Consider the following 110,118-nt stretch of genomic DNA (forward strand, 5'->3'; position numbering starts at 1 on the left):
GTTTTATGATCAAAATGAATTATCCTGACATTCTTTCACATCTTATCAGACTCTTCTTTATTCAAAATGTTGTTGGTACTATTACTTAATAAACTGGAGCAAGCAATAAATTCCACTGGTCTACAGAGACTGCGGTTGGGTTCCCAGTACCAAAATGATTTTGATTATTGAATTGGCATATACCCCTAAACATTCCTAAATCAGTGGTTGGCAGCAGCAACATTCTGAGAGAAAGAGAAAAAAACAGTGCGCGCGCACACACACACACATCTAGCAGCTTCAAAGCCTCTTACACACTAATGGATTCCTTATGGTTTACATGGCTGTAACTGTGAAAGAGGACAAAGAACTAGGAAGAATCTTATTTCTTTAAACAAAAAAAAATTTTTTTTAAGTATGCCTTTGAAAAGTCAATTTTTTTCTGAGGAGAGTAGGGAAAAAAAAAAAAACCTAACATAATGGAACCCTTAAAAACGTGTGTCGGCACCACAATAGGAAACCAGAATAAATGTAGGCAAGGCAAACACATGAAGCCAAATGCAGAGTTCATCTGCACTCCAACAGCAGACGTAGATGGAGAAAACAACAAGCAGAGTAGAGTAGTAAGAGGGAGGATGCCAAGTCATAGTAAGAGGGGGTGGAGGTGGGAGTGTAGTAGGGGGAGGAACATTCTAGAATTCAAAACAACAGACTATTCATATCATATTCCTAAAATCTGTATAATGAAACCTGTTTATATTATCCTCTAATTGATTGTTCGATGTTCAAATTTCAGTGTCCCAGCCAATGACCCACCAACAATTTCCTTGTTCGTAACATTTTCTTTTCTTGGTCCCTTGAAAAAATAACAAATGAGTTTCTCCATTTATAAAGCTGCTCTGAAATGTCTTCTTACGTCATGGAGGCTGGAGGTCATCTTGGGACACTGGATAGTAACGGGGGCCCTTGGGCTAGGGAACAGGAGGTTTTGTGATTGTGAAGCAACTTCTGATCCCATTAGCTGATGGTTGACTGACGTTTTGGAACAGGATTTTGCAAGGGACTGGGGAAAGGAAAAGAAGGAGCATGGGAAGGAGGCACTTAAAAGATTGAGAAGGCAGGAATGAGCTGAGTGCTCCCAGATTTGAGGAGGATTTTATTATTGGACACAGATCTGTGGTAAACTTTCAGCCAGAATCTCAGAGGCCTGGTTTGAGGGGCCTAGTAGAGGCTTTCTTATCAGCACTGTGCTGTCCTTACCCGGCAAACTGGCTCTGTGAGGAAAGATGCAGTAACATCTCATTTACAAATTAAGCAGTAATGTATATAGGCATAGTGGTGAAGCCCTTCCTAGAGGGCTAAAGGTGATATTTTAGGAAAAAATAAGAGGCAGTGGCTGGAAATTGTTTCTCTGAGAAGTGATATAATCTAAAAAATAACTAGTTTCATGAAAGGTTTATCTATATTCCTTGGTACTATATTTGTAATAGTTATTGGAAGTGAAGGACTTTCGGGGATATTCTTAAGTTTTTCTCATTGTTATGATCAGAGGCAGAATGTTGGTTGGGTCGAAGAGAATCTGGCTGGATATGTAATTTCTCACTGAAAGCAGAAATTACACTTTGAAAGATGTCAGGAAGCTCCTCTGTCCAAAATGTGTGGAAAAGTGAAAAAAAAAAAAAAGTCATATAGCCCACTTTGAAGCCCACTTACATTATGTCCTGGCTGTGGCACCTTGGATAAATTAATTTCTGAGTCTCCACTCCCATGATAAGGGTAATGATATGTGTTAACAAGTTTTCTGTCAAGAGCAAGGGAGATCATATATGTTAAAGCCTAGCGTGGGAACCTTTAGTAGGTTCCCAAGAAATATTAGTTCCATTTATGTCCTATACTTCACTTTTCTCCCCTGCCCTCCCCCACCTCCTGCACTCTGATTTTTGAAATCTTTTAGTCAGTGACAGAGCCTTCCTTGAAGAATTAATATAACTATATAATTAATATAATAATAATGGTAATTAATATAGCATAACATAAGTAAGCAGTTAGCATACATTTAATCTCATTCAATGCTCAAAACAATCCCATGAAATAGGTACCATTATTAACTCCATTTTGCAGAGGAAGAAACCAAATCTAAGTAGGGTTAAATACTGTTTCAATGATCTATTTCTATACAACAAACCACCTCGAAACGTAATGGTTTGAAGTAATAATCATTTTATTGTGTCGTGATTCTGAGTTGGCCAGGCTCAGCTGGGAAGTTCTGCTCTACGTGATGTTATATGGGGCTACATTTATCTGGAGGCTCAGTGGAGCTAAAACATCCCAGATGGCTTGCTCACATGGCTAGCAATTGGTGCTGGATGTCAGCTGGGAGCAGAGTTGAGACTGTCTACCTGTGGACATCCGTATTCCTCCACTGTCCCTCCGAGGATGGCAGCTGGATTCTTAAGAAGGAGCCCTCCAGGAGGGAAGGAATGGAAGCTCTCGCTTCTCTTAAGGCTTGGGCTTAGAACGTCACTTATCCCATGATCTGTTGGTCAAAGGTGTTACTGGCCCAGCAAGATTTAAGAGAAGGAGAAACAAGGTTTATCTCTCAGTGGAGGAGTGGCTGGGGTGGGGGGCGGGGTGGGGAGGGAAGGAGTTATGGCAGCTAGGATTGGAGATGATCTACCACAAACACTTTACCCAAAGTCACAGAGCTAGTAAGTGTCAGTGTCAAGATTTCAACACATCAGTCTGACTTCAGAATCCATGTGCTCAGCCACTAGGTCATACACATGACAATATACAATTAAATGCCAATGTCTATGGAAAGCCCAATGAGTGCAATATAATTTCAGAGGAGAGATTAGTATAAAATTAAGAACTCTAAAGACCCTAAACTGAAAAGAGTACTCCTTTTGAGTCCCCCTTCCCACACAATGAAGAATAAATGTTATTTCTTGAAATGTCACAAAGGTTACATATGCTAAAGTTAAAATAAAATCTTTTTAGATTTTTCCATTTCAAAATTCTATATACATTCATTCAAGCTGAGATGTGTGTGTGTGTGTGGGGGGGTAAGGCGGGAGTAGGGGGTGGGACAGCTGAGACCCCTGACTCACAAGTGCTGTAAGCACATGCTTAGCTTGCCCAGTGAGTAACTCATGCCTGTGGTGGTGGGGGGGGGGGGGGGGGGGGGTCGGTCCAGAGGCCTAGAGTTGACAGGGAAGCTCCAAGGAGAGATAGAATTTAGCTGGCTCCGAACTCTGATTAGAATTTGAATAAGAGAAAGAGAAAGAGAAGGAAGGAAAAATATGATTAAGACATGGAGTGGGGAATGAGCACTGAGAAGTAGGTAAGGGGTTGGAGGAAGGGACCAGGCTGAAATAAAAGAGTCTAGAGTTGGAAATGGGAAGGCTGATTGGCAATTTACTTGATGACCAGAGCTAATTGGCTCCCCATCTTCAGAGGTATCCCAAAGTAGCACTGAGAATCAGACTACAAAGAATGAAGATCCTCATGAAACCTAGGCCCAGCTGTGTAAACTCTGTTTTAGCCTTGGACTTGCTGAAGGCAGATGCCTGGAGAGCCCAGTTGGGGGCTGGGTTGGAAGGATACTGCTTGAAAAGCTCCCCAGTGGCTGATCCAGAAACATCCAGACTCATACCACTGTCTCACTAGTTTCTTTCAGAAAGGGACTAAGGAGCATAAAGCAAACCCAGTCATCATAACCCATCTGACAGCACTCTCCAGAGAGTTTATTAACCTAAATTTCTCTTATATTACCTATCTACCAGGACTTCCTGGTGACGTTAAGGACTTGGGGACCTTTTTGAGCCATTCTGAGCAAACACCATCTTCAGATTATTTTCCTACTAAGGTGGCTTCTATCATTTTCATTTGCAAAACCTTCTCTCTTTCTTCACATTTGAAAGAAACCCAGTACGACTGTTGTAATTTTTTTTCATGTAAATTATAAATATTTAGAACCTCTGTCAAAAAAAAAAAAAAAAAAAAAAGAAATAAAAGCAGATGTTTTCCCTTATCCTGGTCCCAAATAGTACCACATTAAAAAACAGTATTTTCAAGTCTTGCTAAAAAGTATCTCAAGAAAATAAACATTTGTTGAATGCAAACAAGAATAGAATATGGCACTTAAAAATTTTTTTTTTAATATTTATTTTTGAGAGACAGAGAGACAGAGCATGGGGACAGGCAGAGAGAGAGGGAGCTGGCTCCAGGCTCTGAGCTGTCAGCACAGAGCCCGATGTGGGGCTCAAACTCATGAGCCACAAGATCATGACCTGAGCTGAAGTCCGACACTTAACCAACTGAGCCACCCAGGTGCCCCCAGAATATGGCACTTTAAATATTAATATAGAATTCAGAGCAAAGGAGTCTGAAGCCCAGAGAGACTGAGTGACCTGTATAAGGTCACAGAGTGAATATACAGCCAACTCAGAATCTGAACTTCATTCTCTCAAGCCCTAGCCTGAATATAGAAAGCCTAGTTAGTGCTTTCTATATTCTACGCAGAAGATGGACTGCAAAAGGAACCTATCCTAGTTTTGGACTCAGTTTGCAAGCCTCAGAATTTGGATCCCAACCCCAACTGCAACAGAGTTCAGAGATGCCTGGAAAACTTTCAAAGCCAAATCCAGCAACCTCTGCTCACTTCTCATTCTCACTGCCTCCATGACATTTGGTGCTGCTGACTGTACCCTCCTTGAATTCTCTCCAGCTCTGGCTCAAACTCATCTCTTTCATCACTGGTCTATCAGCAGGAGCTCTTCTTCAGAGTTGTTTTTCCTTTTACATTTCATTTCTGGGCTACTTTTTCTTTCTGTTCTACACCAGTGGGTCTCAGTCAGGGATATGTATCAGGATTTCTTGTGCAACATATTTAAAACTTGGAAGTAGGGGTGCCTGGCTGGCTCAGTCCGTAGGGCATGTGACTCTTGATCTTGGGGTTGTGAGCTTGAGCCCCATGTTGGGTGCAGAGATTACTTAAAAATAAAATCTTACAGGGGCACCTGGGTGGCTCAGTCGGTTAAACGTCCGACTTTGGCTCAGGTCATGATCTCACGGTTTGTGAGTTTGAGCCCCACATTGGGCTCTGTGCTGACAGCTCAGAGCCTGGAGCCTGCCTTGGATTTTGTGTCTACCTCTCTCTCTATCCCTCCCCCACTCACACTCTGTCTCTCTATCTCTGTCTCAAGAATAAACATTAAAAATTTTTCTAATAAAAAAATAAAATAAAATCTTAAAAAAATTAAAAAAAACTTGGAAGCATATTAGCCATAATTTGAAAAATCCCCTCAGGTGACTTTGATGGACACTCCTGTAGCAAAGAGTATTTTTGAAATATGGCTCCAAAATATTTCCCATCCCACATGCCCTTCTGCAATGTGACCATGCCATTTTCCCCATCAAGAGGTGGAATCAATTTCTCAACTTCTTGAACATGATTAGGCCCTGTGACCAATAAAATGTAACAGAGTAACACTGTGCCAGTTCTAGGCATGGTCCTTTACCGGCCTGGTAGCTCTAACTCCTGCCTCTGTAAGAAATATCATCAAATATCCTGAGACCACCATGATATGAGAAACCCAAGCCATATGGAGCACCTCAAATGATAAGACCCCATGTGTGGAGCATGGAGACACCATGTATGAGTGAAGAACCATCCTGAAAGTGGATCCTCCAGGCCCAGCCGCTATAGTTAAGACCATGTAAAACAAAACTATCTAGCTTACCTAATCCTTCCTCAAATACTGACCAACAAAATAATGAGCAAAATAAGTGGTTGTGTTAAGCTTTGTGTGCTGGTTTATTGTCTTACTCAGTGATAGGTAAGCCAGACCAATCTCTCCCTCCGCATAAACACACAACCTTGTTAAGAACCATTGCTCTGTACTGTCTACCAGGCCTATATGATTTCAGCCACTACCATGAGCTGACAGCTCAGAAATCATCTCCCCTCTGTCTGGGTATTTATATAGATGATCTGCTGGCACCTCAAATGCAATACATACTAAACTGAATACATCATTTCCCTTTTTAAAACTCCTGTTCTCTTGCAGTGAATTGCCCACACTATCTTCCACATCACCTTGGAGTATTTTTTCACTCTCTTTCACCTGGGGTAGCCAATAAGTCACAAAGTCCTTTCGTTCTTTTCTTCATACTACTCTGTCATTGTTCCAGTGAGGTCTTTATCGTCTCTCAGCTGCAATGTAGTAGTGATCTCCCAAGTGATCTCCTTTTTACCATTTCTTCACTTCATCTCCCACATCATGGCCAGAATGATTTTCCTAAAACAGGAGTGGGCTCACATTATTTCTGTTCCCCCAAAACAACAATAACCCAGAACATTTACCAATAAAACTTTACACTTCTCAGTGTGGTAATCAACACCCTTCACTACTGAGCAATAAAGTAACTTCAACTCTCATTCATTACCTCCTTGTCTCAGTATAACTCCTGGCTACCTGATCTACCAGTTGCCTTTCCAGAACTCTGGGTTTCTGGATGACTCAGTCTGGAATACCTTTGCTCTCCTTTTTCATATGTAGAAAGTCTTTGTATATCTCAAAGCCCAGCTCAATTTTCATGTTTTTCTGGATGCAGTTTTGGGTTGTTCTTTTCCCCAGGGCTGTCACATACAGATGTGCAGATTGTATACTATACAACTCTAAGGAAAGACATTCACAATGACCACAACGTAAATTGCACCTCCTAGAGTTGTATAGTGCACAACTTACAACAACACATAAGCAATCATTTCATTCTCTGCACTCCTTAGACATGGTTCTTTATTTTGTTCTCTTAAAAATACTTTTATATTTTATATAAAATATTATATATTTTATATCAGTGCCTATATGCTAGGCACTGAGTAAAGACCACGAAGATGTGTTATGAGATTTTGGTCTTGAGAGGCTTAAAGTTAGGGCAGACAGGTATATAATCAAATGTATGCCAAAAACACTTTCACCTCTATTTTATCCTTAATTTATCCTTCCCCATTTTAGAGTTGGTTGAGAGCTCTATTTTAGTGCAAAATTCTTAGGGGCAGAAGTCATGTCTTATTTATCATAGCCCACAATGAACACTTGGCTTTGCACTGTATAGTGTCTCAGATAATGGTTATTAGATTGTATCAGATGTACCAGTTGTAACAAGAACAACCATTTATTTGCTCTGTACATGAAACACTGCTAACCCCATAATGCTGGATGAGGTTTAAAAAAATGTTTTATTTATTTTGTGAGAGAAGGAGAGCGAGAGTGAGAGCGAGAGCGAGAGCGAGAGAGAGAGAGAGAGAGAATCCCAATCAGGCTCTGTGCTGTCAGCACAGGGCCTGACCTGGGGCTCGATCTCATGAACTGTGAGATCATGACCTAAGCCAAAATCAAGAGTCAGACGCTTAACCACCTGAGCCACCCAGGACCCCCATTTCCTTTCTAAATGGGCACTCAGCTAGACTGCATTTCCTAGCTTTCCTTGCAGTTAGGTGCATACAGCTGAATTTTGGCCAAACAAATGTGGACAGAAAGTGATATGTATCTAGGCCTGGCCTATATGAACTTTCTGCTTAATTTTCCACATTCTTTTTTCCACCTGAAGCTTGGTGGAGAGTACTCTGATGATCTAGAGCAGGTGGCACTATAAAAAGGAATGAGATTGTACCCTTGAAATATGATCATTGGCTGACCAAGAGTTCTTACATTATTACATTATTGCATGAGGGAGAAATAAACCTTTATTATGTAAAGCTTAAATTTGGGGACTGCTTGAGTTTAACTTGCCTAATACAAGTTCTAAGTTTAATGTAACATTCTCAGACTGATCATGACTACCTACATTTCAAGAGTACCCAGTAAAGAAGATTCTAAAATTGCATTTATCACCCCCATTTAAGTATAAACCCTCTCATCTCTGTCATCAGAAATAATGGCCTTGTTCAATCTCTCACTTTTGTAATATTCAAAATACATGTGATTAGAATAATACCAAACAACTTCTCTTAAAATACATTTCAATAAGCCTAGAGAAAACTCTTTGGTATAGAATTTGAAAAGGCCTAGAGATCCCTGCCCCTGGTTAGGACATTGCTTGTGTCCTTCACAGCAGGCTGCTGCTGTCTACGGACGTTGTCATGAGATGGGAATACTGATATTCAGGTCCACTGTGTGCTGGGAAAGAAACAGCAGGGACTATGCTTTGACTTCCTCAATGCCTTAGAGCCAGTTTGCCACTTGTCATAACTCCATGGTTTGTATTCCTGTGACAAACTTACCACTTCTTGTTTTGGTTAAGAAAAAAAAAAAAAAACTCTAAGAGAGAAATGAGGCCACAAAATTGAGGAAGGCCCAATGCACACCTTTTTTCTTTCATTTACTCAACATACATTTTCTAGCACGTATTATATTCACAACACTGTGTGTGTATGGGGAGGGTAGTTCAAACAAATATAATAAACAGATCTGCTTTGAGGGACGTTTTTAGACTGTTGGTATTTGACAGCAAGCAGCTATTGAAAGACAGTATAGAGTAGAAACAGAATCCATCAATTACTGTGGTTTAAACTGGGCACCCACTTACACACTTAAGTTCAGTTTCCTCCTCTGTCATTTTTGAGGATCGTTGAAAGAATTAGAGAATTCCTTAGCACGATGCCTGGCAAATAGTAGGTGATAGCTCTTCTTACACAGGGAGACAACGCACACACACATGCCTAAACAGTTGGATGTTCAAGAAATAGCAAATAATTGGCACAAATAAGAAAAGTTGGATGAGTTTGGAGGTGGGACTATCACATTGGGATGAATGGACAAAATAAGTTATTAGTTTTACTTAATTAAGGCTTTCTCTTAGAATATTTCTCATTTATAATCTAATGTGGATGCTAGATCTAAATGTAAAACTCTCATGCAGGAATCTCCAAAAAAGGTATAAATGGAGAGAGGATTTTTTTAAGTTTATTTATGTATTTTGAGAGAGAGAGTGTGTGTATGAGAGCACGTGTAAGTGAGGGAGGGGCAGAGAGAGAGAGGGAGAGAGAGAACCCCAAGCAGGCTCTGCACTGTCAGCATAGGACCCAAAGCAGGGCTTGAACTCACAAACTGAGATTATGACCTGAACTGAAATCAAGAGTCGGATGCTTAACCAACTGAGCCACCCAGGTACCCCCAGGAATTTTTTATTCCAGAAGAAAAGTTCCTGTATTAGATGAAAAAATTCACAACAGTACTGCTGACTTACACCTGTGTGTGTGTGTGTGTGATAGGCATGCTACATACATGAAGGATAAGCCATAAAAATTGTTCATATGTTCAGGAACAAAGAGTTATAACATAATTTGTAAAATTATGGAGATCCAATGTTAGAAGAGGATCTTTCAATCCAAACCATTCATTTACAATAGAAGAAACAGAGTCAAAGAGATAACTTGTCTAAGGCCACACTAGTAGGATATTGTGAAGCCAGGACCTGAATCTTAATTTCCTAGATTTCTGTCACAATGCTCTGACTACTAATTCCCTTGTCCTTAAGGCCTAAGAAGTAATTCCATACTGCCACTGGATAGAGCTTCTCAGAGGTCTTCGTTTTTAAGAGTGAATAATTCCAGTGAAGACTTCCCAGTACTATGGGCAGAGGTCAGGCTTGAGCAAAAACTCTATGAAGGATTCCACAAAATAGTTAAAAATACTTAAAATAGCCCTCATTTATTGAACCCTTGCTTTGTGTCAGGCACTGTGCCAAACACTTTACATATATAATTATTTACTTAAATTTTCATTCATACATAATGTATGTCAGGCATCTACACTATGTGCTAGGATACAATAGTGAAAAGACATGCTTGGTTCTTGAGCTCATGGAACCTAGCTTTCCCCATAACAGAAATTCCATAAGATTTGTTTGTTTATTGCATCCATTTACAGGTGATAGAAAAGGCCCTGAGAATAACAATGATGGCATCCATATATTGACCACCTGCCCCACACTAGGCACTTTTCTGAGCACTCTCTGAGTAAATCTGATCAACAGCTCTATGAGATAAAAAACGGAGGCATAAGAAGCTACAGTGACTGGTGCAAGGTCACATAGGTAGTAAGAAGTGATCAAGGATTGGAATCAAGACTATCTGATTCCAGTGTCCACGATTTTAACCTCTACATTATACTGACCAGTTGGATTCCTGCTTTTACTTTTTTCCCCCAATGTTTATTTATTTTGAGAGAGAGAGTGTGCACACACAAACAGAGAAGAGGCAGAGAGAAAGAGAGACAGAATCCCAAGCAGGCTCTGCACTGTCAGCGCAGAGCCCAATGAGGGGCTCAAACTCACAAACCATTAGATCATGCATGACCTGAGCCAAAACTGAGAGTCAGATGCTTACCAGACTGAGCCTCCCAGATGCCCTTCAAACCTTTTTAAACAATTTTTTAAGTTTATTTGTTTTGAGAGAGGGAGGGAGAAAGAGAGAGAGAAAGAAAGAGAGAGAGAGAGAGAGAGAGAGAGAGAGAGAGAGAGAATGAATGTGAGTGGGGGAGGGGCTGAGAAGGGAGGGAGAGAGAGAGAATCCCAAGCAGGCTCTGTACTGCTAGTGCAGAGCTCCATGTGGTATTCAGACTCACAAACCGTGAGATCATGACCTAAGCCAAAATCAAGAGTCAGTTGCTCAACCAACTGGGCCACTCAGGCACCCCATTTGAACCTAGAGATTATTAAGAAATAGAGGCTGCTGGTAACAATATTGCTGGATCTACATTCAGACAAAACTATGTATTTTTCTGAGGTTGGGTTGCTTTATTTAAATATAGAGACAGCAAGTATCTACCTAAATCTTCACACTCCTGTTAGAAAAAGACAATTTCTTCAGAATTAAATGCCAACCATAAAATTTATTGTGTAATAGAATTTACCCATCCGTTTAAGCCATCCTGTTGCAAGGTATAGACATACTCCTTGAGACAAAAAGCAGACTTGAACAATTTTCATTTTCACGTAAATTCTATTAAAGAAGAATAAAATAGTGAAATTGCAAAATTTCTCCATTCCCTTCCACCATATGGGTTTCTTTGAGGTTTAATAATATTATAAATAAAGCAGCTTCGAGATGAAATACAAAAGAGTGAACAACAGTCTAAAAACATTTTGAAGAAGCAAGTATTATATCCCAGTGTTGCCAGGCTTTCAACATAAGTAAGATAGAAAACAGAGAATTCTCATTTGTTCTATCAAGAAAGCATAAATACTGGCTTCGTATTAAGCCAACCTCTTGCAGCTGTACACCAGCTCTCAACTATTAAAAAGATTCTTAAATTCCCAGGGAAACAAAAATCAATTTCAGCCATATAAGTCTGTATATAAATCTATTGTGGTTTATTCCAAATATTTTCTCATCAAGGAGTTTGGAACAAAAATTTTTTTGAAAGAGAAATTCTCCAGTTCACCCATTACACCATTATAAATATTTGAATGACTTCCAGTCACTTTGCCTAGAAAATCTCAATGTTTGTGTAGCATGCCAATGACAGCTCAGCAGCAATGTCAATACTTTTCATTATTTGGCAAGACAACCATGCATAGCAATAGATTGGAATTCTGACTGCCTTTTTCATATATTATATTTCACTTTTGTCACAGCACACAGGATGTTTACTCTTGCCCTCTCGGCAAGATACTCATTTCTGAGCTTATATTAAAAATCTATTTTATCTGTTAAAGCTTAGAATGAGCTAAGTGTTTACTGTTTTAATCCCAAATCAATGTGTGTAGTCAGGTCTTGAAAGAATTCCAATCACTGTAGCCCTTGTTCATATTTTAGATGGATAATGCTATTGGGTTGTTTTCCTTGGGCTCAATTTACATATTCTATTTGTAGGAATTGTGGACACTGGTATGGTGACTATAGTTAAAACAGAGCAATGGATGTGTTATTAATTTTCTGGGTTTGGTAAGAATCTGTACTGGCAAAATGAAATATACACATTTATTAAAGTTTTGTGAAACAGAGTAGAATGGAGATGTGCTTCTCAAACTTTAGAGTGTTTTAGAACCTCTTGGAGAGGTTCTATAATCAGTGATTCTGATTCAGTAGGTCTGGATGGAGTTTGAGATTTTGATTTCTAACAACGTCCCAGGTGATGCTGATATTGTCATTTCAAGGACCATCTTTTGAGTGGAATAAAATGGAATGGCCAAAAGGGAAAGCAAAAATCTTGCTTTTCCATTTACAGACTTATTGATTTGGGGGTAATTTACTTAACCTATTTTGTTTTTTATAAATTTTTAGAAAGTTTTTTACTTATTTTTTTTGAGAGACAGAGAGAGTGAGCAGAAAGAGAGGGAGAGAGAGAATCCCAAGCAAGCTCCTCACTGTCAGCATGGAGCCTGATGTGGGGCTCGAACTCACAAACCGTGACAGCATGATCTGAGCTGAACCCAAGACTCAGACACTTAACCAGTTGAGCTACCCAGGCGCCCTCACTTAATTTATTTTTAAGCCTTAGTTTCCTCATCTGCTCAATGGGGGGTTTATTAAGGATTAGATAAGTCTGCATGGCACTTGACATAGTGCTGGACAGATACCTAGTATGTGTTCAATGAATAATAGCCATGGTTATGAGAGATGATACAGTCTCCTTCTCTGGGATCCAACTGGTTGAATCTGCAGTGCCTCTGCTTCATATCCTAGTGTATTTGGCAAATTACTTGTTAAGTGTGTCCAGATTAGGAGTTAGCAACTATTCAGAACTTGAATTGCTCAGGTGGGCTCTAAAACAATTGAATATTTTGCTCCTTGGCCTTCAAACTAACTACCATACTGGAACTTTGATTCTCTGTACTTTGGATTCGTTTTCGTTTAAATTACTTTATAGTCCACAGCTCCACAGTTATGTCTTCTTGTGAATGATCTTTTTAAGAACAACATCAGTTTATTTTCGAAATCAAATTCAAGTCTTTGGAGACTAATATCATTTCTCTCCATATTTTGTTATTAAGAGGCCTGGTGTTCTGCCAAGACAACATATTAATAAATTTAAGCTTGAGATTTTCATTGTCATGTGAACGTTGAAATTGGCTCTCAATTACACAAAGCAGCCAATTCAACAGGATACGGTATTGGATTTACAACGAACATGTCTGTGAAAAAATGACTTTAAAATCCCTGATTTTGTGGTTTGCTTTTAATTAGTTAAAAAGTCATGATGCACCAGTCACAAGAATCTCAGCCAGCTCAGGCTAAGTTAATTTTGAGAAATGACTTGACTTTAGTCAAATGTTAATAAATGTATTTGTCTTGCATTCAACCATTTATTCAGCTGTTAATCTAGCAGTAAGTCCCATTTCTGTGGTGGGTGATGGTCTAGATGCTGGGGAAAACACTTACCCCACCCTCCCAGAATTTACAGTCTAGTGAGAAAGGTAAATGCACAGTTATTAGAACCTCATTTTAACAGGTTGATAAATCTCCAGTCCTGAGCAGTTAGCAAGCTATAGAAAGTAAGCCTATTGTTTGTGCTCCTATTCAATTGCTCATAGAATCTGTTAACCATTGCCCAAAGCTTGAGGCACATCCAGACAGCACTGGATGATGTCTTCTAGAAGTAGAATCCTCCAGAGCTTCTAACCAAAGAAGAACCTACATTTCCTACAACTTCATTTGTGAAATGAACTTAGAACAAGAAAATCAAGTCAGCTTTGTAGCTTGCAACCAGCTGTTGCATAAACTCTCTAGCAAAATGACACCATTGAAAAGAGTACCAATCTATACATCAAAATGGATTTTTCAGGCTTTTCAAAAGATGCAGGGATTTACATTCATATGATGTTACAAACTGAATGTTTATGTCCTCCCCCCAGTTCCCCTACCCTCACTGAATTCATATGTTTAAGGTCTAACCACCAATGTGATGGTACTTGGAGATGAGGCCTTTGGAAGGTAATTAGGGTTAGATGAGGTCATGAGGGTGGGACCTTCACAATGGGATTAGTGTCCTTATAAGAAGAGACACCAGAGAGTTTGCTCTTTCCTACTCTCCTAAGTAAGGACACAGCAAAAATGTGGCTGTCTGCAAGCCAGGAATCAGGCACTCACCAGAAACCCAATCAGCTGTTATCTTGATCTTAGACTTCCTAGCACCAGAACTGTGAGAATAAACGTCTTTCATTTAAGCTACTCAAATGATGGTATGGTATTTTGCTATGGCAGCCCACGCAGACTAAGACATGACTTTAGAAAGATGACAAGGATTGGTACAAAACTGTGGAAATGCATCAAACATATTTCATTTTCCCCAAGCAGGGCCCTCAGCCCATCTGCCAGGCCAGCTCTTTACCACTGCCTACACAGTGTTTGCTCTTTCTTGCCTAGAGCTGTCACTCCTCTTTGTCCTGTTTTCTTTACCAAAATGCCCTTCCCAAATCTTCCACTTCTGGCTCAGAGGCTCTAAGAAATCTTTTCCTGATTAGCCCTAGTCCTTTCCCAGGCAATCCTTCACTGCGAAGTTTGTTTCACTACACACTATTTGCATCTCTGTTGTGTATTTATGTTCCTTCAAGGATGTAGGTCTTATCTCCTAAACTAGACCCTGAGCATCTCTAAGACAAGACTAGGGTCTAGACTTTTCAAATCTTTTGTGTTCTCCATTGGCCCTTTTAGAGTGTCGTGCAAATAACATGGGCATGAAACTTACTGAATGAAAATTAAACTGAATGCTGAGAGCCAACGAATGTTCTGAGGCAAATGAATCAAGAAGTGCAAGGAAGTACAATAAAACCCTGGCTCCAGAGCCTGCTGGTGGGGGTGGGAGAGAGCCGTTGTGGATAAGTGAGCTTAATAGATGGCTGAGGATTCATCCTTTTAAACACCAAGAGTTTTAATTATCTTGGATGGAAACATTTCCAATATATTAATCTTCCCTGCCTTCTAAAATAGTGCTCTGTAAACATAGCCTGGCTTGATGATGTGTCATTAGAAGTAGTGTGCTAGGACACCGAGAAGTCTTCAGGCCCGTCAGAGATATGCAGAACTGTTTGTCCCTATTTTAAATGGCTGCAGATTGCTCTCTCTCTCTCTCTTTTATTGTTGTTTTGTTTTTTAGCTTTTCTGGATCCTCCCTTTCTGCTGGACTGTCCATCTCACCGATGCCCATGTGACTGACTGTACCATTTCTACACCCTGCTCCTAATTTGTGGCTTCTCATCTGAAATGAGTTTGGAAATCACATGTCCAAGCTCAGTGGTTGTTGTTATGATTACTGTTGGAGATGCTTGTAACTGAGAGCAAAGGGCTCTGTGTGAGGGCTTGCTGGGGTCTCCATGGCTACAGGGACAAGAGACAGACTCCTAGCTATTGTGAACTCCTAATTCAGCTTTTCTGAAGCCTTTTTAATTTACTTCCTATTCTACTTTTCTAGTCTAGAAATATTTTTTTTTCACATAAATTAGGAATTAAATACATACTAGGTACCCTAGCATGGCCCTCTAAAATAAATACCTTGTCTGGCTTGATCACTGTTTTCTGTACTGCACTAGCACCTAGTAGGCACTCAACACATACTTGTTGAATCAATGAAATAAACTTTATAATCTCAGCAGAGATAAGATATTGATTCACATATACACAAAACAAGCTTACAAAGTAAACTATAGTAAGAATCATAACAAACAAAGTATGTACAAGGACCAAAAGATTATTTCTTGCTGGAAAATCCAGAAGGACTTCATGGATGAGGTAGTAGTTTTGACTTGGCCTTGAAGAATGGTGTCATATTTTGATCAGCAATAAGTTAGGAAAGGCAGAAGAGACAAGAACACCACAGATAAAGCCAAGATGCTACAGTGGGAAGGGTGTATATGGGATACGATTAGTACATTCTAGCTGGAGTACATGTAGGGGAGTAGGAGGAAATCACATTATAATGTTATATTGAGGTCAAAGTATGGGTGGACCTTGAACATCAGGCTAAAGAATTTGGATTTTGTCTACTAGGTGACAGGGAGAAACTGGGGGTGGTTTAGGCTGGGAGGTGACATCCTTAGAGCTGGGCTTTAGAAGTCTTGGTAAGTGTTGGAGTTTAGGAGTTGAAAGGAAAAAGGGCTGGAGGTGATTTCAAGGGTATAGGTAGGAGGCAACATGGGCCTGAACTGGGATGTTGGCAGTAGGAATAGCAGAAAGGGAGTGATTGGCAGAGAGGCTGCAGAGGTAGAATAAAAGGACTTGGCAACATATTTGTTGCGAGGAGTGACAGAGAAGGGTATGTTGGTACAATTCCAAGTGATGTCCTTTCCAGAACTCAAAGAGTCCAGAAGAACAGGTTTAAAGAGATGGTGTGAGTTTCACTTGGGACATGTTGAGGTGTGAGAATGAATTGTTGATAGCTCTGCTATAAAAAGCATGAATGGGAAACTGCCCTAAAAAAGCACTAAAGAGATAACAATACTTACAAAATGAGTGCTTATGTGTACTCAGCCCCCAAAAGGAGTTAAGAGGTCCATGTCTTATTTTAAGTCCCCTCTTAACGTGACTATATTAAAAATTGTTCATTTTTACTTTCAAACAGTTTTCAAGTGTACCTTTAAAAAAAAAACTTCTGTTTTTTTCTGAGATATTACTCTTGATAAGACTAGGGCATTAATGCAGTATGATGTTTGAACGTTATTGGAGGTTGCTAATGGATTAGTAGTAGCTCCTCTCTGAAACAAGACAGCTAGCAAAACAAAAACAAAAACAAAAAACCACCAAAAAACAAAAAAATAAAAAACTGAGAAAACTTCCCCCAAACAGAAAATGGTTCTTGACTTTGACCATCAGAAACAAAGATGTTTTCAGATTAGCAGGAAGCTCCTTCATGGAGTAAGTAGGAAATCTAGGGACACCCACTGGGTTTTCTGGAATGGATGAGTAGGGATTGACATGTGAACAAGAGGAAAAAGTTCTTTCCAGGCAAAGGAAACTATATATAAACCTGACATGGAAGAATGACAAGGCATGGTCAGGGAATGGCAAGAAGTCATTTGGCTGGGTGACATGTGGAGAGAGAATGGGGAGAGGCCATACAATAAAGGAACTAGATGAAGGTAGCTTGAGATGTAGGTTGGGGCCAGGTGGGATGGGCCTCATACGCAACACTAAAGAGTTTGCAATTTATTAGCAGTGGGAGCCATCTCAGAGGTCCACTAGGGAAGCAAAACAATCAGACATGTTAGAGCAAACTCTCTGGTGGATCTGTGGAGGGTGACTTGGTAATTGGGGAATAGAGGCAGAGATGAGGATCTTAGTGAAGTATTGTTGCAAGCAGATGAGAGGACCCGAGCAAATGAAGTTATGAGCTAAGCCAGTACTCAGCTTATAACAGGTGTTGAATGTGGGCTACTTGACAGGCTGTTCAAGTAGGCAATAGCTCTTGGCCCATCATAATTGGATGCGTCTCCCCTTAGATTCAAGTCAGCTTCAGCAGGTTGTCAGGCCAGAGGCTTTGAAGTGTGAAGCGTTGGAAAAAATTAATACGATAGCTAGAAGTCAGGATTCATTGCGGCTTCATGTACATATTAATACAGAAGACACAGAGAAGCAAACTACCACCAGATTCTGGCGGACCTGCTTCTGTAGGATGCAGAGTACCCTGAGGCATAATCATTGTGGACAGGAACATGTCAAGTCTTTAGAGGGCCTTCTAGAGTAGCTTCTAAAAAGTCCAAGGGAAAAAACAGCAAGAGCTCTCCAATGAAGAGACTCTATTTCCTTTTTAAATACAGTGAATATGTACTCCTCTATAGGATTGCTCTACCCAACATGGTAAGCAACAAGCTCCGTGTGGCTATTGACCATTTGAAATGTGAATAGTCCAAATTCATATTTGCTGTGAGTATGAAATACACACCAGATTTCAAAGACTTAGTATGAGAAAAATAATGTAAAATATCTCATTAATAATTTTTATATTGGTTATATGCTGAAGTGATAACATTTTAGTTAATTTCATTAAATAAAATATATCATTAAAATGAATTCACTTAAATTGTGACTACTAGAAAATTTAAAATAATTTATGCAGCTTATATTATTCTGTTGGACAGAACTACTGTAGGAAGTTCACTGTTATTTTTTACTGCAAAAATAAAATAGGTCTATCTCCTCCAATTTTTCTGACTTTTTTTTCCTTTGTAGGGAAGTTGTCAACATGTGCACTAGGAAGAAACTCAAAATGAAATAAACAGGTTAATGCATTCTCATATAGAATTGTTTATCTGCCTTTTGGTGTTTCTATGGAGATTAATGCAACTTCAGGCTTCTTTTAGTGGCTATGGTTTTCTGTACAGTTTGCATGTTATAAAAATTATTTAGACAAAAAATTTGAAATACTTTATTATTTGGGCCATTAAAAGGGCAGGGGGGGGGGGAAAGACCTCATATTAATAACTTTCCTATCAGGGCAAGTTGTTCTCTGACGTATTTAAATAGACTCAACCTTTCTAAAGAAGAGGTTATTGCAAAATACTGCTCTCCCACAAAGAGCTTGGAGCCAATATCTCTATTAGAACATCAAATAACAACTGCAAATTCCCAAAAACCAGAATATTTGATCATTTTGCTTTCACACTGGTGAACAGCAAATAACTGTTCAGAAAAAGGCGTTCCTGGGTTCAACTGCGGGACCTCCAGTACACCGCCTTTTTTTTTTCTTGTGGGCTAGTGGAAATTATAATGTTTAATCATAATACTGACCTTTAGCTTAATTTGCCCTAATTTTGTAGAACCTTCCGGCTTCACACCAACAACCCCTATGTATGATTCTACAAATTTGGTGTGTTAAGTTAGCATTGAACACAATGTGAAATAGCCTCAAGTATTCACTGTCAAATAGAACTGATTACACAAGGAAAACAAACTTGAGCGAGGATCTGAGACATAATGGAAAGTATCTTGCTATGTCTTGCAAGATTCTTTGCGTTCAGGAAGTAAGTTTTCTTTAAAATAAAAGTGGCTCCTTTAAAGAAAGCAAAACCTCATTCACTGTCTTTGAAGTGTGAGGAAAAAAAAATTCCAAAGTTAAATGAGGAGGATGAAACCCAAGGGAAAGAATTACAACCTGAGGCATGCCTGCCACAGGGAGCGTCTGCTGTGCTTCAAAGCAGTCGGGAGCAGTTTAACTCTGTATATAGATGGTCTGATAGTACTTGCTAGACAGATAGAACTTTTTGGACAGAACAGGCAGTTCTTAAATACCTGTCACCAGCATTATACAGCAGAGCAAGATGGAACTGAAAGATTCTCACATCATGCCTTTAATACAACAAAAATGACTTCTCTGCAATTAGTGAACAAGCTGTTCCTGCTCCTCTAATAGCTCCAGGAGGAGGAACTTATTTTGACTTTGATTTGTCCCATTTTTCCTGTGTACTGAGTGTTGCAACCTTATGTCAGCTAAAATCTCTTGGCCTGATAATTATAGCCAACATTGAAAAAACTCCTCCCTCAAATTATTAGTATAAATAAAATGAGGGAAAAAGAAATTAAATTCAGCCCTTCCACCCCCATGTTACATCCCCTTCTGCACCTCAGAAGTTCTATGGTCAAAATGTTCTAGCCCTTCATAAAATGAAACTAAATTTCTGGTTAATAAATTAACTTTACAGAGTTTTGCTTTGCTACTACTCCCATTGCTTTATTGGCCTGTTTGGGCAGTGTATTCCATAAAGTTTAAAATAATTAAATCCTTTTACTTAAAGGAAAGAAACTCTAAAAAATCCCCTTCTTTTCCATTCAGTTTCAACTGTCTAATGGGAGACGTTATGAGACCAGTAAATATGAGAAAGACACTATGACTTGACTATCTCATTTAGAAGAAAATTTTCAAATATCAACACATTAATGTCCCAGAAAAATCAGAAAGTGAATTTTGTGTTTTAACTTTGACTCACCAGTGAGACTAAATAAGCAGACACATTGCTCTTTCTCGTCAAAATCTGAAAAGCAATACTCAAAATCCTTTCCAAACATACCATTCTTCCGGGACTACTCTATCTTGCTAATGATAAGCCCTAGGAGTCTGGGGACTGTTAGCAAAGTGGTGCCAATTTCTTCTAGTACTTAAGGATCCAGATTCTTTATTCCAAAGTGAAAAATAGATTTTATTCCAGTGAAAAAAATTCCAAGGGCAGTAAATTGGGAAATGTTCCCTTTAAAAGCAGTAATGAGGGGGCACCTGGATGGCTTAGTTGGTTAAGTGTCAAAGTCTTGATCTCAGCTTAGGTCTTGATCTCAGGGTTGTGAGTTCAGGGCCCCCCTTGGGCTCCGTGCTGAGTGTGAAGTCTACTTAAAAATATGGGGTGCCTGGGTGGCTCAGTCAGTTAAGCATCTGACTTCAGCTCAGGTCATGATCTGAGCCCCATGCTGGGCTCTGTGCTGACGGCTCAGAGCCTGAAACCTGCTTCAGATTCTGTGTCTCCCTCTCTCTCTCTCTGCCCCTCCCCTGCTTGCACTCTTTCTCTCTCTCTCTCTCTCAAAAATAAATAAACATTAAAAATAAATAAATAAATAAGTAAAATGAAGCAGCAATAAGAAGTCACTTAAGTTGTGGCTTGTTAGGTGGCATTCTTACTTTACACAATATTGCATTTTAATTTAGGGAGAAAAATTATTTTTACTTAAAAAGGTATTTCCATTTAGGGTGCCTGAGTGGCTCAGTTAGTTGAGCTTCCGACTCTTGATTTCGGCTCAGGTCATGATCTCGTGGTTCGTGGGACTGAGCCTTTCATTGGACTCTGTCCTGATGGTGTGGAGCCTGCTTGGGATTCTCCCTCTCCCTCTCTCTCTGTCCTGCTCCTGCTCATGATCTCTCTGTCTCTCAAAAATAAATAAATAAACTTAAAAAAAAATGTTTCCATTTAATTCCACATTTGAATTGTAAAAAAAAAAAAAGGGAAAAAAGTGTTTTTTTTTTTCCTTTTTAGTGCTGGAATAATATACGTAGTTCTACTCTTGTCATGTCATTCTAATTTTCAAAAGGTCAAACGTGCTAATATAGGGATGAAAGAAGACCAGCTGTAAAAATAATGAAGGAAGCCCAACTGTCCGTTATGTTTTAATGCAGTTTTTACAATTGAACTGAATTTACTTTACTCTTCTAAAATTTACTCTACCCTTTCTCCTGATTTAGGAGATGATTTCTCTCAAGACATTTTTTTAGCACTTAGCCTGGTAGCCTGAAAGTGACAGAATCAACATGCCAATACTCGCCATTTCTGAGCATTATCTATTCTCCATCCATAAACTATAGAGCTAGACCAGGGATAGGCTAAATTATTTTGGCAGATGAGGCATAGGAAGCATGTCCTCTAAGGAAAATTTAAGCCACTGGATTAGACCACCAATTGATGGGTACACAACAGATTAGAGATTCTGCTCAAGAAACTATTAGTGGATTAAGTCAACCAGAGGCAACTACAATTTTGTAGGTCCTCATCTAAGATTTCTTTTCTTTTCCTAAACATTTTAGGAACAGTATGGATGTATGTTAACCACAACAAGATGGATATAATAGAGGGTAGTCAATATTTCTGAGGAGAGAATTAATAATATTCTTGGTATATTAGAGAAATGGTTAGAATTTAAATTTTGAAAGAAGCTCATTGGGGACAATGTTGAAATGAAACAGGACTTCATCTACTCAAGAAATATTTATTAACTGTCTACTATGTGCCAGGTTCTGTTCTTGCTGAATTTCAAGGTGCTCACATTCTAATCAGAGTTAAGGGTCTAAAGGCAAAGCATTGAATTTCCACCTACACTCATGATGGAGTAATGGGGACTACATTTACCCTCCCTCCTTAAACAACTAAATAACCGGTCAAAATCTATGAAACTGGTTTTCAGACACTGGAAACAAGAAGAACAGGAAAGAAGTCTCTGAAAAAGAGCAGGAGGTGGGGGACAAGACAAACCTGATGAATGCCCTAGCTGGTGAGTTTCCTGCTTGGTAAGTCCAGGCCACTGCACAGAGAAGTTTGTTTATGTCCCTGAGTTGAGGAGACAGTTCAGAGTACAGAGGTGCCAAGGCAGTTAGACTTCATGGGGCAGAGGACACTGGAGAGAAGAAAGCTGAAGTAAGATTGAGTTCCAGATGTCTGCAAAAGGTCCCCTTGAATCTTTAGCTGAGTAATAATTAGTGCATGAATTTGAGGAAACTACTAAGACTGGAGAAGAAATCCCTAGAAAGGAGCTGGTAGAGCAAACTTTGGAGCACACACAAGGCTGGGAATAGCTTATGTTCCCACTAGCCAGAGTAGAAAGACTTCCTAACACAGAAGGAGCTGAGTAGAGTCTTCAGAAGGGTATTGTCTCAATGGAAGGGTCAAATTAGCCCTAGGCTTAAAGTTATTCTGCACCCAACAAAGTGTTTCCAAGTAAGTTAACTGCATCCTATTGCAAAGCCCAGAAATATTTAAAGAATTACAAACATACTAAGTACCCTCAAAATGTTAGACTTACAATGTCTGACATTACAATTAAAAATTACCAGGCATGCAAAGAAGCAGGAACATAACATCCAAATGAGGAAAAAATCAATAGAAAGAGATTCAGAAATGACATAGATGATAGAATTAGTGGACAAAAGCATTAAAACAGCTATCATAAATACATCCCATATGTTCAAGAATTAGAAGAAATCATGAGCATGACAAGAAGAGAAATGGAAGATATCTAAAATTATCCACGCCAAATTTCTACAGTTTAAAAGTGAACTAGTTAGGGATAGAATTAATGGCAGATTAGACATGGTTAAAAGAAAAGAGTGAATTTGAAGACAGCAAAAAAAAAAAAAAAAAAAAAAAAAAAAAAAAAAAACTATCTGAAATGAAACACAAAGACTAGACACAATGAGTAGACCATCAGTGAGCTATGGGACAACATCCAGCAGCCTAACATATGTGCTTCCAGAAGGTGAGGAGAGGCAAGCGGAGATAGAAAAAAGTATTTAAAGAAACAGTGGCTGAAATTTTCCACATTTGATAAATTGCAAGCATGGCTTGAAAAAGATTCAGGGGTTCTTTTATTTTTTAATTTATTTTTAGTGTTTATTTATTTTTGAGAGAGAGTGTGGGGGGGGGGGTGTGCAGAGAGAGGGGACAGAGGATATGAAGCAGGCTCTGTGCACAGAGCCTGGTGTGAGGCCTGAACTCTTGAACCCTGAGATCATGACTTGAGCTGAAGTTGACACTTAGCTGACTGAATCACCCAGGCACCCTGTTTCATTGGAGTTCCAGAGGGTGAAGAGAGGCAAGTGGAGACAGAAAAAAGTATTTAAAGAAACAATGGCTGAAATTTTCCACATATGATAAATTTCAAGCATGGCTTGAAAAAGATCCAGAGGCTCTTTTTAAATTATTATTACAAAGCACTGCCTCTGTATTCCTTTCAGAGGAATGCCCTCCCCCTGCTTCTCTACCTTTTCCACCTAACACACACTTTAAGCTCAGATCTCACAGCCTCCAAAAAACACTCCCAGTCTCATCCAAATAATTTCATCCTTTCCTAAACACTGATCCCTTTTTGACCATCAGCTGTTTGATAATTAATCATGAAATGACTGAGGGGGAGTTCTTGCATAGTTGTTTCTGTTCCTAGCTTTTTAGTTTTATTCAACTATTTACGTCTTTATTCAACTATTTATGTCTTTCCTCCAACCAACCTCTGGATTCTGTCTCTTCCTTCTTCAGAGCATACTTTCTCCATCAATTCTCATCTTTTCCTATTCAGGCATTTAACATCTTTAAAAAAATAAAAGTTTAACAACTAAAACCCTCCCATGACCCTTCCACCCTACTTTCTTCCTAGCTGTTGTTTTGTCTTTTCCTCTTCACAACCAAGCCTCTAAAAAGATTCTTCTATTTTTCTCACATCCCCTTTCTACCTAAACCCACTGCTATATGGCTTCACCCTCACCATCCCTGAAATTGTTCCCATCAAGGTCTACAGTTACCTATTTGCTACAAAATCTAATGGATTCTTTTAGCTTTAATCTTAATTTATTCAACAAAATATTTATTAAGTATCTGCTGTGTACCCAGGGCTGGGAATATGATGGTAAGAAGTACAAATGCCCTCTCAGAGCTTAAATCTGGCAGGAAAGTCAAATGATTAAGTAATAAGGTACAGTAAGTGCTACTTAGCATTTGTAGATGGTGGCTGCTCCCTCCCACTTGAACCATTCTTTGATATTGGCTCCTGTGATACCATCCTTTATGGGTCTTCTTATGACCATATATTCATAGACTTTGTACTGGGCTGCTCTTTCCTCACTTGTCCTATGAGTTAGGTGGTGTCTCTCTGGCTCCTTCCTTGGCCTTCTTCCCAATATATGTCTTGTTTCCTTTGTGATCTCCTCCATGTCCATAATTTCATCGACCTACTATAAATCTATAATAATCTATAATGTATAAACCTACTTCTAAATCTATAATTTCATTGCAGATTTCCCCCCTAAGTTCCAGACTTTCTCTATCTACTAAACAGCTTCACTTGGATATCCACAAGTACCCAAAATAAACAGTCTAAGTGGAATTATTACTTACCCTAAGCCTATTATCTGCACTCAATTTAGTAAATGGTACCAAGTCATCATTCATAGCCTTAAACCTTGGCATCATCTTTGATTTCTTTCTCCTTCAAACCTCACACCCAATTGGTTGTCAAATCTTATTGATTTGTTTCTAGGCATTTCTCAAATGGGTCTTCTCTCTAACCCTATAGCCAGTGCCTTAATTCAACGTTACTTCTCTTTTGGATCCAGTAGTCATATTTCCCTGCTTCTGGTCTTGGCTTCTTTCAATCAGATCCATGCAGCAAAAAGTGACCTTTCTGAAATAGAATCCAATTATGTCACTTTCATGTTTAATATCTTTTGATAGTTCTCCATAGAATTTCAGATAAAACTCAAGTTCTACATCATGGGCCATAAATGACCCAATGTGCCAGCCTCATCTCTCACCTCATGCTGAATTACTTAGTTCTCTGGATGCCCCATAGTCTCTCATACATCCTAATATTTGCACATGTTGGTCCTTCTGCTGGATCTTCCCAACTTCCCCTAATGCCTCTTCATGGCCTTCTTTAATATTCAGTTCAGACATTGCTACATCTATACAGCTTCCCTGACATTCTCCTTCTCCAGGCTGAGACTACATGCCCCTCCTCAGTATATCCATAAAGTATTCCACATATATTCTTTGGGGAACATTCATTTGGATTTTTAAAAAGTATCTTTTTATGTCTTTCCCATCACTAGATTGTGAATATCTACTATCTATCCACCTTACTTTCTTAATTTTTCATTAAGCTCTTATCATCATCTGGTATACAATATATTTTACTTCTTTGTCTCTCTCCCCCAGCACAAACACAAGCTACATGAAGGTGGACACTTTTATCTATTTTACTCACTGCAAAATCCTTCATACCTAGAACAATACTTGGCACATAGTAACAACTCAGTAGTTATTTCTTATACAAACAAACAAACAAACAAACAAACAAACAAACAAACAAAAATCTTTGAGCACTTACAGCAGTACTTAGAACATGGTATTGGTTGTTACATTCTACTACAACTTTGTTTATCCATCTGGCTCCCTACAAGGGGTATTGGATTCCTACCAAACATCGCAAAAGAACAATATTTCATAGTTATGTTCTTAGTTTCTTGCATGATTTTGATAGTTTTTTTAAAATTGTGGTAAAATATACATAACAAAAAATTTAACACTTAATCATTTTTAAAGTGTACAGCCTAATGGCATTAGGTACATTCACAGTGTTGTCCAAGCATCATTACTATCCATCTCCAGAACTTTTTCATCTTCCTCAATTAAAACTCCGTACTCAGGCGCCTGGGTAGCTCAGTCAGTTAAGCGTCTGACTTCGGCTCAGTTCATGATATTGTGGTTCGTGAGTTCCAGCCCCACACTGAGCTCTCTGCTGTCAGTGCAGAGCCCACTTTGGATCCTCTGTCTCTCTCTCTGCCCCTCCCCGGCTTATGCTCTTTCTCTCTCTCAAAAATAAATAAACATTAAAAAATAAAAACAAAAGTAAAACTCCATACTCATTAAATAACTATTCTTCCCCACCACCACCTCCCACAGCCAATGGTAACTACCATTCTACTTTCTGTTCCTATGAATTTGACCACTCTAGTTACCTCATGTAAGTGAAATCATACTATATTTGTCTTTTCGTATCTGGATTATTTCATTTATCATGTCTTCAAGGGTCATCCATATTGTAGCATGTATCCTAATTTCCTTCCTTTTTGAGACTAAATAATATTCCATTGTATGTATATGCTAGATTTTGTTTATCCATTCATTCATGCACCTTTGGGCTACTGTGAATAATGCTGTTGAGACCCTGCTTTCATATATACCCAGAAGTGTAACTGCTAGATCATATGGTAATTCTATGCTCCCCCCCCCCCCCCCCCACCACACACAGCAGCTGCACAATTTTATATTCCCCCAGGAACAAGAGTTCCAATTTCTCCATGTCCTAACACTTGTTATTCTCTCTTGTTCTATTATATTTTATAAGAGCCATCCTAAGGGGTGTAATATCTCATTGTGGCTTTGCTTTTTATTTCCCTAAAGATTAGTGATGCTGGACATCTTTTCATGTGCTTATTGGCCATTTGTATATCTTCTCTGGAGAAATACCTATCCAAGTCTTATGCCCACTTTTTATTGGTTTGCTGCTTGTTTTGATGAATTCTAGGATTAGCAGTTTGACTGTACATTTATATTTGAAGCTTAGTTTGGCTATATAAAATATTATACATTTTATAATGTATACATTACACATTTTTTTCCTTTGGTTATATTATTTTTTTATATTTTTAATGTTTATTTTTTTGAGAGAGAGAGAGAGAGAGAGGGAGGGAGAGAGAGAAAGTGTGTGTGTACAAATGGGGGTGAGGTCAAGAGAGAGGGAAAACCAGAATCCAAAGCAGGCTCCAGGCTCTGAGCTGTCAGCACAGAGCCCAATGTGGAGCTTGAACTCAAAAGCCACAAGATCATGACCTGAGCTAAAGTCAGATGCTTAATCGACTGAGCCACCCATGCACCCCTCTTTGGATATCTTATATATGTTAAGCCATAGTCTTTCAGCATAACATAACCCCTGTGTTCTCCTGTGGACCCACTCCTTCCACCATGTCCTTGGCAGGAGTCTATCCAAGGTCTATCTTGTGGCAATGTGCAAGCAGCCCTCACAGGGTCCATCCAGCACCACCCCAAAGTGTTTACTGTCCCATGGAGAGGGGAAGATAACCACACACATCAGTCCAACTGTGGCTCCAGGAGTGGGCAGGGGGCAGACATCTGGTCTGATTGCAGGCCCTGTCTACAAATGAAAGCTTCTCAGGGGACACAGGGGCAGTGCCCTGCAGTTCCATGCTACCACAGCTCTGGCAAATGCCTAGTCTTACTCAACTTAAGCTCAAGGAAGTCCCATACTTATAATGCACATACTAAACCCTGCCCACAACAGGCAAAGAGAGCCATCGCAACTGACTGTGCTGAAGGCAAACATAGCTCAACCACAATAGTAGGGTGCACATACGTTCTGGTGAACAGGGGGCATTGCAATGGAAGGCACTATAGGGCCTCTTCTTCATAAGGCTACTACTTTCAAGAGCAAGAGATATAGCTAAGAAAGAAAAAGACAGAGAGTTAGAAAAAGGAGGAGGCAGACAAATATGTTCCAGATAAAAACACAGGACAAAATCATGCAAGAGAGCTAAATGAAATGGAGAAAAGTATATGCCTGATAGGGAATTTCAAGTGATAATAATAAGGATACTCACTGGATTGGAGAAGGAAGTGGAGGACCTCAGTGAGATCCTCAAGAAATGGACAGAAAACATAAAAAAAAAGAACCAAGCAGAGATGAAGAACCCAACTACAACTTCAAAATACACTAGATGGAATAAATAGTAGACTAAGGGAATCAGAAGAATGGATCAGCAACCTGGAGGACAGAATAATGGAAAGCAATCAAACTGAATAGGAGACAGAAAAATGCATAATACAAAATAAAAATGATTAAGGGAACTCATTGACACCATTAAGCATAATAGCATTTGCATTATAGGGATCCAAGATGGAGAAGATCGAGAAAAGGGGGAAGAAAAGCTGAAGAAATTGTAGTTGAAAACTTCCTGAACCTGGGGAATGAAACAGAAGTCCAGATCCAAGAGACACAGAGAGCGCCCAACAAAATCAAACCAAGGAGGTCCATACCAAGACACACAGTAATTAAAAGGGTAAAAAGTCATGATAAAGAGAGATTTTTTAAGTAACAATAAGAGAAAAGACAACAGCTACACACAAAAGAAACTCCAAAAGTCTATCAGCTAATTTTTCAGGAGAAACTTTGCAGGCCAGAAGGGAGTGGCATGATATATTAAAAGTGCTGAAAGAAAAAACCTGCACCCAACAATACTCTATCTCTATCCAGTAAGGCTATCATTCAGAATAGGAGAGAGAAAGAACTTCCAAGACAAGCAAAGTTAAAGGAATTAATCACTGCTAAACCAGCTTTACAAGAAACATTAAATGGGACTCATTGAATGGAAAGGAAAGACCATAAGTAGGAGTAAGAAAAGTAGGAAGTACAAAGGCAATAAAATTAATTTATCTATAAAAATCAGTCAAGGGATTCACAAAATAAAAGGATGCAAAGTATGATACCGTATACATAAAATGTGAGGGTTGGAAGAGAGGATTAAAACATTAGTGCTTTTAGAATGCATTCAAACTTAAGTGACCACCAACTTAATATAGGCTGCTTGATGCATAATATCTCATATATAAACCACAAATCAAAAACTGGTAATAGATATGCAAAAAGTAAAGAGAAAGGAATCTAGGTAGATCACTAAAGAAAACCAGCAAGCCATGAGAGAATAGAGCAAGAAAGAAACAGAGAAGAACTACAAAAACAACCACAAAACAAGTGAAAAGGGGCAATAAGTACGTATCTATTAATTATTTCGAATGTAAATGGAGTAAATGTAAATGGAATGTAAATGGACTAAATGTTCCAATAAAAGATATAGGGAGGTGGAATGGATAAAAAAGCAAGATCCAGCTATATGCTGCCTGCAAGAGACTCATTTCAGACCTAAAGACACATGCAGTTTGAAAGTGAAGGGCTATCCCACCAACAGTGCAAGAGGGTTCCCGTTTCTCCACATCCTCGCCAGCATCTATAGTCTCCTGATTTGTTCATTTTAGCCACTCTGACTGGCGTGAGGTGGTATCTGAGTGTGGTTTTGATTTGTATTTCCCTGATGAGGAGCGACATTGAGCATCTTTTCATGTGCCTGTTGGCCATCTGGATGTCTTCTTTAGAGAAGTGTCTATTCATGTTTTCTGCCCATTTCTTCACTGGATTGTTTTTCAGGTGTGGAGTTTGGTGAGTTCTTTATAGATTTTGGATACTAGCCCTTTGTCTGATACGTCATTTGCAAATATCTTTTCCCATTCCATTGGTTGCCTTTTAGTTTTGTTGATTGTTTCCTTTGCAGTGCAGAAGCTTTTTATCTTCATGAGGTCCCAATAGTTCATTTTTGCTTTCAATTCCCTTGCCTTTGGGGATGTGTCAAGTAAGAAATTGCTGTGGCTGAGCTCAGAGAGGTTTTTTCCTGCTTTCTCCTCTAGCATTTTGATGGTTTCCTGTCTCACATTCAGGTCCTTTATCCATTTTGAGTTTATTTTTGTGAATGGTGTAAGAAAGTGGTCTAGTTTCATTCTTCTGCATGTTGCTGTCCAATTCTCCCAGCACCATTTGTTAAAAAGACTCTTTTTTCCATTGGATATTTTTTCCTACTTTGTCAAAGATTAGTTGGCCGTACTTTTGTGGGTCCAGGAATTTACCCAAGTGATACAGGAGTGCTGATGCATAGGGGCACTTGTACCCCAATGTTTATAGCAGCACTTTCAACAATAGCCAAATTATGGAAAGAGCCTAAATGTCCATCAACTGATGAATGGATAAAAAAATTGTGGTTTATATACACAATGGAATACTATGTGGCAATGAGAAAGAATGAAATATGGCGTTTTGTAGCAATGTGGATGGAACTGGAAAGTGTTATGCTAAGTGAAATAAGTCATACAGAGAAAGACAGATACCATATGTTTCACTCCTATGTGGATCCTGAGAAACTTAACAGAAGACCATGGGGGAAGGGAAGGAAAAAAAAAAAGGTTAGAGAGGGAGGAAGCCAAAACATAAGAGACTCTTAAAAAACTGAGGGTTGATGGGGGGTGGGAGGGAGAGAAGGGTGGGTGAGGGGTATTGAGGAGGGCACCTGTTGGGATGAGCACTGGGTGTTGTATGGAAACCAATTTGACAATAAATTTCATATTAAAAAAAAAAAGAAAAGAAAGTGAAGAGCTAGAAAAAAAATTATCATGCAAATGGAAACGAAAAGAAAGCCAGGGTAGGAATACTTATATCAGACAAAATAGACTTTAAAACAAAGACTGTAACAAGAGACAAAGAAGGACACTACACAATTATAGAGGGAACAATCCAAAAAGAAGATATAATACAACAATAGTAGGGGACGTTAACACCCTACTTAAATCAATGGATAGTTCATCCAAACAGAAAATAAGAAAACAATGACTTTGATTGACACATTGGACCAGAATTATATAATAGATATATTCAGAACATTCCATCCTAAAACAGTAGAATACACATTCTTTTTAAGTACACATTAGTATTCTCCAGAACAGATTACATGTTAGGTCACATGTAATAATAAGTCTCAACAAATTAAAAAAGATTGAAGTCACACCATGCACCTTTTTCAAACACAACACTATGAAACTAGAAATCAACCACAAGAAAAAAATCTGGAAAGAACACAAACACATGGAGATTAAATAACATGCTAACAAACAATGAATGGGGCAACTGAGAGATCAAAGAGGAAATAAAAAAATACATGGAGACAAATAAAAATGAAAACACAATAGTCCAATACTTTGGGATGCAGCAAAAGCTGTTTTAAGAGGGAAGTTCCTAACAATAAGCCCTATCACAAGAAGAAAAATCCCAAGTAAACAACCTAACCTTATACCTAAAGGAACTAGAAAAAGAACAAACAAACCCTGAAGCCAGTAGAAGGAAGGAAATAATACAGACTAGAGTATGAATAAATGAAATAGACAGTAAAAAAACAGTGGAACAGATCAATGAAACCTGGAGATGGATCTTTGAAAAGATCATCAAAATTGATACACTTAGCCAGACTCAACCAAAAAAATTAAAAAAGAGAGAGAGAGAGAGGACTCAAATAAAATTAAAAATTAAAGAGGAGAACTAACTGACAGTACAGAAATATAAATAATTATAAGAGAATATAATAAAAAGTTATATGCCAACAAATTGGATAACCTAGAGGAAATGGATAAATTCCTAGGAACATGTAACCTCCCAAAACTGAATCAAGAAAAAATAGAAAACATGAACAGATCACCAGCAGTGAAATTAAATCAGTGTTAAAAACTCCCAACAAACAAAAGCCCAGGACCAGATGGTAAATTCTACCAAACACTTAAAGAAGAGTTAATATCTATTCTTCTCAAACTACTCCAGAGAATACAAGAGGAAGGAAAGCTTCAAAATCCATTCTATGAGGCTGGAATTACCCTGATACCAAAACCAGATAAAGATACTACAAAGAGAGAGAGAGAGAGAGAGAGGGAGAGGGAGAGAGAGAGAGAGAACTATAGATGACTATCTCTGGTGAACACATGAAAAAATCCTCAAAAGTTATTAGCAAACAGAATCCAACAATACATTAAAAATATCATTCACCATGATCAAATGGGATTTATTCCCAAGATGCAAGGGTAGGTCAATATTTGCAAATCAATCAACATGATACATCATATCGAGAGGAAAAAAGGACAAAAACCATATGATCATTTCAATAGATGCAGAAAAAGCATTTGACAAAGTACAACATCCATTCATGATAAAAACCCTCAACAAAGTAGGTTTAGAGGGAACATACCTCAATATAATAAAGGCCAGATATGAAAAACTCACAGCTAATATCATTCTCAATGGGGAAAAACTGAGAGCATTTCCTCTATGGCCAGGAACAAGACAGGGATATACACTCTCACCACTGTTATCGAAGATTATACTGGAAGTCCTAGCCACAGCAATTAGACAACAAATAGAAATAAAAGACATCCAAATTGGTGAGAAAGAAGTAAAATTTTCACTATTTGTAGACAACATGATAGTGTATATATAAGCCCAAAAGACTCTACCAAAAAATTGCTAGAACCGATACATGAATTCAGTAAAGTTGAAGCATACAAAATCAATGTACAAAAATCTGTTGCATTTCTATACACCAATAATGAAGCAGCAAAAACAGAAATTAAGGAATCAATCCCATTTACAATTGCACCCAAAACAGTAAGATATCTGGGAATAAACTAATCAAAGAAGTGAAAGATCTGTACGCTGAAAACTATAAAACACTGATGAAAGAAATTGAAGATGACACAAAGAAATGGAAAAACATTCCATGCTCATGGATTGGAGTAACAAATATTATTGAAATGTCTATATACCTAAAGCAATCTACACATTTAATTCAATCTCTATCAAAATACCAACAGCATTTTTCACAGAGCTGCAATAAACAATCCTAACATTTGCATGGAACCACAAAAGACTCTGAATAGCCAAAGCAATCTTGAAAAGAACAAAACTGGAGGCATCATAGTTCCAGATTTCAAGATATATTATTAAGCTGTAGTAATCCTTAAAACATAAAAAATAGAAGTACCATATTATCTAGTAATTCCATTACTGGGTATTTACCCAAATAATATGAAAACACTAATTTGAAAAGATATATGCATCCCTATGTTTACTGCAGCATTATTTACAACAGACAAATTATCAAAGTAGTCCAAGTGTCCATTGATGGAGATCCATTGATAAAGATGTTTTTTTTACTTTATTTTTTAAATTTACATCCCAATTAATTAGAATATAGAGCAACAGTGATTTCAGGAGTAGATTCCTTAATGCCCCTTACCCATTTAGCCCATATCCCTTCCCAAAACCCCTCCAGTAACCCTCTGTTTGCTCCATATTCAAGAGTCTCTTATGTTCTGTCCCCCTCCCTGTTTTTATATTATTTTTGCTCCCTTCCCTTATGTTCAACTGTTCTGTGTCTTTTTGTTTTTTAAATGCTGACAACAATGTCAAAGTTTGGTTTTTTAATATTTTGTTATTTATTTTTTAGAGAATGAGGCAGAACAGGAGTGGGGGAGGGACAGAGAGAGATGGAGACACAGAATCTGAAGCAGCTTTAGGCTCCAAGCTGTCAGCACAGAGCCCCACGTGGGGCTCAAACTCACGAACCACGAGATCATGACCCGAGCCAAAGTCGGACACTTAACCAACTGAGCCACCCAGGCACCCCAACTGTTCTGTGTCTTAAAGTCCTCATATGAGTGAAGTCATATGATATATGTCTTTCTCTGACTAATTTCGCTTAGCATAATGCCCTCTAGTTCCATCCACGTAGTTGCAAATGGCAAGATTTCATTCTTATTGATTGCCGAGTACTCCATTGTATATATATACCACATCTTCTTTATCCATTCATCCACCGATGGCCATTTGGGCTCTTTCCATACTTTGGCTATTGTCGATAGCACTGCTATAAACATTGGGATGCATGTGCCCCTTCAAAACAGCATACCTGTATCCCTTGGATAAATACCTAGTAGTGCAACTGCTGGGCCCTAGGGTAGTTCTATTTTTAATTTTTTGAGGAACCTCCACACTGTTTTCCAGAGTGGCTGCATCAGTTTTCATTCCCACCAACAGGGTCAAAGAAATCCTTTCTCCACATCTTTACCAACATCTGTTGTTGCCTGAGTTGTTCATGTTAGCCATTCTGAGAGGTGTGAGGTGGTATCTCAGTGTGGTTTTGTTTTGTATTTCCTTGATGATGAGTGATGTTAGGCATTTTTTCATGTGTCAGTTGGCCATCTGGATGTCTTCTTTGGAGAAGTGTCTATTCATGTCTTATGCCCATTTCTTCCCTGGATTATTTGTTTTTTGGGTGTTGAGCTTAAGTTCTTTATAGATTTTGGATACAAACCCTTTATCTGATATGTCATTTGCAAATATCTCCTCCCATTCTGTTGGTTGCCTTTTAGTTTTGCTGATTGTTTCCTTCACTGTGCGGAAGCTTTTTATTTTGATGAGGTCCCAATAGTTCATTTTTGCTTTGGTTTCCCTTGCCTCTGGAGACGTGTTGAGTAACAAGTTGCTAAGGCCAAGATCAAAGAGGTTTTTGCCTGATTTCTCCTCGAGGATTTTGATGGCTTCCTGTCTTACATTGAGGTCTTTCATCCATTTTGAGTTTATTTTTGTGTCTGGTGTAAGAAAGTGGTCCAGGTTCATTCTTTTGCATGTCACTGTCCAGTTGTCCCAACATGACTTGCTGAAGAGACTGTCTTTATTCCATTGGATATTCTTTCCTGCTTTGTCAAAGATTAGTTGGCCATATGTTTGGGTCCATTTCTGGGTTCTCTATTCTGTTTCATTGATCTGAGTGTCAATTTTTGTGCCACGTTGATAAAGATCTTTTTTATCCATGTGTTATGTGTGTATAAACACACACACACACACACACACACACACAAACACACTCAGCCTTATGGAATATTACTCAGCCATAAAAAGAATGAAATCTTGCCTTTTGCAACAACGTGAATGGATCTGGGGGGTATAATGCTAAGTGAGATAAGTCAGAGAAAGACAAATACCATAGGATTTCTCTCACATGTGGAATAGAGAAAGACAAATACCATAGGATTTCTCTCACATGTGGAATTTAAGAAACAAAACAAATGAACAAAGAAAAAACAAGACAAACAACAGTCTTAAATATAGAGAACAAACTGATGGTTACCAGAGGGAAGGTGGGTGGGGCGATGGGTGAAGTAGGTGAAGGGGATTAAGAGTGCACTTCTCATGATAAGCACTGTGTAATGTGTAGAATTGTTGAATCACATATATGTACAACTGAAACTAATATTACACTGTATGCTAAGTGGAATTAAAACAAAACAAACAAAAAAAAGCTGTTGCCTGAGGATCTAGCCTCCAACCAGCCTGAAACTAGGTGCTAAATGAGATTTCCTTCCCTTGGATCACTGATGGATCTTGACACCTCCTCAACAATGGGGGCATATCAAGAATAAATCAAGAGGTTTATACAATCACAAAGGTTTAAGAGACATCCAAGTGCTATGGCAAAGTTAAACAAGAAGTATCATTGGGGAACCTGGCTGGCTCCGTTAGTGGAGCGTGCAACTCTTGATTTCAGGGTTGTAAGTTTGAGCTCCATGGTGGGTGTAGGGATTACTTAAAAATAAAATCTTAGGGGTGCATAGGTAGCTCAGTCAGTTGAGTGTCCAACTCTTGGTTCCGGCTCAGGTCATGATCTCACAGTTTCATGGGTTCAAGACATGTGTTGGGCTCTGTGCTGGCAGCTTGGAGCCTGCTTGGGATTCTCTCTCTCTCCTTCTCTCTGCCCCTCCCTTACTCATGCTGTCTCTCTCTCAAAATAAATAACCTTAAAAAAATAAAATCTTAAAAACAAAACAAAATAAGAAATATCAACACCTTATACAAGGCCACTCTTTCAAGACTGAGAAAGGAAGCTGTTTTATCAAATATATAGAAGCATAGAGTCAAACAAAATGAGAAAACAGAGAAATATATTCCAAATGAAGGAACAAGACAAAGCTTCAGAAAAATACCTTAATGATATGGAGATAAGTAATCTACCTGATAAAAAATTCAAGTGATGGTTATAACAATGCTCACCAAACTTGGGAGAAGAAAGTATGAACACATTGAGAACTTCAACGAAGAGACAGAAAATAGAAGAAAGTATCAAATATTAGTCACAGAGCCGAAGAATACAACAGCTAAACTGAAAAATACACTAGACGGGTTTAACAACAGATTGGATGAAGTTAATGGATCAGTGAGCTGAAAGATAAAGTAATGGAACTTGCCAACACAGAATAGCAAAAAGAAAAAAAGAATGAAAAAAAATTAAGATAACTTTAATTAAAGGACCTCTGGGACCACATCAAGCAGAATACCATTTGCATTACAGAGGTCCCAGAAGGAAAAGAGAGAGATAAAATGGCAGAGAACTTATTTGGAAATACAAAGGCTGAAAAATTCTCTAACATAGGGAAGGAAACAAGTACGCAGGACCAGGGAGCCCCAGAGAGTTCAAAAAGGGATGAATTCAAAGAAAACCACACCAAGACACATTATAATTTAAATGTCAACAGTTAAAGAGAGAATCTTAAAAGCAGCAAGAGCATAACAAACTGTTTCATACAAAGGAAACCCCATCAGGAGATCAGCAGATTTCTCAACAGAATTTTGCAAGCCAGAAGGGAGTGGCATGACATATTCAAAGTGTTAAAAGGAAAAAACTTCCAACCCCAAATACCATACCTGGCAGGGTTATCACTTATATCTGAAGGAGAGATAAGGAGTTTTCCAGACAAGCATAATCTAAAGGAGTTCATGACTATTCAATCAGTCTTACAAGAGATATTAAAGGCACTTTTTTAAGCTGAAAAGAAATGGGACTAATTAATAACAAGAAAACATATAAAAGTAAAAATCTCAATGACAAAGGTAAATATATAGCAAGAGTAGGAATAATCATTTATAAAGTTACTAAGAAGGTTAAAGTACAAAAGTAATTAATTTGACAAAAGCTACAATAATTTGTTAAGGGATATATAATATAAAAACATGTAAAAGTGACATCAGAAATATAAAACATGAGAGGGGGAGTATAAAAATGTAGTATTGGAAGGTGTTAAAATTTAAGTTGCTATGAACTTAAAATAGATTATTATATATAGGATTATATATATAAACCTCAAGGTAACCACAAAGCAAAAACTTACAGTAAATACACACACAAAAAATGAAAACATAGCAATAAGAAAGTCATTAAATGACACACTAGACCAGATAGACTTGATAGATATATAGAGAATATTTGATTCAAAACAGCAGAATACAAGTTCTTCTCAAGTGCACATGGAGCATTCTCCAGGATAGATCACATGTTAGGCAACAAAACAAGTCTCAATAAATTCAAGAAGATTGAAATAATATCAAGCATCTTTTCTAAACCACAATGGTATGATAATAGGAATCAATTACAAGAAAAAAATGAGAAAACTACAAATACATAATTAACACCATTAACATAATTAACACATAATTTAATACAAGATTAAATAACATGTTACTGAACTACTGGATCATAGAAGAAATCTAAGGAAAAATTAAAAATAGATACAAATGAAAACATAAATGTAACATATCAAAATTTATGGGATGCGGCAAAAACAATTCTAAGAGGGAAGTTAATATCAATACAGGCCTACCTCAAGAAATAAGAATAATAGCAATTTAATTTTACACCTAAAGGAACTAAAAAAAGTAGTACAAAGTCCAAAGTTAGTAAAGAGAAGGAAATAAAAAAGTGAGAGTGAAAAAAAATAGAGACAAAAAAATAGAAAAGATCACTGAAACTAAGAGCTGGTTCTTTGAAAAGGCAAACAAAATTGACAAACATTTAGCTAGATTCAACAAGGAAAAAAGAGGATTTAAATAAATAAAATCAGAAAGTTACAACTGATACCAAACACATACAAAGGATCATAAGAGAGTACACTTATACGCCAAAAAATTGAAGAGATAGTCTGTGCTAATGGAAGAATTAATATTGTAACAATATCATACTACCTAAAGCACTCTACAGATTTGATGCAATCCGTATCAAAATGCTAATTTTTTTTATAGAACTAGAACAAATAATTCTAAAATTTATATGGAACAACAAATGATCTCTAATAGCCAAAACAATATGGAGAAAGAACAAAGTTGGAGGCATTTTACTCCCTGATTTCACACTATACTACAAAGCTATAGTAATAAAAGCAGTATAAAAAAGTAATAAAAACAGTATGGTATTTGCATAAAAACAGACACATAGATCAATTGAACAGAATAGAAAACACAGAAATAAACCCATGCATATATAGTCAACTAAGTTATGACAAAGGATAAAAGGATATATATACAATGGGGAAAGGACACTCTCTTCAGTACATGGTGCTGGGAAAACTGGAGAGCTATATGTAAAATAATGAAACTGGACTGCTATCCTACACCATACATAAAACTTAACTTAGAATGGATTAAAGACTTGAATGTAAGACCTGAAACCATGAAATTCCTAGAAGAAAACATTAGACAGTAAGTTTCCTGACATTGGTCTTAGTGATGTTTCTTGGATCTGACTCCAAAAACAAGTGAACCAAAAGTAAAAATAAACAAATGGGACTACACCAAACTAAAAAGTTATGCACAGCAAAGAAAACCATCAACACAATGAAAAGACAATGTACTTTATGAGAGAAGATATTTGCAAATCATGTATACAATAAGGGGTTAATATATAAAATATATAAAGAACTCATACAACTCAATAACTAAAAAAATCTGATTAAAAAATGGGCAGAGGATCTGAACAGACATTTTTCCAAGGAAGACATACAGATGGCTAATAGGCATATGAAAAGGTACTTAACATCATTAATCATTAAGGAAATGTAAATCAGAAACACAATGAGATATCACCTTACAACAGTCAGCATGGCTATTACCAAAAAGACAAGAAATAACAAATGTTGGTGAGGATGTGAAGAAAAGGGAGAAAAGTGTTTCTTATGCACTGTTGGTGGGAATATGAATTGGTACAGCCACTATGGCAAACAGTATGGAGCTACATATGATCCAGGAATTTCACTACTGAGTATCTATGCAAAAAAAGAAAAAAATGAAGATAGTAATTAAAAAAGATATAGGCACCCCTATATTCACTGTAGCATTTACAATAACCAAGATATGGAAGCAACCTGTGTCCATTGACAGATGAATGGATAGAAAGGTTGTGGTATATTACTCAGCCATAAAAAAATGAAATCTTGCCATTTGCAACAACATGAATGGGCCTTCAGAGTATTATGCTAAGTGAATTAAGTCAAAGACAAATGCCACATGAATTCCCTTATATGTGGGTTCTAAAACAAACAAAACCAACCAAAACCCAGAGTCATTGCTACAGAGAACAGATTGGTCATTGCCAAAGTGTGGGGGAGATTGAGGGGGCAAAATGGGTGAAAGGTATTAAGAATTGCAAACTTCCAACTATAAAATAAACAAGTCGTGGAGATATAATGGACAGGAAATGGACAGTAATGGAATATAGTCAAGAATGCTGTATTAACTTATTAAGGTGACAGTGATAACTAGACTTACTATGGTGACCATTTTGCGATGTTTACAAATATCAAATCCCTATTTGTACACCTGAAATTAATATAATATGGTGTGTCAATTATATCTCAATAAATTAAAAATGGTAAAAGAAAGTATTTTGTTGTGGTTTTAATTTTCATTTTGGTAATGACTAATAATGTGCATCTTTTCATGTGCTTGTCATTGGTATACCTTTTTTGGTGAAGTATTTTTCAAAACTTTTGCCCATCTTTTTAGGTTGAATTTTTTATTATTAAGCTTTGGGACTTCTATATTTTAGAAACAAGTGCTTTATCAGATATACGATTTGCATACGTTTTCTCTCAGTTTATGGTGTGTCTTTTTATTCTCTTAACAGTATCTTTCAAAGAGAAGTTTTTAATTTTGGTGTTCTAATTTATTAGTTTGGGTTTTATGAATCATGCTTTTTGTATTTAAAAACTCTTTGCCCAACCTCAGGTCATCAAGATTTTCTCCAATTTTTTTTTTTCTAGAAAGTTTATAGTCTTAGAGTTTGTTTTTTTTCCCAGTGTGATGAGCCTTTATTGTTTGCAATGGGAAGTAGAAGGAGACACAACAGCTCCAGCTCCATGGGCAACTCCAAAGACCTACTCTATCATTGTCACTGAAAAAACTACTGTTAGGTTTTACATTTACATGTTAAGCTAGTTTTGTATAAGGTTTTGAATGGATTTAAGTTCTTTTAAAAATATATGGATATCCATTATTCCATTACCATTTGTTGAAGTGCTATCCACTAAATTGCTTTTGCATCTTTGCTGGAAATTAGCACCATATATGTATTGGTCTAATTCTGGACTCTCTATTCTGTTCCATTGACTTTCTATTCTGTTCCATTGGTCTGTCTTTACACCAATAACAGACTTTCTCGATTATTATTACAGGTTATAATAACTCTTGAAATCAAGTAGTTTTAGTCTTCCAACTTAATTCTTTTTCTGTTTGGATATTCTAGGTTCTTTGAATTTCCATATGAATTTTAAAATCTGTTGGTCAATTTCTATTTTAAAAAAGGCTTTGGGGATTTTTACTGGATTGCATTTAATCTACAGACCAATTTGCTAAGACTAGACATATTAATAAGATAGAGCCTTCCAACCCATGGATACAGTAAATCACTCCATTTATCTAATTCTTCCTTTGTTTCTCTCAGCAATGTTCTATAGTTCTCAGTGTACCTGTATTTCACATTTTTTTTGTTAGATTTATCCATAAGGATTTCATAGGTTTTGATGCTAATGTGAATGGTAATTTTTAATTTCAATTGTTCATTGTTAGTATATAAAAATACAATTATTATATATTGTTCTTGTATCCTTCAACCTTGTAAACTCATTAGCTCCAGCTTTTTTGTAGATTTCAATAGATTTGTTTTATATAGATAAAAATGTTTGCAAGTAAAGAGAATTTTACTTCTTCCTTACCATCTGTATGTTTTTTATTTCTTTTCTTGCCTTATTTTCTTGGCTAGAATCTCCAGTAGAATGTTGAACAGGAGTGATAAGAGTGGATGTTGCTGTTGTAGGGGAAAAGTATTCAGCCTTTCACCACTAGGTATTATGTTAGCTGTGGTTTTTTTTGTTTGTTTGTTTGGTTGGTTGGTTTTGTTTTAAATCAAATAGAGGAAGTTCATCTCTAGTTTAGTTCATTGAGAATTTTTAATCAGGAACAGATATTGGCTTTTGTCAAATGCATTTTCTGTGCCTTTTGAGATGATCATATGCTTTTTCTTTTAGTTTATTAATATGATAAATTGATTTTCGAGTGTTAATCCAATCTTGCATTCCTGGGATAAACTCCACTTGGACATGACATATTGTTTAAAAATATTTGTTTTGGGGCTGTTTCCAAAATTTGACTATTGTAGATAATGCTGCTATAAACATCAGGGTGCATGTATCCCTTTGAATTCGTATTTTTGCATTGTGTGGGTCAATGGCTAGTAGTGTAATTGCTGGATTGTAGGGTTCTATTTTTAATTGTTTGAGGAACCTCCATACTGTTTTCCACACTGGCTGCACCAGTTTGCATTCCTACCAACAGTGCAAGAAGGTTCCCTTTTCTACACATCCTTGCCAACATCTGTTGTTTCTTCTGTTGTTGATTTTAGCCATTCTGATAGGTAGGAGGTGGTATCTCAGTGAAGTTTTGGTTTGCATTTCCCTGATGATGAGTGATGTTAAGCACTTTTTCGTGTATCTTTTGGCCATCTGTATGTCTTCTTTGGGAAAATGTCTATTCATGTCTTCTGCCCATTTTAAAATTTGACTATTCATTTTTTTGGTGTTAAGTTTTATAAGTTCTTTATATATTTTGGATACTAACCCTTTATCAGACATGCCATTTACAAATATGTTCTCCCGTTCCATAGGTTGCTTTTCAGTTTTGTTGATTGTTTCCTTCGCTGTGCAGAAACATTTTATTTTGATGAAGTCCCAATAGTTTAGTTTTGCTTTTATTTCCTTTGCCTCAGGAGACACACTAGAAAAGTGTTGTGTTGGTCTATGTCAAAGTTACTGCCTGTGTTCTCTTCTAGGATTTTTATGGTTTCAGGTCTGACATTTAGATCTTTAATCCAGTTTGAATTTATTTTTGTGTATGGTATAAGAAAGTGGTCCAGTTTTCCCAATACCATTTGTTGAAGAGACTTTTTCCTATTGGATATTCTTTCCTCTTTTGTCAAAGATTAATTGGCCACATAGTTGTGGGTTCCTTTCTGGGCTCTCTATTCTGTTCTTTGATTTATGTGTCTATTTTTTCCCAGTACCATACTGTTTTGATCACTACAGCTTTGTAATATAACTTGAAGTCTGGAATTGTGTGCTCTTGCTCTGTGAAAAATTGTTGAAATTTTGACAGAGATTGCATTCAATGTGTAGATTGCTTTGGATAGTATAGGCATTTTAACAATATTTGTTCTTCTAATCCATGATGAATGGATAAAGATGTGTGTATAGGTATGTATGTATATATATACACCTACACACACATATGACATATATATAACATATATATTGTATATATTACATACACACATTGGAGTATTACTCAGCCATAAAAAGGAATGAAATATGCCATTTGCAATGACATAGATAGAGCTAAAGAGTATTATGCTAAGCAAAATAAGTCAGTCAGAGAAAGACAAATACCAAAGGATTTCAATTATATGTGGAATTAGAGAAAGACAAATATCATATCCCTTCACTCATATGAGGAATTTAAGATACAAAACAGATAAACATAAGGGAAGGGAAGCAAAAATAATATAAAAACAGGGAGAGGGACAAAACATAAAGAGACTCAAATACAGAGAACAAACTGAGGCTTGCTGGAGGGGTTGTAGGTGGGGGCTATGAGTAAATGGGTAAGGGGCATTAAGGAAGCCACTTGTTGGGATGAGCCCTGGGTGTTATACATAGGGGATGAATCGCTGGAATCTACTTCTGAAATCATTATTGCACTATATGCTAACTTGGATAGAATTTAAAAATTTAATTAATTAAAGAAAAGAAACAAAAAAATTTTCAGAACTCCACTTTGCAGATTACAATGTGAACTTTTTTTTTTTTTTTTTTTTTGGGAGAGAAAGAGGGAGCACGCAAGTGGTGGGGGGCGGGGCAGACACAGGATCTAAAGCAGGTTCTGCATGGACAGCAGAGAGCCCAATGCGGGGTTTAAACTCAAGAACCATGAGATCATGACCTGAGCTGAAGGCTGACACTTCATCAACTGATCTACCCAGGTGCCCCACAATGTGAACTCGTAATAAGATTACTAAAATGGGGCACCTGGGTGGCTCAGTCAGTTGAGCGCCCGACTTCAGCTCAGGTCATGATCTCACAGTTTGTGGGTTCAAGCCCCACATCGGTCTCTGTTCAGAGCTTGGAGTTCAGAGTTTGGAGTCTGGAGCCTGTTTCTCATTCTGTGTCTCCCTCGCTCTCTGCTCCTCCCCTGCCGGTGCTCTCTTTCTCAAAAATAACATTAAAAATAATTTAAAAAACGATTACTAAAAATTTATTTAAGATGAGAACATAACTGATGAAGTATTTTTGTTCATATAAATAAACTTTTCTTTCTTCTATTTCTCGGGAGAATCCTTCAGCTCTTCTGTGCTTCAATTTATTCATTGGTAAAAAAAAAGAGGCAATTAGACTAGATATTTGCTAAGATTTCTTCTAGATTTAAAAATGTTATTATTCAGTCAGAGAAAGACAAAAATCATATGACTTCACTCATATTAGAACTTTAAGAGACAAAACAGATGAACATAAGGGAAGGGAAACAAAAATAATATAAAAACAGGGAGGGGGACAAAACAGAAGAGACTGATAAATATGGAGAACAAACTGAGGGTTATTGGAGGGGGTGTGGGAGGGGGATGGGATAAATGGATAATGGGCACTAAGGAATCTACTCCTGAAATCATTGTTGCATTATATGCTAACTAATTTGGATGTAAATTTTGAAAAATAAAAAAATTTAAAAAGTTATTATTCCAATACTTAGAATTTACTGAGAAAAAATATTTGCAAAGTTAACTATGAAGTGCTTAATTCTAAAGTATTTTAATCTACTTATATCAATTTGAATGTAAGTATACACAGATGACTAATAAATATTTTGTAGATATTGTAAAATGAATTTTCCCCAAGTTCATTCACTTATAAGCTGCCAATCTAAAGTAATAGTGTTTTGGGAACAGAGAAAATGGAGTCACAAATAAAATCTTTACACTTCACGTTCCAAAGGAAGATAAATGTCTCTTGTTTAAGCTTCCTATTCAAAATCCATGACACTTCCTTTTAATGTCAGTGCTTTTGTTTATTAATCTTCCCAACAAGAAAGGTAAAAGTGACTGTTTTTGAAAAGACGCCTTGGCATTGTTGCAGCAGCTGTGAAGTACAGGACTACATTGTGGGGATTTAAGTTCTTCATGGATTCTGGAAATCGAGTTTGTTTTTGTGAAGAACTTGATCAGAAACAAAACAGTTTCACTGAACATTATGTTGTCTGGGCACTCTTCAAGAGCACATGGACACAATTTACTCTCTAACAGAAGCCATGCTCTGATTCAGATATAAAAGTTTCACAGAAAAACTCTGCAGGGATGTGTAAAAGGAAACATTTAAAAATTGTATTATAATTACCACAGACTGTAAAGATACAGATTTCGTCATTTTTTACCCTTTGCTCATTCTTGGAAGATTTTAAAAACTAAAATTTGTAATGAAAAAGTTCTGGAAATCTCGTGTGTGGCTTACCATCCAATTTGTCTTTATATCTAAGATGAAAATTATACATTTTAAATAAAAGTTAAGTTCAGATCAATTTGGTGTTTTAGAAGCAGCATTGTGTGCAGCAGAAGCTTCTGGCAGTGCCCTGCAATACATCCCCCAGGCCCACCTTGGATTTCAGTCACAGCTGTCGTAGAGTTCTATTCAATCTTGGACTCCCTCACCCTTTTGGTGATAGCAACCCATCTGCAGTGAATGCCCTACTTCTCCACTTTCTGACAAAATGTCCTTTATAATGCCATGGAGCCACCCAGGTGTACAGGCAAGTATATCACAGAAGTGTAGAGGAATAATGCCCTCAGTCATTGGGTCCAGGGCTAGTGGACACATGGTCCATTCTCCAGTCCTTCTGATGAACAATTCTGGGAAGGAGCTGTTCATTTCTAAGGAGGTGTTGGTCTTGGAATCAAGTCCCAAGCACCCACAGTGGAAATCTTGGTAATATACCCTTGTATTTTTTTCCCTGTCCCAGTCTTCCTACTCTCTCACTCTTGTCTCCTGGGATTAGTTCACAAATAAACATCTTGTGCCCGAATGTTTGTCTCCAGATCTGTTTTAGGAAGAATAGAACATAGGACTTTGGTATGATAGTGACCCTGGAAACCATCCCCAGGGTAGGCTTCTACAACTGGATCACTTACCCTATTGTTAGGATAAGCAGGACAGTGGTAGTCTCTGGTGTGCCTCACAATTCATAAGAATCTCACTGGTGGTGGATTGGGACAAGAAGCCATGAGTTATCCAGCGGCTCTGTCAGTAGAATGGGTTGGGGGTAAAGGATTGCGGAATTGACTAGCATTTGTTGTCTTGGAAATCTTGAAAAAGGGAAGTAAAAGACTCAGATCCATCAACTATCATCTTAGGGCACACTGAAAGCCAAAGGCCAATTTCACAGTATTTAAAGAGATCATTACTTCCTCAGCCATAGGACAGCTGTGGTGAAAATCAGGTCCAGAGTTTAAGGGTGGCAGACCCGAAAAGGAGATGAAATGTGCAGCCTCCACACATTTGTTTTGCTAATGCCATAGGCCTGATATCAAAGAGGGACTGAGAAAATCTGAGAGGATGTGCTTGACCAGCTTGAATAGCATGCCAGCCAAAGCAGCTCTTTCTCCTTTACTAGAGGAGAGCAGCCTTGCCTTACCTGGAGGCCGTGCGGTTTTCACTTAAAGTGGATACCTTCCATGGAACATGAGCTTTACCACCTCAAGATTTAATTTGTTTTTCCCCCACTGCCTTGAGAAGAATAACTAATGTCAAGTTTTAGCTGAGAGAGAAAATATAGTCCTTGATCTGGAAAGAAATAGCCTATTTACTGAATTTTAGAACTGGCTAACAAGTATTGGCAGAAATCTGGAGAACATGTGTGGGAATAGATCTGGAGTGTGTCAGACGAGAGGGGGCAGAATATAAGGCTGGATAGAAGAGAGTTTATTGACATGAGAGCACTCTTGTCACTCAACATTTAACATCCTGGCAAGGACACATGGAACTGGTGCTAACAGGCTGTAGGGATGGCTTCTTGAAACTTGGTCGTGATGGCCTAAACTAAATTAGACGGAGATGCTGAAACTGCCTTGTCAAAGGACTGAGGAAGAGGTCAGTGGCAGAGAGGTGGGAATGTCAGAATAGATTTATTTCTTGTGCTGAGAGAACCAACCTACTATTTTCCCAGGAAGGATCTAGAGAACTCTCTTTACTAAGGAAATAAAGAATGTGAGTAATGAGGGTGGCGCCGACATCTTTGGGAAAATCAGTGGTAGGTAGCTACATCCCGTGGGGATGCAGGGATATTGTTCATCCTGATATTCCACAAAATCTCATGCTGGTAACTTGTATTGGTAAATCAGGCTAATAAGATTTGGCGAAGAGGAAGTAGGAAGGATCTTGGTGCCCTATAAGACACACATAAGCTAGAAAATGGAAGATTCAGATCCTTGCAGGTTTTAATGGTTCAATGGTCTGGAGGATGCTGGGACATCCCCTCTGAGGTAAAGGACAAGTTATTAAACTTGTACCCTCTACCATTAAGAACGAGGTGTAGCATGCTGGGGATCTTGGCTTTTGAAAGCCAAATACTGCTCTCACCTATTTATGATGGGGAGATTTGGAAGGCTGCCAGTTTCAAATGGAGCACAGAGCAGAGAGGGCTGTGTTCCAGGTTCAGGCTGTGACATAAGCTGCCCTGCTGCTCAGCTGATTACATGACCTATTATCCATTGACACTACAGATACCTGATGGAGAACACTGTGTAGCATCTCTGGCAAACTCTACTACAAAGTTAACATCACAGATCTTAGGTTCTAGAGCAAAGTCATGCCTTTTAATTGCTTGAAAAACAGCTCCTGGCATACCTCCACACCCAACAGAAATTGAAAATCTGATATCAGGTGATTAACTAGAGCTGCCCATCATGAGGTGGGTGTTATCAGATTCACCAAATCATCAGATCAGATAGTCACAGTAGCAATCTATCGTTTGACAGAAATGATACATTTGGGATCAAACCTGAGCAAGTGCACACAGTATGTGTAAGTTACATGGACACGTAGCCTAGATTCCCCTATCACTTACATCTCTTACACTAATGTATCTCCTTCAACCTATTCCTATGATCTCATGGGGAATTACCTATGATCAGTTGTATCAGTTATATATTGCTACAGTTATACCATATAATAACCAAAAAAATCTTTATGAGAACCAGCAATGAGCATTTATTATTCACACATCTAGGGCCAGCTGGGAATTGGCTAGGCATATGTTCTAATCTTGGCTGGGCTTGCTCACATTTTGGGGTTGGCTGCTGGGCGAATAGAACAACTTAGCTCTGTTCCACATGTCATTCATTCTCCATCAGACTATCCTGGTCATATTCTTATGTCAGTGGCAGAGGCACAAGAGAAGGCAAGACCATCCAAGTAGTTTTCAAGCCTCTGCTTGAATCACATGTGCTAACATTCTACTGGCCCAAAGCAAAATCACATGGTTAAGTTCAGAGTCAGAAGGTGAGGCAGAATGCTCCACCCACAGTGGGAAGGCAATGCAAAAGTATATGGCAAAAGGCATGGAGACGGGGGAAGTGAAGAACTGCGGCTATTTTTTGTAATATTAACATGCCAAGTGACAGATAAGGAAAAAGTAGGCCGTGTTCAGGGATGGACCAGCTGGATAAATTGGGGTGAGACAACAATGACTGGCTTCTCCACTACAGCCTCTCTCAGAGGGGGCTGTACAGATTACTGGTGAGGCAAAAATCTTCCTGATGGACAGAGCTTCTAACAGTGCCATTGGTCATCCATGTTGATAGAGAGACATGGCTTGAGTTAAGGATAAAAACAGTTTTTGATTATGGTGAAATGTGCAGATTTTTGTATCATGAAATGTCAACTCACCTGAGGAAGCAACAATTAGGCAGATAGGATGATTCCAATAGATTTCAGTCAGTCTTATCCTTACCCACTCCAGGTTTGTACAGCAAACCCATGAACGGAGTAATCACGGTGATAGAGATAGAGGGAGGCCACGTATGGGCCCAACAGCTTGGTTTTTCTCTCATTAAGGGCTGCTCTAGTTACTACCACTATTGAATACGTGCTCTGTCAGCAGCAGAGACCAATGATTTGGTACCATTCCTTTATCGAAACCAAATAGCTACTTGGTAGCAAGTTGTGTGCATTGATTTCCTTTCACCCTGAAGGAGGAATTCATTCATTCCTATACTAATTAATTTGCACTCTTAATATAGGCTTGCCTTCCTTTCCAGCAGTACCTCTGCTATCATTACTATCTGATAGTCTACAGAATGCCTATTATCAACATAGTATCCTGCATTACACTGCCTCGGATCAAGAAACTGTTTTATAGCAAACAAAGAACATGAGTTATTACATCCATGGTCCTATGTATACAGCATCATCCAGAAGCAATTAATCTAGTAGAACAATGAAATGGCCTATTACAGAGTCAGCTTAGGCATCAGCTCAGATATAATATCCTGTAGGATTAAGGTTCTATTTTCCAGGATAGGATACATGCACTATACCAACGGACAGCATATGATTCCCTGTTCCCAACTTCAAGGTGCAGGAAACAAGAGGATAGAAATAGGATTGGCCTTTCTTACCACCATTCCCAGTGAGCTACTTGTAGAATGTGTTTCCCATTCCTACCACCTTAGGCTTTGCTGGATTGGAGGTCCTGTATCCTGACAGGGTAAGGGGAAGAAGCTGGCACACTTCCCCCAGGAAGCACTGTAAGGACTCCACAAAACTGAAGCTACAGCTGCCAACTGGTCCTGTTGGGTTGCTCATGTCTGTGGGACAACAGGCAAGAAAGGGGAATTAATATGTTGGTTAACATGAGGAGCTAGAAATGTGACTACAAAAAGAAACAGGGAGAATGTGTCTGGAACTCAGGTGATTCACTGGGGGCATGTCTTGATGTTTCCGTGCCTGATGTGAACAGTGAACAAACAATTGTGATACTCATAGCCTAAAAAGGGCAAAGTAACCAAGACCCTAGATCCCTGAAGGGATGAAGGTCTGGGCCACTCAGGCAGTCAACCAAACTAGACTAGCTGAATTTCTGGCAGAGAGCAATGAAAATCTCAAATGGCTGGTGGAAGAAAGAGATGATGAATATATTTTGGCCTTGGGTTCAGTTGTAGTAACAGGAACTGTAACAGGAACTGTAGCTTGTCTAATCGTCCTGGGCAGTCTTTTATAGACTGTTGCTGACCATCACTTTGAAGACTCAGTGATAGAATGAACTTAACATGGGACTCAAGCAGTTCTGAATAGGTAAGAACTATTTATTCAAAAACAAACATCTCTTTTGCCAAACATCACATCTCCTTGTCAACTTCTGATATCAGCCACAACTGCACTTAGAGAGTTCTGAACTCAGACCTGTCCGTTTTTGCTAGTGAAATCCTACCACAAGTGTGAGGCATGCATTTTTCCACTTTCTGTTCCAAGTCCTTTTTCAATGTTGGGGTAGCCTACTTTCTCTCGTAAAAGGATAGCTCAGAAATGCTGGGGTAGTCACTTCTCCTGGAGGTAACTTTCAACTAATAGGGGATGGAAACTGGTTAATAATTATCCTATCTGTATTAGGTGAATATTTTGAGGAGGCACTTTGTAAACTTCTCAGGTCTTAGAGTTCAAAATGGCAACCTTGGTAATATACTTTTGTATGGGTTTTCTTTCTCTTGCTCTTCCTGTTCTCTCGCTTCTGCTTCCTGTGATCACCTCACAAATGCCATACTTACCCCCAAGTCTTTTCCTCAGGGTCTACTTTCAGGTGGGCTAAACTAAGACAGGTACCATTAATCAAATGCATTTATATATCTTTCCATGTAAGTATTTTAGAGATTTTCTAGACTGTGCAAATAATTATTCATGAAGAATTATTTGCAAGGTGAGGTAAGGACAGCATTTTAAATTAAAGATTTTTTTCTGTTTAGGCAATAAAAGAGTTGATGACATGATGCCTGCTCACTGTGAAACATACTGAAACTACCTTCAATTCAATTTCTATCTGATAATATTCTAAGAATATCTGACACTTTGATAGTATATGAACTAATGAACAAGTGGTGAAAAGCTCTATATGCCAATAAATTTCAACTTCATAATTTCTATGACATATAAGCTTCAAGTTGTCACTGAAAATTTAAATCCAATATTAGTCTCTGCCAGAAAATTCTTTAGCAATTCTTATAATATAAATGCACTTAATACTTTTCATGCTAAAATAGTCACAAAAATTGAATTACTCACTTAGTCAAATTCACTTTTTTGCATTGAGTCTATTTTTGATCACCAAACTCACATTGACTTCATTTTCAATGCTCACCACATCCTGAAATCTCCCACCTTGGTATTTGCAGCACTAATGGCACTTTATTTTGGTTATTCTACTTTTCAGTTATTTTGGTAATAAGACATTCTGCCAGATTATAAATGCTTTATTATTTTTTTTTAACATAGAGGGAGTTTGGTGGTAGATATATGACCATTTGATGTTTTTATGACTAAGAGTTCAAGCTCAGGCTCTCTTTCTTATAGAATGTAAATGCATACCCACACATGTATGTATAACTGTTATCAAAATTAAGCTTAGTCACTAAAAGAAGATTCACTATCTGAACTTTCTTCTGTATTTTTTTCACCTTCACCATCAGGCACTGGAGCATCTGGCCTCCTGAAAGAGAAGGAAACAATTTGGTTTTTCCAGTTGAAAAAAAGCAATTACTATCTGTAAATTAGGTTCATCCTAGAATATTGCTGTTAATAAGTTCACCGAGTCTGTGTCCTTAACTGAGAGTCTCCCAGTCTCCTCCACAGCATGCTTCTCTTTGGCTTTTCCAGCACTCTGGGGATTACTAGTGCTATTCCTGTATGGGCCACAGCGCTGTTTTCTCTTGCCAGTCCTTACAGAATTTGCTAGTTCAGTACTTTCTGCTTCTCACTCCATGGAGACCCAACTACAGACAGAGATGTGATGTGGAGAGGCTGGCGTGACCAGTGCTACATCTCCGTGGTCTCCAAGTATACAAGAGGTACAGAGAAAGGAAAGCTAGAAATGGAAAGAAAACGAAAATCTTCATGTTCCAGGAAAGCTGCAGAAAGAAATTTACAAATGGAAGAGAGTTAAAGAATGGCCATTAAGAAACACAGACAGTATGGAAATTTTGCAGGGGAGAAGAGGGCCTGGTAAAAGGTTCTTAATGTTTGTTGAGTGTTTTCACTTATATTTTATCTTCATAGAATGAATGTAAAAAGTATGAGTTGGTAAAAATAATGTCTTGAAGACTCCCTAGGTAAAACAAGGAGATATGAGAATGATTAAACTCAACTTTGCAGGGAGATATAATAAACCAAATGAAATTTTACAACAAACCAAACATTCAACTAGATAAGTTCCATAGTGTTTGCTACTAAATTATCTAATCAATATGGTAATACTATCATTCAGCCTCTATTCACTCTCACTGAGAAAATAAGTTAAGCAAGTAAAGTATACTTTTGGGGAAACTAACAGGGAATGGAAGAATAATATAGCTGCTCTGTCTTAATAATTGAGAACTACCAGACTTATTTCTCCCTCAGGCTCTTTGATTCTTATTAAAGATTTAGGACACCAACCAATAAAACTCTGCTTTGCCATAAATAAAATCACTGTTACTAAAATTAAAACATGTATAGTCTACCATGTACATTTAGTTATTAAAAATTATGGCTGAGTTTTGGCTTATAGTTTTTAATATCATATCTGTCATGTACAAAACAGAAAGATATGCTGGCACTGCTCCCCAGCAATGGGTAAAACAGAAACTCATTTGCTCTGCTGCACAGTTTTAGATTATACCTATTAGGAAGTCACATGTACTCGATACAGTAAAACTTTGAAGCTGGGTAAGGCGTTTACCAGGTTTTGACTGATACTCCATCTGCCTAAAATACTAACATGAGACCACAGTCTTCATTGCTCTCCATAGAAGCAAGACTGTGGAACCACTGGGCATGAATACTGGGCACATTTTCCAAGTAAATCTGTCTTTGCTGTATTCGTGATTTCTTACTGCCTTTACTTTGTTAAAAAAGAAAAAAATTACCAGAGGGAATTTGAATACAATGTAAAAATTATATCTATGGCAACTCAAACAAATAAAACAATGTATATGATACCCCTAAAATAAATGCTACTTAAGGGTAAAAGCAGCTTAAGCCTAAAAGGAGCTGAAATTACAACATTAGTGTATGTGTGTAACCATTTTTTAATACATGTGATCATCACAGCTGTATAGCATAGTGGTTAAGAACACACATTCTGGAGCCAGACTGCCTGGATTCAAATCCCAGTCTTGCTACATATTTGAGCAACTTTGGGGAAGCTAGGTAACCACTTTGGATCCAACGAACCAACTGGAGTATTGTAATGATTAGAATGAATTATTATATGTAAAGTATATCAAATAATATCTGGCACCTAGTAAGTATATTAAATAAATGCTATCTTCGTGGTCATTGTCGTCATCATAGTCATCGCCATCATCATCATCATCATCATCATCATCATCACGTACCCACAATTTTGCCAGGAACTGTGTTAGGTGCTAGAGATACAGAAATGAATAACAAGTAGTTCCTTCCCTGAAGAAACTGATATTTTAGGGGGATATTTTAGAGGGAGACAGAAATATAAATTATTATTATAAATGTGATATACATAAATACAGTTGTAGTAACTATGCTTATGTAAAAAGTTAATTCACTCTATGAGGTTTGGTCAGAGAAGATTCCAGAGAAGTGGAGACATTTGTAAAGGGTTTTAAGATATAAGTAGGAGTTTCTCAAAAACAGAAAAGGTGGGAGTAAGTGAGGATGAGAGTGTTCTGAATAAAGAAAAAAAAAATGGGAATGCATGCTGCATTTGGGAACTATAAATCATTTGGGAGGTAGAGTATAAAGTAATTGCAGTTCAAATTTGATGAAATTAGAGCATATGGTAGGAGTAATAGGTATGAGAATTTCCTTCCTTTTTTAGGATGAATAATACTCCTTTGTACGCACATATTACATTTTGTTTATCCATTCACCTGTGGATGGGCATTTGGATTGTTTCCAACTTCGGGCTACTGTGAATAATGCTACTATGAACATGGTATACAAATACGGGGCACCTGGGTGGCGCAGTTGGTTAAGCGTCCGACTTCAGCCAGGTCACGATCTCGCGGTCCGTGAGTTCGAGCCCCGCGTCAGGCTCTGGGCTGATGGCTCAGAGCCTGGAGCCTGTTTCCGATTCTGTGTCTCCCTCTCTCTCTGCCCCTCCCCCGTTCATGCCCTGTCTCTCTCTGTCCCAAAAATAAATAAACGTTGAAAAAAAATTAAAAAAAAAAAAAACAAAAAAAAACAAATACATGTTTCAGTCCCTTCTTTCACTTCTTTTGGGTATATATCTAGAAGTGGATTTGCTCAACCATATGGCAATTCTATGCTTAATTTCTTGAAGAACTGCAATACTGTTTTCCATAGCAGCTATATCATCTTACACTCCCACCAGTGGGGTTGGTGGGATTCCAAGGGTTCCATTTTCTTAGTATGTTTGTCAATATTTATTATTGTCTTCATTCACTTAAAAATAAATTGTATGCTACTTTGGCTTGGAATTGCTAGGCAGACAGATGAAAAAGCATATACTAGTTCCCTTTGGGTACAAAAAAGAGAAAAACTTCAAGATACCATGAGAATCAAATGAAATAATGTATATGAAAGCATTATCTAAGTTAAAAAGCTTTATAGAAATGTTAGTAGCAATAATAAAACTTATAATAACACCAGAATTTCCAGCATATTCTTAGTGGGAACAAAAATTTGGCTTTTTGTCTTATGATCAGAAGTGCTCTTGCTTGATCCTGTATATATGAACCTTTTAAGTTGTCTTTTATGCAAAGTTTTTATTTAATGTTTGTTTATTTTTGAGAGGGAGGTGGTTAGGGGCAGAGAGAGAAGGAGGCAGAGGATCCAAACCAGGCTCTGTGCTGACAGCAGAGAGTCCCATGCAGAGCTTGAACTTATAGACCATGAGATCATGACCTGAGCCAAAGATGGACTTTTAACTGACTGAGCCACTGAGGCACCCCCCATGCAAAGAAGTTTTAAAGATATATTTGAAAAAGTTATTACCTTAAAGTATTGGTATAAAGTTTAGTTTCTAAAAATTCAAATGATTCACTACTAAAATTAGAAGATGAGGACTTTATAACAGTTTATCTTAAATATACAAGTAAATCACTAAAAAAGAGTTTATCAGCAAAATATAGAGACACATATAAAGTCAAAAGTACATTCATGATGTATCATGCACGTTTTTTTAAAAATCTCACTCTATAGTGGTTCAATGATAAAAAAAAATGCTAGGTTGGTAGCTGCATTTTAATAAGCATACTTATATAATTTGTGGCACCAAGATTATCCAAAAAGTCTTAACAAAATCAAAATTATAGGAGTTTAGCATTAAACTCATTACTTAGTCTATCTTTTAAAATACGTATTTAAATTTTTTAAAAATGTTTATTCAATTTTGAGAGACAGAGTACAAGCAGGGGAGTGGCAGAGAGAGAGGAAGACACAGAATCTGAAGCAGATTCCAGGCTCTGAGTTGTCAGCACAGAGCCCAATGTGGGGGGGCTCGAACTCACAAACTCTGAGATCATGACCCAGGCTGAAGTTGGATGCTTAACCAAGACACCCAGGCGCCCCTAAAATAAGTATTTTTAAGTTACTTATTAAAGTTACTAGGCTGACTTCAACAAAAAAATGAGCCAAAATTTAGAAAGGAAAGGAGAAGGAAGAACTAAACACATACAAATCAGTACTTTTTAGCATATTAGATGCTGTGTGCAAGTTCTTTTTGTTACTCACCTTTCTCACTTATGGGAATCAAATAAGGATGTCAATCACAATCTCTGTTCCCCCACTCTTTCCCTATACCCTTCCTTGTTTTAGTCACATAATCCAGGCTTGGCCAATCATTAAGAATCTTCCCCTGGGAAGAGAGATTGATTCAAGGGAGGGCACAAGACCCACGCAGGGCCAATCACAATGTTTCCCTAGAAATGAGCTATAATATTCCATAGTTTATTTTGTTCAGTTAGCAAAACTAGCAATATTAAAGCCTTCATAATTGTGAATTCCTTGGCTTCAAGCAGTAAGCTCATCTGTAGCAGGAGAGAAGTGAATGACTATGCCAAGGAGTAAAGGTGGAATGGGTGCTAGGAAAGAGAGAACACTGCCAGCCAGACAGCAAGCACTGATGACACGGGGCCTTAGATCCTGCCCTATTACCTGGACTTCTTTGCTATGTGAATCAGTAACTTCTCTTTTTTGTTTAAACTAGTTTGAGCTGGTTTCTGTGATTCTGAACACGAAAAGAGTCCTAACATACAAATATTGTTGGTTTAATTTGTTTTCGTTAAAGAGATATTTATACTTGTGCTTAAAACCACAGCCACTTTGAGGACACAAAAACCATATAAACATACTTTGGAAAAACATTTTTTAGTGTAGATAAATAGTTTTAAAATATTTTTCATTTTCTTTAAACCTAAGACCATTGAACTTAAAGCAGATTAAGTGACAAAAACATTGATAGTAAAAATATTACTGAGTAGGAGGTTATGGGGAGAGAGTACAGTAGTTATCATCCAAATCACTTTTCAATATCAACTATAGCACACTTAGAGCTATAATGTCACATGATACTGTTGTCACTCAAGACTGTTCTGTCATAGCTCTAGGCAATGGCAATAGGTGGTCTTCAAGAAAAAGTAAAACACTAAATTCCTGAACCAAGATTGTACTGACCATATAAAGACCTTTGGGGTGGTTATAAAAATGACAATCTAGACTCTGATATTATAGTAGCTAGTGAGACTTATTTCAGCATTACATTTACTCAAACTATACACGCATTGGTCTTTTTCTTCTGAATGCCCATCAACCCAGGTATATCCTGTCCTTTGTTGTGGTACATAGATTCCTGCAGTCAGGGAAACAATGTAATGCCTAATACTATAAAGAAAAAGAAAGTCAGCCCTCCTATAAGAACTGGCTTTTGCCATTTATCTTGGGGCCCTTTAATTCCCAGCTGCTCCTTTATCTTTTGCTTACTAGTCATTGGCAGGCCACAACTTCTTTTTAATAACATCTCTTTAATATCTCTATTATTTCTCTGACTCTGGTGATCAAGGTCTCCAACACTAGACCAATAACAATATTTTGACGTTGTTTTTTCCTGTCTTGTACTTTCTATCCAGTTTGCCAGCCAGTGGTTGAGAAACGATAATTACATTGAATGGGATTCCAGCTCAGCAAGAATTAAAAATGGAAGCAGTAAAACTATTTTTTGGAATTGTTCAGTTGGGGAATTGAGGTCTATCCCACCCTCAACCAGCCAAAGCCCAAACTTTAATCCATTGTGTTGTTGTGTGTAGCAGGACATAGACAAAGATTACTGGCAGATAAGGAATTCCCGTAGAGGGCTGGACATCCCTTCAGTATAATTAACAGAAAGTTTTCTTGCTTTCCAGTACCCTTTTGGTTAACACAAATAAATCCCCTCTTGTCAAAGTGAGGCTGAGGTGATTACTTTTACTTCTGGCAACCATAACTTTGGCCATTCCACAGTCTGGGAGGAGGTATAAATGTCTTTTGAATAAATATCTCCAGGACAAATGTCAATGAGCTTGTTTGGTTCAAAGCCTGCACAATAACTTGACACATTAGATGTTTTCATTAGCCAAATCAATATGTTACACCCACTTACATCAATGGATAGATCATCCAAACAAAATTTATAAGGAAGTATCAGCCTTATATGACACATTAGACCAGATGGACTTAAAATATATAGAACCCTCCATCTAAAAGCAACAGAATATCCATGTTTCTCAACTCCACATGGATAGATCATGTGTTAGGCCACAAAACAAATCTCAATAAATTCAAGAAGACTGAAATTTTATCAAACATTCCCACTCACAATGGTATGAAAGCAGAATCCATTATAAGAATTAATGTTAAAACTAAGAACATGCTACTGAACAACCACTGGGTCATCAAAAAAATGAGAGAAGAGGGGCGTCTGGGTGGCTCAGTTGGTTAAGTGTTTGACTTCAGCTCAGTCATGATCTTGTGGTTTGTGGGTTCATGCCCCACATCAAGCTCTCCCCTGACAGTGCAGAGCCAGCTTGGGATTCTCTCTCCCCGCTGCTCCCCTGCTTGTGCTCACTCTCTCTCTCTCTTTTTCTCTCTCTCAAATTACTAAACTTTAAAAAACTCAAAGAAGAAATTAAAAAAATACCCAGAGACAAATGAAAACAGAAATATGATATACCAAAATCTGCAAGATGCAGCAAAAGTAGTTCTAAGAAGAAAGATCACAGCAATACAGGCCTACCACAAGAAAAAACCCAAAATCTCAAACCATCTAACTTTTCACCTGACAGAGCTAGAAAAAGAAGGAAAAATAAAGCTCAAAGTCAGTAAAAGGAAGGAAATATTAAAGATCAGAGTGGAAATAACAGAATAAAAAAAAACAATAGAAAAGATCAATGAAATTAAGAGCTGGTTCTCTGAAAAGATAAACAAAATTGACAAGACTTTATCTAGACTAACAAAGAATAAAAGGAGTCTCTAATAAAATCAGAAAGGAAAGAGAAATTACATCTGACATCACAAAAATACAAAGGATCAGAAGAGATTACTAAGAATGACTACACACCAAAAAAACTGGACAACCTAGAAGAAATGAGTAAATTCCTAGAAATACACAATTTTCCAAGACTAAAGAAAAAGAAAATCTGAATAGACCTATTACCAATAAGAAGATCGATTCAACAAAAGTCCAGGACTAGACAGCTTCACATGTAGTGAATTCTACCAAGCATTCAAAGATTTAATACCTATCCTTCTCAAACTCTTTCAAAAAATCAAAAAGGAGTGAATGCCTCCAAACTTATTTTAGGAGGCTGGCATTACTCTAATACCAAAACCAGACAAACACAGCACACACATATGCGCGCGCATGCGCACACACACACACACACACACACACACATTACAGGCTAATATCCCCTGATGAATATAGATGCAAATATCCTCAACAAAATATTAGCAAACTGAATTCAATAATACATTACAAGGATCATATAGCATGATCAAATGGGATTTATTCCAGGGATGCAAAAATGGTTCAAAATCCACATATAAATCAGTGCTATATGCCACATTAATAAAATGAAGGAAAAAAATCATATTATCATCTCAACAAATGCAGAAAAAGCATGTGACAAAATTCAATAACCACTTATGATAAAATCTCTAAACAAAGTAGATATAGAGGGAACACATGTCAACATAATGAAGGCCATATACAACAAACCCACAGCTAACACCAGTCAATAGTAAAAAGCTGAAAGCTTTTTCCTCTAAAATTAGGAATAAGATCAGGATGCCCACTATCCCCACTTTTATTCAACATAATACTGGAAATCATAGCCACAACAATTAGACCAGAAAAAGAAATAAAATGCATCAAATTGGAAAGAAAGTAAATTTGTCACTATTTGCGGATGACATGATACTATACATAGAAAACTCAAACAATAGCACCAAAAAACTATTAGAACTAATAAACAAATTCAGTAAAGTAGCACAGTACAAAATCAACATATGGAAATTTTGGTGTTTCTATAATCTATTAACAAATTATCAGAAACAGAAATTAAGAAAACAATCCCATTTACAGTTTCACCAAAAAGATTGGGGCACCTGGATGGCTCAGTTGGTTGAATGTCTGACTACGACTCAGGTCAGGATCTCACAGTTTGCAAACTGAAGCCCCACACTGGGCTCCCTGCTGTCAGCACAAAGTCTGCTTTGGATCCTCTGTTCCCCTCTCTCTGGCCCTGCCCCGCTTGTGCTTTCTCTCTCTCAAAAATAAATAAAACATAAAAAAAAAAAAAAATTTCATGAAAAAGAATAAAATGCCTAAATAGAACTTTGAACTGAAAGACCTGTATACTGAAAACTATAAGAAAGACACGGATGAAAGAAATTGAAGAAGACACAAATAAATGGAAAGATATCCCATGCTCATGGATTGGAAAAATTAATATTGTTAAAATGTCCATGCTATCCAAAGCAATCTATAGATTCTATTCAATTCCTATTGAAATTCCAATGGCCTTTTGGAAAAAATAATTCTAAAATTTGTATGGAAACAAGCCCTAAAATCCAAAGCAATCTTGAGAAAGAACAAAGCTGAAGGTATCATGCCTCAATTTCAAACTACAGTACATAGCCATAGTAATCAAAACAGTATGCTAGTAGCATAAAAACAGACACATAGATCAAAGGAACAGAATTGACACCCCACAATTAAACCCACACATATATGGATAATCAGTTTATGAGAAAGGAGTCAAGAATATATAAAGGAGAAAAGGCAGTCTCTTAAATAAATGATGTTGAAAAAACTGGACAACCACATGCAAAAGAATGAAACTAGATCACTATATCACACATAAAAATTAACTCAAAGTCAATTAAAGACTACGATGTCAGACATGAAACCATAAAATTGCTAGAAGGAAACATACAATAAGCTCCTTGACATTGATCTTAGTAATATTTTTGTGGCTCTGAGTCCAAAAACAAAGGAAACAAAAGCAAAAACAAACAAATAGGATTACATCAAACTAAAATGCCCCTGGACAGCAAAAGAAACCATCATCAAAATGAAAAGGCAACCTACTGAATGGGAGATTTTTGCAAATCATATATCTGACAGAGGATTAATATCTAAAATATATGAAGGACTTATAAAACTCAACAACAAAATAACAAACAACCTGATTAAAAAATGGGCAGAGGATCTGAATAGACATTTTCTCAAAGACATACAAATGACCAACAGGCACATGAAAACATCTTCAACATCACTAATTATTAGAGAAATGCAAATCAAAACCACAATGAGATATCATCTCCCACTGGGTAGAATGGGTATTATCGAGAAGACAAGAAATAACAAGTGTTGCTTAGGATCTGGAGAAAAGGTAAGCCTCACAAACTATTGGTAGGAATGTAAACTGGCACAGCCACTGTGGAAAACGGTATGGACATTCCTCAAAAAATTAAGAATACAAGTATATGATTCAGCTATTTGACTTCTGGGTATTTATCCAAAGAATACAAAAATGCTGATTTGCAAAGATATTTGCACCCCTATGTTCATTCAGCATTACTTACAATAACCAAGAAATGGAAACAACTTAAATGTCCATCATTGGATGAATGGCTAAATAAGTTGTAGTATATATATTTATATGTATAGGTATGTATGTATATGTGTATGTATACACACAATGAATACTACTCAGCCATAAAAAAGGATGAAATCTTGCCATTTACAACAACATGGATGGACCACGAAGGTATTATGCTAAGTGAAATAAGTCAGATGGAGGAAGACAAATATCAAATGATTTTACTCACATGTGGAATCTAAAAAAAAAAAGCAAACAAATGAATTAACAAAATAATACAAATTTAAGCTCATAGGTATAGAAAACAGATTGGTGGTTACCAGAAAGGGAGCAGGATGAGGGTGGGCAAAATGAGTGAGTGGAGTGAGGGATGGTGATAGATGATGGTAATGACTTTTAGTGGTGACCACTTTGTAGTGTATACAGTGTATACAGATGTCAAATTACAATGTCATACACCTGAAACTTATAAAATGTTATGTACCAATTTTACCTCAAAAAATGCTACAAACTGTACCCCCCCCCCCCACTAATATTAAGAGTGTGACCAGCTGAATTTCAATTTCAGAAGTCTGTTCTTTACTGCAAAGTTTAAAATACACATTTTTCAGTTTGAGAAAATGAAAACTGTATAAACCAAAAGGATAACTACTCTGTGTATGTTAAGTATGTCTTTGTTGAAAACACAATGGTATACAGGCGACTAGAGGATTATAAATAAGTTGCGATCCAAAAGCCTGGAAAATCCATTGATACCTATTCCCTCATTAAAACATTCATAAATCACAACTAACATTTACTGGCCATTTGCTGCTTGTCCAGAGCTGTGCTAAGTGCTTACATCATTCTCTAAGTCTGAACAACTCTGTGAAGGGTGAAGTCCTATTTACCATTTTACTGATGAGTAAATTTATGCACAGAGCAATTAAATAGTCCAGGGTCATATTGCTAGACAGTGGCAGGGCAGAATCTGAATATGCAGACCATTTCTAGAGTCTGCCTTAGGATGAGCCGTAACCATCATGAATTTCATCTCCTGCTGGGCAGGTCCAGAGGCTAGTCTACGTATCCTAGAACAGTAAAAGTAGTAATTACTAGGTAATAATAGTGACCATAGTTCTAGGACATAAAAGTAAACAAAAGAACAGGATAAGGGAGAAAATACTTTTTTTTCTCCTGATAAGAAAATTTGCATTGATTTAAAGAATATACCTGTTCTATCGTTCTGAATGCAAAACTAGAATAGATTAATCTTAAAAGATTTCCATTTTCTCTCCCCTTAAACTATTTTTTTAAATGTTTACTTATTTTTGAGAGAGAGACAGAGCATGAGCCACGGAGGGGCAGAGGGACACACAGAATCTGAGGTATGCTCCAGGCTTCGAGCTGTTAGCACAGAGCTAACAGGGCTCAAACAAAGGACCTGTGAGATTATGACCTGAGCTGAAGTTAGGCACTTAAACCACTGAGCCACCCAGGTGCCCCTGAACTATTTTTTATTTTTTTAACATTTATTTATTTTTGAGAGACAGAGAGAGTGCAAGTGGGGGAGGGGCAGAGAGAGAGATACACACACACAGAATCTTAAGCAGGCTCCAGGTTCTGCGCTGTCAGCACAGAGCCCAATGTGGGGCTTGAACCCATGAACCGTGAGATCATGACCTGAGCTGAAGTCGGACGCTTAACCGACTGAGCCACCCAGGCGCCCCTGAACTATTTTTTCTTATGTTTATTTATTTTGAGAGAGAGAAAGCACAAGTGGGAGAGGGGCAGAGAGAGAGGGAGAATCCCAAGCAGGGTCTGTGCTATGAGTGCTGAGCCCAATGTGGGGCTCGATCCCATGGAAATGTGAGATGATGAAATGAGCCAAAATTAAGAGTCAGACACTTACTTTCCTGAACCACCAGGCGCCTCTTCCCTTAAACTCTTTAGAGTATGATGGTGACAAAGGTACTCTTTTACATATCTTTATTTCAGTGTCATTGGAAACTAATTTTTTCAAGCTAAACAGGAATAGTTCTTGGCTATATAAGCACTATTGTTATTTTCAAAATCTTGGGAATTTCAAAAATAATTTATCATTTAGAAGTAGCAAACAGGGGCTCCTGGGTGGCTCAGTCGGTTAAGTGTCCGACTTCGGCTCAGGTCATGATGGGGTGGCTTGTGAGTTTGAGCCCCGCGTCGGGCTCTGTGCTGACAGCTCAGAGCCTGGAGCCTGCTTCAGATTCTGTGTCTCCCTCTCTGCCCCTCCCCTGCTCACACACTGTCTCCCTGTCTCAAAAATAAATAAAACATTAAAAAAAAATAAAACAAAGTATCAAACAAATTTTATTTGGTAACTATCAGGCATTTTCTTCAGTTTCATAAACTTTCTAAAATTCAATGACAGTCATTTTTCTAGGAAAATAGCCAGGTCTTATTTCTCCTTATATAAACTGTTTTATTTTAAAATTATATACTCTTAGCTTCCAAATTTTTATCCACACAGGTCAATGAAATCATAATGTATTTTTGATCAGTATTTATTTCTGTATCAACTTCAGCTTTGCTCTTTGCTCAGTGCAGACAGATCTAGACTATTCTAACCATTGTAGGAGTCTGTCTTACTACTTAAGGCTAATTTAAAAAAAGTATATGCTTACACTTTAAAGGAAAAACAAAACAATCTTTACTGAAAATCCTTGGCTGAGGCTTAATTTGTACTAAGATTCTCAATAAAAGTATACTCTTCCCTCAGATGGCACATTTTCTCTCCTTCAGCATCTCCAACTTTTCTCCTAAAGTCAGACTCCCTAATTTTCTATAAACATCATTCTCAAAGTGCCAGGATTCCTCTTTAACAAGATGGTTGATTTCACTTATCATATCTAGATAAATGCTGAGGTTTTTTAGTAGTAGCAGTGATAGGTTATAGTGAGTCACCCCCTCTTCAACCCTTGTGACTGATGGCATGTACGTATGAGGTAATGGATCAGAATTCAGGCTCCAGGCTGTGGTTGAGGAGCAGCTTTTCTGTAAGACAATGTTAACTGTTACTGGAATTCTACCCCAAAACTTGGCACCACCTTGCAACTGAATGTTTCTCAACATTTACGGACAATGACGGGCCTTCAAACTTCTAAATGAGATACGTCAAAGAAGTATTGGGGTGCTGGGAATTCTCCCCTTGGTAGTCATCCATGGACTTCCTCCCATAGTGATACCTAAATGGAGTCTTAATTAATATGAAATTAGCCAGGCCAGAGAGGTCCAAGGAGAGGTAAAAAAAAATTGAAGATACCAAAAGGGAATAGGGGAATTCAGAGAACTGCAAATAGTCTGCTACAGCTGCAGGAGATAGGAATGTATGGAAGAGTGGCAAGAAATGAAGCAAAAGAGTCTGGGTCTTGATGATAAAAGCATCTCTAAATGCAATTCTAAGTTGTTAAACTCTGTGTTGAAGGCAGTTGAGAGTCACAGAAAGTTTTGAAACAAGAACAAAGTATGAACAGATCCACTAAGGCTTTCGTGGCAGACTGAAAGAGAATAAGGAAACCAATCAGAAGCAATTATAATAATTCAGGTAAGGAATGATGAGGGATGTGGTCAGCTGTGAGAGATTAAAAATGAAAAAAATCATAGTGACTGACATAATCAGGGATAGGGAAGAGGGTAAAATCAAGGATGACTTTCAAGTTCCTGGTGTGGGAGCTGATTGAAGTAAAGGATTATGAAGTAGGTTTAGGCTGGGCAGAGGATGAAATGAAGCCAGTAGGGGGTAAAGAAATTGGATATCCAACATATGCTGATACTTATTGGACTGTTAGTTTTCCAGTACATTTTCTCTAGAGAGAAAAATCATCATTTTAAAGGTCATTTTAGCTCTCTGTTATTATAGAAGATCTACTGTGTATTTCCAGAAGCAAAAAAGAGGTCATGGTCAATGTTAAATATATTTATAACATATATTCCAAAGAATACCAAAATGGATTGGACCCATATGTTCTATTCACATTAAAATATATGTCACAATCCATCTGCTTTTAAAGTGTGTGTCAGAAACAATTTCCAGAACAACTGCCAAATATCCTGGAGATGCTTTAGTTCAAATTACCAATATACGCCATTGTACTTGAACTGTTTGCTACTTGGATATATACTAAATGTAGATACATGTTGGAAATCTATTCTTACAGACTTGAAAAAAATTCTTAAATATTATTTTTAAAAGATAAGATAGGAGAAAAAGACTGTTTTATGGTGTTTCACCTCCAAAATGCACACATTTTCTTGAAGGGCTGAGAGCCAAGAAAAATTTCAAAGTATACTGCTAATATAATATGAATGTCTGGATAACATAACCAAATACATCGGAGTGAACTAAAACCCCAAACTGGACTCTTTACAAGTATCTAGATACTTGAAAAACAGACTAGCTCTGAATAATCCATTAAGATATATTTTATCCAGAATGAGCCATGTAGCCAGGTTTGCTTGGATGGAATAAATTATTGTCAAATTTCTGAGCCACAATTTGTCAGCATTTCTCAAAAAATTTTTTTATAAAATTCACACAAACAGATATCTAGTTTCATAATAATTATTAATGTGGACCTAGAGTGGCTTTACTTTATTCCTCAATCTGGCTCAACTTAGATCATGGTAGAGTAAACTTCTTATATACTAAGGTCTCAAAAAATCTGGTAGATAATTAAGAAAAGAAAGAAAAAAAAAAGAAGAAGAAAATAGAATAAAAAAGAAAAGGTAGCATGAAAGAAAAAAAAAAAAACCCTGCTTCATATAGACATTACTGCATGCAGCAAAACTGTCACCAAATTCCATCTCTTTTGGATATATATATATTCATCAATAATCTATTGAAACTGCTCCTTAAATATGCAAAAGCTGGTTTTAGTAGCATAGGGTAGATTTTTCAATTTTGTAATATTGGGAAAGACACTCTTTATGAAGATGGTTTCTTCAACCATAAAACACTGTTTAGTGGAAAAAAATAGAGCTTGGAATATTTTTATTATAAATGATAAATTCAACATATTAATGTAACATTATATTAGAAAAATTACTTACTCAAGAAGATCTGGGTCTAGTCCTTCCGATATCATTTTGTTTCTTATTGCCATCACTGGAACACCCTAATCAAAGGACACAAGACAATCAATTATTAAAAATGCCTCTTTCATAAAAACAGATAAATAGACCAATGAAGCAGAACTGAAAGCCCAGAAATAAACCCAAATACAGATGGTGAACTAATATCTGATGAGGGAGCAAAGCATACTCAATGGAGAAAAGACAGTCTCTTCAATTAATGGTGCTGGGAAAATTGGACAGTCACATGTAAAAGAATAAAACCTGATCTTTATTTTACACTGCTCACAAAAATTAACTCAAAATGGATTAAAGACTTATATGTAAAACTTGAAACCATCAAACTCTTAGAAGAAAATATAGGAAAAAAGTTCCTTGACATGGGTCTTCATAGTGATTTTTGTGGAAATCACACCTAAAGCATGAGCTACAACATTTGTAAATAAGTGACACTATATCAAACTAAAAAGATTCTGTTCAGCAAAAGAAACCATTAAAAAAGTGAACATAAAATACGTACAGAAATATTTAGGTATTTATAAACCATATGTCTGCTAAGGGGTTAATATCCAAAATACATAAAGAACTCATACAACTCAATAGCAAAAAACACAAATAATACAATTTAAAAATGGGCAAAGGACCTGAATAGGCATTTTCCAAAGAAGATATATGAATGACCAACAGGTACACGAAAAGATGCTCAATATCCCTAGTTACTAGAGAAATGCAAATTAAAAATCACAATGAGATATTACCTCTATGACTGTTAGAATGACCGTCATTAAAAGATAAGAGATAAGAGATGCTGGTATGCACGTGAATGAACAAGGGAAATTTTGTGCACTGTTGGTGGGACTGTAAATTGGCACAGCCACTGTAGAAAACAGTATGAAGATTCCTTAAAAAATTAAAAATAGAACTACCATATGATCTAGCAATTCTAGTGCTGGGAATATATCCAAAGGAAATGAATACACTAACTCAGAAATATATCCTGTAGCCCTGTTTTCCTACTTGTATTGTTTATGATAGTCAAGACATGGAAACAAGCTAAGTATCCATCAATGGATGAATGGAGAAAGAAGTTGTGGTATATACACACACAATGGAATTTTATTCAACTACAAAAAAATGATAAAATACTACCATTTATGACAACATGGATGGACCCTGAAGGTATTATGCTAGGTGAAATATGTCAGACACATAAAGACAAATACTGTATGATCTCATATGTAGAATCTAAAAACAAAGCAAAACTACCAAACTCAGAAAAAAAAGATCAGATTTGTGATTACCAGAGGCGGGGGTTGGGAAGAAGGAAGGGGAATTGGAGGAAAGTGGTCAAAAGGTACAAACTTCCTGTTACAAGATAAAGAAGTACTAGGAATGTAATGTAAAACATGATGACTACAGCTAACCCTGCTATGTGATATACAGGAAACTTGTTAGGAGAGTAGATCCTAAGAATTCTCATCACAAGGAGAAATTTTTTTCTTTTCACTGTATCTATGTGAGATGATGGATGTTAACTAAACCTACTGTGGTAATTATTTCACAATATATGTAAATCAAACCATCAGGCTGTATGCCTTAAACTTATACAGGCTGTATGCCTTAAACTTATAACTTATACAGTGATGTATGTCGATTATTTCTCAATAAAACTAGAAAAAAAGTAAATAGTAGCTAAAAAAAAAAAAGCCTCCTTTATAGGTCTTCACATACCCCCAAAACAAGACCTTTTATATGGCTCATTATTTAAAATTGCTCTTCTTTTGCCTTTATATTAGTATGTATGTAGCCCTTGAAAAATTTTTTTCATGTTTATTTTTGAGAGAGAGAGAGAGAGAAACAGAGCATGAGCAGGGGAGGGGCAGAAAGAGAGGAAGACACCGAACTCGAAAGAGGCTCCAGGCTCTCTGAGCTGTCAGCACAGAGCCTGATGCAGGGCTTGAACCCACAAAGTGCGAAATTATGACCTGAGCCAAAGTCAGAAGCTTAACTGACTGAGCCACCAAGGTGCCCCTACAAGGTACACATTTTAACTGACTTCATGGAATCAGTGCTATCAATAGCACATCCCCAAATTAAATCATTTGCACTTATCCGTTACTAATTCTGCTGTACACACGTCAGATATCATATTCTCACTTTCTTATATCACCAAAAAAAAGGTGATAACTCAAATGATTAAAACTTTGGCTGGGATGGTACAATACATACTTAACAAGGTGAGTAAATGTCTTTTCAAATAAAGACTTCAGAGCTTTCTTTTTTTTTTTTTTTAAATGTGTATTTATTTTTGAGAGAGACAGAGTGACAGCATGGAAGGGGCAGAGAGGGAGACACAGAATCCCAAGCAGGCTCCAGACTCTGAGCTGCCAGCAGAGAGCCCGATGCGGGGCTTGAACTCCCAGACCACAGGATCATGACCCGAGCTGAAGTCGGATGCTTAACTGACTGAGCCACACAGATGACCCTGAGAGCTTTCTACTCTGAAGTATAGTTATGTTAATGTTCTTTTCCTAATGGTCCAACTCCATTTGGATACATTATGCACAAAGGTCAAATAATTCAAAGAACTCTCCTGGGACTATTTATATATCTTGCCTCACCAATACAAACACTAAGTAATGATAATGCTAATAGTGAACAAGTCACAAAAATACTAAGAACATATGAATCTTAAAATTCAGGATAAGAACATCAAAACTAAGAAAAGGATATGTCAGAAATAAATACAAATTTACTTGAAAAGGTAAATGATTTGATGATAAATAAACATTTATTGAAAGCTCACTTACAAAGCTCTAAGGGAAGAAGATGCAATCAAGTCTCTTTGTCAATTCCTGCTCTTCACATCATTCCAAAAGATGAGGAAACGTTAATATGATGTGTTAAATTTGAGGACCTTGGTTATATCACTTTCAAAAGTAGAATCACTGTGCTTTAAAAGGTTGTACACATGGCTGGGACCCTCTCCGTCTTATCTCTTCATCCCATGTGGCAAAGGGGTAAGCTGAGTCAGGGACCACATGGGGAAAAAGCTCAATCACTTCTCCACTGGTGCTGCATACTCTTCCCTTCAGGCCTTCCATGTCACTAGCCAATTGTGTGACATTCAATTTCGAACCCAAGATATAGAAGAGGCCCTTTAGGAGCACTGATAGTCCAGTCCAATTTCTCAGAGCTCTACCCTGAAGTTTCTGGCACCAACCCAATTAAGATTCCCCTGCTTTCTTTTGCAGTTGTCCCTTTTGTTTTCTAGTCTCAAAAGAGCAAATTTCTAGGGTTAGTGGTAGAATTCTGATATCACAATCCCATACCTTCAATGTTTAATAACACTATGGCAGCAGAGTGCTTTATGCTGACAAAAGACATAATCAGTCCTTGCCCTCAGGGAGTAGTCTAATAGATGTATGTGTTAGGTAATCACATTACAATCATGCAATTGATACAGAGGTTTCTAGAATGGGTAATGTTAGACCCAAGGAAAGGCAGACTGAGTTGAGGACAAGCAAAGGATTTGCTGAGGTGAGTCTTAAAGATGGGATAGAAGTTTTGATTAAAATGAAAAACACAAAGACTTAGAAATATACACAATGTTTAAATAATCTATCTTACATAACTTTTCTCAAACATATATTTTTAAGAACAAATATATACTTGTGTAGATAGGTCCCTCCCCAACAATGCTGATTATATTTTACATTTCACCTGATAAAATCTGCATTTAAATCTAGGCAAGTATATGTACAAATGTGAGAATCAAATGGATTATAAATTTAATAGGAAAAGTCTTCAAATTTAATGACCATATATCTCTCACAAAAATGTTACAGATCTTGCCATATTAAATTCAGATCATTATTAACTACAATCCTCATTTTTAAAATCAGAAAATGTATTAACATTTAATTCTTACTTTTTGAAAAATGTCCAGAAAAGTTGGTTATGGAAGGAGTCATAAGTTGCCTTCTATAACCATAATTACTTATTTCAGTAATGGAGGAGGAAAGTTCTCTACAGCTTGCTAGGTTAAAGGAGGTTGGGAAAACAGGCTGTCTTTCAAATTTATAGGTTACCCAGAAGACTCTCTCTTCTGAGAGGCAGCAAAGGCAAGACTGTCATTTACAGGCCCTTGTATACATTCATCTTCATAACTGTTATGTTTAAATTATAAATTAGTAAAATGTAATCTACTAAGCAGTGGACATTTAAATGCATCCTAAATTTTAGAAAGATGAAAATAAATAACACCTTTGTAAAATTTCTTCAAAGCCATACTCCTTAAAGTAAAAATGTTCCATGGGGCAATCTTTAATAAACTCTAAAAAGTAAAATATGGTAGGTTTGGAAGGCAAAGAATGTGGAAGATAAAACTTTGGGCCTCTTGTTAGCTTATGAAGTTTCAGGATAAATGAAAGGGAAAAAAAAGGCAGTTACTTGCTTAGGGCCATCCAATGTGAACAGACACTTACATTTGGAAGAAAAAAGCAGGAGTTTAGAATATTTCATAAAAATACACTAAAGTGCTAAGGAGAGATGTGAAAAATAGCAGAATTTTATGTTACATTTCTTTAAAAATACCTCTCTTTCTTTTAACTATGGTTTGATGGTATAAGGTCTTGCTACAAACTCAACTACATGACTTATTTATTATACTTTAGCATAATCCATAGGACATCATCGGAAAGGTTATATAAATAAGTTACAAAGCCAAAAAAACAGAAGGGAGGAGAAATGTGGTTGAAAAAAACATTTCCTAAAAGATAGCAAAAAAAAGTGTGTATGAGGTGGAGATGAGGAGAGGCAGAGGGTAAGGAGTAATGGGGGAGGATAAGTTGGCAGAATTAGATAAGCTCCCTATTTTAACATTAGTTTTACGGACTTGGTTATAGTGTAAAAATAATAGAAACCTAAATCTGTAAGCTCCATATTTTACCTTTCGTTTCTTAAAGCTGTTTACAGTGTAAGAATACTGATATTACCAAAATTTGGTGACTCTTTAGTCCTTTATGTATATGGATACAGATAAAAGAAAATACAAATAACTTTTAATATCTTAGCCTAATTGAGACTTTTAACATTATCATCACCTTAATACAAATCTCATAAAGCTTGACACAAAAATAATTTGGCCTGTGTTCCAAACGATGCATTCCAAAGGGATTTGCTGCTATGTTTCCAGTGATGTTGCTTAGAAAATTTGTTGTTTTGATATATTCTTCCTTAGGGGTTAAGGAACAGAGCTGGGTTTGTTAAACATCAAAAAGAAGTGTCCAATTTCTGATCTCCAAGAGACAAAGCTACTGGTGGTCTGAGGAGGACACGAGAGACCTCAAAACTGAAGTCTACTGAACTGTGGGATTATTTTTGGCAAGTGATAATGGCACTTAGTCCAACATAAGTAATGAAGAAGAGAGAAGGCAGCCATAAGTTTGATGTTCCAAAAAATCACGTCTGTATTTGCGTCACTGGAGAAAGTGTGTAAAGAAGCCACACTAATGAAATTATGATGGCAACACTAACAGTTACTAGTTTCTTATATCACAAAAACTGAAGGTTGCCAATATTTACATTTATGTATTGTGTTAATGAAAGACAAGTTACTAAATTCTTTTGTAAACCATGTTGAAATTTTCCTAAAGTTTTAGATTAGGAGAAAAAAAGGCCCTTACTCATTCTAAGAGATAAATGACCTTCCTTTTTCAAAGTATTTGTTCATAAAGTAACATAAAAATACTCCTTATACTTTAGTTTTCCCTCTCAGTTTATAAGCTTGAATCACAACAATTCAGTTATAAAAGATGTAAAATATGAAGCTTTTTTCTCTACGTAGGTCAACAATTAAAAAAAAAAGATCTGTTGAGTTGACAGGTGGATAGTACTTTTTTTATTTGCAGGGAGAGGGAATGTGTAGGAGTTGAAAAGATGCTATGGGTTGGAAAAAAGGTAACCAGTCCTCTAATCAGGTTGTTTATTTAAAACTAGCTTAGTGAAATGAACTCAACCATTTCTTTGTTTTCTGATTTTCAATAGTGCTATCTTAAAAATATCTACACTGCCTTTTCTGAAATATATTAAGTATGGTGCTATAATTAGAACACAATTTTCAGTTGAAATATTCTATATAATAGTTAGTAAATGTTTACCGAACAAACCCTAACACAAGAGCAAGCACATGCTCAATGATCTCCTTCTGGAAGTTTTCAGTGAAGGAAGACAAGATTAATATAAATAACCTCTTAATCACTGTAAAATGAATATGGCTGTCCAAAAAAAGGGGAAGCTTTATTCCTAATGACTTGCATAGATTTAGAAAATGCTAGACTCTGATATAACTCCAATACTGTTGCCACAAAGGGTTGTTGATTTGAACCTAAATATGTGGGGAAAAAAAGAGGTTCACATATCCTGACTAGTGCTATACACAGTGGTTTATAGTGGAGCGAAGAGGAAATTATGCCTTTTACAATGATTATCTTGAGAGATAAGTTCACAGTGAGAATGTATTTCTCACTGAGTGCCCATGATATATCTTTAAAGATGAAGGAACAAATCACATGGTAAAATGGACAAAAATGACACTGGCCATGACCAGGGCCCCAGGAAATTGGTGAGGTAGTTATTATTACTTTATTCATAAAAAATAAATATGTTAGCAATTCCCCATGTGCCTTTTAGCTATGGGAACTAAAGTTAACTTAAATCCCTATCAAGAAAAACCTTTAAAGAAATTATTTCAAAAGGTGAAGGATCTATTGTTACGAGTCAGTTCAAAATACAGCTACATCAATTTCCCCATGTGACCTATTTTCCCCCTGGATACTCTTGTAACATGATAAATATTAAGTGCAATGATCATGGTGCATTGTGTTTTCTTTGCATTTTGTAGGTAGTCAAGTATTTGTTGATTTAAGAGTAATTTGGAGCATTATAATGCAAAAATTATATCTAAAATTTAAAGACTGACTTTGTAGGCTAATTAATGCTAGAACTCCATTATAGAATACCTCAGCTACATTATAGCTTTGCTATACCACATTTCACTCAAATGATACTTGTTTATTGAAATAGGTATTCATTAAAATTTCCTAAATTTAACTACATTTCTACTTTTCAGGAATAAAAACTTAAAAAGAATTTCTCTAACAAATCATTTTGGAATTCACTACTTAAAAGTGTAATTAAGTTCAGATGGCCTCGTGTTCCGTTTTTGAAAACTTAACTTACTTATACTAACTTATATGTACTTAGTCAAAGAGATTTAAAGAAATCTCTCCAAATACAGCAATAAAAGCTATAAAAATAGAATTCCTAGTAATTAATTATAAAGATGATTCTACTGATTGAAATCACAAAATAGTCACTTTTGAATTAATTTTCCAATAGTGGTAATGTGAACTGGTGTGTTATAAGTCTCTCACTCAATGCCCCAGGGATCCACAGGTACCCATTTCAGGAGGTATGATCAGTATCAGCCATTCCACGTGGCTACAGAACCACAATGAAGGGCCCTGTATCTGTTATCAGTGTGTCATCAGCACATAGTCTAACCAACTAACCGAATAAAAGTCATTTGTGAACTTAGGCTAGGAAAACAACAAGGAAAGTTGGGATGCTGTCTTATATTATGAAAAACTGTGGTAAAATGTACTTATATCTAGAGACATTTTTAAAGATTACAGTATTAAGATGTAGATATCTTCAAGAAGAGAAATAAATATCATTATTTTTCCCAACAAAATTTAGTATTTTGAAATCTACTTCTTTTTAAAACATACAGTTAACATAGTATCATTTTTTCCAAACTATAAAACAATCCTTAGCAAAAAATTAACTTGCAAATGAAATATGTTATTGTATGTTACATTGCTGTGATCTATTCAAGATGAATTATCTTCCACACCAGGACTGTCTGCCCCATTACGAATGCTTATGCTATCAGATCCTTGTCAAAAACGGTGCTAAAATGTCTTCCTCAACTTGATGGTCTATAAAACCTCTAAGATACTTCTCTCCCATGAGAGGTGAGCCTACTTCCTTATTATAGCTCATTTGCTTCTCTGGTCTTTTACTTTTTCTCCCACTGATTAACTGTAATCTTAGACAAATTTATAGTTAAAGCTAGAATCACAATATTTCTGAAAAGGGTAAGTAAGTAACTACTTAACTGACATCACTATTATTTCCTCCTTACAGCTTTGGAAAACTTTTTTGTGAGGTCCCTTATTTCTGACAGAGGTGGTCAGTAGGAAAGAAGATAAAAGGGCACTGAGAAATCAAAGTTGGGTGACTAAGAAAATTACAGTTGGATCGGAGTAAAAGAACTATACCACACATTTCAGCAAATATAAAAACTGTCATGTTAGTGTGTATCTTCAAAAGCTTAAGAACCTTAATAGTAGAGTACCCTTCTTCTTGTCACAATTTTTAAGTGAGTTGGAATGAAAGATATGAAATCACAAGTTAAAAACATTTTTCTGCTACATGCCCCTTGTTTTTTTTTTTTTGGTTCCCATTTTATATATCATTTAAAGGTGATTCCTATGAAATTTAAAACTATCTCGGGGGCGCCTGGGTGGCGCAGTCAGTTAAGCGTCCGACTTCAGCCAGGTCACGATCTCGCGGTCCGTGAGTTCGAGCCCCGCGTCGGGCTCTGGGCTGATGGCTCAGAGCCTGGAGCCTGTTTCCGATTCTGTGTCTCCCTCTCTCTCTGCCCCTCCCCCGTTCATGCTCTGTCTCTCTCTGTCCCAAAAATAAATAAACGTTGGAAAAAAAAAAAATTAAAAAAAAAAAAAAAAAACTATCTTAAGCTTATCCTCTAAAAGTCCCCTCTATGTTTTTGTTTGGTTAACTCCTTTTTCTTTTTTTTGTGGAAGTGACATAGGGAGGTATGGTGTTACAGTGAATTTAAAGCAGATGAAATAAATTTTATTGGCATTCAGCAAAATAAACAAATAAAGAATTGAATGTTTTGGCTTGAAAGGATTATTTCAAATAGGCCATCCTATATAAATTATTTTAATTATGATACCAATGACACACAAATATGACACAGGGAATAAATTCCTAAAGAAATATATTCTCTTCATACATACATTTATACTTAGGAAAAACCGACTTGACAAAAATTTTTAATTATCTCATATATTATTAAAAAACAAAGAATTCAAGTGTACAGCAGCCAGATCTCCTCCTACAACTCTAAAGGAGACTAATTCTGTGTACACCAGCTTGTTGGTATGTGACCACTCTTCAAATACGACTGAGGATTCTAAATGCTCTTGAAGTTCACGGTTCAAAATGTATTTTCTCCAGAGACTGTAAATACCATTAATGGTTAAACAACTAGTTCCTGGAAACAAATTATTTAAATCAACATTTTCTTGGCAACTGAATGCCTCAAAGGACAGCTACAATGAAAAATATGTGGTATCAGTAGTAAAATATTCTGAGCTATAGGTTTATGGCAAAGTGTTATTAGCAAAGAATATATGAGGAATAGATAAGGTATGTGCATATAGTATTACCAAATGGATATTGACAACCATCTTACTTAGTACCGACCCACTACATGTTTTTCCTCCAGTGTTCTAAGGAAGATGAGAAATCAGGAAAACAAATATATCAGGAAAAGCAAATTTAAAACCTGAACTTAGCAATATTATTATTTACCACTCTCAAACACATACAAGAAAAGTAAAATAGCAAAGCATAAACAAAAGGGCAGGTACATCATTTAAGAGCAATACTTCTCAACATTAAATGTGTACACAGTACGACTGGCTCCAAACTCAAGGCAACCTGGGGAAGTTCAAAAGGCAGCCAAACATTGAAAAATTATAATTGATTCTGAAATCAATTGATTTGGAAATTATTGAGAAAATTGGGTATTTTAATGAAAATCTACAATCTTATTGGGAAAGTGAAACACTTTCCAGTAAAATAGGCATGATAATTCTTCACACATGGTTTCCTTAGAGGCTAGTTCATTGACTTTAGCAGAGAATAAGTAATTTTTTTTCTTGGGCCAAAAATATAACAAAAAGTTACCTGTTTCTCGGCCTTCCAGATACTCAGGGTATGGGAAAGCATAGATAACACCTCAAGGGCTCCCAATTAGTGGCTAACTGTCACGGTTTTTGGCCTTTGGGGAAATCTTTATCCAACACTTTTTCCATCTGATATAAGATAGGATGGAGAGGAAGGAGGATAACTGTGGTTTCTTGAGTTCCACTGACCCCAATTCAAAGTTACCATTCTGCTAAGCTTTGCTTTTTTCTTTTAGTTGTAGTCCAATGTACCTGGCCGACCATTTAGTTGATGGGAAAGATAGAATATTTTCCCTTTTCAGTTTGCAAAGATGGTTAAATCATGTAATTAATTAAATGGGCAAATGTTCACTTGTATCTTTTCTTTATCCACATTTATACGTGTAGGAAATCAATTATTGCACATGCAGCTTTTATCTTCAATGAATAGTGTGATGCTATTCATCACCACAGAAAGTTGCCCCCAGCACCCCAACCTTTATGTATTCAAAAAGTACTGACCTTGATATTGATTAGTCAACTTTAGGGAACAAAACACATGTTAATATAATACCGAGTCAGAAAACAATGAAAATACAAATATCATAAAGTAAATCTGTACCAGTGCTTTCCACAACTCTGACTATATATGAACCAGAAGCTCCTCCTTTTTAAAAAAATTTTTACGTGTATTTATTTTTGAGAGAGAGAGAATGTGAGTGGGGAGGGGAATAGAGAGAGAGAATCCGAAGCAGGCTCCACGCTGCCAGAGTAAAGCCTGATGTAGGGCTCAAACCCCTAAACTGCAAGATCATGATCCGAGCCAAAGTTGGATGCTCAACCAACTGAGCCACCCAGGGGCCCCAGCAGCTCCTTCTTCTGACTATACTATTGATCAGTGCTGAGGAATCTACCCTGGAATTCTCTAGACCATGGGAAGTTATACTGAGGTCATACCCCAAACAAGGTTTGAAAGCCTTTAACTACTCTCACAAAGACTAGGCCTAAAGAGCACTCTAATCCATACTTTATTATTTTCCTATGTATAAGGTGCATAACTTCCTGATGAACATCTTTAATAATTAGTGGGAGATTCTTCATCCTTAGTTAATGGAAGTCACATTTCCCCAAGCCAACATCCACTGCTGGCAACAGATGCATCAGAACCACCAAAACCAAGGAGATTATTCAATTCACATTTTAAGCCAGCCAAAGAAAATAGAACTTTAAAAAAGTCCAAGTGTCCGAAGAGACTGTTTTGGCAAATATGGTTTGAAAAAATACAAGTCATTAGCTTAATGTGGAAGTCGGACTTTCCCAATGCACAATTTATTACTGGCAAAGGATTCACCAAGTTCTGCCAGTAGAAAGGGGAGAACCGTTGGAAAAGTGATCTATGTACACAATTCCAGTTAAGTTATAAAAGCAATATGTAATTTAGTAAAGGCTTGTGCTGCACTATTATGACAACAAACATTAAATCAGAATCAATTATCTGCCACATTTGGAACACAACAGTATTACTCACTGAAAAATCTTGTGTAAAATTTGCTGAAAAAGGAAAAAAAATCAGAAAATGCAAAAAAATGCCAGCAGGTGTTCCAGGAACATTCATTAATAATGAGATTCAAATTTGGAGATCAATTAATAGATCATAAACATAGAGAGAACTTCAGATCTCATTTTCTGTACGAGGGAACTGAAGCCTTGAGAGGTGATACGACCTGGACAAGGTCACTCAGGACTGCATGACAAAGCTAAGAAACTATATCATGTTGTATCCCAGAAGTAAAGATCTAGGTGTACTCCTAGTAATTCAAATTGTGTCACAGAAAAAGAAATACTTTCTGGAAATGTAATCATTATTATATCTCACAGAGGGTAATAATATGGGAGTGACAGAAAAAGGTATAGAGACCAAAAAGCAAGGTGCTGTTTATTTCTCTGTTGAACTGGTACTTGTGACACTTGAAAGATTCTGTTGGCTGCTTCTATTCAAAGAAGTTTATAATAATTAAGCAGTTTTAGTTGTCTAGTTTCTTAAACAGATTTGCAGGTATATGGCAAGTGAGGCAAGGCAAATTTAAAAGAAGTATATTCCAGGAGACTGCTAGGACCCAGGAAGAGGTTTGCATGGCAGCTTAGAAAGAAAGCCAAAAACTCTGTAGTTCATCCTGATACCCAAGAAGCTTGAAAATTAAAAAAAAAGAATTTTTTGTGACTTGTAGGATTTCTATGTCTTCTTTTTTTTTTTTTTTTCAATATATGAAATTTATTGTCAAATTGGTTTCCATACAACACCCAGTGCTCATCTGAAGTGAGTGATCACTACCTGGATGGTCAGAAAATTCAAGCTTTTATACTAGTGAAGAGGCTTGAAGGATTTGAGAAATACTTGTCTCCTCCCTGTCTTAGAGAGAATGAAATGGTTCTAGACAATAATTCAGGAAGGAAGCAAGAGTACAGATTATAAGAGGGTTGAGGGCCTAGTAAGTGTTAAGACACTGAGTGGAAGAATATTACACTTTGGAAAAGATAAGAAACAACCTAAATGGAATTACAGGTACAAGACTCTGCTTATGGAGCAGCAACTCATATGTGTGTGTGTGTGTGTGTGTGTGTATATATATATATATATATATATATATATATATATAATATAATGTTTATTATATATAATATATATATATATATTATATATAATGTTTATTTTTGAGAGAGGGAAAGAGGGGAGGGGAGGGGCAGAGAGAGGACAGAGGGAGATACAGAATCTGAAGCAGGTTCCAGGCTCTGAGCTGTCAGTGCAGAGCCTGATGCGGGGCTCAAACTCATGAACCGCGAGATCATGACCTGAGCCAAAGTCAGACGCTTAACGGACTGAGCCACCAAGGTGCCCTGCAACTCATATTTTTAAATGACAAAAATATCAAGGCAATTAAAAATGAAAGAAATCCTATTATTGTCCATAAGAGGTGAGAGAGTTTATGGCATTGTTAATTCCCTCTTGAGGATGCAGAAATGATTATTGAAGGATTTTAGGAGTAGATTTTTATACTGCTGGTATATAATGATTTTTTTTCAGAAAGACAGGTATTTTTGAGACCATGTCACCTTCCCTTTTGTTAATACAAACAATTCCCTACATTTCGGATGGCAGGCTTCTAAAATTCAGCCTTGACAACATGTAGCAATATGCATGACGGATGACAAACTACTCAGGATAATACCAGTAGCCGAAGTACAATTCATTTGATGGATTATGTGGATATTGGTCTTTCTCGACATTAATAACTAAAACTAAATTTTTAGTAGTGGGCAAACAAGAGAAACCTTAGTCACCCTCTGAGGTTAAGGAAAATTGGGCATTTTAATAAAAATCTACAATTTTGGTAGAAAAGTGAAAGGCAATTTCTTTTTTTTTTTTTTTTTTTTTTCAACGTTTATTTTTATTTTTGGGACAGAGAGAGACAGAGCATGAATGGGGGAGGGGCAGAGAGAGAGGGAGACACAGAATCGGAAACAGGCTCCAGGCTCTGAGCCATCAGCCCAGAGCCTGATGCGGGGCTCGAACTCACGGACCGCGAGATCGTGACCTGGCTGAAGTCGGATGCTTAACCGACTGCGCCACCCAGGCGCCCCGAAAGGCAATTTCTAATGAAGCTACCCTCTCAAATTAGCTGGGATTAGGCTCCTCCTTGTAGGAAGTGGTCAGATTCAGTTTTCTTTCTATCTAGTCCCTCTGAATCCTGTTTGTTCTCAATCACAGTCAAGGAACTAAACCACCAAAGCAAAATAATTGATTAGAAGACTAAACAGAAAGCAGGAAGGCAATTTACTGTCCTGAAGTATAGAGATACAAAGCTATGTAGATTCTTCCCACATCAATGACAAAAACTGAAGGATTCAATGGTACAGATTATAATGGGCCTCCAATGATTCTTTTCCACTGCTGTGAGGCATTTTTTTCTAAAGCAAGGTGGTATTGTCATCTGTTCTTTCAGTTAAAGTTACAGTTTTGTAAGAATATGGATATAGGAAGCACAACTAAGTATGCAGATGCTGTTGAAGAACCATATTTTAGGTAATGAATTATGGCATTAAGATGATTATACTCCTGGGAAAGTATAAGCATTCAGAAGAACCAAAAGATTATGCTTAACAAGACCCACATAGGTATGATCAAGGGGCTTTAAACTGAAATCAAAGTATAAAAATAATCTTCACTTAAAACTGAAAGACTATGGGTAACAATAATATGACAGGAGAAAAAATAGAGTGGAAGAACTAGCAGGTAATTATTAAAGAGGAGAAATATAAACAAAGAGAAAACAAATCCAATAGCACCCTTCCTCTCAAAAAGTGTGTGTTTACAGACAGCAAACCTGCAAATCAAAATAAGTAAATCTCAGGGATTGTTAACACTTAATAGAAAGGAATTCATGAATGGGAGCTGGCATTTGAAAGGAAAATATTAGAATGTTTTACAACAGAACGTGGAAGATACCTATAAATCAATATATATACACATATATGGAGATTCTTAAACGTGGGATAAAGGATCCCCCCACCCTCACCAGCCAAGTGAGGCTAAAAGAAGGTAATAGTTGTATTATAAAAAGGAGTTTGATCACCTGACCTGATGGAGGATTTAGATCAGGCTTTCATAAAATATGTTGCGAACAAGTACAAGCATAAGATACAGCCTTGGGGCGCCTGGGTGGCTCAGTCAGTCAAGCGTCCAACTTCAGCTCACATCATGATCTCATGGTTTGTGAGTTTGAGCCCTGCATCAGGCTCTGTGCTGACAGCTCAGAGCCTGGAGCCTGCTTCAGAGTCTGTGTCTCCCTCTCTCTCTGCCCCTTCCCCACTCATTCATTCTCTCTCCCTCTCTCTCTCTCTCAAATAAATAAAACATTAAAATTTAAAAAAAAAATTAAAAAAAATAAGATACAGGCTTCATGGGGGACATTAGCTATCCAGATGTACCAGCAGCTTAATCTTCCTCAAATCAGAGTATCTGATAAGTTCCTATCACCTTGCTGAAAACTTCATCCTCTAACAGATAAAGGATATAATGAAAGGAAGTGATTTAGCTATTTCATACATGAATTTAAACAAAAAGCCAGAACTGAATTATGATGCAGAAGTGACAGGAACTCTGATAGTGACTGTGCCAAGGAAAGACAATCCAGGGCACTATCAAACATGTAACTACATTTGTGGTTGGATATTTTGACAGTCACTCATGATATTCTTAGGAAACAGGAAAAACGATAGATTTATGTATGGCTTAATGAGAATAATCCAAAGAATGATTTGTAGATTCATGCAACCTTGAGGGAAACCTCTAGTTGCTGTATTCTTGATCTGGTCCTATAAAACGTTTAAAATCAGTAACTTGCAGAAATGGGAATGCACCTATATGTGTCCAGATGACACAAAGCTGGAAAGGAGAGTTAATATACAGGATAAAATAGTACATACAATGAATATTGAGTGCCTTCCTGGATAAAGTGTTAAAGTGAATAGAAAGATGAGTCAAGATACAGTAGCTCCTCTCATGGTTCCTTTTCAACAGGGGCAATAAAAATATGTATAAAAACAACAAGATATGGAGTGATAAATCCCATAAAAAATTAAGTGGTTGGACAGATCACTGAAGGGAGATATTACCTCTAGCTTTATGTGTTGGTGGGTTCAGAAGGAACATGTCAGATTACTAGAATTAGGACATGTAGTAATCAAGAGAAGGGGAATCTAGAATCAGAGGTGGAAAAGCATGGAGCTAATATTGAGAAGGGTTTGTGGTTTTGTCTGCAGAATAAAATGCAGGATAGGGAGAAGGAAACAAAAGTTGGGTAATAAGATTCTGGGATTCAGGTTGGCACAATAAACTGAAAACAATAAAATTAAATTTAACTTGGATGAACTTGCAGTTTTAGGAAGGCAGTGTAAAGATGTTGCTCCCCTCTTCTTGAGAATTACCCCCAAATAATTAGGCAAAAAGAAATAAAACACAAATACTAATTTTAATGGCTAAGAGGCATATATGTGAACCATAATGCATGAAAATTAAAAGCAGATAAAAGAGTGATTGATGACTTAGCATATCAAAGGAAGGCCAAGTCTATGTGCCTGAAGAGGGGATACCACAAAGTAGCACTTCCAGAACTTTGGAAATGTTTAGGAATTAGAAGCACCCGTACCAAAGCAAAAGAGAGGCGAAGGACTGAAATCAGGAAAATTGGGCCAAAAACAGGATAAGTCTGAGGCAGAAGAAATTGAGCCCCTACTCATACTCAGTGACGCCAAGTAAAAGGCTGAAGCTAAGTGCCAAGCAATGCTACAGAATTAGTTAAAAACAAAACCTCACAATATATTATTTCTTAAATGTTTTCAAATAAATTTTAAATTTATTTATTTAAATTTATTTTGTCTCTCAAAATATTTTAATTGATGTTGTACATAGTGTAAAATATTTTTTAAATAGCTCTTAATCAGAGGAGCTATTTTCAAAATACATATATGCTCTAGCTCCAAGTCCCAAGTTTAGAGATTATTTTTTATATGATGGGAATCAGTAACATGTTTTGACAATGTTTCATGTCTGAAAACCACTGAGTTGGGGTAAAAAAGAAATCTATCACCAAACCTGTCAAAAGGTAAAATGACATAGAGGAAAATGTAGGCATTTTCATTCATATGTAAATACTATATGCCAGGTATCATTCTAGGAACTGAGAGTAGTGCAATACACAAAACATTCTCTACCCTCATGGAGTTTATATTTTAGTGATAGAAGAGACACAAAGTATGTAAAATACTGGCCAGTTATATGAAGAAAAAAGAAAAGAAAAAAGAAAAAACAGCAGGGAAGGGTAAAAGGAATGGGGCCAGAGAGAAGGTAATACTTGAGTAAAAATCTGAAAAAAGTGGAGTAGTGAAACTATCAAGAAACCTGCGGAAAAGTGTTTCCAGCAGAATAGCTGATGTAAAAGGCCTAAGACAGGAGACTGTATATTTATTTAAGGAACATCTGGCTGGAGCAGAGTAAGTGAAGATATGAGATCAAAAGAGTAATAGGGGAGCTAAATTGTATAGGATCTCATAGGTTTGTGAAGGACTTTGGCTTTTTATTCCTAGAGAGATGGTAAGCCATAAGATTAGATAAATGAATATTTAAAGACTCATTTACAGGGGTGCCTGGGTGGCTCAGTTGTTTAAGTGGTTAAGTGTCTGACTCTTGGTTTTGGCTCAGGTCATGATCATGGTTTGTGAGTTTGAGCCTCGTGTCGGGCTCTTCACTGGAGAGCCTGCCTGGGAATTCTCTCTCTTCCTCTCTCTCTGTCCCTCCCCCACATGCACACGTGTGTGTGTGTGTGTGTGTGTGTGTGCGCGCACACGCACACACGCGATCTCTCTCTCTCTCTCAAAATAAATAAACTTAAAAAAAAAGTCATTTACACATACATGTGATATATATGCTTCTGAAAAGCAATGAAATTTGTCTAAGTAATTAATAACAAAAATAAAAATGTCAAGGGATTTCTGAGAACCTTAGCTGGCTAACTGTAGACAATTCCTAATAATATTACCTTAAAGTGAGTATTTAATAAATAATTGTGGAATAAATGGACAGTGAATTTATATTGAAAAGGAAAATATGAGTTTTTGAACTTCTTATAAAATCAGAAGCAATGTATCAACAATATAAAAATTATCCTAACATGTAGTTTTTTATCAAAGATTTCAAGGCATTCTTATAGGTATCATCAAATGGTTGTTCCTATTTCATAGTTTATATGTGTTAGGTAAGAAAAGACTAAAAAAAAGCCTTCCAGAGTCATCTTGAAAGTTTTCCTCTTCTGTTTGAAAGAGTAAAACACAGTTTTTCGCAGTCCATACTTTAAGCTTAGCAGAGCTTTACTGGGTTCTAGCTTTATAAATATATTTATCAGGGGCGCCTGGGTGGCTCAGTCAGTTAAGCGTCTGACTTCGGCTCAAGTCATGATTTCACGTTTTGTGGGTTCAAGCTGTGTAGGGCTCTGTCCTGACAGCTTGGAGCCTGGGGTCTGCTTGGGATTCTTTGCCTCCTTCTCTTTGCTAGTTCATTACTGCTCCCCTGCTCACACTATGTGTGTCTCTCTCAAAAATAAATATTAAAAAAAATTTTTTTTAATTATTTATCATAATTCACACTCAAAACTAGCCCTACTTTATTCTGATTAAAGAACTTTATATATTTGCATCTCAAAGTCTGGTTTATTTTTTTCTAAAGTCTAGACCAGGGTTTTTGGCTGCCAATGAAGAATTTTGAACGTGATAAATCCACTTCTTCTGACAGCCAGGAAAAGCGAATATACTTTCTTCTCCCCAGTGTCACTTCTGTTACTTCTAAATGAACAATCTACTCTTTCTGATGTCAGACAGTATTTGTTTTTAAATTATTTTGGTAATAAATAATGTCATGGATATCAAAAACAAAACTGGTCTTTAATATTATGACCTCTTTTGCTTGATAGAATTTTATAAATACGGTATTTTTTTTAATTAACAGAAAAATGATGAAGAGCTAGCTCCTTCAACCACTGCAATAGGACTTTCCACAAAAATGAAATCAACTTCTGCTGGTACAGACAACTGTAGATATTTTTTGGTATCATACCATGTAATGATTTCTCAGAAAAAAAACATGAATTCTGAAGTCATATGATAGTAGAAGCTCTACCGTGAATGGCCAAGAGATTTAGGCTCTTTTCTATGACCAAGCCATTGACAAATAAATTCAGAATAAAAATAAACTGCACTAGCATACAGGAATCAAGCTAAAGCCATATGATTTAAAAAAGAGTCCACTTTCATTCCTTTGATACATCCAAGATTTGCTATAACTTTATGTAAAGCAAAACAATTTACATAAATCTATATCCAACTACGTTAATTTGAAGTGTGAGATCAATTTTAACTAGAAAGATTTGACCTCTGTTTACTCTTTTATCAGGGCATTAGTTAGACATAGGAAAGAAGAGTAGAAAACTTGGTCACTCGGTTTAGCAGTTTTCTCAGAAAAAGTAACAACAAAACCTCTAGGGTTAAGAATTTCAAATGAGGCTGCTAGACAGAGAAGACAGACCAAATTAGCTTACCACTTGAACCATTTTGAGATATCTGGCATATCTTGGGTCCTTGGCTACAGTTAAGATATTTTCTGGTGTTACTTCACTTTCCTGTGGTCCAGAGTCTTGTAAACTGTTCTGCTGTAGAGAGTATTGCGTGTAAATCTTTAGACAATTCACAAAAGGGGTCCATTATGTTACTTAAAAAGGGATGTTTCTTCTTATAAATCTAAAGCAATCAATATAAAAAAATCATATTTCTAAATTTAAATACCAATAATTTAATTATGGGATATATGTTTCCAAATATTTACAAATAATTAAATATGATTTCAGAGGAAGTTCCACTTAATATCAACACTATATTGTTCCTTAAAAATGCAAATATATTCATAGCATTAAAAAATATTAGAATTCTGCTTTAGCTGTCCCCAGAGTATAGATATAGAACATGAATTATAGACGGACATATTATTTTAACGAAACTTCTAAAAAAGCTAATAAAACTATTTGATTTGCCAGTTATTCAACACTAGCAGACAGTGAATTGATTTTGTAGGTATCCACCATCTATAGAATTGAATTCATCATTTATTCAGTAATCTTATTATAAGTGGATATAGTCTATTCTTTTAACATCTTAGAAAGCAATACCTAGAGAATTTGTGGAAGAGTAGCCCATTTCTATGGTAAAATTATCTAGTTCTATATATTTCAGGTACTGATGGAACTATTAATGTTAATACTACTTACAATAAAGAATATAGGGGAACAGTCTTTTTAGATAAAAATGCTTTTATCATATAGGCAGTTCTCACTTTGCGTGGTACTGTGTTAAGTGAAAATTGTCCATTTTAGAATCCTGTCTTCACTGAAGTGCAAAGATAGGTCTGTCTGACACAGTTCTAGATTTTTCTATCAACTTGAACATTTGTTATGTTTATTTTTGTGAATTCTCACTCATTATCTATATATTAGCTTTACAAGGTAGTTCCTGAACAGAATGAAATCAATTGTATGCCTACATATCTATGCTGAAATGTAGACAAATCAAGAAATATCTTTAAATGTTCATAGTTTTTAGAATATGAATGTGAATTACACATTAAGTTTTCCTCAGATCATTCAAATATAAATTAAACCTGTTGAAAACTCTAAAGCAAACAAAAACATCCCAAATCCCTTAGGTTTCTGTTATATGGCACTGAGTAGATATATGTATTATTCATCTTTAAAATTCATAAATACAAAAAGTCCAAAACCCTTAATTAAATAAAAAATTCAAACATGACCCAAGTATATTTTTGAAAAACATTATGGACAATAAACTCATACAACAGCACAATGGAACAAATGATAATTACACATGGGACCAATGAATTTCAAAACTCAGCTGTTAACTATGCGTAATAACCAAGATCTCAACAAGGTTTAATTATGTCAGCTCTTACACCTTTACTATTTAAATATCCATTAAATCCTCTATCATATCTCTCAACTGCCCTTCATTTTATTCTCAGTCTGCACAATTGGATGTTCTATTATGAGTAATGATAAGATCTGAACCATGAAATTAAAGTTGCAGAAAAATCAGTATGCAAACCTTAGGTCTTTGACTCATATAGATTAGAGATTGAAATGAATGAATGGTTAAGAAATTGCATTGTTATCCTTTATCAGGTAAATTGACTGTAATGGCAGTGGAAATTGTGTTAAGCACTACTTAAGTCCATTTCAAAACATTTTACATAAAACATAGCAATAACAATGAAGAAATAAGAAGTTGATTTAAATATTATGAACATGCTGAATAGGTATTTTATTAAACTAATCAACATGCAACTTTGCTACAGTTTTTAAAACTCAGAAAGCCCAAAGAACTTCATAAATTCTCCAAATGAATTAATATATGGTTTTTAAATAAAATTGTCAAAATGTATCAAATCATTCTGAATTTTAGAAAATTTAGCTGTGATTACTTGTAATCAATTTTTTGAGACCTTAAATAGGCAGGATCAACACAACTGCAAAAGTTTTAAAGTACATATTGTAGATAGCACTCATAACACCTGGAAAAATATTCAAAATTAGACAGATACCACTTAAAAATTTTACAGAAACATATGACAGCTAGTATCCAACAAAGAATAACTACTAGGTAAAGTGAAAACATTTTCTTAATATTTTTTATACATGCCTTATTTTAGAAAAAGCATGGTCCATATTTAATTGAAAGGGCCTTGTAAAGTTAAGCTCCTCTAACATATCTGGATTCCTTCTTGTATATTATACATATTCCAATGGTCATCATAGTGAAATTTACTATATAAACTAAATGGATGTTAAATTTTCTAATATCTAATTGTTAAGTAAATGGTCATCTAATTCATTCTCCAAATATGGACTATAACTAAATTTATGCCTCCTCCCACAGCCTCGTACCATATGTGTTCAGTATATTTAATGAATTCAACACAGGTGCTGGAGACAGTAGTCTAGCAGATAAGAGCTAAGGACTCTTGGCACCAGATTGCCCGCACTGAAATTCCAGCTTTTACACTTATTTTCTGACCCTTGGCAAGTTACTTAACCTCTGTGTACCTCATTTCACTCATCTGTAAAGTAGAAGTGTAAAGTGAAGTTATTTACTTCATAGGGCTATTGTGAGAATTAAACGAGTTAATTTCTGAAAAGCGCTCAGAAGCACACCTGATAGGTACACAGTACGTACCCTCCACGTTTTAGTCATTATCATCACAGCCAAAGTAATCATAACCTAAAAAATATCCTGTGAAAAGTATCTCCACGTACAAATGCAGAATCCCACATAGATAAGAAGTCTATTGTTCAGTATCACTAGACAGATCACCATTTTAGTGATTATTTTATTTTGAATTTTAATACCCCACTGAGATACATTAGAGATCGTCTGTTCTGCAGCAATGACAATTTTTATTCCTTGAAATAAAAAGTAATATAAAATTGAAATGTATACAGAGCATAAAAGAATATTAAGACATAAGAACCAAATGCAAAGCGTGGACCTTACTAGGATGCTGATTTGAACAAATCAACTCCAAACCCATACTTTTTAGATACGTGGTATCTATAGATCAGTATCTCTCAAATTTTGAGAGCGACTACAAATCCTCTGGGGATCTTATTATGCTACAGATTCTGATTCAACGGGTCTGGGATGGAGCCTGAGAGTCCGTGTTGCTGACAAGTCCCCCAGGTGATGCCCATGCTGCTGGTGCCGGGAGCATACCTGGAGTAACAAGGGGTTAGATGGTACTTGGGAATTTCTGTTAATTATACTGTGTATGATAAAGACATTGTGGTTATACAAGAAAATGCCAGAACTTTCCAGAGATGCTCAAGGAGTTACACAGTGGTGAAATGGTATGATGCCCAGGATTCACTTTAGCAAGTGACAAAAAAGATAGATGAAGCAAATGTAACAAAATCTTTACTGGAGAATCAGGGTGGGTAATGGACATTTAAGTATTCACTGTACTATTCTATTATTGTGTGTGTTTGAAAGGTTTTATAATAAAACATCTTAAAAGTACAATTATTATAATAATGTAGGAAAAATGTCCACAATGAACTTGAAGAATATTATTATGCTCGAGATTTTTTCTAGTCCTATAAATAGTTTCTCTTTCATAGGCAAGGAAAATATTAACTTCAGGGAGCCCTTCAAAATAACAATAAAACAGCTCACTTCTTTTCAAACCTCATTTTCAATCTTAAGGGGTTTAAAATCTTACTATTCAAAGTTTTACATCTTCATTTTTCTTCCTTCAAACCTGCTACTAGGTTTATCTGGTTTAACCAAGACAATCTGCTTGTGTTTCCTGGAACTCAAATACTTACCTGTGATTTCTCTGCAGTGGTTTCAGAATGTGATTCATTTGTGATACCAGTGGCGCTTACAGTAGAAACTTCAAATGCAACATCATCTAGGCCTGGGATAGATGACAACTGAGAAAAGAAAATTAATGTTGGTATATGAGGATAAGATTAGCTGCTTAAACACCGTAAATTTCTAGGTGTATGTGTTTTAAATAGCAATCTTAAGTTTTTAAGCCTATAGAAATAGGGTTTGTAAAATCTCATCTTTGGTGTCTGAAATTCTCCATGCCATAAACTATTTAAAAGTGAAAGTCATGCACAAGTAAAATATTTATGTATAATTTATCATTAATCTAACTTAGCTTATAGCCCTTCTTTTCCTGGGAATTATTTTTAAAAAATGTAAGGAATCCTAGTGCAAGGAATAAAAAGCAAGGGCTTTGGAGTCAGATTGTGTAGGTTTAAGTCATGCTATGTGACCTTCTGTAAATCTCCCTAGACCTCAATTTTCTCCCCTGTAAAGTAGGGATAAGAAAACTTACCTCACAAAGTTATTGTAAAAAGATTTTTATTAAACATACTTTGTAACAACAAAACAACACACACACACACACACACACACACACACACAAACAATCACACAAAAAAAGTCCTTTGCAGCACATTTTAAATTTGAACGATCTGGGAAACGACAAAACTCTTGTCATCACATTTTAATGACTGACAGCCCTTTTTTTTCTTTCTTTAAACATTTATCACCAAATGTTACTAAAATGTGTTATTTTTCATATACAAAAGGTAGGTATGTTGTCAGTGGTTATATATTTCAGGTTGGATCTGCAAGATCCACGCCAACCCACTTTTCTGATTTCTTTCTGGTATCAGTGATAGATATTTGTCAGATGTTTGGCTGACTTTAGGGATTAATTTTATGGTTATGGAAATAATTAAGGTTATGGAAATGATTAAAGTTAACTTATCTACACAGTAACTTAACTTGTGACCATGGATTCTAACTCAAGAATTGCCCAAACATTAAAATTAGACACATACTCATGATGAAGAATAATGAAAAAAAACAATGGTAATAAGGTCTGAAGCAGCAATATTCACTGAGAACTGCTGACTGATGACAATACTTAGCATAGTGGTTATGGCCCAAATAGTTATAAGTAGGTATGGCTGCTAGGAGAGTACCTTGAACATGGTCAAGGCCAGGTATCCTATATTTCCCAAGCTACAGAAACGTGCTGAGAGAAATATAGTGGCTGAAGTCCACAAGATGTAGAAAGTACGAACGAGACATTCTAATCCTTATGCTAAAGATGTCAGCCATTTTACTTCCTCATAAATATTCAATAAGCATTTTTTCAGATCAATTTTTTTTGAAAAAGGACAAAGTCACAAAAATATACTCATGTCTCCAGTATTTTATAATCAGGGAAAACACAAAACCTGCACATTTTCAAATCAAAACACTCTATTTTTGTTAGTTCTATTGTGTAATTTCTGACCTCAAAACTGGTATTCTTCATTAGCATTCAATATATTTGAATACAGAAAATAGTGATATTTTCTCCAAATTTTGCTCTGGAGACATGTGAACTTTTATTAATTTGTACTGTGTTAACAAATGATTACTATTGAGATAACTGTGAATTTTCCATCAAATGAACTATATAGAACCAGCCCAATTTGTTAACATGTTATTCACATGCTGTTGGCTAGAATAATGAAAGAAATTTCAATTCATGTGTATATTTAAACAGACTCAGGTAATGGTTCATAATAAGTATCATTTCCTTTGCAATTATAATGAATTAAAAACAAACACAAAACAATGTACCACCTCATGGATGCAGGAGCTAAACTGAATTCATTACCAATTCAATTAAAGTTAAGTATGACTGAGAAAGTTGGTATATGCAGAAAATTTATACTATAAATTATTCAGAAATACAAACCTTTGCATCTAAAATATTTAGAGTTGTTTCAATTTGCTGGATACGAAGAGAAAGGTCTGCCAGTTTCTGGAAAAGAAAGATCAGAATAAAAGAACAAAGTCTGACTGAAATGAGCTGTTAACAAGGGTTAACAAAGGGCAGATTTGAAAAAAACAAACCCGTGATGGTTTAAATATTAGTCATTTTCTAATATACTACACTTTTACTTACATGAGTAGGAATGGGAGCTCAAGTTAAGTATTTTTGTAACCTCCATTAGCATGCTTCATGGTTACTTTATAAAACTGTATTCACAGATAAGCAAAAGTTATATTTTCAGCCTTATCAAACTCATCAGAGCCATATTCAATCATTGGAATCAGAAGGTAAACTTCTTCCAGGACAGAGTTTTTTGTTTACTGCTATATCCCTCATGCCCAGAGCAGTACTTGATACTTAACAGGAGTCTAATAATTATTTGTTGATGAATGAAGGAATTCTTCATAGAAAAGAAGAATAAAAATTAGCCCAAGACAGCTTGGAACAAGATCTGCCTTTATAAATTACTTAAACACTTAAGTATATACAATTAGTCCCAAATTTAAATTTTTTAAGTTTGAAAATTAAAAGAAGATGAAATTAAAAGATGAGCAGTTCATGTTGGAAAGAAGTAAAACACAGAGAAAAAATTAGAGTACTAAAAAGCAAAAGGAATCAACCTACCATCAAAATCCAAGATAAAAACAGAACCAAAAGCTTACCATGCTCTAGTTATTCTGTAGAATTAAATTACCCATGTGTGTATATACACTATACATAGCCACACAAGTAAAAGTAACACCATAAAATATGATCCATAAGAGCATTTATTTAAAACTCCCGAATCCTAAACATTATTATATTCAGTGACCTAGTCCAAGGCAGTTGGCCCATTGACAGTTGGCAGATGTGCAGCATCCTGACTTCTTTCTGGGTTATTATCAAGATCCTGACTAACTCCCAAGCAGAATTTTAACACTACAAGCAATGGTCATTTTGCCCACATTTAGAGGGAAAAAAAACTGAAATGCAGTCACAATGTAGTTAGAGCTTCACAAGACATTTTTAAGATGAGCATCCTGGTATCTACAAAGCTACAATTTTTTATTCTATAATAATTTTTTATTTTATAATGTTTAGTTCCAACATTAGAATCTAGTTTTAACGGCACTCAAAGCTTTCATTTCTTTTAACTTTGATTTCTAGCATTTGTTCATATAAGTCTTTAATGTAAATACAAATACTGGTTTACAAAACATATGAATGAATTCTCTAAATTATAAGTGTTTTCCTGGAAGTCATGAAAATTACATTTTAGGGGCGCCTGGGTGGCGCAGTCGGTTAAGCGTCCGACTTCAGCCAGGTCATGATCTCGCGGTCCGTGAGTTCGAGCCCCGCGTCGGGCTCTGGGCTGATGGCTCAGAGCCTGGAGCCTGTTTCCGATTCTGTGTCTCCCTCTCTCTCTGCCCCTCCCCTGTTCATGCTCTGTCTCTCTCTGTCCCAAAAATAAATAAAAACGTGGAAAAAAAAATTAAAAAAAAAAAAAAAAAGAAAATTACATTTTATGCAGATTTCATCAGTATTTTATAGAGAAGCTTAGTAACTGCAGAAATCCTACAACAAATTAATTTGTAAAGTGAGATAAGTTCTAGCTTATTTATAAATACATGCATTGGTTTGATTAAAGTGAATACAGAAAAAGATGAATTAAAAATTGTTTAGAGGGGCGCCTGGGTGGCGCAGTCGGTTGGGCGTCCGACTTCAGCCAGGTCGCGGTCTCGCGGTCCGTGAGTTCGAGCCCCGCGTCGGGCTCTGGGCTGATGGCTCAGAGCCTGGAGCCTGTTTCCGATTCTGTGTCTCCCTCTCTCTCTGCCCCTCCCCCGTTCATGCTCTGTCTCTCTCTGTCCCAAAAATAAATAAACGTTGAAAAAAAAAATTGTTTAGATATATAAATGCACTTAAAAAATTTTTTTTAATGTTTATTTATTTTTGAGAGAGACAGACACAGACTGTGAGCGGGGGAGGGGTAGAGAGAGAGGGAGACACAGAATCTGAAGCAGGCTCCAGGCTCTGAGTGTCCGCACAGAGCCCGATGTGGAGTTCGAACTCACGAACCGCAAGATCATGACCTGAGCTGAAGTTGGATGCTTAACCAACTGAACCACCCAGACGCCCCCATATAAATGTACTTTTAAGCAATAATACCCAGCATTGTAAAGGCCCCAGCATCCACCTAATATGCTACACCGTATATGCAATGTATCATTTGAAATCTCACACCAGGGGCACCTGGGTAGCTCAGTCGGTTGAACTTCAGACTTTGGCTCAGGTCATGATCTCAAGGTCAGTGAGTTTGAGCCCCAAGTCGGGCTCTATGCTGACAGCTCAGAGCCTGGAGCCTGCTTCGGATTCTGTGTCTCCCTCTCTCTGACCCTCCCCCGTTCATGCTCTGTCTCTCTGTCTCAAAAATAAAAAAACATTAAAAAAAAATTTGAAATCTCACACCAAATGCATAAAGTAGGAATGATTATCATGCCAATTTTAAAGAACAGAAAACTGAGTTTTCATACAAGTAAAAGCATCTGAACTTAAACACTCCAAATCGAGATACAAAGATAGTAACTATCTTTCAAAGAAAGAATTTTTACATTGTTTGAAAGAATCATACATTGTTAGAACATGATGCCATAGACTCTGGGTGATGATAATGTGTCAGTGTACATTGTAACAAATGTACAACACTGATGGGAATGTTGATAACCACAGAAGTTGTGGTTGGTGAACTCTGGGAGGCAAGGAGCACATGGGAACTCAATGCTTTCTGCTTAGTTTTGCCGTAAACCTAAAACCTTTCTTAAAAAAAAATTATATACATATATATACATATATATATATACATATATATATATATAAAATTAAAAATATGCACACCAAGATGGAAAATTCCCAGGCACTGCATAGATAGAAATTTTGTTATTCAAAGCTAGTAAGTAATCAATCCATTTCTCATGAAAACTAAGATGCTACTGTGCTTTAAAAAAAAAAAAAAAAAAAAGTAATCAAATTATTCTGATCTAATTTCTAAAATAGATGTTATTTATCTGGAATTATTTTTTTAATTTTTTTTAATGTTTATTTTTGAGAGAGAGAGAGAGAGAGAGAAAACACGCTAGCGAGCGTGAGCGGGGGAGGGTCAGAGAGAGCCAGAGACACAGAATCTGCAGCAGGCTCCAGGCTCCAAGCTGTCAGCACAGAGCCCTAAGTACGGAGCCCGATGGGGGGCTAGAACCCATGAACCTTGAGACCATGACCTGAGCCTGAGCTACTCAGGCACTCCTATCTTTATAAGGATTTAAAGCAAACCTGAAATGCCTTGATTTGGGACAACAGGGTAATTTGCAAGGTACCTGAAGTTTGTCAGATAAGCTGAAAATTTCTTGATTTATCACCTACCTATTTCTAAAGAAGTGCATTTCATTAAAGTGAAAAAAAAAAAGATGAAATAAATATGGAGTTAATAGTTGAACACGGAAACAAAAATAAAATACTGTGGTTTTTCAGGTTTGTAAAATATCCAGTTTGCATATCCAAGTCTCAAAAAGAGAAACAACATTTTAAAATAATGGATCCCTTGGTATATCACACTGGGTTGATTATCTCCTATAAGCCAGAAAGGGAAGCAATCAGTGGTTTTATTAAGCTTCATCTGACACTTAAACCCAGCAGTTGTAAAAGCTGTAGCAGTAAATATAGTTTTTAAGCAAGATTATTTGGTTGAAGGTTAAGTCTGATGGTGGGATTAAAAACTGGATGCCGAAGGTAAGCACTCTAAAATTTGTTACATTATGTGAGAATCCCCAGCATTTTTTCCCTATTCTTAAAGAATTTAGAAAAAAACCAGTTTGGAATATTTAAAAAATGATTAAAAACTCAGTATGCTACACGTTACAAGTCTGAGTCAAAATAACACATATGATTGCCCTGTTTACAGAATACCTTTAACTTTAAAATTCATTATAAGGTTAAATTTCTGCTCAGTTTTATCTATGATATGCATAGAACTTACACTGCACTTCCTACCCCATCCCATTTTAAATTTGCACACCCGATGGGTCACCATAAGATTTTTCTGAGTAGTGTCCAGAATAGAAATGCTTACTGGGGATTTGTGAAGAAAGAACTTTGTAACTTGGGTCTGATTCAACTACTTTCCTTTCTCTGGCTTCCAACCTTTCTCCTTACCCTGGTTTCAGTCATTAGAAGAGTTATAAAGTACTCTGGTATCCAGAAAGTTTTTTAAAAGTGAACTTTTTCACTTTTCTCTTTCTTTTTTTAAAAAGTTTATTTATTTATTTTGAGAGAGAGAGAGCATGCAAAGGGAGCAGGGGAGGGGCAGAGACAGAGGGAGAGAGAGAATCCCATGCAGGCTCTGCCCTCTCTGCTGAAAGCCCGGAGCAGGGCTCTATGGATCTCAAGAACCATAAGATCATGACCTGAGCTGAAATCAAGAGTTGGACACTCAACTAACTGAGGCACCCAGGCTGCCCTTCACTCCTCTCTTTATTAGAGAACTGCAAAACCAGTATTAGTGATGAAGAAAGAGCCCTTATCATTTGTTTCAAATTTAATTCCAGTTTGAGTTTAGCTGTGATTGAAGTTGCTACAGTTTGTATTTGGTTCAAACCAGATTATATGAAAAACAAAAAACAACAACGATAAAACTCCCAGGTTTTCTTTTTCCCCCCGTTCATTTCCAATTCAAAAAATAGCACCTAAGTTTCCTATTTTGCTCAGGAAAACAGTAATTTTGGCTCTTGCTTAAGGCTTTAACTAAACAAGGAATACAGGTCTAACAGGTGCTATTGACAAATGACAACCCATTTTGAAAAATCACATTGATCTTAACTCAAGGGAAAAAAATGGCATTTGATGTTTGAATACATATGTTATGTCCTTGGAATATATCATATCATATCATATCATATCATATCGAAAAAGACATAACATCAAAGGATATGGCATAACAAAAAAGAGAATACAAATCTAAAAAATAAATTTTGAATAGCTCATTGCAGTCTCTCACTTGAAAATGATGTAAACATGCCTCTTACCCAGATCAGAAGGTGCAACATAACAGAAGAGTGAAACACTTTTGATTTTTACAGTTATTAGATCGGAGCTGGAACTCCAAGTCTGTTACTTTCTAGCTGTGTGAGTGTGGGTAAGTTCGAGTAACAATTGCAGCTATAAATACTGTGTAAACAAATACATGCCTAAAGAATGAATAAATGACTAAGCAAATGATTTAAATCTTTCTACATCTCAATTTCTGTATTTCTAAAAAAGAGATAATTGGACCTCTCTCACAGGGCTGGGCTGTGATGATGAAATGCATGTAGAGCTCATAGTACAATACCTACAGAGTAAGCACACAATAAATATTAGTTATTGTCATCACACCAAGCCAACAGTCTATAACTGACATAAATATCCAAACTGCTAAAATATGAATTGTAAATAATGAGTTATAGTCACTAGAGTCAACCCTAGACCACCACCCATTAAGGAGAAAAAGGCGATAAACTACCTGTAAACTTCATGAGGTTTTGGTCAACAAACTTTTCTCTAGGGTTCAGGGAAGAACTAGGGAATAGTGAAATACTCAAAACAGTTGAGGGAAAGTTGAGAGAGGAACAGAGGGGGTTAAAGAGTGAATCAGGAGGCTCTGGTAGTGCATAAGCAAGCAATAAACAAGACAGGATTATTGTTATACTGGATTTAGTCTTCAGTAAATAGCACTCATTTCCTAGGCAGTGAAAATTGTTAAGCACTACAAAGGTGAGGGGCTATCCCTGCCTCAGGGCAGCTTAATCAAGTTGCACTCATAGCTGTGTTTGCTGGTTGTTTTATTTTTTTAACCTGGTGAGGAGGAGCATGTGGATGGAGTATTTGCTCCTCTCTGCTACCGATCCTTGAATTGTCTCTCTCCACCCTACCCTGGTATAAAAACTGAAGGACTGGGGCGCCTGGGTGGCGCAGTTGGTTAAGCATCCGACTTCAGCCAGGCCACCATCTCGCGGTCCGTGAGTTCGAGCCCCGCGTCGGGCTCTGGGCTGATGGCTCAGAGCCTGGAGCCTGTTTCCGATTCTGTGTCTCCCTCTCTCTCTGCCCCTCCCCCGTTCATGCTCTGTCTCTCTCTGTCCCAAAAATAAATAAACGTTGAAAAAAAAAAAAAAAAAACCAAAAAAAACTGAAGGACTAAATCCTTGGCTTACTGCTCTTTAGTCAGTCAATTCTATATCCCATTTAGAGAAGCAGCAGTAGGAGATAAAACTCCTGGAAGCAAGCGCCTAGCCTCTGGTGCTTAGATAAAATATAACGAACTGAGTCTCTTACTCTATCGATTATCATCGTAGTTCACTTTCTTTTGTTTTAGTGAGAAGGCAGAAGAGATTTTGACTAGAGATTGTTAACTAGACAAAAATAAGATGTTATACAAATGAAAATAGTTTTCCTGTCTCCATGCAATTTTTGTTAATAACAACACGTGTAACAAAAACTACTTGCTAAAGCTATACCTTATAAATAAGACCGAATGAACTAGATACTATTTTTAGTGACTCACTTGTGTATGATCTCATTTTACTCCTCTTTCTCCTTTTTAAATCCAACTTCAACCCAGGGTTCCCATTTTCTTCCCCATTCTCTTTTTTTTGGCTTTTTAAGAAAAAACAGGGCTCCTTGAATCTGATATCTAATCCTTAAACTAGGTACTCAGTCCTCACTTCACAAGTCATTTGCTGGCAGTATTTTTATTATTTTCATAATTATATTTGATACTAAAGTTATGTTTCGAGGCTACTTCCCCAATCATCTTCTGGATCAAGAAATGTAAAATAATTTTAATATAGACTGAAAACTATGTGTATGTAAAAATATACATCTCTGGCGAAAACGTGTAAAATTTCAAAATTAAAAAAAATGTTTTCAATTGTGAAACCCTGTTATTCCTTTTGTTCTCTTTAGGCACATAAGCCTTACTGAACTATCTCACAAAGGCCTCTAGTAAATTAATTCAGCAGACGTGGGGTGCAAGATTGATGATATAGAATCAAAGAGGATTTAAGGTATGTTATCCCAATAACTGGATGACAAGAGGTCATGGTACATGAGTACCTAGACTGCAGTCCTTGTTTTACTCATTTGCCACCTCCAAAAGTACAAGATGATTTCTAGGCTCCTCATTAAACCAGTATCACCAGACCTACCTCCTCACAAACTGTAGAAAAGCGGTTGAGGAACTGTACAGTGTGCACCACAAATTGGTTTAGAAATGCCACCGTTCTTTTCTGTTGAATAGCTGGCACCTGTGTCATGTAAAAACAAACATGATTTGTACAGGAGGAAGTACACCGTGCAAACCCTTTGACTTCAATTATATATAATAATAACGGGGCATTTTTGCTGTATTATATGAGTTACTCTAAGTACTACGAATAGTCACTAACTCGTTTTCCTAAACTGTGGGGTGGGGCGTCTGATGACAGAAGCCGCAAAGTTTGAGTATGCGCTTTGGATTCACAAACGTGAACTTTAACAGATAAAAGGCAACACACATAAACACACAAAACTTGCGGGCCATATAAAAGAGGTAGGGTTAGAGGTCGCAACCTGCTCCTATCGCCGTCGTGTAACCGGAGCGTAGAGCGACCCCTAATACGGGAAGCAAAGACCAGAAAAAGTACACCACCCCTTTAAACGGATCAGGAGGGACCCCTTTTTAAGGTGAACTGTGGGACTCTTCCCTCCCGAGGGCAGGACCAGAGAGGCCCGGGGCCAGGGACAGGGTTGGATATGGAGAGGTGGTGTGTCCCTGGGAACCGAAGTTTCCTTCCCCATCCTCCTCCCAGGTCGCCTAAGTTCAACTCGGTCGTTTACAAACCTTCGTCAGGTCTATGCCTGACCCCATGAGAGGAAGCCCGTCCTCATCCATCTCCTCAGCGGGCGGGGGACCCAGGGCTCACCCACAAACCCCTCCCAGACCGGGCCCGCCCAACCCGGTAATAATGTCCAAACACCTCCCCCTAGTCCCCGCCTCCAGGGCCCTTCCCACCGGAAGGAAACGCCTCCGCTTGCCAATCACGCCGCTGCTCCCGTAGAACCCGGCTCTTTGCGCGGCATTCTGGGATTGGTAGTTCAAATCGGGATTGTGACTACGTCAGACGCAAAGGCGCGCGCGGGGTGGGGCAAGACTGTAGGTTTAGTAGTAAAGTCTTTAAAAGGGGGTAAAAAGAAAAAAAAAAGTAAAACACTGAGTCTGGGTAAGATTATTCCTGCTTAGTCCTGTCATATGAATTGCAAAGTCATTCGTTAATAAAACCTATACATTTTTAAAATCCTGCTAAATCCTGGGTACTCTCCTTTAGGTCTGGTGGGGAATACAAAGATTAAGTCAGGTTTAGCCTGCTGCGCTGGAGAGGTTAATGCCCTGAAGCAGGACACAAAACTTGTTTCCTAAGGACTTTAAACATGAAATAAAATGTCAAATGCTACAAGTGAGGCAAAAACCGATGAAAGTGTTTTTTTGTTTGTTTGTTTGTTTGTTTGTTTGTTTTTTCACTTAGATCATCAAAAAGGTACAACAGACAGACACCTGGACAGAATTTTGCATCAAGGGGTTTGAAGATCTTGGCTCAGATTTTGACTGTTCAGCTTAGCACCTATAGGACCTAGGAACAGCCACCCAACCAAAATGTGATCCCCTTCGTTGTAACTTTTCATCTATACAGTCACATCTCAAGTTCCAACATTCTCTGATGCCTGGGTTTCTGTAATAGCCTCTTCCTGCCTCCATCTGTGTTGCTCCAACTGAAACACATCGTAGCCATATAGTGACTGTTTAAAAGACAAACCTGATTATATTACACAGGATATAATTTTGCTTCTCATTTCTCTCAGTTTAATGTGCTTACAAGGCCCTCTGTATGGCTCTTGCTCACCTCTCTAACCTCACTTCTCACTATTCCCTCCATTTAACTCCCCCAAATTTCTTTAAGTTCTTGAAACCAGGAATTGCTCTGGGAATTAAATATGCTGTTTCCTTTGCCTAGAACAATCTCCCTTGTTCCCTGACCACCCCTGCCTAACTCCTACTTATTCTCATCTCCTTTATCCTTGTTTTCAACGGTTTGAATACTGTGAACTTGGACGTAATTTTCTTTGTATTTATCCCTCTTCAAATCTGCTGAGCTCACATCTGTGGTTTGATGTTTTAAATTTTGGAAGATTTTTTGGCCATTATGTTTTCAAAACAAAGTTTTCTTCTGTCACATTTCCTCTTCTTTTCTGGAACTCCAAAATACATGTATGTTAGATCACTTGACACTGTCCAAAGTTCATTGATGCTCTGCTCATTTTTTTCTCCCTGTGCTTCAGAGTAGATAATTCTTATCGACTTATCTTCAAACTTACTGATACCTTGTTTTCTAGTGTTCAGTTTGTTATAAAACTACTTATCCAATGAATTTTTATTTTAGATTTTTCAGTTCTAAAGAATGTCCATTTTTAGGAGTTTCTATTTTTCTCCTGAAATTCCCTGCACCCATCTTGCCCTGTATATATGTGTGCGTGTGTATAACCACTTTATTTAATTTATTTTTTAATTTATAACCAAGTTAGTTATCATATAGTACAACAATGATTTCAGGGGTAGATTCCTTAGTGCCCCTTACCCATTTAGCCCCTCCCCCCTCCACAAGCCCTCCATTAACCCTCTGTTTGTTCTCCATGTTTAAGAGTCTCTTATGTTTTGTCCCCCTTTATGTTTTTATATTATTTTTGCTCCCCTTCCCTTATGTTCATCTATTTTGTATCTTAAAGTCCTCAAAAATATGGAAGCTTCACGAATTTGCGTGTCACCCTTGCGCAGGGGCCGTGCTATCATATCTCTGTATCATTCCAATTTTAGTATATGTGCTGCCGAAATGAGCACCCCTGTATATATTTTTTAAAACTAATTTATAATTGTCACTTTCAAGTTCTTATCTAATGATTCTCATATCTGGTTCAGCTATTATGTCTGCTTCTGTTGGCTTTTTCTTGATTATGTGTTATATTGCCTACATTTGGGGATGCTACATAATTTTAATTTTTATTCCGGAAATGGTGGGGGGAAAAAAAAGGAACAATGGAGATTAAGTGAGGAACTCCTTCAAAACCTGAGTTGAACTGGTGCTAGGCTATAGTTTTAATTAGATTGAGTTCACTTGCAATTAGCCCAACTCCTGGTCTCCTGCAAAGGCTTGAGCTCTTTATCTTGTCAATATTTGAGTTAGAGGGGAATGGTCTCTGGTTTCAGAACATTTTGGTTTGCCTTTGTATTCGACTTCAGCGAAGGCCCAGGAATCCAAGCACCATGAGAATGTGCAAGACTTAGTGTATTCTCTCTACTGCTGTTTTCTTAACAACCTTGGGGGTGGGATGTAGGCCTAAGTGATTTTCGTCCCTCTAGACCCAGACATCTCTATAGAATTTAGTTCATTAAGCTCTTATTCCATCCACTGCTTTCCAACATCCCCATGGAAAAGTATGATTTTTGTTTTATCTGGTCATCATTACAACATATGTGAGAGGTTTTCTTGCATCTTTATTCATCCTAACAAGTAGCAGAAGCCTTATCGTCCTATCTTTAGAGAAGCTGATCTACCAACATTAGGCTAACTGTTCCTCTGAATATATGCCTCTCTAGCATCTCCGGATCACTTTATCTTAGCACATTTTAGAATTTTTTTTTAATGCTTATTTATTTTTGGGAAAGGGAGAGACAGAGTGCGAGTGAGGGAGGGGCAGAGAGAGAGAGAGAGAGAGAGGGACAGAACCTGAAGCAGGCTCCAGGCTCTGAGCTGTCAGTACAGAGTCCGACGTGGGGCTTGAACTCATGAGCTGTGAGATCATGACCTGAGCTGAAGTCGGGCGCTTAACTAACTGAGCAACCCAGGCTCCCCTATCTTAGCCCATTTTATACTTGCCTGTTTGCCTAAATGTCTACTAGACTGTTGATTCCAGGCAGAGATTCTGCCTTATTCACTAGTAAGGCCCTGGCCCAATGACTGACCTAAGGTAAATCCTTAAGTATCTGTCAAATGACATTTGGGCCTAATGACCCTTGTGCTTCCATATCGTACTTGATCTTCCACTTGATCTTTGATTTAGACCACACTCATAATTCTGAGTAAACTCATTCAATTAGCCACCCTTGAGCACAGTCCCCAACTGGCCAGCCTAGCCTTCCTCTTCAGAGCGAGGAGAGGCTCCCAGTGATAGGAAAAAAACCAAAAAACCAGACAGTCACTTCACTTCATGGTTATGTATGTCATCTGTAAGTAGTAGGCATGCATACAGATGGTATAGAACTACAGAAACATGAACTTGTTCTTAGTCGGCCAGGTGACAAATTTTTTTTTCAAACTGGTTTGGTTTCTTAAAAAAAAAAAAAGACAAACGTAATGTTAGATGTGATTTTTAGTTAACAGAAAGAAGACTGGCTGCTTCTCTCTGCCTCCTGGGGTCCTTGATGATTACTGCTCATCAGTCATCCACAGCTCCTGATAAGCAGTGCCATTCACAGTTTAATAACTGAATTTCCAGGACTACTACAAACAATTTATAGCTAGAAGTCTTGGCCAACTGCCAGAAATCCTCTGAAGTATGTACTTCTTCCTCCAGGCTTTCATTGGAAATGTATTACCAGGTTTCATTTACTATGGTGAATTTTGGAGGCAGTGAAACAAGTAGACTATAATGAATACTTATTTCAAAGGGCAGATATATATATATATATATATATATATATATATATATATATATATATCACCTGCATACATCCATTCAATAAAAAAATCTTAAGAATTTTTCAATAGTATGTTTATTTTCACAGATCACTAGAAAATAACTTTAGTTTTATCATGGATAAGTTCTTATGTAAGTGTAACGAGGAGAACTTGGTTCCTATTTTTCTTTTGCATTTCTTCCTGCTCTGCTACAGGATGAATAGAGGGGTGGGGTGTTTCTTCATAAAAGTGGGAAAATAAAATTAAATGTCTCCTATCTGTTCTCACCACCCCATCGCTCATGAAGTGATACAAATTATCTATTGGGACTTGGTTAAGTGAAGGAATTTTAGCCTAATTATTTCAAATCTGTTAAGAATTAAATGTCTTGGCTACTTTTTTAAATTGTTTTGCCTTTTCAAACTTCCAGACTCAGATAGTTGAGTTGTAGGCCTATAGCCTATTGGCAGGGAACTGGATTCTTCTCTAGAAAGCTACCTCAAGAGAAGAGATCTAAAGGTAGTTAGGCGTCCCCAATAAAACAGCAAATAGCTTAGTAATGATCCTGCTTTCTTTGAAGGGGCCGGTGGGGGAAGCTCTCACTGTTGCATTTGTACCCACCGGTTTTAATTTATGGAGGTGACTAAGTGATGACAGAGTAATGCTATTGAGAGTTTATTCCTTACATTTCCCAAAAGAAGGGGACACACCATGCCACACAGGGCCACAGGAAAATACGAGATTTTGATAAGGAGGCAGACAGAAGCAGGAGCCAGGGGAAAGCATAGGCCAGAGTCTTTACTGGGGTTTCTGTGGGAAAGGAAAAGCAGGGCAGAGGAAGCAGTTGAAGACTGGCCTGGCTAGTGTGAATGATTCTGGTGAGCTTTCAGGCATGGGAGCTGCCTGTAGCTGTCTGTACCTGGCCCTGAGTTGATATAGGGCAGGGGGAATGTTGGCTTGGTGTATAAGAGTTAGATAAGGGCTCCAGATTGATTGGTTTACATATGAAAAATGTATTTCCAAGTAAGTTGTTTTACTATTTTTAGGAAGTAGCCAGCCCTGGAAGAGGCAGATTCTCCTCTTGAGGTCACAAAAGCCAGAGTCTCAAAAATATAGACAATTAAAAAATATATAGTTAATTGGCCCATCACAATTAGTGATGGATGCTAAAAAGACATATACAGAATCTAAGAAAATAGTGAGAATACTCACCTTTCAGTATGTGGATTTTAGGTAATAGTTTCAGCAAGGCACCCTACTCCTGAGTCTACAGTCTCATTCAATTTCTCAAGAAGTGATCAGAGGGGAAGAAGCAGCTGTATGGCTATGCAAGCGGTGTGGGGGGGGGGTCGGGAGGGTATTTGGAAGGGGTGTGTCTAGTTACTCCTCATCCACACTCTCAATCAAACTTCCTGTTTTAGTAACCCCTGACGCACTGCAGCTCCCTTCAGAGGAACTTTCCTGACTTAGAAGTTGATGCCATTTCTCTTCTTTCAATCCTTACAACACTTCTTGCTTTCATCACTCATTCGATACCTAGCACACGCTACCATTATCTTTTTGTGACCAAGTGGTGTATTGCCAACCTCTGTAATTTCTTTGAGATCAGAAGCCAGTTTCCATTTATTTACAGTGCCATGCACATGTTAGTTACTATCTGGTTTTTAAGTTAAGAACTTATTATGGGGCGTCTGGGTGGCTCAGTCAGTTAAGCATCTGACTTTGGCTCAGATCACGATCTCATGGCTTGTGAGTTTGAGCCTCTCGTCGGGTTCTGTGCTGACAGCTTGGAGCCTGGAGCCTGCTTCAGATTCTGTCTCCCTCCCTCTCTGCCCCTCCCCAGTGCTCATTCTCTCTCTCTCTCTCAAAAAATAAAACATTAAAAAAAAAAAAAAAAAGAACTTATTATAGAAGTGAACTACTGGGGCACCAGGCGGTGGGGAGGGGGCTCAGGTCATGATCTTGTGGTTCGTGGGTTCAAGCCCTGTGTCGGGCTCTGTGCTGACAGCTCAGAGCCTGGAATCTGCTTGAGATTCTGTGTCTCCCTCTCTCTCTGCCTCTCCTGCTTGTGCTCTGTCTCTCTCTCAAAAATAAATAAACATTAAAAAAAAAAAAAAAAAGAAAAGTGAACTATTTATCATGGAAAACTTAAAAAAAGCATAGGAGGGAAAAATGTCATGCACACTCTTCTTAGAAGTAACAACCATTATGGGGCACCTGGGTGGCTCAGTTGGTTAAGTGTCTGACTCTTGATTTAGGCTCAGTTTATGATCTATGTGTTCAGTTTGCTAACAGCGAGGCACCTGCTTAGGAATCTCTCTCTCTCTTTCTCTCTGCACCCCACCCCTCCCCCCTCCCGCTCATGTGTGCGTGCTCTCTTGCTCTCTCAAAATAAATAAATAAACGTGAAAAAAGAGAGGTGACCATTATGACTCTTATATTGCTAAGGTACTTTATTTTAAATTTACTAAGTCAGCTTTTTTTCCTCATTGGTGGGAGTATAAATGAGTAGGCCTCAGTCATGAGTCTTTACTTAGCTTTGTACACCTTTTATAACACTCTGGCCTTTTCATAGAATAGCCCTCTCAATTTATTTAAAAAAAAAAAAAGAAAAAAAAAAAAAAAAAGCAAGCGATGCCACTATCAGCTGCTTTTAATTAACCTCCCCTGGCTGTTTCAGTAAATGACTCAGCACCTGGACTTCTTAAAGCGGTCAGGTTATTTTGAATCACAACCACATAAAATCACTTAACACTACTCTGGAAGTTCAACATCAACATTTCTTCTTGTAGCCTTGTTTCTAGAGTCCAAAATGATCTTGTTAGAACCTTTGCTATTATCCTTTAAAAAATGACAGGGCCAGAAGGTATGAGCCAATCAGTCTAGGAAAGTGGTTCACAATATTTTCCAGTATGAGAAGCCTTTTTTAATAGAAAACAATTTTGAGGAACCCCAAATGATTGTGGCTGAACATTTAATATCTATTGAGTGAATATATACATTGTTGAGGATTTAAAATAGGAATATTAAATGGAAATGGTGAACTATATTGAGAAATTCATCTTAAAATCCCAAATTTTCATTCAAAATAGGATTTTACTTCCTTCTATTTTCCAGGCTAGGTTCTATTAGTTTTCCCACAATACATCCTACTTTAGAAAGTCTTGCCTCTTATATGTCACATAGGCAGGAATTGTTAACTTTTTTTTTTTTTTTTTACTTTCTAGAATTTATTTTTTATAATTTATATCCAAGTTAGCATATAGTGCAACAATGATTTCAGGAGTAGATTCCTTAATACCCCTTACCCATTTAGCCCATCCCCCCTCGCACAACCCTTTCAGCAACCCTCTGTTTGTTCTCTATATTTAACAGTCTCTTATGTTTTGTCTCCCTCCCAGTTTTTATATTATTTTTGCTTCCCTTCCCTTATGTTCATCTGTTTTGTATCTTAAAGCCCTCATGAGTGAAGTCATAGGATATTTGTCTTTGTCTAATTTCACTTAGCATAATACCCTCTAGTTTCATCCACGTAGTTGCAAATGGCAAGATTTCATTCTTTTTGATTGCGGAGTTAATTCTCCACTGTATATATATATATACCATATCCTCTTTATCCATTCATCCATTGATGGACACTTGGGCTCTTTTTATACTTTGACTATTGTTGATAGTGCTGCTATAAACATTGAGGTGCATGTGTCCCTTCGAAACAGCATACCTGTATCCCTTGGATAAATACCTAGTAGTGCAATTGCTGGGTCGTAGGGACCCATAGTTCTATTTTTAAGTTTTTGAGGAACCTCCATACTATTTTCCAGAGTGGCTGCACCAGTTTTCATTCCCACCAGCAGTGCAAAGGAGATCCTCTTTCTCCGCATCCCTGCCAATATCTGTTGTTGCAGGAATTGTTGAAGTATTCTGGCTCTCATTTGAACTTGAGCCAAACCTGGGGGTCACATAATAGATATCAAGATGACAGGCACACCTTGATGTATCTGGGACCTTTTTAACCCTCTCAAGATTTCTGAATGAGATCTTCAAAGCCATTCTCACTGAATTGGAGAGAAGGGTTCATTGGAGGCGTATTCCTCCTACCTGTTAACAGCATTTTGGTGGAGGAAGAGGCTATTAGTAAAACACTTGAAATCAATGTCTGTTAGGATTATGTGGGCAAGTTTGATTTTTGGAGCTGTTTATAGTATTTCAGGACCCCAGGAAGTCATGGTTTCAAAGGTATAAAAGGATTTTAATAGTGGGAATATGAATACTGAGAAGCCTTACAATAATTCCATACTCTTCCATTTGCCATTAACAGGTTGGGAAGCAATGACCCAGGGTTTTGTAAAGATTATATATACATGAGAACATAACTTATTGTGGCAGGTAGATGGAACGATGGGGAAGAGACTAGGTCAAAAACACTGACAGAATCTAGAATTGCTCCATGGGATCTAATGTATTTGTGGGTAAGTCCAGGAGGGGGTGAGACCTCTGAAGCAGCTACATATATGACCAGGTTTTGTACTTGCTCAAAATAAAGTGCCAGGGAAATCTTACTAGAGTTCTATAGATTGCAAGTGAGGGATAGATATTTCCACAGATTTCTCCTTGGTACAGGCAACTGGGAGAGAAGTGCCTCATTAGCTGTTCACAACATAGCCTGAGGCACTAGTGTCCAACTCACATGAGAATCAGCCCTACATAACATTTGGCAAAGTATTTTAAATTCCAGAGTCTAAACCTTAATGAAAAAAAAAATTTGTAGTCTGAAAACTAAAGTGAGTTCTTATACAATAATTACTATAAAATATACCTGAGTTATTTTATCCATAATAAATACCTAGATTTAGTTAATACTAGTGGAAGAAAGAACTAGCAATTAACCAAAGAAACACTAATTAAGAAAAGATGGTAGAAAAAAGTTCTTTAACTTCTAGTTGGGGCACCCGGGTGGCTCAGTCTGTTAAGCACCAGACTTTGGCTCAGGTCATGATCTCACGAACTGTGAGATCAAGCCCCATGTTGGGCTCTGTGCTGACAGCTCAGAGTTGGGAGCCTGCTTCAGATTCTGTGTCTCCCTTTCTCTGCCCCTTCCCCACTCACGCTCTGTCTCTCAATCTCTCTCTCTCTCAAAAATAAATAAACATTAAAAAATAAAAAAAAAAAAAGGTAAAAAATAACTTCTAGGGGCACCTGAGTGGCTCAGTCATCCATCCAACTCTTGATCTCGGCTCAGGTCATGATCTCATGGTTTGTGAGTTCGAGCCCTGCACCGGGCTCTGCACTGACAGTGTGGAGCCTGCTAGGGATTCTCTCTCTGCCCCTACCCTGCTCGTACTCTCTCTCAAAGAAATAAACTTAAAAAAAAATTAATATAAATAACTTCTATTGGTCTGGTTTAAACTAATGTCAACTAAGAGAATCATTTCTTACAGCTATAGTCTAAGTAAAAATGAACCAAAATGAACTAATTTGTTTAGACAGCCTCCAACTTCTTTATCACTGTGGCATAATTTATGATTAGTTGCCTCTGGCTTTCTTGAGAGGTTAGTCGTCTGGGGCTTATTTCCTTTATACACTGTCCCAAAAATAAAGATTTCCTAAAGCAGCACTGGAAAGCTCTTACTTGAGATGGTTGCAGAGATTAACCTTAATTTTGGCCAGAGTCTAATCTTGTCTGGATTTGGCTCAATAATAGAACAACAGCTGTGCTTATAAGAAAGACCAAAGTTTTGTGTTTAAGAAGCAAACATACCAGCAGCATTTATTGTCTTTTACTATAAAGACACAGGCACTCAACTCAATATAGCACTAAACATGCAGTTGGTAGAAATGCTTTATTTCATACATCTTTAAATCTATTGGGTTACTCAAATTGTTTTTGCAAAGGCGGAGAAACTTGGTGGCCTCTCCTTTTACTTACCCTTGTTCTTATGGATTTTAAAAACTTATGTAAGTGTACAAGTCCCAAGGTAGAGTATTCTGTTAAAAATTAGTTGAGAAGGCAAATAGCAATATAACAAACACATCAGTTAAACAGAAATAAGCTGATCCAAAGAAATTTCCAGGCAAATGTAACTTGATCCAACATACGGGCAACAATTGTTTTTACTAAGGTAGTTCAAAGAACAGCTGAAAAGGTCAGAAAGGAGATTCAGTGCTTTCAATTTCTCATGAAGTCTGTGTCCATGCATGCAAAAGAAATTGGTTATGTCGAGTTTGAGTAATGGATATGTCATCAAATGTGTATTTGTTTTTCCTTTTCTGAAAGGAGATCTTCAAAGCTGATATCCTAATTATTTTGTTGTGTTACTGTGCTTAGTTAACAGATGGTTGCTATAAATTAAAGTCATGTTAATAACAACAAAAGAAAACTTCTACCTATGTTTTAAAAGGCATATTTCTTTAAATGTATAATTAGAAACGAATGTTAGCTGTTTTGAAATTCCTTTTCAATGCCTGTTAAAATAAATGTTTTTGAATCAGCAAGGTGTTAGATTAAAGAAACAGAGTGTTCTCTCCTGTCCTTGTTACTAAGCACACCGACAGCTTGATAAAGATATATTGGAACAGAATGCTGCTTCTGAGGCTGGACCATGCTCTCATGAGGAATATGTGGAAATGGACCATCATAATGGTGATTTTTACTTTGCACATTTTATTTGGGCTCAAATCTAAGGCTATTACTGGTATCACATAAAGTTGGGTTGAGTTTAACTTTTCGAGCTACAGAAACATGAGAAATAATCTGGAGCAAATACATGTTCTCTCCTAAGAAATCAGTCTTGGGTATAATACTGTCTCATAACTTCCCAATCAGCATTTCTGGGACAATGTCAGATTTTGGACAATTACAAAAAACCAGACACAAATGTGCAAACCAGATTTCAATTTCTTCTCCACTGACATGAGATTTAAAACAGCAACAGGAACATTTCTAGGTCAGTGTCAATATGTAGTCACAAATTACCAAAGAAACAAATTGGAGTGCATGGGTGTACGATTTTGTGTTTTGGCATGGGAGAGACATTGAAATACTCACAACGTACAAGCCAAATCATAAAAATAAAATGGGACTTATGATTCCATCATTTTGAAAGAGTAGGATTTAATTCTGACATCTTGCAGATTTGTGATATCCTGACTTTTGCTTCAACATCTCTAAATAATAAGAATTTTAGAACACAAAAAAGTACAACTTTTTTTTCCTTTCCACAATATTTGTAAGTGAAGCAATCCTCAGGAAAACTTATTTTCAGCAGAAGAAAAACCCTCTTAGAATAAACAAACATGGAAAAACTAAAACTAACTGGGACACATACACACACACAAAATCAGAACTCATGTTATTCATCAGAAATTAGAAGTGATGACCAATAACTAATTCTCCATTGAACACTGCCTCCTGTGTTAGTCTAATTTAAACACAGTTTACTAAGAACAAAATTTACTATGGAAAAAGTATCATTATGCCATTTAAAGTAATTGAACATAGTAAAGTTTAACAATGCTTACTCAGGATAACATGAATACCACTCCTGAAGCTAAGGGATAAAGAAATCCCTCTCATT

General features: G+C 37.0%; 1 protein-coding gene and 1 non-coding gene across 7 annotated transcripts; both read right to left on the minus strand.

Annotated features, from left to right (window-relative positions):
- Positions 1–5,773: 5,773 nt before the first annotated feature.
- On the minus strand, positions 5,774–98,789 carry WASHC3 (WASH complex subunit 3). 6 transcript variants are annotated; one of them, XR_006708966.1, is made up of 8 exons: positions 98,659–98,789; positions 97,985–98,083; positions 90,699–90,764; positions 88,756–88,863; positions 84,907–85,017; positions 65,697–65,761; positions 48,918–49,106; positions 5,774–6,281 (listed from the first exon to the last, which is right to left on the minus strand). XR_006708966.1 is itself a non-coding variant. In XM_045464239.1 (7 exons), exons 1-7 carry the CDS (start codon positions 98,707–98,709, stop codon positions 49,070–49,072), a joined length of 537 nt encoding a protein of 178 aa, XP_045320195.1. In that variant the 5' UTR covers positions 98,710–98,789; the 3' UTR covers positions 48,635–49,069. The 6 variants fall into 6 exon arrangements, 5 of the variants coding, with proteins under 5 accessions (XP_045320195.1, XP_045320193.1, XP_045320192.1 ...); XM_045464239.1 differs by lacking the exon at positions 5,774–6,281 and having other exon boundaries at positions 48,635–49,106; XM_045464237.1 differs by lacking the exons at positions 5,774–6,281; positions 48,918–49,106 and adding an exon at positions 50,748–50,998 and having other exon boundaries at positions 84,907–85,014.
- Positions 98,790–100,600: 1,811 nt separating this feature from the next.
- Positions 100,601–100,707, minus strand: LOC123592273. Its single transcript, XR_006709671.1, has one exon. It is a non-coding gene; the product is annotated as a U6 spliceosomal RNA (small nuclear RNA).
- Between the last annotated feature and the right edge of the window lie 9,411 nt (positions 100,708–110,118).

Source organism: Leopardus geoffroyi, chromosome B4 (assembly GCF_018350155.1).
Source record: "Leopardus geoffroyi isolate Oge1 chromosome B4, O.geoffroyi_Oge1_pat1.0, whole genome shotgun sequence".
Lineage (NCBI taxonomy): Eukaryota > Metazoa > Chordata > Mammalia > Carnivora > Felidae > Leopardus > Leopardus geoffroyi.

Excerpts from the sequence above, each read along its gene's own strand:
- WASHC3 (XM_045464236.1), bottom strand. The coding sequence starts at position 98,709 with ATGGATGAGGACGGGCTTCCTCTCATGGGGTCAGGCATAGACCTGACG. Across the intron at positions 85,018-88,755 it reads CCACTGCAGAGAAATCACAG|CAGAACAGTTTACAAGACTC; the intron begins GTAAGTATTTGA and ends TACTCTCTACAG. Across the intron at positions 65,762-84,906 it reads ATCTCAAAATGGTTCAAGTG|GGTGTTCCAGTGATGGCAAT; the intron begins GTAAGCTAATTT and ends TCCTTTGATTAG.